The sequence below is a fragment of the Orcinus orca genome, chromosome 1, assembly GCF_937001465.1.
Source record: "Orcinus orca chromosome 1, mOrcOrc1.1, whole genome shotgun sequence".
NCBI lineage: Eukaryota > Metazoa > Chordata > Mammalia > Artiodactyla > Delphinidae > Orcinus > Orcinus orca.
The window spans coordinates 136522002-136666180 of record NC_064559.1 but is presented as its reverse complement, the minus strand read 5'-3'; the positions used below and the strand labels follow the sequence as shown (position 1 = coordinate 136666180).

The 144179-nt window shown below is 36.0% G+C and overlaps 2 protein-coding genes and 1 long non-coding RNA gene across 6 annotated transcripts; 2 read left to right on the top strand and 1 right to left on the bottom strand.

Annotated features, from left to right (window-relative positions):
• The first annotated feature begins 24112 nt into the window (after positions 1-24112).
• Positions 24113-49874, top strand: LOC101287510 (calcium-activated chloride channel regulator 1-like). The gene is given in 18 exon segments (XM_033437054.2): positions 24113-24389; positions 25929-26069; positions 26268-26415; positions 27243-27351; positions 29327-29507; positions 33240-33260; positions 33262-33468; positions 34288-34432; positions 34654-34730; positions 37804-37981; positions 39413-39513; positions 39870-40094; positions 40224-40339; positions 40341-40492; positions 41055-41225; positions 42092-42328; positions 49521-49680; positions 49682-49874. Coding segments are annotated over 18 exon segments (2721 nt in total). The 5' UTR covers positions 24113-24230.
• A 6864-nt stretch (positions 49875-56738) lies between these two features.
• On the bottom strand, positions 56739-98062 carry LOC125964269 (uncharacterized). 2 transcript variants are annotated; one of them, XR_007477148.1, is made up of 4 exons: positions 97363-98062; positions 59949-60047; positions 58782-58820; positions 56739-58057 (listed from the first exon to the last, which is right to left on the bottom strand). It is a non-coding gene; the product is annotated as an uncharacterized LOC125964269 (long non-coding RNA). The 2 variants fall into 2 exon arrangements; XR_007477154.1 differs by lacking the exon at positions 58782-58820.
• Positions 98063-98225: 163 nt separating this feature from the next.
• On the top strand, positions 98226-136918 carry SH3GLB1 (SH3 domain containing GRB2 like, endophilin B1). Of its 3 annotated transcripts, XM_049708703.1 has the most exons (12): positions 98226-98483; positions 107546-107687; positions 110368-110496; positions 112655-112788; positions 114238-114330; positions 117818-117904; positions 119560-119583; positions 125082-125171; positions 125558-125658; positions 131445-131673; positions 132060-132186; positions 135236-136918. In XM_049708703.1, exons 1-11 carry the CDS (start codon positions 98412-98414, stop codon positions 132165-132167), a joined length of 1209 nt encoding a protein of 402 aa, XP_049564660.1. In that variant the 5' UTR covers positions 98226-98411; the 3' UTR covers positions 132168-132186; positions 135236-136918. The 3 variants fall into 3 exon arrangements, with proteins under 3 accessions (XP_049564660.1, XP_049564697.1, XP_004263036.1); XM_049708740.1 differs by lacking the exon at positions 135236-136918 and having other exon boundaries at positions 117818-117856; positions 132060-132514; XM_004262988.4 differs by lacking the exons at positions 117818-117904; positions 119560-119583; positions 135236-136918 and having other exon boundaries at positions 132060-132514.
• Positions 136919-144179: the final 7261 nt, after the last annotated feature.

Sequence of the window (144179 nt, the reverse complement as noted above, 5' to 3'; positions counted from 1 at the left end):
GGGCCTCTCACTGTTGTGGCCTCTCCCGTTGCGGAGCACAGGCTCCGGACGCGCGGGCTCAGCGGCCATGGCTCACGGGCCCAGCCACTCCGCGGCATGTGGGATCTTCCCGGACCGGGGCACAAACCCGTGTCCCCTGCATCGGCAGGTGGATTCTCAACCACTGCGCCACCAGGGAAGCCCATTTCTGTGTAGTTTTTATCCTTCTTGGCTCAGAAAGTGATTAATGTCTGTCAATGAGTATTTTGTTGTTGCAACATTCACATTCCTAAAATATGAGTGGTAAATTGTTGTTTACTACAGTTCAAGTGGAGGGTAGCATCAGTATTCTTGGCAACAGAATGTGGCCCAGTGAAGGGGAGATGCTAATAAACTCTTCACCTGGTTGCTGTCATAGAAAATCTCTTGCAGGTTCATGCAGGTTTAAAGCAGCTATTTACTTGAAGTGATTTTTAGAACACTGTGTTCAAGCTTACCTGCCTGTGCAAAGCTCCCCTATGGCTTACCTTGGACTCCCTCTTCCCCTCCTTCATTATCTACTTCCCATTGGTAAATTCATTTCTTCAGGTTCAATTCAATATGACAAATATTTATTAAGTGCTATTGTGTGCATATCCTCCGGAATCTAACATTTCAAATATTCCTTGTGTGGAAGCAAAGTTCTTAGCCCTCCATGAGGTAGGGAAACCTATAAAAGATGCTAAAAGAGAGACCATCAGCAGAGGTCCAGCAGTGCCAGTACACTCAACCAAGGAAGGTGTGTTAAGCTGACAAGAAAGGCCTGGCAGGGATGGACATGACTGAGTACTGAACAGTATAACACTTCTTTTGAGCTTATTCTACTTCATATCCTCAAAATAATAAGTATTAACATCTCATACATGAAACATCATGAAAGAACCTCTTGAGAACTGTATAAGACATAAACCAAGGAAATGCCTAAGTTCCCAGTGATTTAACACTTGGCCATGTTGTTATCACTCACTTTCCTTATGGAGCACCATTCCTCCCCTTGCCTCATTCCCTACTCTAACATGTAGCCTAAACGAGTGATTTAGGACCTTTCCTCCCTTGCCATGGCACCTAACACTGGACATGCCAGTCACAAAGTCCTAACACCCTGGCCACACAGATTGGTTCAGCGGGTGAGCACATGGCTTAAGCCAATGCAACCAGAGTCCCTTGTCATGTTTGTTTAAGCTGAGGTAGGTGATAATAAGCTCTTTTTTCTCAGGTGGTGAAGCTGGAAAGACATGAGCCTAGAACAGCCAGCAGCCAAGGTTCTTGATTTGTGGAGAAAGTCAGTCTGGAAGATGGATGCTAACATGATGACAGAAACAAAAGCAAGAAACAGAGCGTGATTCCTGCTCATCTTGGGGCTCCCTATATCAAACATTACCCCTATTTCTAATATGGTAATAAACTTGGCATGTCCAAGGAACTGAAACCAAGTGCATGAGGAGACAGTGAAGCAGATTAGTATATCTCAACAGTAATGAAATTTTGTGTATGTTAATATATCTCCATACTGGGTAAATATTAAAATCATCTGGAAGGTTTATAAAAACATCAGTATGGATTTTCACTTATAGTAATGTTGATTTGGCAATTCAAATCAACCTTCCCTCTTCTATTCAATATTCCTCTGGAGATTCTAGTAGTGCAATAACCTGAGAAAAGAAATAAAAGTCATTGAGACTAGAAAAGAAGTAAAAGTCTCCTTGTTTGCAAATGACATGATCATCTATGTGGAAAATCCAACCTCTTCTACAAAACAGCTATAAAACTAATATGTGATTTTAGCAAGGTTGCATTATACAATAACAATTTTCAAAAATATCAATCATACTTCTATACACTAGCAAAAAAATAGAAAAACTTTTAAAATGCCATTTATAACAATATCAAAATATGAAATACAGAAATAATATAACAACTGTAAAAAAAACTTGTACACTGCAAACTACAAAACATGCTACGAGAAGTTAGAGAAGACCTAAATAAATAGAGCACTAAATCATATTTATGCCAGAAGACTCAACATTGCTAAGATGATACTTTTCCTAAAAATTACCAGTAAGTTTGACAAAATCTCACCAGGTTTTTTGGTAGAAAGTGAGAAGACAATCCTAAAACTTATGTGGAAATTGCAAGTAACTAGAGTAACCAATTTCTTTTTTCTGAAAAATAAGAAAGTTGGAGGACTCACATTGTCTGATTTCAAGACCTACTACAATATAAAACAACAGTAGACTGAAAACTATAAGACATTGATGAAATTGAAGAAGACACAAATAAATGGAAAAATATTCCATGCTAATGGACTGGAAGAATTAATATAGTTAAAATGTTCATACTACCCAAAGCAATTCAGTACAATCCCTATCAAAATTCCAGTGGCATTTTTTTTTTACCAGAAATAGGAGGGGAAAGTTCTAAAATTTGTATGAACCACAAAAAGACCCCAAATAACCAAAGCAATCTTGAGAAAGAAGAACAAATCTGGAGACATCACATTTTCTGACTTCAAACTACATTCAAAGCTATAGTAATCAAAACAGTTTGGCATTGGCATAAAAACAGACACATAGATCAAAGCAATGAATAGAAGGACCCCAAATAAACCCATGGATATATGTTCAATTAATTTATGACAATGAGGCCAAGAATATAAAATGGGGAGAGGATAGTCTCTTCAATAAATGGTGTTGGGAAAACTGGACAGCCACATGCAAAAGAATGAAACTGGATGACTGTCTTTCACCATACATAAAAATCAACACAAAATAAATTAAAGACTTAAATTAAGACCTGAAACTATAAAACCAGAATAAAATATAGGAAGTTCTTTAATATTGGTATTTGTAGTGATGTTTTGGATTTGACACCAAAAGCAAAGGCAGCAAAAGCAAAAATAAACAAGTGGAACTATGTCAAACCAAAAAGTCTCTGCAGAGCAAAGGAAACCATCAGCAAAATGAAAGGTCAAACTACTGAGTGGAAAAAAACAAACAAAAAAAAACTACTGAGTGGGAGAAAATATTTGTAAATCATATATTTGATAAGGGGTTAACATCCAAAATATATAAATAAGCCATATAGATCAATAGAAAAAATTCAATTTAAAAACGAGTAGAGGAACTGAATAGACATTTTCAAAAGAAGACATACGAATGACCAACAGGTACGTGAAAAAGTGCTCAACATCACTAACTACCAGGGAAATGCAAATCAAAACCACAATAAGATAACATCCCATACCTGTTAGAATGCTATCATCAAAAAGACAAGGGATAAGAAGTGTTGGCAGTGATATGGATAAAAGGGAGCCCTTGTGAACTGTTGAGGGTGGTGCAGACACTATGGAACCAGTATGGAGTTTCCTCAAAAAATTAAATATAGAATTGTCATATGATCCAGCAATTCCACTTCTGGGTATTTATCCAAAGGAAATGAAAACATTAACTCAAAAAGATATATGTACCACCATGTTCATTGCAGCATTATTCATAATAACCAAGATATATAAACAACGTGTGTGTCAACAGATGAATGGATAAAGAAGATGTGGAAGGTATGTACAATGGATATTATTCAGTCATGAGAAAGGATGAAATGCTGTCATTTGTGACAACACAGATGGACCCTGAGGGCATTATGCTAAGTGAAATATGCCAGCCAGAGAAAGACAAATACTGCATGGTATTACTTATATATGGAATCTAAATTTTTAAAAGTCAAAGTCATAGAAACAGAGAGTAGAAAAGTGGTTGCCAGGAGCTGGTGGGGGGGTGGGAAGTGTGGTAAATATGGAAAGGCAGGTAGAAGGGTACAAATTTTCAGCTATAAAATGAATAGGGTCTGAGGATCTAATATATAACATTATAAATATAATAAATAACACTGTTGTGTAATTGGAATTTGCTAAGAGTGTACAACATAAATTTCTCACACACAAAAAGATAAGTATATGAGGTAATGGATGTGTTAATTAACTAGATGAGGGGAATTCTTTCACAAAACATACATATTTTAAATCATCATGATATATCACAATTTTACAAAATCAGAAGCAAGCAACATAATCACAGTAGTAAGTCCTTACATATCAATAATCACTCTAAATATAAGTGGATTGAATTCACCAATCAAAAGGCACAGAGTGGCTGGATGCATAAAAAAATAAGACCAACTATATGCTGCCTCCAAGAGACTCATTTCAGCTCTAAAGATACTTATAGGCTTAAAGTGAAGAGATTAAAGAGGATATCTTTTAAAGTGCAAGCAAAATGAAGGTGAGTATAGCCAAAGTTATATCAGACAAAATAGACTTCAAGCCAAAAATGGTAATAAGAAACAAAGAAGGTCATTATACAATAATAAAAGGGTCAAAACATCATGAAATACAAGAATTGTAAATATATATGCACCCAGTATCAGAGCACTAAAAGATATTAAGAAAATACTAACAGATCTAAAGGGAGAAAGAGACAACAATACAATAATAGGACAATACAATAGTAGGACACTTCAAAACCCCACTGTCAGCAATGAATAGACCATCCAAACAGAAAATGAACAAAGAAACATTGAAATTGAACCATACTCCAGAACAAATGGACTTAACAGACATATATAGAACATTCCACCCAACAGCAGTAGAATATATTGATACATTCTCCTTGAGTGCACACAGAACATTGTCAAGATAGAACATGTGATAGAACACAAAACAAATCTTTGCAAATTTAAGAAGACTGAAATCATACCAACTATATTTTCTGACCACAATGGTATGAAACTAGAAGTTATCAACAAGAGGAAAGCTGGAAAACCCACAAATATGTGGAAATTAAACAATACCCTTCTGAACAACCAATGGATAAAAGAAGAAATCAATAGAGAAATAAAAAATTATCTCAAAACAAATGAAAATGGAAATAAAACATATCAAAATTATGAGATGCAGCAAAAGCAATTCTGAAAGGAAAGTTTATAGCAATAAATACATATAATATTAAGAATTAGAAAGATCTCAAATAAACAACCTAACTTTACACTTCAAGGAACAAGAAAAAGAAGAACAAATTAAGCCCAACATTAGCAGAAAAAAAGGAAGTCATAAAGATCAGAATGGAAATAAATGAAATAGAGACCAGTAAAACAATAGAAAGGATTAATAAAAGCAAGAGCTTGTTCTTCAAAAAGATAAACAAAATTGACAAACCTTTAGCTAGACTGAGAAAAAAAACATATAAAATTAGAAATGAAAAAGAAAACATGAAAACTGATACTATAGAAATTCATAGGCTCAAAGAGCCTATTATGAACAATTATATGCCACCAAATTAGATAAAATTCTAAAAGCACATAACCTGCCAAGACTGAATCAGGAAGAAATAGAAAATTTGAACAGAATGATAACTAGTAAAGAGATTAAATCAGTAATCAACCTCCCAACACAGAAAACTCCAGGACCAGATGGCTTCACTGATTAATTCTTCCAAACATTCAAAGAAGAATTAACACCAATCCTTCTCAAACTCTTCCAAAAAATTGAGGAAGAGGGAATACTTCCAAACTCACTCTATGAGGCCAGCATTATGCTGACACCAAAGACAGATAAGGACACCACAAGAAATGAAAACTACAGACCAATATCCCTGATTAATATAGATTGCAAAAATTCCCAAAATATTAGCAAACCCAATTCAAGAACACATAAAAAGGATTATTAATCACGACAAAGTGAGATCTATTTCTGGTATACAAGGATGGTTTAACACACATTAATCAATAAATGTAATATATCACATTGGTAAAATGAAAGATAAAAATCACATGATTATCTCAATAGATGCAGAAAAAGCATTTGACAAAATACAACATTCTTTCACGATAAAAACCCTCGGCAGACTGAGTATAGAAGGAACATACCTCAATATAATAAGGCCATGTATGAGAAACCTACACCTAATATTTATACTCAATGGAGAAAAATGGGAAGCTTTTCCTCTAAGATCAAGAACAAAACAAGGATGCCCACTCCTATTCAATATTTTACTGGAAGCCTTAGCTAGAGCAATTTGACAAAATAAATAAAATGTATCAAAATCAGGAAGAAAGAAGTAAAACTGTTGTTATTTGCAGATGATATGATTCTGTACATAGAAAATCCCAAAGACTCAAACAAAAACTGTTGGCACTAATCAAAAATTTCAGTCAAGTTGCAGGATACAAAATAAACATACAGAAATCAGTTGCATTTCTATACACTAAGAATGAAACATCTGAAGAAGAAATAAAGAAAATTATCCTTAGAAAAAGAAAGCAAAAAAAAATCTCATTTAAAATTGCATCAAGAAGAATAGAAACACAACATTGTAAATCAACTATACTTCAATAAAAATTTTTTTAAAAGAATAGAATATTTAGAAGTAAATTTAATCAAGGAGGTGAAAGACTAATACTCTGAAAACTATTAAACACTGATGAAGGAAATTGAAGATGATATCCTGTGTTCATGGACTGGAAGTATTAGCATTGTTAAAATGTCCATACTACTCAAAGCATATACAGGTTTAATGCAATCCCTATCAAAATACCACGATATTTTTCACAGAACTAGAACAAATAATCCTAAAATTTATATGGAACCACAAAAGACCCTGAAATTTCAAAGAAATCTTGAGAAAAGAGAACAAAGCTGGAGGTATCATGCTCCCTTACTTCTGACTATACTACAAAGCTACAGTAATCAAAACAGAATGGTATTGCACAAAAACAGACACATAGATCAATGGAACATAATAGAGAGCCCCAAAATAAACCCACACACTTATGGTCAATTAATCTATAACAAAGGAGACAAGAACATACAGTGGAGAAAAGACAATCTCTTCAATAAGTGGTGCTGGGAAAACTGGACAGCTATCTGTAAAAGAATGAGATTAGAACATCATATCCAAAAATAAACTCAAAATGGATTAAAGATCGGAATGTAAAGATCGGAATGTAATCAAACTCAAAATGGATTAAAGATCGGAATGTAATGTAATCGGAATGTAAAGAATGTAACCTGAAACCATGAAACTCCTAGAAGAGAATAGGGGCAGAACACTCTTTGACAAAAATTGCAGCAATTATTTTTTTTTAGAGCTGTCTCCTAAAAAAAGCAAAAAAAGCAAAAGTAAACAAATGGGACCTAACTAAGCTTAAAAGCTTTTGCACAGCAAAAGAAACTCCTGACCAAATGAAAAGACAACCTACTGAATGAGAGAAAAATATTTGCAAGTGATATGACCAATGAGGAGTTAATAACCAAAATATATAAACAGCTCTACAACTCAATATCAAAAAAACAATCCAATTTTAAAATCGGCATAAAACCTGAATAGACATGTTTTCCAAAGAATATATTCAAGTGGTCAACAGGTAAATGAAAAGATGACCAACACTGCTAATCACTGGAAAAATGCAAATCAAAACCACTATGAGATATCACCTCACACCTGTCAGAATGACTATCAGCAAAAAGTATACAAATAATAACTGTTGGCAAGGTTGTGGAGAAAAGGGAATTTCCTCAAAAAAATAAAACTAGAACTATGTTGTCATTTGTAACAACATGGATGGACCATGCGAATATTATGCTAAGTGAGATAAATCAGAGAACGACAAGTACTGTATGATATCACTTATATGTGGAATTTAAACAAGCCAAAACTGTAAAAACAGAGAATAAAATTGTGGTTATTAAGGGACGGGGTTAGGGGGACAGGACAGATGTTGTTTAAGGGTAAAAACTTACAACAAGTAGTAAATAAACCCCAGAAATCTAATATGCAGTATAGTGAATATTGTATTATAATCATCAAACTTGCTAAGAGTCTAGAATTTAATTATTCCAACTACTAAAGACAAAGAATAATTATATAACATAATAGAGGTGCTAATTATTGCTAGAATGGCAATCAGGTTACAATATATAAATATATCTAATTAACATATATATATTAAATTACACAATTTAAATTTATATATACAATATATTTAGATTTTAGAGTTTTTAAATGAATAAATGAATATCTCTTACAACTCTGTTTGCCAATCATGCCTCAATAAAGCTAGAGGGAATAAAGGAACTGATCCACAGTCAACCAATCAATCAATAAAACTACAGTAATCAAAGGAGTGTGTGGTATTGGTAAAAAGATAGACACATAGATAAGTGTAACAGAATAAAACGTCCAGAAATAGACCTACACAAATATAGTCAACTGATTTTTGACAAAAAAATGAAAAGGCAATTTAAATGAGAAAGTACCAATTCAACAAATAATGCTGAAAAAATTGGATGTCATAGGCAAAAAAAGTAATAATATTTGTAATACATATCTAAGACCTCATACAAAAATTCTCAAAAATGGATCATAGATCTAAATATAAAACATAAAACTATAAAATTTCTAGTAGAAAAGCAATTAGAAAATCTATATGCTTTTGGTTTGGAGATGAGTTTTTAGATATGAACCAAAAGCATGATCTATTAAAAAATTTGATAACTTTAAAAAAATGAAAAATTTTGCTCTGAAAAAGATACCCTGGGGAAAAATATTTTAACATATCCAATAAAGAACTTATAACTCAACATTAAAAATATAAACAACTCAGTAAAAAGTGAGCAATAGAATCTGAACAGATCTATTCAGAAATAGATCACCAAAGAAGATATACAGGTGGTAAATAAGCACATGAAAAGACAGGTTTGCCTGCAATAATATTACCATGATGTTCTAATGGTGATTTCCATTTTTTCATTCTTTCTATATTCATTGCAATGCTTTAAATAAGATTTATCCTTTCTCCTTTCCCCCTATTTTTATTCATATCACATGGACTCAGAAATATTTATTTTATTCTTTAATTTATAATTGAATACTATCATTAATTTTAAAAATTGAGTTAAAATTCACATAATATAAATTTACCAGTTTAAATATTTTAAAGTGTAAAGCCTTAACTATACATTAAGTAGGCAGCCATGTGGTAATATTTGAGATTAGAAAAACTTTGTTGCTAGAATTAACTCCAGGTGCCATGGTCTTAAAAATCCTACCACTGAAGACATATTCTTTTCAATTGATTTTTTATAATGTAGAATGCAACTAATCCAATTCAATGTCTTTTAGTACATTCACAATGTTGTGCAACCATCATCATTATCTAACACTAGAACATTTCATCACCCCAGAAAGAAATCCTACACCCATTAAGTAATCACTTCCTATTTCTTCTCCCCTCCCCTAAGCCCCTGGTAATGACTAGGCTACTTTCTATCACCATGGATTTACTTATGCTAGACATTTCATATAAATGGAATCATAAAATACAGGGCCTTTGTGTCTAGATTCTTTAACTTGGCATAGTGGTTTTAAAGTTCATTTATGTTATAGCATATAACAGTACTTCATTACTTTTTAGGGCGGAATAATATTCCACTGTGTGGCTAAATCACATTTTGTTTATCTGTTCATCAGTGGATGGACATTTGGGTTGTTTCCACTTCCTCAGGATACTTTTGCCCTATATAGCAGGGGTCCCCAACCCCTGGGCTGTGGACTGGTACTGGTCCTCGTCCTGTTAGGAACTGGGCTGCACAGCAGGAGGCAAGGAAGCAAAGCTTCATCTGCCACATCCCCCTTGCTCACATTACAGCCTGAACCATTGCTCACATTACCACCTGAACCATCCCCTCCCACTGTCTGTGGAAAACTTGTCTTCCACAAAACCAGTCCCTGGTGCCAAAAAGGTTGGGGACTGCTGATGTATAGAATTCTTAATCAGCAGGTTTTCTTCTTTCATCATTTTGATTAAATCATCCCACTGCCTTCTGGTTTTTGTGGTTTCTGATAAGAAATCAGCCCTTAATCTTATTGAAAAATTTCTTGTATGCTTCTCAGCATAAATCTCTGAATTTATTCTATTTAAGGTTTGATCTTCTTGGATATGTAGATTCATATCTTTCATCAAATATGGGCAATAAACTTCAAAAAACCCTTGAGCATTATCTACTCTAGTTGAACATATGTATACCCAATGACCCAGAAATGCCACTCCTAATTATATACCCCAAAATAATATGTGCACATGTGCACTAAAAAACTTGTTAAAAATGTGTTATTAATAAAAGTCAAATACTTTAAACAAGTTTTTTATTGTCCACTCAGAGTTTACACAAATGTTTATTGCAATCTTATTCATAATAACCAAAAAGTAGGAGGAAAAAATAAATGTTCTTCTACTGGTAAATGGATAAGCAAATTGTAGTTTATTCATCCAGTGAAATTCTATTCAACAATAAATAGTAGTGAACAATATGCAACAATATGGATGAATCTCAAAAACATGCTGACTGAAAAGGAACCAGACACCAAAAACAAAACAAACAAAACACCAAAAAACATAATGTACAATTCCATTTATGAAATTCTAGTAAGTATAAACTAATACACTGGCAGAAATTAGATTAGTGGTTGCCCAGGGCTGTGGCTGGGAAAGGAGAACTGACTAAAAGGGGATACTAGGGAACTATTTGACATAATGGAAATGTTCTATACCTTGACTGTGATTATAGTTACATGGGTGTATACGTTTTCAAAATTTACAGAAATGTATGCTGAAAATGGATACATTTTTGTATGTAAATTATACTTTAATAAAGTTGATTTTCTAAATAGATCATTCTAGCTACCACGAGGAAATTGGATTTTGGCCAGACAATGGTGGAAGCAGGTACACTAATTAAGAGGTTATTGCAGAGATAATAGTAGCTTGGATGAGTGTGGTAATCACAATGATAATAGTTAATGTGTATATGACATTTATTATGTGCCAGGCACTGTTCTCTGTACTTTGTGTGCATTGGTTTATTTCATCCTCCCATTAATCGTATGAAGTAGGTACTGTTATTAGGTACTGTTATGATGTTAAAGTACAAAAAGCTTAAGTGACTTGTGTAGTAAGTAGAAAAGCTGGTAGTTTGGCTTCAATTCATACACTTAAACATTATGCTCTACTGGATAGATTCAGAACAAATTTTGAAGGTACGGTTGCCAGAAGTTACTGATATGTAAGATGTGCTATGCAAGCTAAAGAGAAGACTCAAAGATGATGATTCCATAATGGGATGAAGAAAACTGGGAAAGTATCATGATTGAAGGGTGTAAAATGAAGAGGCCTCCATTAAACAAGTGAAAGCAAAATTGGACTCTTGTGTTTGTTAAGCAAAAAAGAGCTTTGTTTCCAGGTGAAGCCTCTGAAGAAAACAAACCACTATCATTTGGGGTTTCCAAGAGCAAGTAGTTCAGGAAATGGTGGAATATCACAAGTGGGAGCATTTAGGGATTGACTGACCTATAGCCCAGAGTATGGTCATTGAAGTTAGGCTGTTGCTGCTGGGCTGGCTTTTAAAGGTGTAAGTCCTAGTAGGAAGTTGTCACTGATCCACTGGGATGGGTATAACATCTGATCTGCTGTTACTGTTTACTGTGACCAAAGATCATCCATTTCTTTCTAAGGGAATAAGAATGTGTTATTGTCAACAAATAAAAAAATACTTAAACTCTGTTTAGGACATGTCACGTTTAAGATACTTAACAGCCATTCCAATAAGGATGTCAAGAAGATAATTAGGTCATATAAATCTGGAATTTCCAGTACATACACATCAAGTCTGAGAGTCATCAGCCAACAAGACTAGATGAGATCACCTTAAGGAGAGAAAGGAGCTAAGTAGAGGCCTAGATGGGGAGAAGTCTCCAAATTTTGTAGATCAGGCATAGTAGGAGGAAAAAACAAACGTGTTTGAGAAGGATTCACCAGGAGGTCTGAAAAACTTTCTGAATATTCAACAAGGTATTTATAGAAAATAGTCAAGTACTTAAAAGGATATAATTGGAATAACTTTACCTGAAAAATTCTGAGCATTCCATTGCAAATAAGTTATAAATAAAGAAAACATGTTTATGAAAATGAAATATAATATCATTGAGTGCCCACTCCATGTCTGGCATTATATAGACACAGAAAGAGTGAGGTGGGTGAGAAGGTTTCTCTCAAAATGAAGGCTTGAATTTATCCTTGCATTCATTCTATCAAAAGAAATATTTATCAAATGCCTTTGAAATACCTGACACATGCTTGATTAACAGAAATATAACTGAACAAGGTAAGCATATTCATGAAATCTAATGGAAAAGACAGCATCAGATACACCATTTTAGTGTATAGAGTGCTTTGGGTACTTAAATCATGGAGAACTAACCTAATCTAAGGGTCGTGGAAAGTCTCTCTAAGAAAGTAAAATTTTAGCTAAAACTTAAGAGGTGAGTAGAGATTCACCAAGAGGGTAGAAAATAATGTCCAAGGCAAAGAGAACAACATGTGCAAAAAGTTGGGGCGGAGATTCTCAGGCAGACTAGTCTGATCAGAGTGGGAGATGTGGCTGAAGAATTAAGTATGTGGATTTTAATGGGGTGGGAACCTTACAAGTCTCACTAAGGATTTTGGACTTTATCATAAAGTAAATGGGAATAACATAATCAGAGCTTGTTTTCAAAATCTCACTGTTGTAGGTGATATAATCTATATAATTAAAAGTGTCTGTGGGATCACAGAAGAGGAAAAGATCAACTGATCAGGTAGGCTCCCAAGGGAAGAAACATTTGAATTGAGTTTTGAAGCATGGGAGAGATTCTACCAGGCAGCAAAAGAGAAAAGGCATTCCAGGAAGGGGAAACAACAAGGGCAAAGACTCCAGTATACAAAAAGAGCTGGGCATGCTGGGGAACAGGAAGCAACCATGAAGGACTACAGCAGAAAGTGGAGAGAACATGGCAGAAAATAAGGCCAAGGGGTTCATCCCTGACATCTATGTACTGATGGTACAGTATGGAACAAATACCATATCTTTAAATATTTAAAAGTTATAAATCATGCTAACAAAATATTATATAAAATTTGTTCTCCTCTCTACATACCTTCATATTCAAAAATATGGTGAATAAGAGGTTGTTTAGTATAGGTGAATATGGTAAATTTACATTCATTCAGGCCTTTATTTACACTTAACAGTCCAAGTATTATTATATCTTTACAGGAAGTTTGCCAAGTCACCCAGTTCTAAATCAAAGTTCATTAACCGTATGACTAAGGAAGTTATGTAAATCTTGCCAGATAACACTAATTAACAGGCAAGTGCTGGGTTCTAGGCCTAGTTGCTTTTTTTTTTAATGATTCTAGTAGTCACAGCATATCTGACAAGAGTAATCAGATATGGATATAAAACTGAAAAGTTTGTCAAACTCTGTACTAAATGTAAAAATTGTAAACTGCTTTTGAGTGAGGTTAGTCCCAGTGGAATCTTATAGGATCTTACATGGCATAAAAACAAATTCTTTACTATGTAAACACAATTATTTAATGTTTTGTGATTCCAAAGTCTAACAATATCACAGTTTCCTTCATCATTTCTGTTGATTCTTCCTCAAAATTCAATATTGCATGATGTCTGTATAGAAAAACATTACAGCACTAATTTAAGAATTTTAAAAAATCAGAATTATACTAAAGTTTGCCTTTGCTGCAGTATTAATAAAACTTAGTATGCATTTTAGAAGTATAAGCAAGATTTCAAGGGAAAAGATTAATTTCCTGACAAAGAATTGATTAAAATCATTCTCATGATACCTAGCGTAATGTATTGTACATAGTAGGAATTCACAAACATCTATTAAATGCATGGCTGTTGAGTGAATTCTTATTCATTGATTAGTGAATATGTAACTCCTAAAATAATAACGCTTTCATACTGGGGTCTTTAGAGACCATTGATTCTAACACTTTCACTGTCAAGATGCAGATGCAGAAGCCCAAAGAAGTTTAGTAAGCTGCTCAATTTCATCCTTCTAGGTATTTCAGAATGTTTAAGTCACAAGTTTCAGTTTCTAAAACTACTAGAACAATAAAATAGGTGTGTGTTAGGCCATTGTTAGCCAAGTAGTACAAATTTTTGGACATCATAGGAAAGAGAGCATATGTAGCAGAAGTCTATTTGTTTGTTCACCCATCATTTTATACATGTTGCTCCCTTAGAAGCTACCAGCCATCTCATAACCACTGATTGATCAATCTTGAGTCCTGAAACGTATTACCCCAATCCTTGGCCATAGTTGCTTGGCTTGGTTGTTGGGATCTTGCCAAAGCTAGGTCAAGCAAGTTTTTTCTCTGAGACTGTTTTAACTTCTCTGATGGAATAAGACAAAAGACAAAAGCTGTTGGTTACTACATTAACCATCACATGAAGGAAATCTATTTGAATTAAGAAAAAAAAAGTGGTCTCAGACCAGTAGTGCACCCAGATATCTGAAAGACACAAATATAAATCCTTTTTAGAGGAACTCTTTTTAAATTTAGACTTCAAAGATCTTCTGCAAATAAAGGGAAAATGAGCAAATGAAAAGTCAAACATCTCTAAACATAAAGAAAACAAGCCTGGGGGGATTTGAGAAGATGGCGGAAGAGTAAGACACGGAGATCACCTTCCTCTCCACAAATACAACAGAAATACATCCACATGTGGAACAGCTCCTATAGAACACCTACTGAATGCTGGCAGAAGGCCTCAGACCTCCCAAAAGGCAAGAAAACTCCCATGTACCTGGGTAGGGCAAAAGAAAAAAGAACAAACAGAGACAAAAGAATAGGGACGGGACCTGCACCAGTGGGAGGGAGCTGTGAAGGAGGAAGTTTCCACACACTAGGAAGCCCCGTCGCGGGCGGAGACTGCGGATGGCGGAGGGGAAGCGTCTGGGCCGTGGAGGAGAGCATAGCCACAGGGGTGCTGAGGGCAAAGCGGAGAGATTCCTGCACAGAGGATCGGTGCCTAACAGCACTCACCAGCCCGAGAGGCTTGTCTGCTCACACACTGGGGCGGGTGGGGGCTGGGAGCTGAGGCTCGGGCTTCAGTCTGATTGCAGGGAGAGGACTGGGGTTGGCTCCCTGAACACAGCCTGAAGGGGTCTAGTGCGCCACAGCTAGCTGGGAGGGAGTCCGGGAAAAGGTCTGGCCCTGCCGAAGAGGCAAGAGACTTTTTCTTCCCTCTTTGATTCCTGGTGCGCGAGGAGAGGGGATTAACAGCGCTGCTTAAAGGAGCTCCAGAGACGGCTATCAGCGCTGACCCCAGAGACGGGCATGAGACGCTAAGGCTGCTGCTGCCGCCACCAAGAAGCCGGTCTGTGAGCACAGGTCACTATCCACACCTCCCTTCCGGGGAGCCTGTGCAGCCCGCCACGTCCAGGGTCCCATGATCCAGGGACAACTTCCCCAGGAGAACGCACGGCGCGCATCAGGCTGATGCAACGTCACACTGGCCTCTGTCGCCGTAGGCTCTCCCCGCATCCGTACCCCTCCCTCCCCCCGGCCTGAGTAAGCCAGAGCCCCCGAATCAGCTGCTACTTTAACCCCGTCCTGTCTGAGCGAAGAACAGATGCCCTCAGGCGACCTACATGCAGAGGTTGGGCCAAATCCAGAGCTGAACCCCGGGAGCTGTGAGAACAAAGAAGAGAAAGGGAAATCTCTCCCAGCAGCCTCAGGAGCAGTGGATTAAATCTCCACAATCAACTTGATGTACCCTACATCTGTGGAATACCTGAATAGACAACGAATCCCAAATTGAGGAGGTGGACTTTGGGAGCAAGATATATTATTTTTCCGCTTTTCCCCTTTTTGTGAGTGTGTATGTGATGCTTCTGTGTGAGATTTTGTCTGTATGGCTTTGCTTTCACCATTTGTCCTAGGGTTCTGTCTGTCCGTTTCTTTTTTTTTTTTTAACTTTTTAAAAATTATTTTCTTAATAATTATTTTTTATTTTAATTATTCTATCATATTTTATTTTTTCTTTCTTTCTTTCTTTCGCTTTCTTTCTTTCTTTTCTCCCTTCTTCCTTTCTTTCCTTCTTTCTTTCTTTCTTCTATTTTTTCTCCCTTTTATTCTGAGCCGTGTGAATGAAAGGCTCTTGGTGCTCCAGCCAGGAGTCAGTGCTGTGCCTCTGAGGTGGGAGAGCCAACTTCAGGACACTGGACCACAAGAGACCTCCCAGCTCCACATAATATCAAATGGCAAAAATCTCCCAGAGATTTCCATCTCAACAGCAGGACCCAGCTTCACTCAACGTCCAGCAAGCTACAGTGCTGGACACCATATGCCAAACAACTAGCAAGACAGGAACACAACCACACCCATTAGCAGAGAGGCTGCCTAAAGTCATAATAAGACCACAGAAACCCCAAAACACACCACCAGACGTGGACCTGCCCACCAGAAAGACAAGATCCAGCCTCATCCACCAGAACACAGGCAGTAGTCCCTTCCACCAGGAAGCCTACACAACCCACTGAACCAACTTTGGCCACTAGGGACAGACACCAAAAACAACAGGAACTACGAACCTGCTGCCTACAAAAAGGAGACCCCAAACACAGTAAGATAAGCAAAATGAGAAGACAGAAAAACACACAGCAGATGAAGGAGCAAGATAAATACCCACCAGACCTAACAAATGAAGAGGAAATAGGCAGTCTACCTGAAGAAGAATTCAGAATAATGATAGTAAAGATGATGCAAAATCTTGGAAATAGAATAGACAAAATGCAAGAAACATTTAACAAGGACCTAGAAGAACTAAAGATGAAACAAGCAATGATGAACAACACAATAAATGAAATTAAAAATGCTCTAGATGGGATCAATAGCAGAATAACTGAGGCAGAAGAACGGATAAGTGACCTGGAAGATAAAATAGTGGAAATAACTACTGCAGAGCAGAATAAAGAAAAAAGAATGAAAAGAACTGAGGACAGTCTCAGAGACCTCTGGGACAATATTAAACACACCAACATTCGAATTATAGGGGTTCCAGAAGAAGAAGAGAAAAAGGAAGGGACTGAGAAAATATTTGAAGAGATTATAGTTGAAAACTTCCCTAATATGGGAAAGGAAATAGTTAATCAAGTCCAGGAAGCACAGAGAGTCCCATACAGGATAAATACAAGGAGAAACACGCCAAGACACATATTAATCAAACTGTCAAAAATTAAATACAAAGAAAACATATTAAAAGCAGCAAGGGAAAAACAACAAATAACACACAAGGGAATCCCCTTAAGGTTAACAGCTGATCTTTCAGCAGAAACTCTGCAAGACAGAAGGGACTGGCAGGACATATTTAAAGTGATGAAGGAGAGAAGCCTAAAACCAAGATTACTTTACCCAGCAGGGATATCATTCAGATTTGATGGAGAAATTAAAACCTTTACGGACAAGCAAAAGCTGAGAGAGTTCAGCACCATGAAACCAGCTTTACAACAAATGCTAAAGGAAGTTCTCTAGGCAAGAAACACAAGAGAAGGAAAAGACCTACAATAACGAACCCAAAACAATTAAGAAAATGGGAATAGGAACATACATATCGATAATTACCTTAAATATAAATGGACTAAATGCTCCCATCAAAAGACACAGACTGGGTGAATGGATACAAAAACAAGACCCATATATATGCTGTCTACAAGAGACCCACTTCAGACCTAGAGACACATACAGACTGAAAGAAAGGGGATGGAAAAAGATATTCCATGCAAATGGAAACCAAACGAGAGCTGGAGTAACAATTCTGATATCAGACAAAATAAACTTTAAAATAAAGACTATTAGAAGAGACAATGAAGGACACTACATAATGATCAAGGGATCAATCCAAGAAGAAGATATAACAATTGTAAATATTTATGCACCCAACATAGGAGCACCTCAATACATAAGGCAAATACTAACAGCCATAAAAGGGGAAATCAACAGTAACACATTCATAGTAGGGGACTTTAACCCCCCACTTTCACCAATGGACAGATGATCCAAAATGAAAATAAATAAGGAAACACAAGCTTTAAATGATACATTAAACAAGACAGATTTAATTGATATTGATAGGACATTCCATCCAAAAACAACAGAATACACATTTTTCTCAAGTGCTCATGGAACACTCTCCAGGATAAATCATATCTTGCGTCAAAAATCAAGCCTTGATAAATTTAAGAAAATTGAAATTGTATCAATTATGTTTTCCAACCACAAAGCTATGAGACTAGATATTAAATCAAAAAAACCTAGAAACAAATGACAATGGAGACACAGCAACCCAAAACCTCTGGGATGCAGCAAAAGCAGTTCTAAGAGGGAAGTTTATAGCAATACAATCCTACCTTAAGAAACAGGAAACATCTCAAATAAACAACCTAACCTTGCACGTAAAGCAATCAGAGAAAGAAGAACCAAAAAACCCCAAAGTTAGCAGAAGGAAAGAAATCATAAAGATCAGATCAGAAATAAATGAAAAAGAAATGCAGTAAATGATAGTAAAGATCAATAAAACTAAAAGCTGCTTCTTTGAGAAGATAAACAAAATTGATAAACCATTAGCCAGACTCATCAAGAAAAAAAGGGAGAAGACTCAAATCAATAGAATTAGAAATGAAAAAGGAGAAGTAATAACTGACACTGCAGAAATACAAAAGATCATGAGAGATTACTACAAGCAATTCTATGCCAATAAAATGGACAACCTGGAAGAAATGGACAAATTCTTAGAAAGGCACAACATGCCAAGACGGAATCAGGAAGAAATAGAAAATATGAACAGACCAATCACAGGCACTGAAATTGAAACTGTGATTAAAAATCTTTCAACAAACCAAAGCCCAGGATCAGATGACTTCCCAGGTGAATTCTATCAAACATTTAGAGAAGAGCTAACACCTATCCTTCTCAAACTCTTCCAAAATATAGCAGAGAGAGGAACACTCCCAAACTCATTCTACGAGGCCACCATCACCTTGATACCAAAACCAGACAAGGATGTCACAAAGAAAGAAAACTACAGGCCAATATCACTGATGAACATAGATGCAAAACACCTCAACAAAATACTAGCAAACGTAATCCAACAGCACATTAAAAGGATCATACACCATGATCAAGTGGGGTTTATTCCAGGAATGCAAGGATTCTTCAATATACGCAAATCAATCAACGTGATACACCATATTAACAAACTGAAGGAGAAAAACCATATGATCATCTCAATAGATGCAGAGAAAGCTTTTGACAAAATTCAACACCCATTTATGATAAAAACCCTGCAGAAAGTAGGCATAGAGGGAACTTTCCTCAACATAATAAAGGCCATATATGACAAACCCACAGCCAACATCGTCCTCAATGGTGAAAAACTGAAAGCATTTTCACTAAGATCAGGAACAAGACAAGCTTGCCCACTCTCACCACTCTTATTCAACATCGTTTTGGAAGTTTTAGCCACAGCAATCAGAGAAGAAAAGGAAATAAAAGGAATCCAAATCGGAAAAGAAGAAGTAAAGCTGTCACTGTTTGCAGATGACATGATACTATACATAGAGAATCCTAAAGATGCTACCAGAAAACTACTAGAGCTAATCAATGAATTTGGTAAAGTACCAGGATACAAAATTAATGCACAGAAATCTCTGGCATTCCTATACACTAATGATGAAAAATCTGAAAGTGAAATCAAGAAAAACACTCCCATTTACCATTACAACAAAAAGAATAAAATATCTAGGAATAAACCTACCTAAGGAGACAAAAGACCTGTATGCAGAAAATTATAAGACACTGATGGAAAAAATTAAAGATGATACAAATAGATGGAGAGATATACCATGTTCTTGGATTGGAAGAATCAACACTGTGAAAATGACTAAACTATCCAAAGCAATCTACAGATTCAATGCAATCCCTATCAAACTACCACTGGCATTTTTCACAGAACTAGAACAAAAATTTTCACAATTTGTATGGAAACACAAAAGACCCCGAATAGCCAAAGCAATCTTGAGAACGAAAAACAGAACTGGAGGGATCAGGCTCCCTGACTTCAGACTATACTACAAAGCTACAGTAATCAAGACAGTATGGTACTGGCACAAAAACAGAAAGATAGATCAATGGAACAGGATAGAAAGCCCAGAGATAAACCCACGCACATATGGTTACCTTATCTTTGATAAAGGAGGCAGGAATGTACAGTGGAGAAAGGACAGCCTCTTCAGTAAGTGGTGCTGTGAAAACTGGACAGGTACATGTAAAAGTATGAGATTAGATCACTCCCTAACACCATACACAAAAATAAGCTCAAAATGGATTAAAGACCTAAATGTAAGGCCAGAAACTATCAAACTCTTAGAGGAAAACATAGGCAGGACACTCTATGACATAAATCACAGCAAGATCCTTTTTGACCCACTTCCTAAAGAAATGGAAATAAAAAGAAAAATAAACAAATGGGACCTAATGAAACTTCAAGGCTTTTGCATAGCAAAGGAAACCATAAACAACACCAAAAGACAACCCTCAGAATGGGAGAAAATATTTGCAAATGAAGCAACTGACAAAGGATTAATCTCCAAAATTTATAAGCAACTCATGCAGCTCAATAACCAAAAAACAAACAACCTAATCCAAAAATGGACAGAAGACCTAAATAGACATTTCTCCAAAGAAAATATACAGGCTGCCAACAAACACATGAAAGAATGCTCAACATCATTAATCATTAGAGAAATGCAAATCAAAACTACAATGAGGGCTTTCCTGGTGGCGCAGTGGTTGAGAGTCTGCCTGCCGATGCAGTGGACACGGGTTAATGCCCCGGTCCGGGAAGATCCCACATGCCGCGGAGCGGCTGGGCCCGTGAGCCATGGCCGCTGAGCCTGCGCGTCCGGATCCTGTGCTCCGCAATGGGAGAGGCCGCAACAGTGAGAGGCCCACGTACCGCAAACAAACAAAAAGAAACTACAATGAGATATCATCTCACACCAGTCAGAATGGCCATCATCAAAAACTCTAGAAACAATAAATGCTGGAGAGGGTGTGGAGAAAAGGGAACACTCTTGCACTGCTGGTGGGAATGTGAATTGGTACAGCCACTATGGAGAACAGTATAGAGGTTCCTTAGAAATCTACACATAGAACTACCATATGACCCAGCAATCCCACTATTGGGCATATACCCTGAGAAAACCATAATTCAAAAAGAGTCATGTACCAAAATGTTCTTTTCAGCTTTATTTACAATAGCCTGGAGATGGAAACAACCTACATGTCCATCATCGGATGAATGGACAAAGAAGATGTGGCACATATATACAATGGAATATTAGTCAGCCATAAAAAGAAAGGAAATTGAGCTATTTGTAATGAGGTGGATAGACCTAGAGTCTGTCATACAGAGTGAAGTAAGTCAGAAAGAGAAAGTCTAGTACTGTATGCTAAAACATATATATGGAATTTAAGGGAAAAAAATGTCATGAAGAACCTAGGGGTAAGACAGGAATAAAGACACAGACCTACTAGAGAATGGACTTGAGGATATGGGGAGGGGGAAGGGTGAGCTGTGACAAAGCGAGAGAGTGGCATGGACATATATACACTACCAAATGTAAAATAGATAGCTAGTGGGAAGCAGCCGCATAGCACAGGGAGATCAGCTCGGTGCTTTGTGACCACCTGGAGGGGTGGGATAGGGAGGGTGGGAGGGAGGGAGAAGCAAGGGGGAAGAGATATGGGAACATATGTATATGTATAACTGATTCACTTTTTTATAAAGCGGAAACTAACACACCATTGTAAAGCAATTATGCTCCAATAAAGATGTAAAAAAAAAAAAAAGAAGCAAAGAAAAAAGAAGGGCTAATAAAATTCTAAGGGAGTATCTACAAGGAGATTAAGCTACCAATTCACTGTATTCTTCAATTTAAAGTTTGTGTAACAGTTGGTTAAATCCAGCATAATCTCTACAGGAATTAACTATGACATCTAAGAATGGCTGGACTGTAGCATGAGTGGGTGTGTGAGGTTGTGATGTTTCATAAATCTCTGAATCAGTACACCATACCCATAGGTGAAATCTCAACATTTCCTTCTTTATATCTCACGTTACAAAGAATGGCATTTGCTTTTCATTCATTTTATGTAACTCTTTGAAAGGTAGTATATATAAAAAATAATTTGCTATTACCTCAACACTTCCGTGAGGCATCCAGAAAAATATCTTTCAGGAAGAAGAGGCAACAGGAAAAGAATAAAGAAATAAGTTTTAATAAAGATCATGAAAAGAAACTTGGTTAGAGATTAAGTTTTTGGAATTTTATGACAATATGATTTTATACCTCTGTTGACCATTTCAGTTTCAGATACAACTTAAGAATTGTTTATTGAAAGGTTTTCTGTCACCAAAATTATCAAAAAATGAATAATTGAATTCTGAAAGACCTGTAATTAAGGTTTCATGGCTAAACAGTCATTTGAAAATTCCATTATTCAACCTAAAATTGAAACAAAATAAAAATTCTATTGATTTATAGCAATTAATTATAGCAATCCACATTCTCTTGGATCTTGTACTGTTAAGTACTAGTCTGTAATAGAAACAAAAAGAAACTGCTTTCAAAATAATTTTCTAGGCTGATACTCACTGATTCGCCCTTTTGAAAAGTAGTATATGTTGCGTATACTTTAAAAACATGGATTCTGGAACTGGATTCATAGGCAGTGCCTATGTTTTACTATTTCTGTACTCTAAAGAGCAGAACACTGAGCAGTATGGAGATTTCTCAAAAAATAAGAAAAACAGAACTACCGTATGATCCAGCAATTACACTCCTCGATATTTAACCAAAGAAAAGAAAAACATGAAATAGAAAAGATATATGCATCCTTATGTTCATTGTAGCATTATTTACAAACGCCAAGAAATGAAAGTAACCCAAGTGCCCATCAATAGATGAATGGACAAAGAAGATGTAGTATATATATGTAATGAATTATTACCCATAAAAAAGAATGAAATCTTGCCATTTGTGACAACATGGTTGGATGTAGAGGGTATTATGCTAGGTGAAATAAGTCAGACAGAGAAAGACAAATACTGTATGATTTCATTTATATGCGAAATATAAAGAATACAACAAACCAGTGAACATAACAAAAAGGAAACAGACTCACAGATATAGAGAACAAGTGATTACCAGTGGGAAGAGGGAAGAAGGGTCGGGCAAGATAGGGGTAGGGGACTAAGAGTTACAAACTACTATGCATAAAATAAGCTACAAGGATATACTGTACAACACAGGGAATACAGCCAATATTTTATAAATGTAAATGTAATATAATCTTTAAAAATTGTGAATCACTATGTTGTACACCTGAAACATAATATTGTACAACTATACCTCAATTTTTAAAAAGAATCACATGACTGTTAAACGACAAAGGCAAGGGTCAGGTTTAGATTCATCTGACTCTAAAGCCAGCTTACAATGCTATGTGTACAACTATTTCAAGCTAAGGAATATTGGCAGATTTGTGTTCAATCCAAAAAAGAAATCTAATTGAAGCATCTTAAGTTTTCAAGTTATACAAGGACTTAAATCATTCAGTGCTATTTGAAAACTGAAATATCCAAGAAGTCATCAGAAAAAGTAACAAAAAAAAAAACATTTCCCCCTTGACCCATAGCTGTTCCCAACCACTGTGCTTATAATATGACTCTCATCTAAAGAATAGAAATCCTAATTCACTGCCCCTCCCACTCTAGTTTCTTTATTCATTTTTGGTTTGTTTTGTTTTTTAAACAAGCCTTTTTATTTCCTGGTGCTTTTCATTTCAGTTCCTCATCCTTCCACAGAGCGCTTTTCTGTAAATAGATCCCAGAACTGGAAAATATCTAATACTATTTGATCATGATGACAATGAAGACAAAGAATGATCACCATGATGAGGATGATTACTACACAAACAATCTAAAAGAATTGCTCAATTCAATGAGTATTTAACCTTAGCTGTCTTAGAAAGTATGATAAATGTTCAGCATAATCCCCATTGCTACTTAACAATTAAAGAACTCTTTAGAATAAGATAAAGAAGTTCATCAAAATATTTTAGTAATAATATATATATATATATTAGTAATATATTTTTGCAAATATTTGGGTCTAGAGTCAAATTTCTGAGTTAAGCAGATAAATAAATACTCTCCTTACATTTCCAATAGGTTTATTGTAACATGCGAAAAAATGGTGCTCACTCTGAATGTTATTCTGTTCCTAACTTTGCATCTCTTGCCTGGAATGAAAAGCTCAATGGTAAATTTGATTAACAATGGATATGATGGCACTGTCATTGCAATTAACCCCAGTGTGCCAGAAGATGAAAAACTCATTCAAAACATAAAGGTAAGTGAAAAATTGATTATCCATTTATATTTATTTCATTGAGTATTTTCAACTCATGTTACCTAGGCACATACACACATTCACACAGTTATAACTTTCCAAAATTGCTTAGACAGTATTCGTCATTTACATAACATGTATCTAAACTGTCAAGATTAATACCTGCTTAGTTTAAATATTATATAGTATATATTAATAGCATTAGTCATTCTCCAAATGAATTATTAAAAGGCCGAACTACTAATATTTGTTCAACTCATTAAGCTAAAAGAAAGACCTTCGAGCTACTGGAGAATTATTTTCAAATTTTATCTTTATGAAGTTACTTTTATAATGTTTCAATAACTAACCTCCTTTTAAGCCCTAGAGGTTCATTATCATACATTTTTTTCAGTTGTTCATATTGTTCAACTCTAAAAATTTTGAAATTCTTAGGTATCTGATCTTAAAGAAAATATTACTTATTTTTGAAGTTGACTTACTTCCTAATTTTATCTGGGTTAGTCATTATAATAAAATATTCTATATATAGCACTCTAATATATACTGTTTTCTTTGATCCTCTCAATATCCCTATGAGGTGGTCAAGAATAGAGATTATTAATTACCCTTGTTGTATAAATTGAGAGAAGTGATTTGTACAGTCATACGATAAGTAGCAAAACTGGAATTTGAAGCCAATGACCTACATATTTTTAGAAAATCACTGCTTGGTAAAACTTTGCCTTTTATGAACACATTCTTTATGAGAAGATAACTCAAAATAAATCTAGCAAAATGTTTTTTTCAATTAACAACAGTATAAAATCTACCAAACTTTAAACTCCCAACCCCATTTTAAGCACCTCTGTTCAATTCAATAAGCAACTTGCCAACAGACTGCCAGTCTTAATCACCTTTATATCTCACCTAGCACCCTCACTCCCTGCTCCAACCCATAATGCTGAATGCAGGTCTGGATAAGTGAAAAATAACGAATTGATTTCTAAGTATATAAAAATGAGAGTTTACAGGCATCTCTTGCCTTGAATGAAAAGCTCAGTGGTAAATTTGATTTACCAGACTAGAAAAATATAGTAAAATGTAACCTATTTTTCAGTTAGTCTTTGCCAAAATATTTGGGGAGAGGGGCTTAAATTAACTTTTTTTTTTTTAAAGATGATGTTGGGGGTAGGAGTTTATTTATTTATTTATTTATTTATTTTTGCATGTTGCATCTTCATTTCTGTGCGAGGGCTTTCTCTAGTTGTGGCAAGCAGGGGCCACTCTTCATCGCAGTGTACGGGCCTCTCACTGTCACGGCCTCTCTTGTTGCGGAGCACAGGCTCCAGACGCGCAGGCTCAGTAGTTGTGGTTCACGGGCCTAGTTGCTCCGTGGCATGTGGGATCCTCCCAGACCAGGGCTCGAACCCGTGGCCCCTGCATTAGCAGGCAGATTCTCAGCCACTGCACCACCAGGGAAGCCCCTAGCTTCTTCTTGTTTGTACATTTTCATTTCATTGTGAAATTGTTACTACAAGGTATTTTTAATTTTTTCAGGAAATGGTAACTGAAGCTTCTACTTACCTGTTTCACGCCACCAAACGAAGAGTTTATTTCAGGAATGTAAGCATTTTAATTCCAATGACCTGGAAGTCAAAATCTGAGTACTTAATGCCAAAACAAGAAGCACATGACCAGGTAGGGTATTTTATCTAGCTCCTAAACTGTTTCTTTCTCCCTGTGATTTAAAAAAATTAATACTCAATTTTTTTTAGTAATTACTGATGACTACTTTAGTATTTAAATTAGTAATATTATGGGTCTTAATTTAGATGAAAAATTCCTTGTTTCTATTGCTCTTGGGATCTGTTTTGGCTTGTCTGTTCTGCTTTTTAGGCAGGTGTCATAGTTGCTAATTCTTACCTAAAATATGGAGATGATCCCCATACACTTCAACATGGAAAATGTGGAGAAAAAGGACAATATATACATTTTACTCCAAACTTCTTGTTGACTAATAATTTGCCTATCTATGGGTCCTGAGATAGGGATATCTATTTTATACTTCTATTTTTATTTCCACTGGAAACAAATATAACATTGTGATTAATGGTATTTTAAAAAAATTTTTAAAGGAAAAAATAGTTGTTAATACCTTTGGAAATTTACTAGTTATGTTCAACCTAATTATATTTCTTTTTGTGTGTGTTTAATAATAAAATTAACCATTTATTGATACTAACCCATTTTAACTTCTTTGGCCTTATGAAAGTTGTCAATTTCTAGATTTCCTTGACTCAGTTAGGTTGAGGATATGGGGAAGGGAGACTTAAAATATAAGGAAAATAGTTAAATACAGGTTTCCCCCAAAAGAAGCATTTCCAAAAGAAGCTATCCAAAGAATAGCATCCAAAAGAAGCATTTCTATCCAAAAGAAGCATTTCTATGAAACCTTTCATAAGTCAAGATTGTATACAGCAAAGAAGCAATTACCTTAGGACACATCTTGTTAACAGATGAACAAAATATGTCGAGATAAAGCACAGATGCTCACAGACACAGTTCAAATCTATGGGGTTTGAGGGTGAGATGCTGAGTGCGATTCCCAGGGAAGGAGCTTGGTGGTGCCATTTTTCCTGCTCTGGGTGTGTGCTGTTTGTAAAACAGCTGGCTGCGAAACAAATGCTGATTGCTATTTTTACTTTTCGCTTTTTTTTTATAAAAGCAAAAGTCCTCTTCGAACTTCTTTCTGTTAGCAAAAACAGGTACTAAGGTCTTTCGTAAAAGTGAAGTGGTGTAACGTGAACTTTCAAAAAGCCGGGATACATGTATTGTAAACATAAATTTATAAGTGGCAATATTCTCTCATATGCAGAGTATTTGTCCATGAGTGGGCCCATCTCCGATGGGGAATATTTGATGAGTATAATGTGGACCAGACATTCTATATTTCCAGAAGAAACACTATTGAAGCAACAAGGTATCATTCTATTGAACAAATCTGTTTTCAAAATCTTTCACTTATGACTTTTTAATTTTCTGTACTAGGCAAACAAAGGCTACCTCAGTGGTTGAATGCTCAGAGTTAACTGCAATATCCAACCTGCCCCACTATATATCTGTCCAACAATTTCTGGTATTACACCTTGGAATCAAGATCAATCAAAATTTGGGAAAATTTTCAGTATTCATGGGAGTTGTACTAAAAATATGTTATTGTCAGAGGAAAGAGAAAGAAAAACGTTGTACCCTAAAACTTAAGATATCTGAGAGTTAGAGTTCAAGTTCCTACCCAATCTTTTATTCCGTTTGATTCATAACCTTTTAAGGTGAATCTGTTTCATTGAAATCAATTAAACTGTTAGAGCCTCATATTAAATATATTTATTTTTCATTTAATCTTGAGCTTAAGAAGTACTTTTCATAAGGATAAGTGAGAAAATTGATTTTTTAAGAAGTATAATTCTGGGTAGATTTAGACAGGTCCTATTTATGAATAGATGAGATATTTAAATTAAAAATGTCAAGCAGGTGGAGTAGTTAATGAGTATTAAAGAACAACAGAAATCAGTGTAATAGAAAATAAGTCTTTAGGATAAAAAACATAGTGTGGTACAAAAATGCCTTTGTGTTGTTTGCTTTATCTCTCTTAAGCTGCCTAGAATCTTTCCCACAGAGGAGGCTTTCAACCCAGGACACTCATTACTGTCACCTCCTCCCACGCAACTCCTCCCAGCACCGACTCCCTTATTCAAACAATGCTTGTTCATCCTTCAAGACTCAGTTTAAATGCTTCTTCCCTAAGTGTCTTTCCTCTCCCTCCATTTGGGGTTAGACATCCTTGACACTGTTCCCAAAGCAATGTGCGTGGGCTTCTCTCACACTGGGCAGTAATTGTCTGTGTTTTAAGATCCTTGAGGGCTGATTTTTTTTTTTTTTAATCCCTTAGCCTTGGACATGGTACAAAGTAAAAGCTAAACAAAGAATGTATCAAACAACCAATTTTAATAAATTAATGAAAAATAAATGAGTTTCCTTATCAGTCATAAAAAGAGATATATTAGTAAAAACAAGTATCTAAAATAACATTTATTGAGCTCCTACTGTGTGCCAGGCACTTTGTTGGAGGCAGTGTAAGTTGTTTTCAGGCTTTTACTCTAGAGCTAACCCTCTTGGAAAACATGACTAACCATCTCCTTTAATCCTTGCAATACAAATAAATTTATTTAAATAGATTAATGTTTTGAAGTTTAATATTAACACAGAATGGGAGTAAATCCTGCAGATAAACAAGAACTCTTTTTATCTTTTACCCATACCCCACCCCACCTCATTCTTTGCCAGGGCCTTGACAATTATAAAGACCAAAAGGTTTGAATGCACAAGCATTTCCATGCAGGGTTTATTTTCATTTCTTCTTTCAGTCTAGCTCAGTGATTTTCAAAATGTAAATTGTAAAATGCTGTAAACACAAAAACCACACATGGTTTTGTATGTATGGTATACATGCATATATGTATACATCTATATAGCAATATGTATACGTGTGTATATATATATGTATATGTGTACCATACATAAGAAATTTAAGAGGGTTTTAAGCATAATGTTGACTCTCCCCTCCCTGCTGGGAAGCAACTCCTCTGTATCTCTTAACTCAATTTTCACAACATCCTTGTGAATTAGGAATTATCATCTTAAACTCAAGGTCACAAGGATAATAGATATATTAATCATATTAATGAGCAGTAAACATTAAGAAATATGAATTAACATCATTGTTCTTGTTGAAATCATGGTAAATAGGGGGAAGACACTGCCTACTTTTGTCAAAATGGAATGTTGGTACATGGTCTAGAGCAATTATCACTGAGGGAATGATTTTAGGATGTTAGTCTTTATTCATAATTTCTCTGGCCTTCATGTACAAATATAATCTAATTCTTTCATCACAGATGTTCAATTCATATTACTGGTATAAACGTGGTTTTCAAGAAATGCCAGGGAGGCAGCTGCATAACAAGGCCATGCAGACGTGACTCATAGACAAGGCTGTATGAAGCAAAATGTATATTCATCCCAGAAAAATCCCAGACTGCAAGGGAGTCCATTATGTTTATGCAAAGTCTCCATTCTGTAAGTACCTTCTTTTCCTAGTCTCACAAAGGAACCCTTTAGGAAAAATTAATTAGGGAAGCTGGATTTTCTACTATGAAATTATATATACCAATAGAAATAAGGGAAATTACTAAGACAGTTAATTAATAGCCATTTTATCCAGTCCTGTGTGTCCAGTCTTGTCAGGGTGTATCTGGAAATTATTCCACCCTTTCTTACTAGCCTGCTTTCTTTTTTCTTCAGAGGTAGATCTGTACCCTTCTCATTGGCATCACAGAATTTCTTATTACATCCCTTCCCTCATTTGACTTCTGTAGACTTGTGTCTAGAACTACAACCTTACTTTTAATTCTTTCTTCTAAGTGTTATTCATATTACTATTCCAAAGTAATTCATTCTGGGAAAATGAATTTGGGAAATTCAGCTTGGGAAAGTACTGACAGTCTCTACTTTCCATTATCTTCACACTAAAGCACACTAAGTTTTGCAAAGTGATATTGTGAAAACATAAACGGCTCTGTCTCTACAGAACAACAAAAGAGGAGAGGTTCACAATCACCAATCTGACCAATTAAAAAATAACAACACAATAATTCAAGTTCCAAAGCTAATGTTTGACCTGAAGTATTTGGTTGAATGTGTAAACCTCAGTAGATAAGAACAGGTGACTTGGAGTCAGACAGATCTGATGTCAAAACCCAGTCTGTAATTTTCGAGCTGTGTCACTCTGAGCAAACTGCTAAATCTGAGATTTAATTCTCTAGTCTTTTAAACAGGAATTATAAAACTCACTTTACAGTGTTATTGCTGTTAGTTTTATAAGAGCTAATATAAATAAAGTACATTTACAGTGCAGGTAAGTATAACATAAACTTAAAATTTTTTTAATTTATAAAATATTTGGATAATAGGGAATTGTCTCTTTCCCTGGATAAATCCAGCCTTAATTACTGCAAACATATTATAGCTACCTAATGAAAGTTTCGAAACATGTAAAAAAGACTTTAAAATATGAAACATATGAAAGTTATCAAAAACAACAAATCAAAATAAAGTATACTATCTCTAGATAGTAAACTAACATTTGAAAGAAGCAAATTTTCATATACCAAATTACTAGCAACATAGACTTCTATGGGTAGAGGTTTGGAAAGGCCTATTATTTCCAATAGGATTTAAAATTGTTTTGGAGTCTAGGGCATTAATGATGAAGGACCTGAGTAAAAATATAGACTCGATATTTTTTTCTAAAACTCCTAAATGAATCCAGTGAGATATTTAAGTAGAAATTGTTTTCCAGCCTAATAAAACTCCCTCCTGGGAATATCTGAAACATGAATCTAGAAGTTTCACTATAACCTGCTGAATCTGGATCCACAAAGGCAGCCAAAGTTCAGCATCCAAATAGATATCAGATCATGTGACGCAAGAGGATAATTGGAATATATACTGTCTGTACCAAACTATAAATTCCAAAAGCATTTGACTATGAGGAGATAGCTCATGTTGCCTACCTGAAAAATAAATAAAAATGAAAGAAAATCATGTAATTGAAATATGGAGGGCAACTAATTATATAAGATATGGCTCAGAGATAAATACTGTACTTTAACCATATAACTTGTGCATAATCACACAACCTTCTAATTATTGTAACATAGACTAAATATATTGCATAGCATCTGTACCCAGGGCATAAGCTCAGACTCAAGAGAAATATGATCTGAAATAATGAATATTCAAGTCCATGATTTTCTTTCTTTAAAATTCATTATTCCCACTTCATGTCCATGTTAGGAACTGAAAAAATATCGAAATAATTAAAAATAACTGTTCTTGAAGAACTCAATTTAGTGAGAGAAGTAGAGATAAAAGAAAAATAAATATGAATACAAAGTAGGAAGAAGTAGAAACTAAGTGCCATGAGAGTACAGCAAATGTCTCCAATTGAAAGTCAGAAAATTGTGTCTAATGAGATGAGTTTTGAGCTGGAATTTGGAAATAAAATTAGTATGAACTTGCTAAAGCAGGAAGGGGAAGGGTATTCTAGGCAAAGAAACAGGTTTACAGAAACAAAGATGGAAAAATACAGGGATGAGAGGGAAGGGATAATGGGATAATATGTATACATATAGCTGATTCACTTTGTTATACAGCAGAAACTAACACAACATTGTAAAGCAATTATACTCCACTAAAGATGTAAAAAGAAAGAAAGAAAGAAAAAAGATTTTAAAAAATAAGAAAAATACAGGATGCCACACCTGACTGTACAAGTTGAGCACTGCCCAAATTACTTGCATCATGGTCACTAAAGATCTTCATATTTATTAGAACACTTTTCAGGTAGACAGAATAAAAGAACTTGAGAAAAGGGCACCTTTTTCTAATTTGCACAAATTTCCTTTTCCATTTGTATTAGCGAGAGCCTTGTGAAAGTTTCTGGCATACTCTAAGGACAGGAGAAAGTTCAATGTTCTATAAGCAAAGCATACATGGTGAGGAAGAAGCAAGAAATGAAATTGAAACACAAAATTGGAACCTACAAAACTAAGGTGTTTGGATTTTATTTTATCAACTTCAGTCTAGTGATGTAACCAGCTTATCCTTTCAGGATGATAATTCTACTGACTGTGAAAAACAAAAGGAAGTGAGATAGTGGAGGCAGGGAGACCAGTTGGAGGGCCATGGCAATAGGCAGATAAGAGACCTGAAGGCCCTGAATAAAGGCAGTGACAGTAGCAAGAGGAGCCACATTTGGTAGGCATTTCATATCATCAAGTTGATTATAAATCACTGCTTTGACTGAAAACTATATTTTTCTCCCATCCAATATAACCCCTTCTGAAAAATGTAGATCAGAAACTTAACAGAAGGAAAATAAACTCTTAAAACTTGAATAAAAGGTGTTCAGGTTTAATAATTTAGTTCTAAATCTGAGCTTACAGCAGGAGATTTATATGAGGAGGGCATTTAAAAAAACAAAATGGTATTTATAAAGCTGAGGCTTTACTGCAAGACGAATTCTTTCCTGAATGCTACTAGTTTATGCTAGTGTTTTTCCAAGTTACTAGGTTTCAAAACTTGGAGGATTTTCATAGATTCTATAGTAATGAAATATCATTTGGCAGAATTACTGGATACAACTCACCATTTGCAACTCAAAGAGAAGCAATCACATTTCCTCATTTTCTTCCCACATTTTCATTACTTTTTCGGGAGTATTATTTTATTTATGTCTAAGTTCACCAGAGACAATTACATTTGAGATTGTTAGAATATCTGTTCTCAAGTTTTTCAATAAACTATAAAGAGATAGAAAATACTTAGGCAATTAAAGAAGGCCATTTTCTTTACTCCACTTTTAGGGGGAAGCTAGAAATTACTGCAAATCCTGTCCCTTTTTCCATTAAACTTATTTCAAGGCTTGAGTCCCCCAAGAGTCTAGAAGGGAAAGTAAGAAGTTAGCTTAAGCAGTTGCGTCAGCCGCCATTATCCCCCAGTGCTATGATCTACCTATACCTAAAAGAATTACCAAATAAATTTCCAGTGCATATTGATGGTTTTAATTTGCTTTTTCTCCATTCAAGTATGCAAAATGGATGTGAGAATGCTAGATTATGAAATAATTTTTAATTGTCAGGAGATAAAATCTGTGGAGGATGTACAAGGCAGCCAACTGTATATTTGGAAAGGAAGGTAATGCCTCATCAGTTACCGTACTACTGTCTTTCAACTGATTTTTCCCAGGTGACTGAATTTTGTACAGAAAAAAACACACGGTACAGAAGCTCCAAACCTACAAAACAAAATGTGCAATGTTAGAACCACGTGGGATGTAATCATGGACTCTGATGACTTTCAGAATATATCTCCCATGAGAGAAATGAATCCACCGACTCATCCTACATTTTCGTTACTCAAGTCCAAACAGCGGGTAGTCTGTTCGTTACTTGATAAATCTGGAAGCATGAATTCAGTAAGACGTTTATTTGTTAGCTCTCCTAAATTAGGTATTTAAGCTAATAGAAATATAATTTAATCTTAGGTTTAGTTCTACTAAGCTAACTAAAAAATATTTTTATTATTCTAATAAATTTTAGTACAGTGATTTTACATGGACAAGCACTAGAAGATAATATACTAAAATAAAAATAATTATTATATTAAGGTTATTGGATTACGGATAATGTTTATTCTTTAACTTTTAGTTCTAACAAACTAGAAATAACATAACTGAACAAAAAGAAAAGACGAAAATCATCCATAATTCTACGGAGCATATGTCATTCCTATCTTTTTTCTGTTCATGTATTTTGTTTTTCCTCCTCAGAAATGTGATTATATCTTATATAATGTTTTATAATATGATTTTTTTTACTTACTATACCTTAAACACTCCCCAAGGAAAAAAAACGATTCCATGACACAAGTTTTAATGGTCATATGGTATGCACATATTATAATTTAGTCAAATAAACCCCATTATTGGACATTTTGGTGACTTTCAACTTGTTATCAAAAATTATGTTGCAACAAACATTTTTGTGTGCATTTTAAAATTATTTCCTTACTGTTAAAGAAGAAGGTATAAAATTTTAAGGCTTTTCCAAGTATAATATGACTGATTTTTAAAGTTTTTCTTTAATATTATTTCTTTTTAATATAATGAAGAAGTTAAACTCTAAAATACAGTAATCAATTATTATTATGATCTCTGGCCCATGAACTTTGTCTTTCACCAATCTGTCAAGATTGGAGGAAACTCAGGAATTGTTCAGACATCTTTTTCTTACAGGAAGACTGTCTCTTTACAATGGATCAAGCAGCAGAACTACACTTGATTCAAATTATCAAAAAGGGATCCTTGGTTGGGATGGTTACATTTGACAGTGTTGCTGAAATCCGAAATCATCTAACAAAAATAACTGATGATGGGCTTCCCTGGTGGCGCAGTGGTTGAGAGTCCGCCTGCCGATGCAGGCGACACGGGTTCGTGTCCCGGTGTGGGAAGATCCCACATGCCGCGGAGCAGCTGGGCCCGTGAGCCATGGCCGCTGAGCCTGTGCGTCCGGAGCCTGTGCTCCGCAATGGGAGAGGCCACAACAGTGAGAGGCCCGCATACCAAAACAAAAACAAAAACAAAAAAAAAACAAAAAAACTGATGATGATGTTTACCGAAATCTGCCTCAAGCCGATGGTGGAACTTCAGTTTGCAGGGGACTCAAAGCAGGATTCCAGGTAAGATAAGAATGCTTTTCTAAATATCACTTGCCATTTATCATTGCTTTTAATTTTGTCCAGCTCTCTTGGAACAAGGGTCATGAGCTTAGAGGTCCCTCACTTAAATAATTTTTAAAGACCTTCTGTTGTCTATTGTTCATAGCTGGATCCTCTCTGAGTGTGGTTATTTCACCCACATGCTCCTGAGGAACTGAGTTGCGCTGAGGAGTGGTTAAAGGGAAGAAAAATCCTGTGTGCACATAATCATCATTACTTAGTTAGGAGCTCCTCATTTCTTTATCACTCCCATAGTCTGAATTTCTATGAGGAGAAAATAATGCTGTTAAGGGGACTGTGGAAGAGGGAGATTACTAATATTTTTATATTATGGATAAAGAAAACCCCAGTTCATCAAGTTAAACTGACATTTAAAAATCACAAAGATAGAGGTAGTTCCTCAAGTATAGTACCAAACTCAAGACAGATGCATAGAAGTTTAATGAAATAAAAATTGTGAACTATATTAAAACACCTTCAGTATTCACCTGAATTTCTTCCAACCTAAGACAGCCTCTATTTAAGCCTATTTATATTCTTTTTCAGTGAAAGGAAAACCGTTTCCTTTCACTGACCCTCTCATTGCCTCAGCTACAAAGTGGAGACTGTTACTCTTATTTTGGCGACTAGTTAATATCGTCTCTTAGCTTTCCTCATGATATCTGTTTCCTGTAAATCATATTGCTTTAAGAAAACACACAAGTTCTAGATTCAGACAAACCTGGAATTCTGGTTCTATTATGCCCTAGCTAAATGACTGTGGGTGAGTTACTCAACTAAGAAAGTCTCAGTTTCCTCAATTAATGAAATGTGGAAAATAACAGAACCTATCTCATTTGATAGGAACTACGTCAGATAAATAAGGGCTCCCCTAATGTTCATAGCAGCATCATTTACAATAGCCATGATATGGAAGCAATCCAAGTGTTCATCAAGAGATGAATGAATAAAGAAGATGTAGGGTGTATGTATATATATATATATAATACATATATACAATGCAATATTACTCAGCCATAAGAAAGAATGGAATTCTTCCATTTGCAACAATGTGGATGGACGTAGAGGGTATGATGCTTAGGAAAATAAGTCAGACAGAGAAAGACAAAAACTCTGTTATCAATTATATGTAGAATCTAGAAAATAACACAAACGGATGTATAGAACAAAACAGAAACAGACTCACAGATATAGAGAACAATCTAGTGGTTACCAGTGGGGAGAGGAAAGGGAAAGGTGCAAGATTAGGGTATGGTATTAAGAGATAAAACTACTACATATAAAATAAGTAAGCAACAAGGATATATTGTATAGCACTGGGAAATATAGCCATTATTTTGTAATAACTTTAAATAGAGTATAATTCATAAAAAGAGTGAATTACTATGTTGTACACCTGAAACCTTGTAAACTTTGTAAATTCATAAAAAGAGTAAATTACTATGTTGTACACCTGAAACTTTGTAAACTTTTAACATTGTAAATCAACTATAATTCAATAAAAAAGATAAACAAGTGCTCAAGAAAGGATTGCTATTATAAAAATCATAATTCTCATATATGTCTATTCACTTCTAAAATATGACAGTACTATATCTTGGGAATATGTTATAATGTTTGCGCATGTTGGTTCATACATGTTTTTCTTAATATGTTTTGATATATATCTATGACATTTTGACCACAGAGTCTATTACTGAAGAGATTATATCAAATTACATTCAGACATATAAAAAAACCTCTGTTACTCATGTAAAGAAACCATATCAACATATAAGCTTTTACTTACAGAATCATAATAATATCTGAAATTTATTGAGCATATACTGCATCAGTGCCTACGTTAAATGCTTTACATTCATGATCTTACTTTATCATTACCATTAATGTTTTAGTCAGGCACTATTTTTTTTTTTTTTTTTTTTTTTTTTTTTTTTTTTTGCGGTATGCTGGGCCTTTCACTGTTGTGGCCTCTCCAGTTGCAGAGCACAGTCATCCAGACGCGTTGTGGCCTCTCCAGTTGCAGAGCACAGTCATCCAGACGCGTAGGCTCAGCGACCATAGCTCACGGGCCCAGCCGCTCCGCGGCATGTGGGATCTTCCCGGACCGGGGCACGAACCCGCGTCCCCTGCATCGGCAGGCGGACTCCCAACCACTGTGCCACCAGGGAAGCCCAGTCAGGCACTATTTTTATGCCCATTTTGCACATAAAGAAACTGAGGTTCAGAGTAATTAAATATCTTTCTCAAGATCATAGAGTCAGTAATTGGTAAATCTGTTCTTTCTTACTCCAAAGTTCAAAAAGGTAATCATTACAGTGAGCTATTTATAAACTCTATTATAAATATATATTCATATATATGAATGATAGAGAAACTAAACACTAGCTATTCTATTTAGCAAATGGCGGAGCTAGAATTTACTCTCAATTTGTTTGAGTAAATTGTCTTAGCCACTACTTTTGGTAAAAATCAGGAAAATACCCCCCAAATTATAATACTTGATAAATTCAGGAACTTCTTTCTTCATGACAGGTCAATGTTTTTTCCAGGAAATCCTGAGATTCTTCAATTAGCAACTAAAATGCGTTAAAAGGCACGTCACATCATTTAACTTTGAACACCTGCCTTCAGTCACGGCTTTACAAATGTTGTCTAGTGTGCAAACTTCCAAACTGCCTGGGTCATTTGCCTCTACCCCAAGTATCTCCTGGGATAATAAAAATAGCTAACATTCATTGAGTACTTACTATGGGTTAGACATTGTTCTCAGTGTTTTATTCTTTCTCTCTTGGGTAGCTTAAGTATATGTGAAAGCACTATTAACATTCTGCCTTTGGAAACCTACAAGACCATTCTACATTACACTCATTTCCAAACCAACAAAACCTGGAATGACAATACAAAGTTTCCTTTTGCCTATTCTGATGCATAGGCCTAAAAACTTCTCCAAGACTAAAGAACAGATTTATTCTTAGTTTAATTTATTTAGATATTATATTCTATAATTAATAATCTGGTTTTTTACTATCAGGCAGTTATCCACAGTAACCAAAGCACTTCTGGTTCTGAAATCATATTACTAACTGATAGGGAAGATAATGAAATAAACTTATGCTCTGAGGAGGTAAAACAAAGTGTTGCGATCATCCACACCATTGCTCTGGGACCTTCTGCTGCCAAAGAACTGGAGACACTGTCAGATATGACAGGTAAACCTTTGGAATAGAGTTTGAATAGAAAACACTTTTTCAGTTTCTCTCATTCCAGGGGCTCTTTCCCCTTAAACTACAAACTGCTCAAAATTTTCCTATTCTAAAAAATTAATCTTTGTCCTTTCCTTGTCCTTGTCCTTCAAATTAATATATTTCCTCTCCCCACCCCCACTTCTCTCCATTTCTACCTATATTAACTTTTTCTAATATTAGTCAACATTTTCTGTCTTCATTCATTTCTCACCACTTTCTACCAATACCACCAAAATGAAACTTCTTTCTCCATGGTTACTAATGACATTCAACTGCAGTTCCAAAATTCTGGCTCAGCATCTGTCCTGCTCAATCTTAAAGTAGAGATTCAGATAGCCCGATTTCACTGAGGAAGAAATGTAAACCTAGAGAATAGAAATGATTTGCCCAAGGCTAGAGTTAGAGACCTGATTACTGAGTCTTGCTCTCTGAAATCCATTCTTTTCCAGCTCCTGACACCTAAGTTATCTCCCTCTTCATTAACTCCTGTATCACTTATTTTCTGCACTTAATCAATTTTTACTTTATTCTAAACTGTCACTCTCTAATTGTTTTGGTATATCTTAGATAAAATTAGAAAATAAGCAGCTAGTTTAAAAATTGTCTTTAATTTTCATAATGTTATTTGGTGATTAGATCAGCTTTACTAATGTGGAAAGCACTTAAATCTAATGATTGATATAAAAATAATATTTGGCTAGTTTTTTTCTTTGTTCTAACATATTTTGAGCAAGGTTTAGTTATTGTAGGATTACATCTAGGATACTGATATATTAAAAGTTCCTAAGGTCTGGGAAATTCATCTTCTGTAAGTTTAAAAAAGAAAAATTTTAATGTATTTTATAGTATATTGATGAGTATAATAGCAAACATGATTTTCCCATTTAAAAATTAGTATTATATGGAATATTACTCAGCCATAAAAAAGAACAAAATAATGCCATTTGCAGCAACAAGGATGGACCTAGAGGTTGTCATACTGAGTGAAGCAAGTCAGACACAGAAAGACAAATATCATATGATATTGCTTATAAGTGGAATCTAAAAAAATGGTACAAATAAACTTATTTACAAAACAGAAAAAGTCACAGATGTAGAAAACAAACTTATGGTTACCAGGGGCAAAAGCAGTGGGAGGGATAAATTGGGAGACTGGGATTCACATATACACACTACTATATATAAAATAGATAACTAATAAGGACCTACTGTATAGCACAGGGGACTCTACTCAACAGGGAAGAGAATCTAAAAAAGATTGGATATATGTATATGTATAACTGATTCACTTTGCTGTATACCTGAAACTAACACAACATTGTGAATCAACTATACTCCAATAAAAATTTAAAAAATAAAATTAGTATTATAAAGGTAAATAAAATTCCATTTTAGGAGGACATCATTTTTATGCCAATAAAGACATAAATGGCCTTACTAATGCTTTCAGTAGAATTTCATCTAGAAGTGGCAGCATCACTCAGCAGGCTATTCAGGTCAGTATCTTTAAAAAAATTCTTTGCCTTTTTACACTTGTAATAACTTTTTGTTATCCTAAATAGTAACTTCTTTCTCTAATAAATAACTATTCTGCCTGAAAACATTTCAGGTGTAACATCCTTATTGAATTTGCTTTTTGTGATACTTATAGTCACTTTTTCTTTTGATTTTTCTATTTTTTATCAGTATAAATGCTTTTTTTTTGCAAAATTCTTCAAAATAATTCTTAGTTATTTTAATTGAAATCTTAAAAGTATATTTAGAATTACTCTGAACTGACTAAACTTTGAAATGTTACTAACTGTAATAACAAATCAGTTTCACATGTTTGTTGTTTTTATTTATGTAACAGTTGGAAAGCAAAGCCTTGACAATTACAGGAAGGAAATGGATAAATGGTACAGTGCCTATGGACAGTACAATTGGAAATGCCACCTTCTTTGTTGTCACATGGACAATACAAAAGCCAGAAATTCTTCTCCAAGGTCCACAAGGAAAGAAATATAAAACCTCAGATTTCAAAGAAGATAAGCTAAATATTTGATCTGCTTGTCTTTGAATACCAGGTATTGCAGAAGTAAGAATATTTTTTAAATTTTCTCCATGCTTTATCAACCAATTTTGAGGAAAAAATGAAGATAACATCATATACAGGAGTAGGAAGATATTACAAAAGCTCTCAAATAGGTATTTTTAAAATTTTCAGACAGGTACTTGGACTTACAGCCTTCTAAATAATCATGCCAGCCCTCAAATGCAAACAGTGACAGTGACTACTCGAGCAAGAAGTCCTACTACACTCCCAGTAATTGAAACAGGTCACAAGTCAAACTACAGCCCATTACCCTAACCCACTGATTGTTTATGCACAAGTCAGTCAAGGGTTTTTGCCTGTACTGGGAATCAATGTAACAGCCATTATAGAAACTGAAGATGGACATCAAGTAACATTAGAGCTATGGGACAACGGTGCAGGTAATAAGAATCTGCGTCAACTTCCACTGAACTTAAAATCCTACTATAATCACATGACTTAGAAGTCAATATTTCCTATATATGCTAATGAAACATATTTTAAGTGAATTCAATTTTAATGTTTTTAAAACTTTTTAACTTTTCAATTAGTTATCTTGTCTAGGCATAAACATGAGCACATTTATCTTCTTTAAATTTTATGAACAATTTTGCCTTTCCCATGTAACAAGAGTACAGTTTTTCTCTATTTTCATTAGTGTCAGTGTTTTGCATATGCTTTCTGTGGTTTAGTTATATTTTCCTTATTTTGTTAGGAGTCTCTTATGAAATAATAATAGCTAATATTAATTGAATGCTTACCATGAATTAGACTTTTCCAAAGTCAAAGTTTGGCAAGTGGCCAAGCCAGGCTTTGAACCCAAGTAGTTTGATTCTAGGGCTCATGTGCTTAAAAAATTGTGCTATACTATTGCCCAAAATAGCTTCCATCACTAGTGCTCATGAAGTTGATATTGTCATTTTTACTTTGTTGTTATGTCTAATATTACATTTCAATATCAAGGTACTGATACTGTCAAGAATGATGGCATCTACTCAAGATATTTTACAGATTATCATGGAAGCGGTAGATACAGTTTAAAAGGACATGCCCAGGAAAGAAACAACATGGCTAGGCTAAGTTTAAGACAACAACAGAACAAAGCTCTGTACATACCAGGCTATGTTGAAAATGGTAAGTGGCATTAAAATAGAAATGTGTCATTTATTTAGGTAAATTATATGTGGCAAGCATTTAAATTATAATGTACTATGGAAAACCTAGTTATATAATCACCTTTATATTTCAAAACCATATTTATGTTAACAGACCTAGCATAGGACTATGCTTCCAATATGTTTTGTTTACATATCCTTCGGTTCATTTACATTGAAAAAAAAAATTACTCAGCACGTCCTAGGGGGCAAGCATTTTGCTAGATGCTGGAACTACAGAGATAAATAAGTTGCCATCCTTGTCCTTGAAGAATTTACAGTCAAGAAGTAAAGATGGATAGGTTAAAAGATAGTACTAACATTGCACGTCTCCTCATCAATTTTATTTATTTTTTAAAAATATTTATTTGGCTGCATTGGGTTGTAGTTGCAGGATCTTCATTTGCAGCATGTGGGATCTTTTGTTGTGGCACGTGGGCTCTTCGTTGCGGCGCAGGCTCTTCGTTTTGGGGCACGAGCCCCTCTCTAGTTAGACCCTGTGGGCTCAGTAGCAGCAGTGAGCGGGCTCTCTAGTTGTGGCACACGGGCTCTTGAGTGCGTAGACTTAGTCGCCCCACAGCATGTGGAATATTAGTTCCCAAACCAGGTATCGCACCCATGTCCCCTACTTTGGAGGCGGATTCTTACCCACTGGACCACCAGGGAAGTCCCTCCTCATCAATCTTTAAATGACACCAATAAAACAAGCTTTTTTTTCACTAAAAAGCTGTTACTTTTTCAATGGCTGCTATCAATCAATATTAACCCTCTACAGCTGCAAATGAGATTATGAAATAAAGAATAGGTATCACAATATGAAAAGTTACAAAATTGCTGTTTTGGTAGGTAAAATTATACGGAACTGGCCCAGACCTGGAGTCAAAGGTGACGTGGCAAAAGCTGAAATGGACTTTAACAGACTAACCTCTAGAGTGTCGTTTACTGTATCAGGAGCTCCTCCTCCTGGTAATCACCCTCACATGTTCCCACCCGCTAAAATTACAGACCTTGAGGCTAAGTTTAAAGAAGATCATATTCAACTTTCATGGACAGCCCCTAGCAATGTCCTAGATAAAGGAAACAGTAAGTTTCATATTACATTTAAAAATATCATATACTAAAAGAAATCCCACTGGTTTTCATTTGCTAAAAATTTTCTAATGTCTTATTTATATATAATATGTGTAGATTGTCTACTATGGGCCACCTATTTTCATATGTGAAAACTTAAGCTGCAAGAAATAATGAACTGGACCAAAGTACTTCACATTAAATAAATTATAAGTCTAACTCACTCTCGTCAGATTCTGTTGTGCCAAACTGCCTCTCACAGTATGAACCATCTTAGAAATTACTTGGAGAAGACTGACCTAAGAGCTTTCTGTTGCATCCCTTTCTCCCTAACAGGGAAAACTTTTTCTAAGTATTTCTGTACTTGCACAATTTCATTCATTGATTGACCTTTTGTTGAATTTTCAAATACTATTAGGTTCTTTTTTTTTTTTTTTTTTTTTTTTAAGATTTGTGCACTCAGAGGGAAAACAGCAGAAGCAAGAAAAACCACAATACTGCCACCTGTGGAACAAAAACCACATTCATAGAAAGTCAGACAAGATGAAAAGGCAGAGGGCTATGTACCAGATGAAGGAACAAAATAAAACCCCAGAAAAATAACCAAATGAAGAGGACATAGGCAACCTTCCAGAAAAAGAATTCAGAATAATGATAGTGAAGATGATCCAGGACCTCGGAAAAGAATGGAGGCAAAGATCGAGAAGATGCAAGAAATGTTTAACAAAGACCTAGAAGAATTAAACAAACAAACAGAGATGAACAACACAATAACTGAAATGAAAACTACACTAGAAAGAACCAATAGCAGAATAACTGAGGCAGAAGAACAGATAAGTGACCTGGAAGACAGAATGGTGGAATTCACTGCTGTGGAACACAATAAAGAAAAACGAATGAAAAGAAATGAAGACAGCCTAAGAGACCTCTAGGACAATATGAAACGCAACAACATTCGCATTATAGGGGTCCCAGAAGGAGAAGAGACAGAGAAAGGACCCGGAAAATATTTGAAGAGATTATAGTCGAAAACTTCCCTAACATGGGAAACGAAATAGCCACCCAAGTCCAGGAAGCGCAGAGAGTCCCAGGCAGGATAAACCCAAGGAGAAACACACTGAGACACATAGTACTCAAATTGGCAAAACTTAAAGACAAAGAAAAGTTATTGAAAGCAGCAAGGGAAAAATGACAAATAACATACAAGGGAACTCCCATAAGGTCAATAGCTGATTTCTCAGCAGAAACTCTACAATCCAGAAGGGAGTGGCATGATATACTTAAAGTGATGAAAGGGAAAAACCTACAACCAAGACTACTCTACCCGGCAAGGATCTCATTCAGATTCGATGGAGAAATAAAAAGCTTTACAAACAAGCAAAAGCTAAGAGAATTCAGCACCACCAAACCAGCTCTAGAACAAATGCAAAAGGAACTTCTCTACGTGGGAAACACAAGAGAAGAAAAGGACCTACAAAAACAAACCCAAAACAATAAAGAAAATGGTAATAGGAACATACATATCGATAATTACCTTAAACGTGAATGGATTAAATGCTCCACTCAAAGGACACAGGCTTGCCGAATGGATACAAAAACAAGACCCATATATATGCTGTCTACAAGAGACCCCACTTTAGACCTAGGGACACATACAGACTGAAAGTGAGGGGATGCAAAAAGATATTCCATGTAAGGGAAATCAAAAGAAAGCTGGACTAGCAATACTCACATCAGATAAAATAGACTTTAAGATAAAGAATGTTACAAGAGACAAGGAAGGACACTACATAAGATCAAGGTATCAATACAAGAAGAAGATATAACAATTATAAATATATATGCACCCAACATAGAAGCACCTCAATACATAAGGCAACTGCTAACAGGTCTAAAAGAGAAAATCGACAGTAACACAAAAATAGTGGGGGACTTTAACACCTCACTTACACCAATGGACAGATCATCCAAAGTGAAAATAAATATAAAAAGTTTTGTATAAAAAATAAATAAAATTAAATTTAAAATTTTTAAAAATTATATAACTTGCACTTAGTTGAGTGCACAAATCTTTTTTTTATATATAGCAGGCTCTTATTAGTCATCAGTTTTATACACATCAGGGTATACATGTCAATCCCAATCACCCAATTCATCACACCACCACCACCACCACCCCGCTGCTTTCCCCCCTTGGTGTCCATACGTTTGTGCTCTACATCTGTGTCTGTATTTCTGCCCTGCAAACTGGTTCATCTGTACCATTTTTCTAGATTCCACATATATGCGTTAATATACGATATTTGTTTTTCTCTTTCTGACTTACTTCACTCTGTATGACAGTCTCTAGATCCATCCACATCTCTACAAATGACCCAATTGTGTTCCCTTTTATGGCTGAATAACATTCCATTGTATATATGTACCACATCCTCTTTATCCATTCGTCTGTCGATGGGCATTTAGGTTGCTTCCATGACCAGGCTATTGTAAATAGTGCTGCAATGAACATTGGGATGCATGTGTCTTTTTGAATTATAGTTTTCTCTGGGTTTACGCCCAGTAGTGAGATTGCTGGGTCATATGGTAATTCTATTTTTAAGGAACCTCCATACTGTGCTCCACAGTGGCTGTATCAATTTACATTCCCACCAACAGTGCAAGAGGGGAGGGTTCCCTTTTCTCCACACCCTCTCCAGCATTTGTTGTTTGTAGATTTTCTGATGATGCCCATTCTAACTGGTGTGAGGTGATACCTCATTGTAGTTTTGATTTGCATTTCTCTAATAATTAGTGATGTTGAGCAGCTTTTCATGTGCTTGTTGGCCATCTGTATGTCTTCTTTGGAGAAATGTCTATTTAGGTCTTCTGCCCATTTTTGGATTGGGTTGTTTGTTTTTTTAATATTGAGCTGCATGAGCTGTTTATATATTTTGGAGATTAATCCTTTGTCCGTGGATTCGTTTGCAAATATTTTCTCCTATTCTGAGGCCTGTCTTTTCGTCTTGATTGTAGTTTGCTTTGCAAAAGCTTTTAAGTTTCATTAGGTCCCATTTGTTTCTTTTTGTTTTTATTTCCATTACTCTAGGACGTGGATCAAAAAAGATCTTGCTGTGATTTATGTCAAAGAGTGTTCTTCCTATGTTTTCCTCTAAGGCTATTAGGTTCTTAAGAAACAATGCTTACCCTCAACAGTTAGTTGAGTGCAGAAGATACTTCCTGCAAATAAACAGATAATTTTACAGAATATGATGAGATATGCCATTGGATGGCCACTTCTGCTTGAGGGTTAAGATCACAAGGTATATCTTAAAAGGCTTTTCAGGGAAGACTATCCCTGACCTAAGGCTTGAAGAATGAGAGAAGTTAGCCAAGTTAAATGAAGATTTCCCAGAGAGAGAGAGGATCTCATGCAGAGATTTGGCTGTGGAGTTTGAATTAGAGTTCAAGGCCAAAATATCTCATTCATTCCAAGTTCCTTAGAATAAATTGCCATCATTCCAGTAAGCTTAAATCACTTTCAGCTTTGCTTTAAATTTAACTAAATTAAATTAGTATTTATTGAATGCGTACCATATTCCAGTATTGTGCTAGACTAGTAGATTCTTTTGGTTTTTTTTTAAAATTCATTTTTGGCTACATTGGGTCTTCGTTGCTGCATGCGAGTTTCTCTAGTTGCGGCGAGTGGGGGCTACTCGTCATTGTGGTGAGCGGGCTTCTCATTGCAGTGGCTTCTCTTGTTGTGGAGCACAGGCTCTAGGCACGCGGGCTTCAGTTGTTGCAGCACGTGGGTTCAGTAGTTGTGGCTCGGGGCTCTAGAGAGCAGGCTTAGTAGTTGTGGTTCACAGGCTTAGTTGCTCCATGGCATGTGGGATTTTCCTGGACCCGGGCTTGAACCCATGTCCCCTGCATTGGCAGGTGGATTCTTAACTACTGTACCACCAGGGATGCCCTAAACTAGTAGATTCTTATGGGGTAAAGCCAATCTTGCTATTTTCCCTTTAAGGTGGTAAAATGAAAGCAATATGCATATCAATAGACACATATCTCAGAGGTTGTCAGTGCTGAAAAGCCACTTTCAATGCTATTTCTCCTGGGTTATAATAAACCCCTTACTATATGCTCTGAAAAGAAATGATGCTTTTAATCTTTCATTTCCCATGTAGCTATATTTCTTTTTATCATTATTACACAACGAAAAAAAATCATTCTAAAGCCAAAGGAAACATAAAATACCCATGAAGTGCTCTTTGTACTTCAATATTGAGATTCTTATCATGACAGCTCTGAAATACATTATGACCCTTAAAAATACGGTGAAATTAAAAAGAAACTTCCACTGAAAAAGCCATAAATGAAATTATCTGACCAAATGTTTAATTCTGAATTGAATTCAGTTAAGACCAAGCCTTCAGTTCATGATTGGCTTCATAATAAATGTCCCTTATGCTGATTATAGGAACTAAAAGAAGGAAGAAAGTATTTCATACGTACATTGGGAGAGAAAAAAAAAAACAAAAAAAACTTCACTGTGTTTAACCTCAAATGCCTCAAATAGGTGGGATCCGATCGTCCTCTTTCCTTGTGACAAATAGGAAGATACTGTAGTTGCTATCAAATTTTACCCTTAGGCATTGCAAAAGGAGGTAGTAGAAGTATCTCAAAAAATAAATATCTATATATTTTTGAATAAAAACCTTAAATTTTCTGGGACCCAATTTCCATACCTGTCAAATATGCAAATCAGACTAGATGACCTAAAATTACTAAAACAAGTAGATGTAATTCTAATATTTTATGATCCTCTAATTTTGTCATTTTGGGCATCAAGTGAATATCTCTATTGTTGTTCAACAAGTAATATTTTTATTAAGGTATAATTGACCTACAACACTATGTTAGTTCCAGGTGCATAACATAGTGATTTGATATATCTATACAATACAAAATGATCACCACTTTAAGTCTAGTTACCATCTGTCACCATACTAAATTACTATAGTATTACTGACTATATTCCCCATGCTGTACATTTCATCCCCATGACTAATCTATTTTTTTAAAGTTTGTACCTCTTAATCTCCCTCACCTATTTAACTCATTCCCCCCACTCCCCTCCCCTTTGGCAAATACTTATTTGTTCTCCATATCTATGAGTCTATTTCTGTTTTGTTATGTTTGTTTTTTAGATTCCACATATAAGTGAAATCATGTGGTATTTGTCCTTTTCTGTCTGACATAATTCACTTAGCATAATACCCTCTAGGTCCATCCATGTTGTCACAAAAGGCAAGACTTCATTATTTTTTATGGCAGAGTAATATTCCATTGTGTATATATACCACATCTTCTTTAACCATTCATCTATCAATGGACACTTAGGTTGTTCCATATCTTGGCTATTGAAAATAATGCTTCAATGAACACAGAAGTGCATATATCATTTTGAATTAGAGTTTTTGTTTTCTTCAGAAAAATACCCAGAAGTAGAATTGCTGGATTGTATGGTAGTTCTATTTTTAATTCTTTTAGTAACCTCCATACCATTTTCCATAGTGGCTGCACCAACCAACATTCCCACCAACAGTGCAAGAGGATTCCCTTTTCTCCACATTCTCACCAACACTTGTTATTTGTTGTCTTTTTGATAAAATACATTCTGACAGGTACAAGGTAGTTTTGATTTGCATTTCCCTGATGATTGGTGATGTTGAGCATCTTTTCATGTGTCTGTTGGGGCCTAGAAGTAATTAAGGAGGTCAAATACATGCCCAACACAGTATCAGATACTCTAGTTCATACAAAAAGAGTACTCTAGTTCATACAAAAACATACTTTTGCTCTCAAAAATAATATGTTCAAATTGAAAAGATAAACTGAACCTCTATAAAACTGGAAAACTCCTTTCCATGCAATAAGAGTTCATGGAAGAGAGTCATAAGGGGATGAAATACATGACCAGGACTTCATGAAGAAACTGGACCTCCTGTTGGACCTTCAAGAATGAGTACAATTTGCATAGATAGGGAGAGGGAGGCACATTCCAGGGAGTCATGACAGGGAAAAAAGGAACTAAATAATATGATCAAAGTCAAGAAAGCAAAATTTCACAATGAAATATTTGAATTAAAGTAAGTGATGGATGGATAGATAGATAGATCGACGTAAATGGAATGCAGAGAGGATGTAAAGAGTAGGGGAATAGATCAGATCAATAAGGCCTATTTATTGAAAGACTAGAATTTTAAGGCACAGGGCCTGAATTAAAAAAAAAAAAAACACTAAATTGAAGTTATTCACCACATGCTTAAAACATCTTCAACACTTCATGAAAAAAATAAAGTCTTCACTTCAAAAAAGACATCTGATGTTTTATTGTTCATGGCATTTCATAATGTGAGAATATATTTCTATATCGATGGCCCTTGTAGATTTCTAAAACCATTTTGAAATGAAACATTTGTCAGCATCTTTCTTTCCTTTCTTGATAAAGTAACAGTAAAAACAGCTAATATTTCAAACATTTATTAACTCCCATTGTGCTAAATACTTTTCATGCATTATCACATATAATGCTCATCACTAGCATTCCGTAAATATTTGTTGAATGAACTGAATGACCGATTCTCTATTTTACAGATAAGAAAACTAAAGGTAAGAAGGGGTAAATAAATTTTTCTTTGTTACAGCCAGAAAATAGTAGAACTAAGGTGCTAATCAAAGTCTGCCTAGCTCCTAAACATGTTTATTTGGTACACATTCCAGCCTCTCTGTCTCCCTTTGCTCTTTATCCTTATCCCTGGCTCCCACTCTACTTATCTGCTCTCTTCCTCATCCGTCCCATTACTCTCTCTCAGCTTAATGAGAAATAATACAGGCATAGAGTACTGAGTATCTTTACTATACTCAAACATTACTGTGTTCCTTGTTCTAAATTAAAAGTGGACTCAGTTCTTCATATTTCTATTTCTAAAAAGAAATCTAGATTCCATTTTTAGTACTATACAATTTTGAATTAATTCTTTGTGATTAGATAACTAGATAAAAAACTGTTCCCATATTTTTTCTTAAAATAAAGAATATGGAATAACCAGACAAAAAACCCAGTGTGCATTTCTGATAGGCCCCTAAATGCAAGGCAATGTGGTAGCAATAAGGCATCCTAGTGATTCTAACGTACATGAAATATCTGTTTGTTTTCCAGCCAATAGGTACATTATAAGAATAAGTAAGAGTTTCCTGGATCTCCGAGAAGATTTTGACAATGCTGCTTTAGTGAATACTTCAAGTCTAATACCTAAGGAGGCCAGCTCAATAGAAAATTTTGAATTTAAGTCAGAACCTTTTAAAATAGAAAATGTTAACCTATATTGCAGTCCAAGTCATCAATGAAGCCAATAACACCTCAGAGGTTTCTAATGTTGCACAAATAGCCAAGCTTATTCCTCTGTCAGAAGACAGTGTCCCTGCTCTGGGTACCAAAATTTCTGCAATCAGCTTGGCAATTTTTGTATTAGTTTGTACATTATTTTGTATTATGATTTTATCTGTATTTTAAACTAGGAATTGTATCAGAACTGAAATTCAATGTTATACATATTTGGTAAACGTTTATTTAGAATTTAATTTGCTATACTCATTGTCTTTTATAAAGCTGTTTGAAATATACAAGTGAATGTACAAAAGTAGTAAATTTCCTAAGTACTTGAGTTTAATAGTTCTAATTAGTCTCAAAGTAAGCAAAATGAATATACCATTTCCTATCTTTTAAAAATTCCATTTATTAACTCAATATAAAATAAAATACAGATTTTATTTGCTGGCTTTTTTTTTTTTTTGGCTGCACCTTGCGGCTTGTGGGATCTTATTTCCCCAAACAGGGATTGAACCCTGGCCACGCCAGAGAGCTGAATCCTAACCACTAAGCCACTAGGGAACTCCCTACCTGCCGGCTTTTTAAGAAACATTTTCAAAGTGTGCTAAAAATTCATTTGGTATTGTATATTAACAAAATCAAAATTCATCCAAGCCATTTGAAAAATATTTATGAATCCACAATAGAAAAAATTTTATGGTAGAATTATTTAGGTTTCATTTTTATTATGAATGAATAATTCATGTTAATATAAACTATAATCAAAAAGAGTATAATTTTTCAATGAAATATGGTCCAAAGCAGTAAGGAGGTCAAATTTGTTTTTTATCATTGATTAAATGTGGTCTATCACATGGGGAGGAGGAAGGGTAAGCTGGGACGAAGTGAGAGGGTAACATTGACATGACAAGTGTAAAATAGATAGCTAATGGGAAGCAGCTGCATAGCACAGGGAGATCAGCTCGTTGCTTTGCGACCTAGAGGGGTGGGATAAAGAGGGTGGGAGGGAGACGCAAGAGGGAGGGGATATGGGGATATACGTATGCATATAGGTGATTCACTTTGTTATGCAGCAGAAACTAACACAACATTGTAAAGCTATTATACTCCAATAAAGATGTTAAAAAAAAAACAAAGTGGTCTATCAAAGCTTTGACCCTAGGCATGAAATGACCATTAGACAACAAGAATAATTTTTTTTGTATGAATTGTGGAACATCACTAAAGTCCCATTTATATTCTGAGACCATTATTATTAGGTCCTAAGAATATCACCAAGATGCTCCATCAAGGCAGGGATCTTTTTTTGACTGCTGTATCCTCAGCATCTAGAATAGTACTTGACACATACTAGATATTCAATAAATATTCATGAAAACAAACTAATGAAAATTTTCATACCATCAAAGAAATTCAAATTTGACCAATTACATCAAAAAATATCCACAAGATATCATGTGCACATGGTATTGTAAGGATCTGATATAATGAAAATTAACCACTTAATAATAGTGATCTGAAACAACACATAGCATTTCAGGAAATTAATTGTATCATGTCAATAGAATTTATAAACTACCTAAGAAAATGTAAATTAAGCTATGAATATAGCAATAGTGTGATTTTTTCTGAGGGAGAAAGAGACAGAGAGAGTAACAGTTATATTAGAGGAAAATCCTTTGTTTACAGGCAGGAATATTTCAAAAACTCTTTGAATGTCTGAAAGGAGGTTATATGATACATCTGGAAAAGTTGGAAAAAATTATAAGACATTAGCAAACCAAATCCAGAAGAATATATAAAAAATAATAACCAAGTTGAATTTATGACCAAGTTGAATTTACCCTAGGAATCCAAAGATGGTTTAATATTAGAAAATCAATGTAATTTACCACATTAATGGATTAAAAAGGGAAACTATATTGTCATTTCAATACACATATAAAATTATATTATAATTCAACCACCATTATTCATTAAAAATGAAACCTTTGAAAACTTTATTAACCTGATATTATGAACTTTAATGTCCAATCTTAACCTTTAAAAAAATTTTAAAAGAGGGCATTAAATCTTCAAGTAGGATGAGAAATTAGACACAAAAGAGGAAGAATTCTAAATTCTGAGGAAAACAAATCACTTAAGAGTCTATAAATCATAAAAAATTACTGTTGATTATGAAAGTCTCAAAGGGTCAAGGAATAATTTATTCTATCTACTTGGCCACTGTACTGAGAAATGATTTACAAAGCTTTAACAGTCACTGAGGAAAGTAAGATTCCTATGCAGTTAAAAGAAAAAATAGAAGATACAATAGTTGGGAAGACAGATACAAAACTGTAATTACTTTCAGGTGACATATAAAATCCAACAGAATTAACAAATAATTAAAACTAGTAAGAGAGCTCTGTAAAGTTACCAGACACAAGATCAATTTATAAAAATCAATAGCACCAGTCTGACACATAAAGAGCTAGATGTCATCACTACCATCCTCCCAAGAAAAAAAGCTGAATAACTGAAAATCAACAATTCTTCTTAGATCCATCAAAGAATTAAGGCCACATCACTATCTGCTGCCCCATTAATATAGAGAATCACAGCTTACCAAGAACAGAAGCCCAGGAGCTAAACATTGCCACTGAAGCCAGTACCAACAGAACACAAACTATAAATGATGAACTGCAAGAGGCTCAGTGCAGCTAAACTTAAGAGTTAAAAACTCCAGGGGGCCTTAGAGGAACCTCCACACTTTCCTGAGCTTTTGCTCCAGGAGCCCTACCAGGTTCTCAGAAGTGAGAACTGGTGAAAAATTCTTTCAGATTTTTAGCAGGGGGAGAAGGAAAAGTAATCATTTTGAAATATGCCCAGAGCATTCTGTTCTCCTTAACAAAAGGCTGTCCTCAAGGGAAACAATATTACCTAACCATACAGCTTGGGTTTTACAAGAGCCCAGTCAACTTTGAGAAAGAGAAATACTCAACTCCAATCTCCCCTAGACTTCCATGTGGGGAGAGGAAAATACCCAAATCCAACCCTCACTAGCCTTCCACATGGAGGAAGAGAAATACCCAACTCCAGAGCCATTTAGTTTTTCCTGTCTTATCAAAGGAAAAAAAATCTATAAAATGTGTGAAGGTCACAGCTCAGGGGACAAGCACACTAAAAAAATGAGACCTAATTATAGGACTATAAGATGCTTCCCCTTCCCTCACACCTCATCATCACATGAATAAGGCTGCAGTATAATAACAGGGGATAACAGACAGAAGAACTGGAAGCCTCAGAACCAATTTAAGAAGGAGTCTCTAGGGAAGCCCAAAACATCCAAGGAGACAAAAATAGACACTAGAGGAAATTTTTGTCTCTGACACCTAAAGCTACAGCAGTAAGCATACCCTAACTAATAGCCAGAGAGTGTAAAACCTCAGATGAAAGGCCTATTTACCTCAGTTCCTTTCACCCAATACACAATGTGTGGCTTTCAACCAAAAATTACAAGGCATGATAAAGGCAAAAAAATAGTCTGAAAAGACCAAAAGCATCAGTACCAGACTCAGATAGATCAGAAGTTTTGGAATCATCAGATCAAGAATTTAAAATAACTGGAAAAGGGGAGAAGGATAAATTAGGAGATTGGGATTGACATATATAAACTACTATATATATAATGGATAACTAATAAGGATCTACTGTGTAGCACAGGGAACTCTACTCAGTACTCTGTAATGACCTATATAGGAAAAGAATCGAAAAAAGAGTGGAGATATGTGTGTGTATATATATATATATATATATATATATATATATATATATAACTGATTTACTTCACTGTACACCTGAAACTAACACAACATTGTAAATCAACTACAATCCAATAAAAATTTAAAAAAAGAATTAAAAATAACTATGATAAATATCCTAGGGCTCTAATATAAAAAATCGACAACATGTAAAAACAGGTAAGTAATATAAGCAGAGACATGTAAGCCTTAATAAAGAATCAAAATTAAATGCTAAAAATCAGAAACACTGTAAAAGAAATGAAGAATGCCTTTGATGGACTCATCAGTAGACTGGACATGGCCAATAAAAGAATTAGTAAGCTTGAAGATATGTCAATATCTGAAAAGCAAAGAGAAAAAAGAAGAGAAAAAATGGAATAGAATATCCAAGAACTATGTGACAATTACAAAAATTCAATGGGAGTAGCAGGAGAAGGAGAAAGAGAAAGGAAAAGAAATTATGAATAATGGCTGAGAATTTTCCAAAATTAATGACAAATATCAACCACATATTAAGGAAACTCAGAGAACAAGTATAATAAAATTCAAAAAAATCTATACCTAGGCATATCATATTCAAATTGCAGAAAATAAAGACAAAAAATCTTGAAAGAAGCTGGAAATAAAAAACGCCTTACCTACAAAGGAACAGGATAAGAATTCTCTTCAGAAACCCTGCAAGCAAGAAGAGGGTAGAGTGATACATTTAAAGTGCTGAAAGAGAAACCACCAACCTAGAATTCTCTATCCAGCCAAATTATTCCTCAAAAGCAAAGGAGATTTTTTTGTATATGGTATTAGAGAATGTTCTAATTTTATTCTTTTACAAGTAGCTGTCCAAAAATAAACTCAAAATGGATTAAAGACCCAAATGTAAGACTGGATACTATAAAACTTCTAGAGGAAAACATATGCAGAACACTCTTAGACACAAACTGAAGCAGTGTTTTTTTGGATCCGTCTCCTAAAGCAAAGGAAACAAAAGCAAAAATAGTCAAATGGGACCTAATTAAATTCAAAAGCTTTTGCACAGCAAAGGAAACCATTGACAAAGAAAAAAACAACCTACTGAATGGGAGAAGATATTTGCAAATGATATGACTGATAAGGGGTTAACATGCAACATATATAAACAGCTCATACAACTCAACATCAAAAAAACAAACTCAATTAAAAAATGGCCAGAAGAACTGAAGAGACATTTTTCCAAAGAAAAAATGCAGATGGCCAACAGGCACATGGAAAGATGCTCAACATTGCTAATCATCAGGGAAATACAAATCAAAATGACAATGAAATATCACCCCACACACATCAGAATGGCTATGATCAAAAAGAACACAAATAACAAATGTTGACAAGGATGTGGAGAAAAGGGAACCCTCATACACTGTTGTGGGAATGTAAATTGGTGCAGGCACTGTGGAAAACAGTAAGGAGGTTTCTCAAAAAACTAAAAATAGAACTACCATATGACACAGCAATTCCACTCCTGGATATATATCCAAAAAAACCAACAACACTAATTCAAAAAGATACATGCACCTCAATGTTCATAGCATTGTTATTTACAATTGCCAACGTATAGAAGCAACCTAAGTGTCCATCAACAGATGATGGATAAAGAAGATGCGGTAGATACACCTACAAAGGAATACTACTCAGCCATAAAAAAGAATGAAATTTTGCCATTTGCAGCAACATGGATGGACTTGTAGGACATTATGCTATGTGCAATAAGTCAGACAGAGAAAGACAAATACTGTATGATATCACTTATATATGGAATCTTAAAAATACAACAAACTAGTGAATAAAACACAAAAGAAGCAAACTCACAGATATAGAGAACAAACTAGTGGCTACTAGAGGGGAGAGGGAAAGGGTATGAGGCAATATAGTGGTAGAGGGTTAAAGAAAGTTTATTATGGGATTATATGAAATTGTGTATGTGACACTTTTGAAAATTGTAACGCACCACAGAATTTAAAGAATCTTTCATTCAAAAAAAAAAGTGAAGGAGAAATACTTCTTAAACAAAGATTGAAGGAATTTGTCTCCAATAGACCTGTCTTATAAGAAATGTTAAATGAAATTTTGTGGTAGCCATCCTTTAAGACTGGCCCCCAGTGATTCTTGCCTCCTGATATACATGGCATTGTTTGGTTCCCTCTCTTAACTCCACAAGTTTTCAGATCAAAAGAAACTGTACTCAAAGAACTGTACTTAAGGAAATATACCCAAGAAGCCTCATCACCTCTGGACCTTATTTAGATGAGATTCTGGACTTCAAGCTGATTCTGTAGTGGGGTGAGATTTAGGGGAGTCTTGTGAGAAGGATGAGTCTATTTTGCATGTGAGAGCGACATTAATTATTGGCAGCCAGAGGGTGAACTGAGGTACTCAGCCTCCAAGATGGCCCCCAGTGATTCTTGCTTCCTGGTGTAGTCACCTCTCATACTGAGGAGAGCTGTCTTGTGCAATCAACAGGATATTGCAGGAATGTTGGAGTGTGACTTTTGAGACTAGGTCATAAATAACGTTGCAGCTTCTACCTTGCTATCTCCTGGATCACTTGCTCTAGCATACATCGGCCTCCATGTTGTAAGGATATTCAAGAAGCTCTGTCACAAGATTCATGTGACAAGGAACTGATCTGCCAACTGTCAACATCAACTTGTCAGCCATGTGAGTGAACCTACCTGGAGAGGAATCCCCCAGACCAAGTCAAGCCTTTAGATGACTGTGGCCCCAGTTGACATCTTGGTTACAATCTCATGAGAGACCTCAAGACAGAAACCATTCAATTAAGATATTTTTGAATTCCTGATCCACAGAGCTGAGTGATAATATTTATTTTTTAGCCACTAAGTTATGGAGTAATTAGTTATACAGCAATAGATAACTAATTCAGATTTCAATAAAAATTCTAGAAGATTTAACAATCACATCATTGAAATTACATGAAATAAAGGTTCATGAAAAACTAATCTAATTTTGAAAAAGATAAGTAAAATGGAAGAACTTCTTTCCCAGATATTAATACAATCTACAAAGCTATAGTAATAAATGTACTATGCAATTACACAGAAACAAATACACAATGTAACAGAATAGAAAGTTCAGAAACAGAAATTGATGTCTGATAAAGGCAGCACCATAAATCAATAGAAAAAAATAGATTACTTTCCAGATAGTGTTAGGAAAACTAGCTCAATATATCCAGAAGAATAAAGTAGTATTCCTTGATTTATGCCATACACACAGGGGAATGCCATCTGGAATAAAGTCTCAAGTGTAAAAGGCAAATTTTAAAAGCTAACAGAAGAAAATAAAAGGAAATATCTGAGTGATTTTAGGGTTGAAAGGACTTCTCAAGCAAGACCTAAAAACACAAAACATTTTTAAAAAATGGATTTATATACATCAAAATTGAGAACTTCTGCTCACAAGGACGTCATAGGCAAAACTGACAGTTGACAGACCAAAGAAAATATTTTTAGTGTTTAAAACCTGCTAAGGAATTAATATACGGCATGTATAAGAAACAGTTGCAAACGAATAAGAAAAAGACAGGAAACCTCAACAGAAAAACAGGCAAAGGACGTAAGTAGGTGAATCATTTAAAAGGAAGCCCAGGGACTTCCATGGCAATCCAGTGGTTAAGACTTCGCTTTCCAAAGCAGGGAGTGCAGGTTCAACCTCTGGTTGGGGAGCTAAGATCCCACATGCCTCATGGCCAAAAAACCAAAACATAAAATAGAAGCAATATAGTAACAAATTCAATAAAGACTTTAAAAAATGGTCTACATCAAAAATAAATAAATAAAACTTAAAAAAAATAAAAATAAAAGGAAGCTCAGTGGCAAGTAAGTATAGAAATCAGAGAAACACACTAGAATCAGAGAAATGCCAATTTCAACATTGATATATACTTTAACATTAATCAAATTAATAAAAATTAAAAATCAGGGACTTCCTGGTGGTGCAGTGGTTAAGAACCCACCTGCCAATGCAGGGGACATGTGTTTGATCCCTGGTCTGGGAAGATACCACATGCCGCGGAGCAACTAAGCCCGTGCGCCACAACTACTGAGCCTACGCTCTAGAGCCTGCAAGCCACAACTACTGAGCCCACGTGCCACAACTACTGAAGCCCGTGCGCCTAGAACCTGTGCTCTGCAACAAGAGAAGCTACCACAATGAGAAGCACGCACACTACAACGAAGAGTAGACCCCGCTCACTGCAACTAGAGAAAGCCTGAGCACAGCAACGAAGACCCAACGCAGACCCAAAAAAAAAAAAAAATCAGATAACAGCAATTGTAGGTAAGAAAGTAGAGAAATAAGATTTCTCCTACTCTACTGGCAGGAGTGTAACTGAGGCAGTATTATGGAAAATAATCTGGTGGAATTTAATAAAATCAATGTACAAATTATCTCATGTTCCAACAATCACATACCTGGGTATAAGCATCAAAGAAACCAGGGCACAAATCAAAAAGCAACTTACATGAAGATATTTATCACAGTGTTATTTTATAGTTGCAGAAAGTTGAAAGTTACTTTAGGTGCCCATCTCTGGGGGAATAGATAAGTAAATGCAAAGTGTACATAATCTGAAATATTACACTATATATTACTAATATACTATACTATACTTAAAAACAATACAGCAGATGCATAGATAGCAACAAAATAGAGTTAAACATACAGTGTTGAGTGAAAAAAAGTTGAAACAAAGCAATAGCTATAAACCAATAACATTTGTATAAATTAATGCATAGACACACACAAAAAAATAACACTTTATTGTATCAGGATATATAACAAACACATTAAAGTAAAAGTGTGGGTAGAAGAAATGGAACAGAGTTGTGGATAATGAAAATAAAAATAAGTAAAATGATACAGCAGAGGAGATATGGTCAAATGATGACAGAGTATCATCAACTGAGGAAAATTATTAATTAAATTATATATCTGAGTTCCAAATGAAATGAACTAATAATAATAAAAAACTGGAATAATAAAAAAGCAAAACTGATAATAATGACAAAAAATAAAAACAGTGCAATTTACCATATTAACAGATTAAAGGAGAAAAACATAAGTATCTCAATAAATGCAGAAAAGGCATTTGATACATTCAACTACTTATTCATGATTTTTAAGAAACAAAAATCTGGAAAACTGGGATTTAAAAGAAACTTTAGCAAGTATCTAGACAATTCTATATCAAGCATCATAATTTATAGGAAACATTAGAAGCATGCAGATTAAAGTCAGGAATGCACCAAGATACCTGCTAGCATTGCTCCTAGTCAGTATTATACTGGAGGCCCTAACCAACGCAAAAAGGCATGATAATGAATAAGTATGAGTATTTTAAAGTGACAAAATTGTCATTATTTGAAAATCATAATCATTTTCATAGAAAATCCTGAGAGATGCAACCAAAACTCTAGGAATATAAGAATTCAATGTATGAAATTTAATTATATTACTATTTATAAGCAAATAAATTCATAATAGTAATTAAAGAGCTGAAAAAAATGAAGAAATACATCATATTCATGTATTAAAATACTCAATTCTTTGAATTTTAATTACATATAAATTTAAGATAGTAAAAAAAAAACAATTTAAAGACACTAAAGGTTTATGACAAATAAGAAGCAGATATTTTTAGATTCAGTAAAAAAAAGAGGGGGGGAAAAAAGAAAAAAAAGTCAGCAATTCAACAACAACAACAAAATGGGCAAAGGACACGAATTGTCAATGCACAGGGAAGGAAAATTAAAAGGCCAATCACTTTAGGAAAAGAGTCTCAATCTTGAAGTCAGCCAAAGAAATGCACATTTGAAAAAAAAAAAGCCCAGAAGATACTATTTCCACCCAATAATATCTATCAAGCTTTCGTTAAAATGGGAGGAAACAGGGACTTTCTGCTGAAGGCAACTGGTGGTAGTTAGTAAAATAAAAAATATGCAGACACTTATATGTAGACCTCTTAAAGAAACTCTTAATATTTGTGTTCTAGGATACATGAAGATGTTCACTACAGCATGATTTTTAACAGTGAAAACTGGAAACACTCTAACTATCCCCCAGTAGCGGACTGGACAAACAAAATGTGGTGTATTCGTAAGATGGGTCTATACAACAGCCAAAAGAAATAGATCATGTCTACCTACCTCTAATCAATATTAAACAGATTTCATATATATAATATTGAGTAAGGAAAACTACAGAATTATAGGCACAGTATAATACCATGTACATAAATTAAAACCACACAAAACATACTATATTTGTTTATAAACATAGATAAGTAAAGTACTTTTATAATTGTTAGTTTTTGTGCTCACATATCCTGATCTGGCTCTGGATGTACACAGGGGCATATCGTAAAGTAAAAATGGGGAAACAGTCTACAATATGACTCCAACCAAGATTAGTGTATACTTACATTGGTAGGCAATGGAGGCTGAAGATGCTTGAGCAAGCTGTCACATGGTTTGAGCTGTAATTTGGGGAGTATCCATCTTTCCAACTTGTGTAAAGGAAACTGAAATGGAGAGAGGATTTGGGAGGCTATTAAAGGAATCTAAGCAAGAAGTAATGTACTATATTAGTAAATGGTAAGTAGTGATAAACATGGAAAGAAGATAGTGAATCTCATTTCTACCTCCTTCATCATCATACCCAAACACCAAAGGTACTTGAAAAATGTGAACTGAGTACAAAATATATGATCTTAATCCTTAGCTCCTCAATAAAAATATTATCAATAATTTTGCAAGTTAAATAATTTTTGTATGTAACTGTGCATAGATGAATTTTAAGTCATTTGGGTATGAACTTGGCATTGGTATTTTGCATATTCATCTACCATCACAAAAATATGAGGGTTTGTTTACCCATAGTATCCACAAAATTAATATCTATTTTTCTCAGATTGAGACATTTATTAAAAAAATAATAAAAACTATGACTTATTACATGCCAGTCACTGTGGTAGGCACTTTCCATATACTTTCCTATCTAACCTTTACTTCAGCACTGTAAAGCAGGCATTACATTATAACCCCTCTTAACTGACAAGGCAACTGAGGCTCAAAGATAGGAAATAACCTGCCCAACATCAGAGTAAAGCTAGTAAATGGTGATACTGAGATGCAAACCAAAGTCTGTGTAATTCCAAATCTGTGCTCTTTCCACTACCATCCTAATGTCTTCCACTAAACAACATCATTTATTTAGCTGTAATATAAACAAAATCCTCAGTTCCAAGTAGCAATGAATGTTGACAAGTCACCCATTATTAAAACATATTTGGGACTTCCCTGGTGGTCCAGTGGGTAAGACTCCAGGGGGCCCCAATGCAGGGGGTCCAGGTTCGATCCCTGGTCGGGGAACTAGAGCCCACATGCATGTCGCAACTAAGAAGTCCACATGCTGCAACTAAAAGATCCCACGTGCCGCAACTAAGACCCAGTGCAGCCAAAATAAATAATAAAATAAATAAAATTAAATAACAACCTCTTGACCAAAGAGGTATTTTTAAATTTTTTATTTTTTATAAATAAGTGTTTATTTTTAATAAATAAGTAATTATGATACGTTATGCTATCTCTTTTGGAGTTTTTAAGAACAGCTACTTAACCTCTTTAAACTCCAGTTTTTGAATGGTGTTAGTAATACTATTTATCTCACAGGATTTTTTAATCATTTGAGATAGTTTTAGTTACTGTCTTAATTTAGAAATCAATTGAAATTAAATGAGATAAGACATTTAAGCATTTAGCAAAGTGTCTGGCATGTAGTTGAAGCCAAATAAATATTAGCAGCTTTTATTACCTTATTATTATATTTCATAAATATTTTACTATTAATAGAGTTTTACAACACAAGAGAATTATATTCTCAGTACTCAATATACAATCATGGAGCATCCACCATCTCAAATTCAAAGGTATTTACGAAAACATTATATCTTCATTTAATTAAAAATATAGGAATCATCTAACAGCTCAACGGAACACTGGAATCATGCACAATACTTGAAGTTCATAGCAATTAATTTTTTCAGTTAGGCTGACATCTAGTGGACATCTGTAGCCATCCGAAAGATTTAAAATACCTACTTTAAAAAAAAAAACCCTAGCAACATTCCATTAAATAAAAGACCAATATCTAATGTAAATGTTTAAAATGAAAAAGGAAAATCAAGTTGAGTATTGTTTGCCAGGCACTGAACTAAATGCTTCCCCAAACATCTCACTCACTCATTTGTTCAAAGTGTTTGGTATCTGTTGTATGCTAGACAATTATTATACAGAATTTTTAAAAAGTAGATATGATCCCTTTCCTTTTAGAGTTCACAGACTAATAGGGATGAGTTATCAAACAATTATATAAATTAATAAAATTATAAATTGTGTTTAGAGCTATGAAGGACATTAGAAGAGAATCCTTAACCCTCTGAGGAAGTGATTTGTGAACCAACTTCTTATTCTTTAAAAATATGGGAATCGGGCTTCCCTGGTGGCGCAGTGGTTGAGAATCCACCTGCCCGTGCAGGGGACACGGGTTCGTGCCCCGGTCCGGGAAGATCCCACATGCCGCAGAGCGGCTGGGCCCGTGAGCCATGGCCGCTGAGCCTGCATGTCCGGAGCCTGTGCTCCGCAACGAGAGAAGCCACAACAGTGAGAGGTCCGCGTACCGCAAAAAATAAAAAAATAAAAAAAAATATATATATATATATATATATATATAAATCATCTAACAGCTCAACTGAACACTGGAGTTATGCACAATACTTGAGGTTCATAACAATTAATTTTTTAGGTTAGGCTGACATCTTCTTATTCTTTAGAAGTTGGTTCACATATCCCCATCACAAATTTAAGACAGAGGGACAGCATGAGTGCAGGTCCTGAGGTGGGAAAAGGTTTGGTGCCAAAAGAATTGAAAGAAGGTCAGTGTAGCTAAAGTTGTAAGGGAGACAACAGTACCAGATTAGATTAGACAGGTGTATATGGGGGCCAGATCAAGCAGGGCCTTGTGAAAGAATAGGCCATGTAACGAATTCAGGATTTATCATTTTATCATAGGTATCATAGAAGCAATTTGAAGTATTTAAACAGGGAAAGATGTGATAAGATATATGGTTTTAAAAGAACATTCTGACTCCCTGGGGAAGTGAAATGGAAGGAGATGAATGTGAATGTAGGGAAAGCAATTAGGGCCAATTAGGAGAGTATTTAAATAGCCCAAACAATACATGGTTTGGGCTCAGACTATAGTGGTTGCTGTCAAGATGTATTGTGAAAGCAGATTCAGATCTTGGTGATGAATTGGATATTGAGAAGGAACCAGGCATGAGGGACAAGAAAGCATTGAAAATATTCCCAGATTTCCATCTTGAAAAACTGAGCTGGTTGAGGTATTAAGGTGAGAAAGAGTAGAGAAAGAACAAATTTGCAAGTACAACTAAGTTTTTATTATCAAAGAACAACTCAGAGACATTTAGTTATTTACCTACAAACAAAATTTTTAACATACAGGGAGACAGTCATTAGACTGCTATCCAGGAACAAGGGCAAAAACTGTACTTATGAGGAAAAAACTGCAGTCTCAGAAGATTGAGTTGTGTTTGCACATCTTTAGTGGTAAACTAATTAGCTGACAGCAAAGAGGTCCATCTAGGCAGTCTGTCCTTGTGAAGGTTGTCCAGGGATAACAAAAAAAAAACAATTTAAATTGTATTGGATTTTCCCCAAACCCTGAGAGTTTGCTGTGTAGCATATGTGGCAGGCTGTCCAAGGGTAATGTCTATCAAGACCCTTCCATTAGCATCTGTACCTTAGCTGAGCCAGGCCTGCATCATTTCTCTAATGAGTATTTCTCAACTCCCTGGTTTTGCTCAAAACAAACTCCAAAAGACAAAAATTTCACCATGAGTGTTTCAGTTCCTTTTTCTGACTTATTATTATCAATTAGATGTCAACTCAAGATAATAGATGTGAAATAACATTTTAGGTCTCTAGATTCAATTCTATTGATCTGGCTGACTAGATAAACAAGGAAAAATCATGCAAGATCTGTAGGACAGGTTATAGATTTTGTTCTTTATTCTAAGAATATTGAGAAACCACTAAAGGTTTGCAATCAAGTGAGTAACTTGATTAGAATCTGAATTTTATGATATTTATGAGACAATTGGAAAGTTGCCACTGACCCAGTATTTGCCAATATTAAGGAATTATTATTACTTTTGTTTTGGGTATGATAATGGTATTGTGGTTACGTTTAACCAAAAAAAAAAAAAAAGAGTTCTTATCTTTTAAAGAATTACATGCTGAAATACTAGTGGATGAAATGAAAATAAAATTGAAAGTCATCTGTGTATATATAGACATATATGAGTGGAAGCAATATCTGTGGTATAAAGTGAGAAGAATAGAGGAATAAGGATGATGCCTTGAGGAACTTCATCTATTAAAGATGAAGAGATGAGGATGAGCAAAGAAACCAAAGAGTATCTACTTGAGAAGTAGAAGGAAAATCAGAGGGGTGTTATGTCATAGAAGCCAAAGGAAGAGAGGTTTCAAGAAGGAAATAATACACATAAAGTGCTTAAAACAGTGTCTGGCATATGGTAAATGCTCAGTAAATACTGCATGATGATGATGGATAAGAAGGAAATAGTGCGGAATAAGTAATGGTAAGAGGTCAAGACAGAGAAATCACTGGTGACCTTAAGGAGAATAATTTTTGTGGAATGGGGGTCGGGGGAGGAGTTACATTAGAGTGGTTTCAGAGGTAAATGGGAGGTATAGACATTGAGACACTAATTAGAGATAATTCTTTTAAGATGTTTGACATGGGAAGGAGATAAAAAAGGCAGTGGTTGGAATAGGACTGTGAGAGTGGAAAGAGGCAGTATTTGGTTTCGCAGCAATCGGGGAAGAGGAGTTTAAAAAAAGGAGAGACCTAAGCATGTTTAAATATTGGAAAGGAACTTGTAGAAAGGGAGAAAATGAAAATATAGGAAAGAAAGGGGTAAATATATGGACCCTAAAAAGGTGGGAGAGGTAGGATCCAGAACACACAGGGAAAGGACTGATATTTGATGGGCAGAGGGACATCTCTTTTACGATAACAGGAGGGGAGAAATGATAGGAACACATGTAGGCAGACTGGAATGGATGTTTTCATTCTCCCTTCTCTAGGAAAACAATTCTCTGGAGCATATTCAGTGGGCTTTAAGTATCCAAATCTGTGGAATTTCCTGTTCTCATTTTCTCATGCAATATTTGATATTGTAGGTCATTCCTTTTCTTACTCCCTACTCCCTTTTTAAATATATTTCAAGTAGACCAAAAAATGCCTTAAAAAATAGAATGAATGCCTGTATAACTAGCTTAAAAAATCCAAATGAAGCTCTAATTCATTCTCTTCTCTCCTCTCACAGATAAACACTATTTTGAATTAGGTGTTTTTTCATTCCCATGCTTGTTTTTATTATTATTTTTTTCCCTTATTTTATTTTTCATTTATTTTTTATATCTTTTTTTTTTTTTTTTTTTTTTTTGCGGTACGCGGGCCTCTTACTGTTGTGGCCTCTCCCGTTGTGGAGCGCAGGCTCAGTGGCCATGGCTCACGGGCCCAGCCGCTCCGCGGCATGTGGGATCTTCCCGGACCGGGGCACGAACCCGTGTCCCCTGCATCGGCAGGCGGACTCTCAACCACTGCACCACCAGGGAAGCCCTATATCATCTTTATTGGAGTATAATTGCTTTACAATGTTGTGTTAGTTTCTGCTGTATAACAAAGTGAATCAGCTATACGTATATATATATCCCCATATATGCTTGTTTTTATAATTTTACCATTTACATGTACTGTATATGATACATATGTAAGACATATGAATATATCTTTAAACAATGTACAGAATTAATGTGGATATTTTAGTCTTTCAACGACAATCTGTGAGAGGTAAATTTTCTCAATCTTTGTCTGAAAAGTGTCATTATTTGGAACTATTAAGTGATACTTTAGTTGTGTATTAAATTCTAAGTTTATTGGTTTTTCCTCAGCTCCTTGAAGATACTGTTTAATTAACTTCTGGCTTCCACTGTTCTTGAGAAATCTGTTGCTACTCTATTGCTAATCCAATAGTTATTTCTTTGCAAGTAACCTATCTTTTATATCTGATTCCTTTCTAGATTTTATCTGTTTTTTTGCAGTATTCCAATTTGCTACAATGTGCCTAGAGTATACTTCTTTTTATTTTGCTTGAGACTTCTGATTATTGACCTTGAGACATTATTTCATCAATTCTTTCAAAGTTTTGAAATTATCAACCATGATCTCATCAAACTTGTCTGTCTCCTTCTTTCTTATCTTGCTTTCTGGAAATCTTATTGGATAATATATTGAACTTTCTCACCCTATCATTTTTCTTAATTCATACTTTTCATTCCTTATTTCTTCATGCTGCCTTTCTGTATAATTTCCTCAGAACTATCTTCATTTACTAATATCTCTTCATCTGCATCTAATAAGCTATTAATCAGTCCATAAGATTTTTATTTTAATGACTGTATTTTAAATTTCCAAATGTTCTACTATTTTTTAAAATCTGTCTTTTCTTATTTTCACAGTGTCTTACTCTTTTCTTCAAGCTTTAACCTTCCTTTCCTTCTCACTGTATATCTCCTGATGGAAATCTTATCTATCACATCTACGCAAATACTCAAACAATTGTACCTTTAACCTGGTGTTCTTTCCCAAGCTTTAGTTACATATTTCCAACTGCCTTCTAAACATTATTAGATGTCTCCTGTCTCATGCTCTAGGGTTTACCTGACTACTCTATGTGTAGTAGAGTAATAATGTGTCCTTTCTGTGACTTTCTATAACACTTATCTGTTCTGTTCAATTAATACTTGGCATCACACAACCTCACAGTGTAGGTTTTCTTTGCACGTGAACAAAACTAGATTATATGCCCTCGGAGCACAAGGATCACATTTTGTGCTTCTGAGTAAGACTTGTGGATATCCTTAACTCCAGCACAATCACTAGAATGCATTCAAAACTAGACTTTCTTAGATTTGACTTTCCATAAAATCTTATATGGGTCTGTCCTTTGATAGAAGGGGCAATCTTATATTGGTTGGTGTACTGTATTGAATTTACCAAAGGGATTGCTCATAATAGGTGTCTGTTAGGGATTGCTCATAATAGGTGTCTGTTAGTTGATCTGACTGGTAAGCAACAGGTAAGTGGGTCTTTTTGAAATTTTCCTTGGGAACTTAAGAGTTTAAACTTACACCACTGCATTTGATGATATTGTCTCCTTATTCCCATACTTCAAAGCATCAGTGAATAACTGATATGTACCTGTCAGTATAGGAAGTTTATTGCTAGTAAGAGTCATATTAACCTAAATTACAACAATGTGGGTCAACCTGTTATTTTACTCTTTCTTTTAGATTTCATCTCAAGTCACAAAGTAGTATCATTAACTAAAGTATAAAACAAAAGTATAATCAAGCAGAATGAGTGGAATGAGTATTCAGTTCTTCCAGTGAAAACTTGGGCATAAAGACCAAGATATTTCTAGAAATACTTTGAAAGAGAATAACATTGCTGTTAACCTAGCACTTTTACTCAGGAACAAAGAAGGTGGCAAATTAAATTATTCCAAGATCCTAAGCATAACAGGAGAGAAATTATGTCATTTTGAGGTGAGGGAAAGTTTTGACTTTTTGGCCAATATCTATGGCAAGTCATGTGGATTGTGTCAGAAGCTGCTTTGTTTTTTTTACTTGAAATATAATGCAGATTTAATGATCATATTAATCCTTAAATATGAATTACTAGACAAAATTAATTAGGTATTTTACTCTCACATATTAATATTAAATTTTTGAGAAGAAACTAGTTATTTTTTCTTTTTTCTCCTCCCTATCTTTTTTTTTTTTTGAGGTACGCGGGCCTCTCACTGTTGTGGCCTCTCCCATTGTGGAGCACAGGCTCCGGACGCACAGGCTCAGCGGCCATGGCTCATGGGCCTAGCCGCTCCGCAGCATGTGGGATATTCCTGGACTGGGGCACGAACCCATGTCCCCTGCATCGGCAGGCGGACTCTCAACCTCTGCGCCACCAGGGAAGCCCCCTCTCTATCTTTTATACAACAAATACATTCCTATTGTAAAACACTAAAGCAGTTTTTAAGTATATACAGTTAAATGTTAAAGTTCTTCTTTATCCACCCAGTCTCTTCCTCTTTGTCTCTTTCTCTATGTGTACCATTCTGTACCAATGTGGGTATGTAAATTTTATGCTTATGTATAAATATATATATTCTTTTATAATAAATAAATGGAATCACACTGTAGGTATAATATATGACTTGCTTTTTTTCTCTTAACAACATAATTGAGACTTTTTTTCCATTTTAGTACATATTTATCTCCATCATTCTTTTAACAAGTGTATATTATTCCAAATTATGAATGCACTATAAGTCATAAAACTATTTCCTTACTGATTAATATTTAAGTTGTTTCCAATTTTTTAGTATTAAAACAGTGTTACAAAAATATCTTTGTATACTTATCTCTGTACAAACATGTCTTTGGATAGATTCCTACAGGTAGAATTGCTGGGTCAAAGACCTTATACATTTCATATGCTGATAAATAATTATCATCCCAAATGTCTTTATCAATGTATAACTTCCTTCAACAGTATATGAGAGTACTTGTTTTCCTACATCCTCTACACTGAACATTAATCCTGACTCTCTGTTTAATTCTCTACTGAAAATTAGAAATAATAAAAGCAATATAAGTTTGTAGGGAGACAAAGGAAAGGTAAAAAAATATGAGTTCTCATTATCTCATCTTTCATATAATAAGTTAATAGACAATGTCTAAGATTGAAACCAGTAGTCAAAGGAGGGGGGGAAAAAAAACTCATACAAAAAGATTCCAATGACTCCAAGAGGGGTCCTTTAGGATCTAATACCTCCTGCAGAAAAGAAATAATGAAGTTTAGCTATTCATTTTTCATTCTAGTTTTTTGTTTCTGTTAAATTCAAGTAAACTTAATTTAATGCCTTTTATAACTGTCCCTTTCTCTTTTTTATCTTTCCTTCTGTGTCTCTCTCACTCATTCTTCATCTGTATTTACATAGAAAGAGATTTTCACCAAATGTTTACACTGGCTATTTCTGGGTGGTGGTTCTGGGTTGCTGGTTGCTTTCTTCCTTGTCCATTGCTTTGCCATTTCAATATTTTTAATGAGCATGCATCATATTTATTAAATCAATAAAATTGTTAGAGTACTCTAAAACTAAAAAATTAAAATATGAAAGAAATGTTATATATAAGTGTGTATACACACACAAACACACACACACACACACACACACACACAAACACAAGCAAACAGACACACACAGGCTGAAAATCCAAGCGGTAAAGAAAGATACAAAATGAAAAGTGAAAGACTTCAACCCTTCCCACTCCTTGCCCCACTGTACTTTTTCCCCAAAGATAACCACTGAAAAAAAGTTTCTTAAAATTATTGCATATACAAAGTACTTATATATACTTAACAAACACATTCATTTTTTATTTACACAGACTCACACATTGTTCCGCATGTTGTTTTTTTTATTATTATATCTTAGAAATCTTTCCATATCAGCACTTTCAGATACACATATTCACTGCCAGTCCTTGCTGCCACATTCACATAGTGTTAACAACACTTCATGAATAAAGAATTCTAGCAGACCAATGAGAGAATAAGGTAAGTTTATATGGAAGCTTCCAACCAATGACACTGAAAATGATGAGAGAAGGAAAGGGCAATCTATAGTTCATCTTCCTTTCAGTCCTTCCTTATTCATCATTAAGCCAAAGGTACAGAATATTGGTAGAATGTGCATATATCAAGAAATGAAATTTTAAAAACTGAATTAGATTTGTACAGCATTTCTACTACTTTGGTAAGAATGAAATAGAAATGTATGGACACACTAAGAATTACAAATTGTGTAATTTCAATGGTCTTATATTTGAGTTTTAAAACTGGCATTTACAATATGAAGATGCAAGGTAAAATTCATGCTAATAATCTAAATTTTTATTTATTTATTTTTTGCTTAGAATGACATTAAGTAGCAAATTAAAAACACTATGAAAGTTGAGAGACCACAGAAGAAAGGAAAAAGTTTTCTACTTTTGTACCTTTGACACTTTTCTCCTATTTCTTGAACAAGGAGTTCCATACTTCCATTTTGTACTCTGCCCTGCGAGTTATGTTGCCTACCCTGTTCAGTCTAAAAACTGAAAGGAAGTTGCAGTGCAGCAGAAAGAACACAGGAGACTTTCAGTTCTTGCCGCACAGAAGCATGGCAGATATTGATAGTTGCTTGTCCTATAACTCTTCTCCACTTCTTGTTTGCTAACAGTACCCCCATCTTGTTCAGCATGACAGTGTGCCTTGTTAAAAAAAAAATGGGTATTTTTCAACAGCGCACACTGCATTTATCAAACTCTATTGCTTTTAGAAGGAATCAAATGACCCACGTCTGGTCAAAGAGATGCAAATAAAAGTTTACTAGGTGGGGCTTATGAAAATGCTATTTTCTTGATTTAAAAAAAAAAAAAGAGAAAGCAGACTCAGTTGCAAGTACCTTTTGATTTCACCTTTCATCTTTTTTCTGCCTTTAAGACATATGTAATGCCTAGAAGTATAGGAACCATCCTGAGATATGGGGATGAAAGCTACATGCTACAAATAGCAAAATAGAAACATAGAAAGCTGCCAACCTCTGAACTTCTTAGCAGGTGAAAAAATGAATCCCTATTTTAGTAAGTCACTGTACCCAGGTTTCTGTAACTTAAGCTGAACACAATCAATTCCTAACTAATACAGTCAGACCAGATAACATGAAAGCTCTTCCATTACAAACACCTAGTAATGCTATGTAGAGTGAAAAAAAAATTTTTTAACACATATTTGAGTTTGCAAAAAAAGAGAGAAATACTTAGGTGTCAGAAATAGAGAAAGCACTGAACACTGGAACTCTGAGCACACAGTATGATCCTATCCTGAGTGGGAAGGGGGTTGGATGAGGAAGGTAGCTTTAAACTCATATGGTAGCTGGAGATAAGAATTTGGGCCCTTGGTGCATGCAGAAATTAGAAACTATGAGCCCCTCCTCATGCCCTCCCCCCATAAAAAGATCTGGGAAGTTCTGTACCCTCAGTGATAAAGTCAATCCCTGGCACAGCAAGATGACAAGGAAGATTTTCTGTCATGGAATAAGCTCTGAAAAGGGTGGCGAGAAAGGTCTCCCAAGAGAATTTATAATCATGATTTGTGTTCCTACTGATAGGGTTTCAAATTTACCATATCTGAATGATCTTAGAACTTCTAAGTCCAGAAAGAAATTCATATAAAAATTGGTCACTGCAACATTTTTTGTAAGTTTGAAACTGTTTCAATATTTTTAAAAAACGTTTTCAAAAAGAGGATGGGTTACGGTTCAACACAGCAATATAAGAAGATCATGAACTCACCTCCTCCCATGGACATACAGTCTACAGCTACATATGGAACAATTTCCTCTTTAAAAAAAAAAAAGCCCTAAAGGCTGGCTGAACAATGACTACACATCAGGAAAATGAGAAGAAAAACACATTGAAATGGGTAGGAGAGGCTGGGACAAAATCTCACCATAAACTCCACTCCCAGCATGCAATCCAGAATCAGGAGGGAATTCAAACCCAGAGCTGAGGAGCGCAGGGTTGGAACCCCACATCCAGCAGCCCAGCTTTTAAGACCTGCACTTGAGAGATGAGCCCCCAAAATATCTAGTTTTGAAAACCAATGAGGCTTGCATTCACCGAACCCACAAGACTCAGAATTGGCTTTTAAAAGGCTTGAGTGCTAGGACTCATCCTCCCCAGGGCCCAGCACAGAGACAGACAATAACAAAGTGAACGAGGCTCACTCTACTTATGTTAAAGCACTAGCCTGACAGGCAGGCATCTAATTTAACTCACACATGTAGGAGACTGCTGAAACCTTTCCTGGGGACAGAGACTGGTGATGCCATCTTTATACTCTCCCTCTGCCCTGCTCTAGCCCCCTAGGGGACACCACAATCTCTTTTTTTTTTCTTTTTCCAGTGGGTACCATCTTTATTCTCCCCCCTCTACCTCACTACAGTCAGTGGGCACCATCTTCACGCTGTCCCTCTACAGTGCTCCAGAGTACCAGTATCTCCCAGAAGGGAGTTTTTACACATGTCTGAAAGCCTGATTTGTACAGCTACTGCCCAGGGGATGCCCCTTGATTGCTGACTCTGGAGGCCAGGGGAGTTTGTGTTCCTGGGCCTGAAGGGACTGTAACAATCAGAGAGACAGTTCTAGGAAGGCTACCACCCTGGTGCATTGTCCAGACAGCAGACTGAAACACAACCCCAAGTGTGTGAAAGGAGTCTATTTGCTAGTCCAGGAGCTTTAGCCTGAGGTGCACGCCTCTGCCTTGACACATATCTAGTGGCCTAAGGAAGTGCTCGCAGGGAATACAGGCCAGTGGATGGAATCTTTGCACAGTCCCTCTGCCTTACTCCAATCACCAGTATCTTCCAGAAAGGAACATATACCTTTGTCATATACCCCAATTTTTGCAGCTTCTACACAGGACACCTCTACATGGCCTGGCTCTGGTGGCCAGTGGAGCTTCTGCTTGCAAGTCACACAAGACTGTAATCAACAGAAAAAGAGTTCTTAAACAGATACCACCCCCAGAGCACAGAAAGAGGCAACAAAGTTCAGTCTCTGTGAAAGAGGCCTATTAGCTAATCATCATACATGCAGCCTAGAAGCAGGCTTCTAGTTAAACACACATGTAAGGGCTGACTGTAATCCCTGCCACAGACCTCACAGGGCAACTGCTATCTTTGCACTCTCTCTCTGCTATGCACCAGAGTGCTAGTATCTCCTAGAGGGGAACTCTTACACATATCTGGTCCCTTGGTTTTTATGTCTAGTACCCAGTTTTTGAGGATACTGTCCAGGTGACACCCCTTGACTGCTTGCTTCTTGTGGCAGGGGACTTGTATGTACCAATCAGAGACACAACTCTTGACAGGCTACTATCCCCAAGGTACTACACAGACAACAGACTGAAAGACATTCCCAGGCTTTTTGTGAAAGAGGCCTATTTTCTTGTCCTGGAGCTTTGGCCAGATGGACAAGCTTCAGGTCTGGCACACACCTAAGGGCCTATGCAGCTACTCTCAGAGAACACGGCCCAAAGGATGCCATCTTTGTGGTCTTCCTCTGCCTCGCTATGTCTCACCAGTATCACAGAAAAGAGTTTATACACTTGTCTAGAGCCCTGATTTTTATGACTGCCACCAGGGGAGACCTCCAGATTACCAGGTTCTGGTGACCAGTGGGGCATACACTTGTGGTCCCACAGGACTGTGTATATTTGCATATTTTAAAAGCTGCTGTCTGAGGGTCTGGCTTCCAATCAGCCTGAACCTACATGCTGACTGAGATCCTCCCCTCTGGGACTTTGACAAGTGTTGGCACACCCTTGACTACTGAGAACTATTTAAAATATAATAGGCTCCTTGGATAATCACAAAGGTTTGAGAGACAACCAACACCTAGGGCAGGGTTGAATGACAAATTTCATCTCTTACATGAAGCCACTATTTCTAGAATGGGAGAGGTGGTTATTGCATCAAATGCATAGAAACCAACAGAAAGAGTTAACAAACAACAAAACAAACAACAAAACAAACAACAAAATAAAACCTCAGAAAAAAAACTTTAATGAAATAGAGATAAGTAATTTATCTGATAAAGCATTCAAAGGATGGTCATAAAGATGCTCACCAAACTCAGGAGAAAAATGGATGAACACACTGAGGACTTCAAAAAATATTAGAAAATACAAGAAAGAACCAAGCAGAAGTCACAGAGTTGAAGAATACAATAACTGAACTGAAAAATACACTAGAGTGGTTAAACAGCAGGCTAGATGAAACAGAAGGAAAGACCAGTCAACTTGAAGACAAGGCACCCAATCAGAAGAACTCACCCCATCAGAGCATCAGAAAGAAAAAAGAAGAGAGGAGACCTTCAAGATGGCAGAGAAGTAAGATGTGGAGATCACCTTCCTCCCCACAAATACATCAAAAATACCTCTACATGTGGAAAAACTCCTACTGAACACCTACTGAATGCTGGCAGAAGACCTCAGACTTCCCAAAACACAAGAAACTCCCCACGTACCTGGGTAGGGCAAAAGAAAAAAGAAAAAACAGAGACACATAAATAGGGATGGGACCCACACCTCTGGGAGGGACCTATGAAGGAGGAAGTTTCCACACACTAGGAAGCCCCTCCACTAGTGGGGACAGGGGAGATGGGGGGGAAGCTTCAGAGCCACAGAGGAGAGCACAGCAACAGGGGTGCAGAGGGCAAAGTGGAGAGATTCCCACACAAAGGATCAGTGCCGACCAGCACTCACCAGCCTGAGAGGCTTTTCTGTTCACCCACCAGGGCAGGTGGGGGGTGGGAGCTGAGGCTTGGGCTTTGGAGGTCAGACCCCAGGGAGAGGACGGAGGCTGGCTGCATGAAGACAGCTTAAAGGGGGCTAGCGCACCACAGCTAGCTGGGAGGGAGCCCAGGAAAAAGTCTGGACCTACTGGAGAAGCAAGAAACCATTGTTTTGGGGTGCGTGAGGAGAGGGATTCCTGCTCTGTGTTCCCACAGACAGCACAGAACTGCCTAAGTGAGCTCCAGAGATGGGCACGAGTCACAGCTCTGATCTCTGACCGCAGAGATAGGCATGGACCGCTAATGCTGCTGCCGCTGCCACCAAGAATCCTGTGTGCAAGCACAGGTAATGAACCACAGCCCCCTGGGAGCCTGTGCAGCACATCACTGCCAGGGTCCCGTGATGCAGGGACAACTTCCCCGGGAGAACACACGGTGCACCTCAGGCTGTTACAATGTCATGCTGGCCTCCGCAGGCTCACCCCGTATTCCAGTTATGACTACCATACCCCTCCCTCTCCCCAGCCTGAGTGAGCAAGAGAGCCCTAATCAGCTGCTGAGTTAACCTCCTCCTGTCTGGGTGGGAAACAGGCACCTGAAGGTGGCCTATATGCAGAGGTGGGGTCAAAACGAAAGCTGAATCCCAGGAGCTGTGCAAACAAAGGAGAGAAAGGGAAATTTCTCTGTGAAGCCTCAGGAGCAGTGGATTAAATCCCCACAATCAACTTGATAAACCCTGCATCTGTGGAATACCTGAATAGACAATGAATGTTCCCAAAATTGAGGCAATGGACATTGGGAGCAACTGTAGACTTGGGGTTTGCTTTCTGCATCTGATTCATTTTTGGTTTTATGTTTATCTTAGTTTAGTTTTTAGTGCTTATTATCACTGGTGGGTTTTTTTTATTGGTTTGGTTGCTCTTCCTTTTTTTTTTTTTTTTTTTGCTTTTTTCTCTTTTTGTGAGCATGCATGTGTATGTTTCTTTGTGTGATTTTGTCTGTTTAGGTTTGCTTTTACCATTTGTCCTAGGATTCTGTCTGTTTGGTTTTTTTTGTTTTTTTTGTTTGTTTCTTTGTTTCTTTTTATGACTGTGTATGTGTATGTTTCTTTGTGTGACGTTGTCAGTTTAGTTTTGCTTTTACCATTTGTTTTGGCGTTCTATCTGTTCATTTGTTTGTTTTTCTTCCTTTTCTTCCGAGCCATGTGGCTCGTGTGGCTGGCAGGGTCTGGCCAGGTGTCGGACCAGAGCCTCTGAGGTGCTAGAGGTGAGTCCAGGACATTGGACCACCAGAGACCTCATGGCCCCACATAATATTAATCAGCATAAGCTCTCCCAGATATCTCTGTCTCAACACTAAGACTGAGCTCCACACAATGGCCAGTAAGCTACAGTGCTAGACACCGCATGCCAAACAACTAGCAAGACAGGAACACAACCCCACCCATTAGCAGAGAGGCTGCCTAAAGTCATCCTAAATTCACAGACACACTAAAACACAACACTGGACAAAGCCCTGCCTGCCAGAACGACAAGATATAGGCCTAACCACCAGAACACCAGGCATCAATCCACTGCACCAGGAAGCCTACACAAGCCACTGAATGAACCTCACCCACTGGGGACAGACACCAAAAATAACAGGAACTATGAACCTGCAGCCTGAGAAAAGGAGACTCCAAAAGCAGTAAGCTAAACGAAATGAGAAGACAAAGAATACGCAGCAGATGAAGGCACAAGGTAAAAACCCACCACACCAAACAAATGAAGAGGAAATAGGCAGTCTACCTGAAAAAAAATTCAGAGTAATGATAGTAAAGATGATGTAAAATCTCAGAAACAGAATGGAGAAAATTCAAGAAAAGTTTAACAAGGACCTAGAAGAACTAAAGATGAAACAAACAATGATGAACAACACAATAAATGAAATTAAAAATACTCTAGAGGGAATCAATAGCAGAATAACTGAGGCAGAAGAACAGATAAGTGACCTGGAAGATAGAATAGTGGAAATAACTTCTGCAGAGCAGAATAAAGAAAAAAGAATAAAAAGAATTGAGGAAAGTCTCAGAGACTTCTGGGACAACATTAAACACACCAACAACGAATTATAGGGGTCCCAGAAGAAGAAGAGAAAAAGAAAGGGACTGAGAAAATATTTGAAGACATTATACTTGAAAACTTCCCTAATATGGGAAAGGAAATAGTCAGTCAAGTCAAGGAAGTGCAGACAGTCCCATACAGGATAAACCCAAGGAGGAACATGCCAAAACACATATTAATCGAACTACCAAAAATTAAACACAAAGAAAAAATATAAAAGTACCAAGGGGAAAAAAAACAAATAACATACAAAGGAATCCCCATAAAGTTAACAGCTGATCTTTCAGCAAAAACTCTGCAAGCCAGAAGGGAGTGGCAGGACATATTTAAAGTGATGAAAGGGAAAATCCTACAACTAAGATTACTCTACCCAGCAAGGATCTCATTCAGATTCGACAGAGAAATTAAAACCTTTACAGACAAGCAAAAGCTAAGAGAGTTCAGCACCACCAAACCAGCTTTACAGCAAATGCTAAAGGAAAGGAACTTCTCTAGGCAGGAAACACAAGAGAAGGAAAAGACCTACCATAAAAAACCCAAAACGATTAAGAAAATGGTCATAGGAATATACATATGGATAACTACCTGAAAGTAAATGGATTAAATGCTCCAAACAAAAGGCACAGACTGGTTGAATGGATACAAAAACAAGACCCATATATATGCTGTCTACAAGAGACCCACTTCAGACCTAGGGACAGATACAGACTGAAAGTCAGGGGATGGAAAAAGATATTCCTTGCAAATGGAAATCAAAGGAAAGCTGGAGTAGCAATACTCGTATCAGATAAAATAGACTTTAAAATAAAGAATGTTACAAGAAACAAGAAAGGACATGACATAATGATAAAGGGATCAATCCAAGAAGAAGATATAACAATTATAAATATATATGCACCCAACACAGGAGCACCTCAATACATAAGGCAACTGCTAACAGCTATAAAAGAAGAAATCGACAGTAACACAGTAATAGTGGTGGACTTTAACACCTCACTTATACCAATGGACAGATCATCCAAAGTGAAAATAAATAAGGAAACAGAAGCTTTAAATCACACAATAGACCAGATACATTTAATTGATATTTATAGGACATTCCATCCGAAAACAGCATTTTATACTTTCTTCTCAAGTGTGAAAGGAACATTCTCCAAGATAGATCATATTGTGGGTCACAAATCAAGCCTCAGTAAATTTAAGAAAATTGAAATCATATCAAGCATCTCTTATGACCACAATGCTATGAGATTAGAAATGAATTACAGGGAAAAAAACGTAAAATACACAAACACAGAGGTTAAACAATATGTTACTAAATAACAAAGAGATCACTGAGGAAATCAAAGAGGAAATGAAAAAATTCCTAGAAACAAATGACAATGAAAACACGACGACCCAAAACCTGTGGGATGCAGCAAAAAGAGTTCTAAGAAGGAAGTTTATAGCAATACACTCCTACATCAAGAAACAAGAAACATTTCAAATAAACAACTTAACCTTACACCTAAAGCAATTAGAGAAAGAAAAATTTAAAAAAACACCAAAGTTAACAGAAGGAAAGAAATCATAAAGATCAGATCAGAAACAAAGGAAAAAGAAATAAAGAGAAAAATACCAAAGACCAATAAAACTAAAAGCTGATTCTTTGAGAAGATAAACAAAATTCATAAACCATTAGTCAGACTCATCAAGAAAAAAAAGAAGACTCAAAAAACAGAATTAAAAATGAAAAAGGAGAAGTAAAACTGACACTGCAGAAATACGAAGGATCATGAGAGATTACTACAAGCAACTATACGCCAATAAAATGGACAACCTAGAAGAAATGGACAAATTCTTAGAAACATATAAGCTTCCAAGACTGAAACAGGAAGAAACAGAAAATATGAACAGAGCAATCACAAGCACTGAAATTGAAACTGTGATTAAAAATCTTCCAACAAACAAAAGCCCAGGACCAGATGGCTTTACAGGTGAATTCTATTAAACATTTAGTAAAGAGCTAACACCTATCCTCTCAAACTCTTCCAAAATATAGCAGAGGGAGGAACACTCCCAAACTCATTCTACAAGAGTACCATCACCATGATACCAAAGCAAGACAAAGATGTCACAAAAACAGAAAACTACAGGCCAATATCACTGATGAACATAAATACAAAAATCCTCAACAAAATACTACCAAACAGAATCCAACAGCACATTAAAAGGATCATATACCATGATCAAGTGGGGTTTATCCCAGGAATGCAAGGGATTCTTCAATATATGAAAATCAATCAATGTGATACACCATATTAAAAAATTGAAGAATAAAAACCATATGATTATATCAATAGATGCAGAAAAAGCTTGTGACAAAATTCGACACCCATTTATGATAAAAACTCTCCAGAAAGTGGAGACATAATAAAGCCCAAATGTGACAAACCTCAGACAACACTATTCTCAATGGTGAAAAACTGAAACCATTTCCTCTAAGATAAGGAACAAGACAAGGTTTCCCACTCTCACCACTATTATTCAACATAGTTTTGGAAGTTTTAGCCACAGCAATCAGAGAAGAAAAAGAAACAAATGGAATCCACATCTGAAAAGAAGAAATTAAACTGTCACTCTGCAGATGACATGATAGTATACATAGAGAATCCAAAAGATGCTACCAGAAAACTACAAGAGCTAATCAATGAATCTGGTAAAGTAGCAGGATACAAAATTAATGTACAGAAATCTCTTGCATTCCTATACACTAACAATGAAAAATCAGTAAGAGAAATTAAGGAAACACTCCCATTTACCATTGCAACAAGAAGAATAAAATACCTAGGAGAGGGCTTCCCTGGTGGCGCAGTGGTTGAGAGTCCACCTGCCGATGCAGGGGACACGGGTTCCTGTCCCAGTCTGGGAGGATCCCACATGCCACAGAGCAGCTGGGCCATGACCGCTGATCCTGCCCGTCCAGAGCCTGTGCTCCGCAATGGGAGAGGCCACAACAGTGAGAGGCCAGCGTACCGCAAAAAAAAAAAATACCTAGCAGTAAACCTAACTAAGGAGACAAAAGACCTGTATGCAGAAAACTATAAGACACTGATAAAAGAAATTAAAGACGAGACAAACAGATGGAGAGATATACCATGTTCCTGGACTAGAAGAAGCAACATTGTGAAAGTGACTATATTACCCAAAGCAATCTACAGTTCAAAGCAATCGCTATCAAACTGCCCTGGCATTTTTCACAGAACTAGAACAAAAAATTTCACAATTTGTATGGAAACACAAAATACCCTGAATAGCCAAAGCAATCTTGAGAAAGAAAAACGGACCTGGAGGAATCAGGCTCCCAGACTTCAGACTATACTACAAAGCTACAGTAATCAAGACAGTATGGTACTGGCACAAAAACAGAAATATATCAATGGAACAGGATAGAAAGCCCAGAGATAAACCCACGCATATATGGTCACCTTATCTTTGATAAAGGAGGCAAGAATGTACAATGGAGAAAAGACAGCCTCTTTAATAAGTGGTGTTGGGACAACTGGACAGCTACATGTAAAAGAATGAAATTAGAACACTCCCTAACACCATACACAAAAATAAGCTCAAAATGGATTCAAGACCTAAATGTAAGGCCAGACACTATAAAACTCTTAGAGGAAAACATAGGCAGAACACTGTTCGACATAAATCACAGCAAAATCTTTTTTGATCCACCTCCTAGAGTAATGGAAATAAAAACAAAAACAAACAAATGGGACCTAATGAAACTTAAAAGCCTTTGCACAGCAAAGGAAACCATAAAAAAGACGAAAACACAACCCACAGAATGGGAGAAAATATTTGCAAATGAAGCAACTGACAAAGGATTAATCTCCAAAAAATAAAAGCAGCTTATACAGCACAGTATCAAAAAAGCAAAGTGACTATATTGCCCATCCAAAAATGGGCAGAAGACCTAAACAGACATTTCTCCAAAGAAGATATACAGATTGCCAACAAACACGTGAAAGGATGCTCAACATCACTAATCATTAGAGAAATGCAAATCAAAACTACAATGAGATATCACCTCACACTGGTCAGAATGGCCATCATCAAAAAATCTACAAACAATAAGTGCTGGAGAGGGTGTGGAGAAAAAGGAACCCTCTTGCACTGTTGCTGGGAATGCAAATTGATACTGCCACTATGGAAAACAGTATGGAGGTTCCTTAAAAAACTAAAAATTTAACTACCATACAACCCAGCAATCCCACTACTGGGCATATACCCTGAGAAAACCATAATTCAAAAAGAGTCATATACCACAATGTTCACTGCAGCTCTATTTACAATAGCCAGGTCATGGAAGCAACCTAAGTGTCCATCAACAGATGAATGCATAAAGATGTGGCACATATATACAATGGAATATTACTTGGCAATAAAAAGAAACGAAATTGAGTTATTTATAGTGAAGTGGATGGACCTACAATCTGTCATACACAGTGAAGTAAATCAGAAAGAGAAAAACAAATACCATATGCTAACACATATATATGGAATCTAAAAAAAAAAGGTTCTGATGAACTTAGGGGTAGGACAGGAATAAAGATGCAGAAATAGAGAATGGAGTTGAGGACATAGGGGGCGGAAGGGTAAGCTGGGATGAAGTGAGAGAGTGGCATTGACATATATACACTACCAAATGTAAAATAGATAGCTAGTAGGAAGCAGCTGCATAGCACAGGGAGATCAGCTTGGTGCTTTGTGACCACCTAGAGGGGTGGGATAGGGAGGGTGGGAGTGAAGCACAGGAGGGAGGGAATATGGGGATATATGTATACATGTAACTTATTTACTTTGTTATACAGCAGAAACTTACACAACATTGTAAAGCAATTATACTCCAATAAAAATGTTAAAATATAAAAAGAAAGAAAAAAGAATGAATAAAGGTGAAGATAGCTTAAGAAACTTATGGGACAACATCAAGCAGATAAACACTCACATAGGGGTTCCAAAAGAAGAAGAAGAGAGAAAAGGGCAGAAAAAATTATTGGAAGAAATAATGACTGAAAACTTCCATAACCTGGGGAAGGAACCAGATATCCAGCCCTAGGAAACCCAGAGAGTTCCAAATAAGATGAACCCAAAGAGACCCACACAAAGGGGCATTATAATTAAAATGTTAAAAGTTAAAGACAAGGAGAGAATCTTAAAAACAGCAGTACAAAAATAACTTGTTACCCACAAGGCAACCCCCATAAGACTATGAGCAGTATTAAACTTTTCAGTATAAACTATGCAGGCCAAACGGGGTGGCATAATACATTCAAAGTGCTGAAAGGAAAAACTAACAACCAAGAATACTCTACTCAGGGCTTCCCTGGTTGCACAGTGGTTGAGAGTCTGCCTGCTGATGCAGGGGACACAGGTTCATGACCCGGTGTGGGCAGATCCCACATGCCGCGGAGCAGCTGGGCCCGTGAGCCATGGCTGCTGAACTTGCCCGTCCAGAGCCTGTGCTCCACAACGGGAGAGGCCACAACAGTGAGAGGCCCTCCTACCGAAAAAAAAAAAAAGAATACTCTACCCAGCTAAATTATCATTCAGAATGATAATTGATAAGGAGAGAGAAAGAGTTTATCAGACAAGGGAAAGCTAAAAAAGTCTATCATCACTAAATGCAATTCACATGAAATGTTAAAGGGACCTTTTTAAGCTGAAAAGAAAGGGTACTAATTAGTAACATGAAAACATGAAAGAATAAATCTCAATAGAAAGGTAAATACACAGTAAAGTAGTGGATTAATTATTTATAAAGCTAGTATGAAGATTAAAAGACAAAAGTAGTAAAAGAAAAATAACTATAACTAAAATAATTAGTTAAGGGAGACACAAAATAAAAAGATGGAAATTTGACATCCAAAACATAAAATGGGGAAGGATGTTCTCTCACACCTTCTTGTGAGAACACCAGAATCACAACTAACTGCTGACCAGTCATCGAAAGGAAGACACTAGAACTCACCAAAAAAGATTCCCCACATCCAAAGACAAAGGAGAAGCCACAATGAGATGGTAGGAGGGGCACAATCACAGTAAAGTCAAATCCCATAACTGCTGGATGCATGACTCACAAACTGGAGAACACTTATACCACAGAAGTCTACCCACTGGAGTGAAGGTTCTGAGCCCCACGTCAGGCTTCCGAACCTCGGGGTCCGGCAACAGGAGGAGGAATTCCTAGAGAATCAGACTTTGAAGGCTAGGGGGATTTGATTGCAGGACTCTGACAGAACTCGGGGAAACAGAGACTCCACCCTTGGAGGGCACACACAAAGTAGTGTGCGCATCAGGACCCAGGGGAAGGAGCAATGACCCCAGGGGAGACTGAATCAGACCTACTTGCTAGTGTTGGAGGGTCTCCTGCAGAGGTGGGGGGCGGCTGAGGCTCACCGTGAGGACAAGGACACTGGCAGCAGAAGTTCTGGGAAGTACTCCTTGGCGCGAGCCCTCCCAGAGTCCATCATTAGCCCCACCAAAGAGCCTCGGTAGGCTGCAGTGTTGGGTTGCCTCAGGCCAAACAACCAACAAGGAGGGAACCCAGTCCCACCCATCAGCAGTCAAGCTGATTAAAGTTTTACTAAGCTCTGCCCACTAGAGCAACAGCCAGCTCTACCCACCACCAGCCCCTCCCATCATGAAACTTGCACAAGCCCCTTAGATCCACCAGAGGGCAGACAGCAGAAGCAAGAAGAACTACAATCCGGCAGCCTGTGGAACAAAAACCACATACACAGAAAGTCAGACAAGATGAAAAGGCAGAGGGCTATGTACCAGATGAAGGAACAAGATAAAACCCCAGAAAAACAACTAAATGAAGTGAAGATAGGAAACCTTCCAGAAAAAGAATTCAGTATAATGACAGTGAAGATGATCCAGGACCTTGGAAAAAGAATGGAGGCAAAGATCGAGAAGATGCAAGAAATGTTTAACAAAGACCTAGAAGAATTAAAGAACAAACAAACAGAGATGAACAATACAATAACTGAAATGAAAACTATACTAGAAGGAATCAATAGCAGAATAACTGAGGCAGAAGAATGGATAAGTGACCTGGAAGACAGAAGGGTGGAATTCACTGCTACAGAACAGAATAAAGAAAAAAGAATGAAAAGAAATGAAGACAGCCTAAGAGACCTCTGGGACAACATGAAACATAACAACATTCGCATTATAGGGGTCCCAGAAGGAGAAGAGACAGAGAAAGCACCTGAGAAAATATTTCCAGAGATTATACTCGAAAACTTCCTTAACAGGGGAAAGGAAATAGCCACCCAACTCCAGGAAGTGCAGAGAGTCCTATATAGGATTAAACCCAAGAAGAAACATGCCGAAACTCATAGTAATCAAATTAGCAAAAATTAAAGACAAAGAAAAATTATTGAAAGCAGCAAGGGAAAAACGAAAAATAACATACAAGGGAACTCCCATAAGGTTAACAGCTGATTTCTCAGTAGAAACTGTACATGCCAGAAGGGAGTGGCATGATATACTTAAAGTGATGAAAGGGAACAACCTACAACCAAGATTACTCTACCCAGCAAGGATCCCATTCAAATTCGATGGAGAAATAAAAAGTTTTACAGAGAAGCAAAAGCTAAGAGAATTCAGCACCACCGAACCAGCTCTAGAACAAATGCAAAGGAATTTCTCTAAGTGGGAAACACAAGAGAAGAAAAGGGCCTACACAAGCAAACACAAAACAATTAAGAAAATGGTAATAGGAACATACATATCGATAATTACCTTAAACGTGAATGGATTAAATGCTCCACCCAAAGGACACAGGCTTGCTGACTGGATACAAAAACAAGACCCTTATATATGCTGTCTACAAGAGACCCCACTTTAGACCTAGGGACACATACAGACTGAAAGTCAGGGGATGGAAAAAGATACTCCATGCAAATGGAAATCTAAAAGAAAGCTGAAGTAGCAATACTCATATCAGATAAAATAGACTTTAAAATAAATATTGTTACAAGAGACAAGAAAGGACATGACGTAATGATCAAGGGATCAATCCAAAAAGAAGATATAACAATTATAAATATATATGCACCCAACATAGGAGCACCTCAATACCTAGGGCAACTGCTAACATCTATAAAGGAGGAAATCGACAGTAACACAAAAATAGTGGGGGACTTTAACACCTCACTTACACCAATGGACAGATCATCCAAAGTGAAAATAAATAAGGAAACAGAAGGTTTAAATGACACAATAGACCAGATAGATTTAATTGATATTTATAGGACATTCCATCCAAAAACAGCATTTTATACTTTCTTCTCAAGTGTACATGGAACATTCTTCCGGACAGACCACATCTTGGGTCACAAATCAAGCCTCAATAAATTTAAGAAACTTGAAATCATATCAAGCATCTTTTCTGACCACAACCCTATGAGATTACAAATAATTACAGGGAAAAAAACATACAATACACAAACACATGGAGGCTAAACAATACGTTACTAAATAACCAAGAGATCACTGAAGAATTCAAAGAGGAAATCAAAAAATACCTAGAGACAAATGACAATGAAAACACGATGATCCAAAACCTACGGGATGCAGCAAAAGCAGTTCTAAGAGGGAAGTTTATAGCTATACAAGCCTACCTCAAGAAACAAGAAAAATCTCAAATAAACAATCTAACGTTACACCTAAAGGAACTAGAGGAGGAAGCACAAACAAAACCCAAAGTTATTAGAAGAAAAGAAATCATAAAGATCAGAGCAGAAATAAATGAAATAGAAACAAAGAAAACAATACCAAAGATCAATAAAACTAAAAGCTGGCTCTTTGAGAAGATAAACAAAATTGATAAACCATTAGCCAGACTCATCAAGAAAAAGAGGGAGAGGACTCAAATCAATAAAATTAGAAAAGAAAAAGAAATTACAACAGACACCGCAGAAATACAAAGCCTCCTAAGAGACTACTACCAGCAACTCTATGCCAATTAAATGGACAACCTGGAAGAAATGGAAAAATTCTTAGAAACGTATAACCTTCCAAGACTGAACCAGGAAGAAACAGAAAATATGAATAGAGCAATCACAAGTAATGAAGTTGAAACTATGATTAAAACTCTTCCAACACACAAAAGTCCAGGACTAGATGGCTTCACAAGTGAATTCTATCAAATATTTAGAGAAGAGCTAACACCCATGTTTCTCAAAGTCTTCCCAAAAATTGCAGAGGAAGGAACACTCCCAAACTCATTCTATGAGGCCACCATCCCCTGATACCAAAACCACACAAAGATACTACAAAAAAAGAAAATTACAGACCAATATCACTGATGAATATAGATTCAAAAATCCTCAACAAAATACTAGCAAACAGAATCCAGCAACACATTAAAAGGATCATACACCATGATCAAATGGGATTTATCCCAGCTATGCAAGGATTCTTCAAAATATGCAAATCAATCAATGTGATACACCATATTAACAAATTGAAGAATAAAAACCATATGATCATCTCAACAGATGCAGAAAAAGCTTTTGACAAAATTCAACACCGATTTATGATAAAAACTCTCTAGAAAGTGGAGATAGAGGGAACCTACCTCAACATAATAAAGGCCTTATATGACAAACCCACAGCAAACATCATTCTCAGTGGTGAAAAACTGAAAGCATTTCCTCTAAGATCAGGAACAAGACAAGGATGCCCACTCTCACCACTATTATTCAACATAGTTTTGGAAGTCCTAGACATGGCAATCAGAGAAGAGAAAGAAATAAAAGGAATACAAATTGGAAAAGAAGTAAAGCTGTCACTGTTTGCAGATGACAGGATACTATACATAAAGAATCCTAAAGATGCCACCAGAAAACTTCTAGAGCTAATCAACGAACTTGGTAAAGTTGCAGGATATAAAATTAACACACAGAAATCTCTTGCATTCCTATACACTAATGATGAAAAATCTGAAAGAGAAATTAAGGAAACACTCCCATTTACAGTTGCAACAAAAAGAATAAAATACCTATAAACCTACCTAGGGAGCAATAGGCCTGTATGCAGAAAACTATAAGACACTGATGAAAGAAATGAAAGATGATACCAACAGATGGAGAGACATACCAGGGATTGGAAGAATCAATATTGTGGAAATGACTATACTACCCAAAGCAATCTACAGATTCAATGCAATCCCTATCAAATTACCAATGGCATTTTTTACAGAGGTAGAACAACAAATCTTAAAATTTGTATGGAGACAAAAAAGACCTTGAATAGCCAAAGCAGTCTTGAGGAAAAACAGCAGAGCTGGAGGAATCAGACTCCCTGACTTCAGACTATACCACAAAGCTACAGTAATTAAGACAATAAGGTACTGGCACAAAAACAGAAATATACATCAATGGAACAGGATAGAAAGCCCAGAGATAAACCCACGCACCTACGGTCAACTAATCTATGACAAAGGATGCAAGGATATACAATGGAGAAAAGACAGTCTCTTCAGTAAGTGGTGCTGGGAAAACTGGACAGCTACATGTAGAAGAATGAAATTAGAACACTCCCTAACACCATACACATAAATAAACTCAAAATGAATTAGAGATCTAAATGTAAGACCAGACACTATAAAACTCTTAGAGGAAAACATAGAAAGAACACTCTTTGACATATATCACAGCAAGATCTTTTTTGATCCACTTCCTAGAGTAATGGAAATAAAAACAAAAATAAACAAATGGGACCTAATGAAACTTCAAAACTTTTGCACAACAAAGGAAACCATAAACAAGATGAAAAGACTACACTCAGAATAGGAGAAAATATTTGCAAATGAATCCATGGACAAAGGATTAATCTCCAAAGTATATAAACAGCTCAGGCAGCTCAATATTAAAAAAACAAACAACCCAATCCAAAAATGGGCAGAAGACCTAAATAGACATTTCTCCAAAGAAAACATACAGATGGCCAAGAAGCACATGAAAAGTTGCTCAACATCACTAATTATTAGAGAAATGCAAATCAAAACTATGAGGTATCACCTCACAGCAGTTAGTATGGGCATCACCAGAATATCTACAAACAACAAATGCTGGAGAGGGTGTGGAAAAAAGGGAACCCTCTTGCAGTGTTGGTGGGACTGTAAATTGATACAGCCACTATGGAGAACAGTATGGAGGTTCCTTAAAAAACTAAAAATAGAATTACCATATTATCCAGCAATCCCACTACTGGGCATATACCCCGAGAAAATCATAATTCAAAAAGACACATGCACCCCAATGTTCATTGCAGCACTATTTACAATAGCCTGGTCATGGAAGCAACCTGAATGCCCATCAACAGATGAATGGATAAAGAAGATGTGGTACATATATACAATGGAATATTACTCAGCCATAAGAAGGAACAAAACTGGGTCATTTTTTCAGACATGGATGGATCTAGAGACTGTCATACAGAGCGAAGTAAGTCAGAAAGATAAAAACACATATCGTATATTAACACATGTATGTGGAACCTAGAAAAATGGTACAGATGAACCGGTCTGCAGGGCAGAAATTGAGACACAAATGTAGAGAACAAACATAAGGACACCAAGGGGGGAAGGCAGCGGGGCGGTGAGGGGGGTGGTGTGATGAATTGGGTGATTGGGATTGACATATATATACTGATGTGTATAAAATTGATGACTAATAAGAACCTGCTGCATAAAGAAATAAATAAAATTTTTAAAATTATAGAAAAAAAAGAAGAACAGAATTCTGAGATATTTTGAAGTGTAGAGAAGGGAAAATGGCAGATCTCAAACTGAATAGCCTATCTTCTCAGGGAAGTAAGAGATAAGAAAATCTATTGAAATTAACAATGAGGTGTCTTAAAGTCTATAATGAATAGAAATGACTAGGCAAGGAACTGAATAGTATATCTGTAAGATATGACTCAAGTAGTTCTTATTTTTGAAAAAAGTTGAAAGATTGTTAAAATGATAATTATTGACACTGGGTGATGGAATATGGGAATTTATTATACTGTTCTCACTAAGTATGTGTGTGATTGAAATTTTCATAATAAAATGTTTAAAATTAAAAAAAAACATAATATGGGGAAATAGTAGAGTAAAAATGGAGAACTTTAGATGCAATCAAATTTAAGTTACTGACTTAAGAAAGACTTATAAGTTGTTATATGTAAGCCTCACGATAACCACAAAGCACAATCATATAGTAGATACACAAAAGAGATAGAGAAAGAAATATAAGTATACCACTAAAAACTCATCAAACCACAAAAGAAGAGAGCAAAGAAGAAAGGAACAGAGAGGAAGTACAAAACAACCAGAAAACAATTAACAAAATGGCAATAAGTTCATACCTTTCAATAATTTCTTTAAATGTAAATTACTTAATTCTCCAGTCAAAAGACATAGAGTGGATAAATGGGTTAAAAAAAAACAAGACCCATACATGCTGCCTACAAGAGACTCACTTCAGATGTCAGGACACACACAGCCTGAAAATGAAAAGATGAAAAAAGATATTCCATGAAAATTAAAACCAAAGAAAGAGTAGCATACTTATATTAGACAAAATAGACTTTAAAACAAAGACTATAATAAGAGACAAAGAGCATTACATAATGATAAAGAAGTCAATCCAAAAAGAAGATACAACATTTGTCAACATTTATGCACCCAACGTAGGAGCACCTAAATATATAAACAAATATTAATAGACCTAAAGAGAGAAATAGACTGCAGTACAATGGTAGGGGACTTTAATACCCCATTTACATGAATGGATAGATCATCCAGACTGAAAATTAAAAAACATCAGCCTTAAATAACATGTTAGATCAGATGTACATAATAGACATACAGAACATTCTACCCTGAAACAATACACATTCTTCTCAAGTGCACATGGAAGATTCTCCATGATAGATCATATGTTAGAGCACAAAACAAATCTTAAACTTAAGATTGAAATCATATCAAGCATCTTTTCCAACCACAATAATATACTAGAAATTAATTACAAGAAGAAAACTAGAAAATCACAAATATGTGGAGATTAAACAACATGCTACTGAACAACAAATGGGTCAACAAAGAAATCAAAGGGAAAATTAAAAATACCTTGAGACAAATGAAAATAGAAATATAGCATTCCAAAATCTATGGGATGCAGCAAAAGCAGTTCTAAGAAGTAAGTTCATAGTGATACAGGCCTATCTCAAGAACAAGAAAAATCTCAAATAAACACTCCGTCTTTACACTTAAAGGAACCAGAAAAAGAAGAACAAATGAAGCACAAAGTTAGTAAAAAGAAAGAAATACAAACATTAGAGCAGAAATAAATAAAATAGAGATTAAAAAGACAATAGAAAAGATCAATGAACCTAAGAGTTGGTTCTTTGAAAAGATAAAATTCACAAACCTTTAGCTAGACTCACCAAGCAAAAGAGAGGACTCAATAAAAAAATCAGAAATGAAAGAAGAGCTATTAAAATTGATATCACAGAAATACACAGGATCATAAAAGAGCACTATGAACAATTATAAGCCAACAAATTTGACAACCTAGAAGAAATGGACACATTCCTAGAAACATGCAACCTACCAATACTGAATCAGGAAGAAACAGAAAATCTGAACTGACTAATTACTAGAAGGAGATTGAATCAGTAATCAAAAACCTCGCAACAAGGATACCACAAGAAAAGAAAATTAGAAGCCAATATACCTAGTGAACATAGATGCAAAAATCCTCAATATAATCTTAGCAAACTGAGTTCAACAATATATTAAAAAGATCATATACCATGACCAAGTGGGATTTATTCAGGGATGCAAGGATGGTTCAATATCCACAAATCAATCAACGTGATATACCACATTAACAAAACGAAGGATAAAAATCATATGATCATCTCAATAGATGCAGAGAAAGCATCTGACAATATCCAACACCCATTTCTGATTTAAAAAAACCTCAACACAACAAAGGCCATATATGAGAAGCCCACAGCTAACATCATACTCAAAGATGAAAAGCTAAAAGCATTTCCCTTAAGATCAGGAACAAGACAAGGATGCCAACTCTTTCCACTTTATTCAACATAGTATTAGAAGTCCTAGCCAGAGAAATTTGGCAAGAAGAGAGAAATAAAAGGCATCCAAGTTAGAAAGGAAGAAGGAAACTATCACTATTTGCAGATCACATGATACGGAAAACCCTAAAGACTCCACCAAAACAAATTGTTAGAACTAATAAAGTCAGTAAAGTTGCATGATACAAAATCAATATACAAAAATCTGTTTTGTTTATATGCAGTAATAATGAACTATCAGAAAGAGAAATGAAGAAAGCATTGAAAATAATAAAATTCCTAGGAACAAATTTAATCAAGGAGGTGAAAGACCTGTATATTTAACATTATACAAAACATTAGTGGAAAAAATTGAAGGAACAAATAAATGGAAAGATATGTCATGCTCATGAATTGGAAGAATGAATATCATTAAAATGTCCATTCTACCCAAAGCAATCTACAGATTCAACACAATCCCTATCAAAACTCCAATGACATTTTTCACATAAATAAAACAAACAATCCTAAAATTTGTATGGAACCATAAAAGACCCTGAACACCAAAGCAATCTTGAGAAAGAAGAACAAAGCTAGAGGCATCATGCTCCCTGATTTGAAACTATATTATTATAGGGCTAAAATAATTTTTTAAGTGTAGTATTGGCATAAAAACAGACACATAGATCAATAAAACAGAACAGACCACCCAGAAATAAATCTACATTTATATGGTCAATTTATGACAAAGGAAGCAAGAATATACAATGGAGAAAAGATGGTCTCTTTCGATAAATGGTAATGGGAAAATTGGACAGTCACATGCAAAAGAATGAAATTGGACCATTATCTTATACTACATACAAAAATTTACTCAAAATCTATTAAAGACTTGAACATAAGGCCTGAAATCATAAAACTCCAACAAGAACACATAGGTGGTAAGTTCTTTGAGGTAAGTCTTGGAGATTTTTTAATTTTTTTTAATTTTTTAATTTTTTAAATGTTATTTTTAACATCTTTATTGGAGTATAATTGCTTTACAATGGTGTGCTAGTTTCTGCTTTATAATCAGCTGTACATATACATATATCCCCATATCTCCTCCCTCTTGTGTCTCCCTCCCACCCTTCCTATCCCACCCCTCTAGGTGGACACAAAGCACTGAGCTGATCTCCCTGTGCTATGCGGCTGCTTCCCACTAGCTATCTATTTTACTTTTGGTAGTGTATATATGTCCATGCCACTCTCTCACTTCATCCCGGCTTACCCTTTCCCCTCCCCGTGTCCTCAAGTCCATTCTCTACATCTGTGTCTTTACTCCTGTCTTGCCCCTAGGTTCTCCAGAATCTTCTTTTTTTTAGATTCCATATATATGTGTAGCATACAGTATTTGTTTTTCTCTTTCTGACTTACTTCATTCTATGACAGTCTCTAGGTCCATCCACCTCACTACAGATAACTCAATTTAATTTCTTTTTATGGCTGAGTAATATTCCATTGTATATATGTGCCACATCTTCTTTATCCATTCATCTGTCAATGGACACTTAGGTTGCTTCCATGTCCTGGCTATTGTAAATAGAGCTTCAATGAACATTGTGGCACATGACTCTTTGAATCATCAAAAAATCTACAAACAATAAATGCTGGAGGGGGTGTGGAGAAAAGGGAAGCCTCTTGCACTGTTGGTGGGAATGTAAACTGATACAGCCACTATGGAGAACAGTATGGAGGCTCCATAAAAAACTAAAAATAGAACTACCATACGACCCAGCAATCCCACTACTGGGCATATACCCAGAGATTTTTTTTTAATCTGACACCAAAAGCAAAAGCAACAAAAGCAAAAATAAACAAGTGGAACTACATAAAACTAAAAATCATTTGCACAGCAAAGGAAACCACCACACCAACAACGTGAAAAGGCAACCTACTGAGTGGGAGAAAATACTTTCAAGTAATATATCTGATGAGGGGTTAATATCTGAAATATATAAAGAATTCATACTACTCAACAGCAAAAAAAAAAGAAAATCCAATTTTTTTAAATGGGCTGAAGATCTGAATAGACATTTTTCCAAAGAAGACATAAAGATGGCCATCAGGTACATGAAAAGATGCTCAACATCACTAATCATCAGGGAAATTCAAATCAAAATCACAGTGAAATATTACCTCACACATGTCAGAATGGCTATTATCAAAAAGACAACAAATAGCAGGTATTGGTGAGGATGTGGAAAAAAGGGACATGCACTGTTAGTAGGAATGTAAATTGGTGCAGTCACTATGGAAAGCAGTAAGGAAATTCCTCAAAAAAATAAAAATAGAATTACCATATGACCTAGCAATTCCACCTCTCAGTATTTATCCGAAGAAAACAAAAACACTAACTCAAAAAGATATCTGCACCCCCATGTTCATTACAGCATTATTTACCATAGCCAAGATATAGAAACAACCTAAGTGTCCATCAATGGACGAAAGGATAAAGAAAATGTGGTATATATACACAATGGACTATTATGTAGCCATAAAAAGAATGAAATCTTGCCATTTCCAACAACATGGATGGATCTTGAGGGTATTATGCTAAGTGAAGTAAGTCAGACAAAGACAAATAGTATATGATCTCACTTATATGTGGAATCTAAACAGAAATAAAAACAAAAGAAACTAGCTCATAGATACAAAGAACTGATTGGTGGTTGCCAGAGGGGGAAAGAGACAAGAAGAAATAGGTGACGGGAGTCAAAATATATAAACCTTCAGTGATAAAATAAACACATCCTGGGGATGTAATATACAGTCTGGTGACTATAGTTACTAATGCTGTATTCAATATTTGAAAGTTGCTAAGAGAGTAGATCTTAGAAGTTCTCATCACAAGAAAACAAATTTTTTTAACTACGTAAGGTGACTAATGTTAACTAGAATAATCGTGGTGATCATTTCACATGTATACAAACAGCAAATCTTTACATCGTACACTTAAAACTAATATAATGTTAAATGTCAATTATACCTCAATTTTTTAAAAAAGAGGATAAAGACAAGAAACTGTTCAGAGGAAAAAAACTGCCAGGACTCGATCAATGAGACATGGGAAATAAGAGGAAATAATCAAAGGGGATCAGATTTCTAGCTTAGGTGACTTGGTGCATATAATTCAACTTAAAGTTATAGGAAACCCAAAAAGAAAAGTAACTTTCAGAAAGAGTAAACTACAACAGGCTCAGCACTGGAAATACTGAATCTGTAGTTGGAAATTTAGGTTGGGGAGGAGGAGTCACAAAAGAACTGTATGCAGCTTTATTTGATTACTTTATTCACTTAACAAGAGTATTTGAGAATCCACTATGTTGCCAGGAACGTAGACCATAAAAATATAAAAATGAACAAGAAATGGTTGCTGCCCAGAAGATGAGAAATGTAATGTATCTGTAGGCAGAGGGTAGAGACTGGCAGACCAAGTTCTCAGAGGATGATACTTACATTCTCAACCTTGGCCACACATTAGAATCACCTGTGGGAGCTTCTGAGCACCCCAATGCCCGGTCCTGGGGTTGTGATCTAGGCATCAGTGGATGCTTAAACTCTCCAGGTGATGCCAATATGCAATATGCAGCCAAGATTAAGAAAGCAGTAGCTCAAATCAGAAGAGAACACCTAGGACAGACACTTCCTTTGAAATATTTGGCAGTATTTGGGGGAGGAGTGTGGAGAAGGATAAGAGGTAGAAATAAGAGAATTTTATTGAAGGAGCTCCCTCCATATAGCTTGATGATTCATAGTTTCTCTGCAGAGAAAAAGTATCAAAGGCTAAAAATAAGAGTATATGAGAATAAGGCAGGTATCTTAGGAGAGAGGCAAAATTTTGCAGTAGGCTCTGCAGAGTGTGTGAAAAAGAGTTAATTAGGAAGAAGCAGAAGCATTTTAGGTAGTTGTAAAGGTTCAGTGGAAGTTAGCAATCATGCATTGGTACAAGCATCCATCTACAAGTTTGTACAACTCTCCCTAATGATGCTTGGCAGTTTGAGAGTACGCACAGAGAAAACATTCAACCAGGAAGGTAGATTGATAGGTCAGAAGGATAAAGGGAACTGAGAGTGCTGGTGAAAGTTAAAAATAGGACAAATAAAAACAACGCATGGGATTGCAGGCCTTGATGATGATGAGAACACACTCAAATGAGTAAAGAAGTCAGAGATCAAAGGAGGGGGAATTTTGGTCAAAACTAAGTTTCCAAATCCAAGATTTAAAGATAGCAGAGTACAGGGTGAGTATGGCAATAGATAACTAATCACTCTTGCTACCTGTCTTTGCCCCTCTCCAACCCATTATCCACACTGCCCAAAACCTGATATTTCTAAGTTGAAAATGTGATCATCTCTCCCCACCCTCATGCCTCAATCTGCCAGATGAACTCCATCAAAAGCCAGCTCAAGACAGGGAGATCAGCTCGGTGCTTTGTGACCACCTAGAGGGGTGGGATAGGGAGGGTGGGAGGGAGGGAGACGCAAGAGGGAAGAGATATGGGACATATGTATAACTGATTCACTTTGTTATAAAGCAGAAACTAACACACCATTGTAAAGTAATTATACTCCAATAAAGATGTTTTAAAAAAAAAGTCAGCTCAAGAAGTCCTAATTATCACCTCCCCTATTCTGGTAACTTAATACCCACCTCCTCTACACTTTCTCACCCTTGCCCAATCTTAAACAAGCTTTTACAGGTACTGTTCACACACTGCTTTACAAGTTTGTTTCCCCTAATAGATTCTGAGTTCCCTGAAAGCTGGAACCAAGTATTATCATCTTTTAATCCATATTTCAACAATCTTCCTGATAAATGCAGCAAGTAGAAGTATTGATTCTGGCATTTCTTGTTTGCTTATGCTTGTATCAACACTTTTAATGATGATTTATTTGGGGAAAACTCTTTAGGCTACCTGTCCATTACTGTGAAGTTTTATTCAGTTAAAGCTAGATAGATAATATAATCTACAAAGACATGGAACCAGTCACAATGTATTATGTAACCATATGCTGAAGCACATAATCAAAGTAAAGTACTAATTTCAACTCTTCCAAGTTGTGGAATTCCAACTCTTCCCTTAGGATACTTCATTTACTGTTTGTTTGTGATGTGTGTCTATCTGATAAACACAAGGTGGGGAGACCAGTGTCAATCCGTATTTTTAAAAAATTAATGAAACAAATTTTTCTATTTATTAGATAAAAGTAAACGCAAGCCAAACTTCTAATATATCTTTATGTGCCCCAGTGCATCATCTTGCACACCCATGAAGTATACATACCTCCACTTTCGATGTCATTGGTCTAAACATAAGGTAATGAACACTTTGTCAGCCACTACAAAAAAAACCCATTAAAATATATACTACTAAAAATTTTGTTTATTTTTTAAGCTAAAAACTTCGGGGATAATTTCAGATATTCAGCAGTTTATATGAACTTTAAAAGACTGCTTTCCTAATACCTTGAACTATTGGAATAAGAAGTTAGTATGGCGGACAGAAAAAGAAAGCCTTAAAAGGTGATCTGGAACACTTACAGAAAGACTAAGCCTCCAAATTAAAATTCAGGTTACTAGGTACAGGCTGGAGGTGAACATTTAAGAGCACTCTGAACTCCCCTAGGCATTTTATCATACTTATGACTACTTATTCAATTTCTGTTTTACGGGATTAGTTATAAACTCCCATGAGAGCAAGTGCTGTCTGTCTTGTTGCCTGCTATATTCCTAGTCATAAGAACAATGCCATGTGGCACACAGATGTTCAAAAAATATTTACTAAATGAATGAATGAAAGAATTAAGTAGTATAACTGAAGTTTCAATTAAGAAACTAATCAAAGAAAACAACAACAATAAATAAGTACTAAACATTGAGCTTTAAGGAATACTTACAGTAAAGTCATCAGAAGTGCCAGCAAAATAGAGTGAGAAAGTCCAGGAGGTAGCAGGGAAACCAGGAAACAATAAGGCCCTGGAAAGAGGTGTGTTGTGGGAAGGAGCTGGGTAGAGTCACTGTGGAAGTCTGAGAAAAGGCCGTTTGATTTATCAGGAAGATAACTGGCAACCTCAGGAATGCTGTTTAGGTATAGTTACAGAAGTGGAAATCAACTGCATGGAACTAGGCAGGAAATTCTAAGATGGTAAGGAAATAGAGACAACACACTAGTCTTATGAATTTGTCAGTGAAACGAAAGAATCAGTATTATAGCTATAGAGGGCTCAACAGGAACAAGTGAAGATTTTTTTTCAAGTCAGGAGATCTACAAGTTTGAGGAAGAGGATCCAGAGTTTTTTCCTCTAATGGTGAAGGCACTGTTGTGTTCCTTTCGTAGAAACAGACATAGATTATGACAAATATACTTGTGAAGACAGACATCTGGAGATAAAATGTTTTCCACATAAAAATCTAAAATGGACAGTAAAGAACAAATTCCTGATTACATATTTCCTTTTCCATATTTCTGGAAAAACGAGAAGAAAGATGGAGTCGACTCTTTCTTTCGTAGTTACCTTAGAAAGAAATGGTTGCTTCTTTTGTCACCACCACAAAGAACACAAATATTTATGTTATCTGCTGTTCCTTATAATACCCTTAGGAACTAATCTTTGTGCCTTTAACATAGCTCCTACTGCTGTGACCGCTGTTTCAGTACAACACTGAAGCATGAATGTGAGCTCATTTCATTGCCTGCCGGGCCTGCATTTTTCCAGTCCTATGGTAACACAAAGGCACAGAGACAAAAAATACATAGAGCTTTTTTTTACTCTTGAAATACTAATGTCTCTCCCTCCGTTCTTGCACCTGTTTTAAATTAGTTCAAGCATAGGCTGTATCCTGAAGACTGCTTTAGAAGCCATTTGGAATTACCGGGTTTTGAACAGATTTCACATCATATTCTCATTAGTTATTAAAATTCACATCATATTTTCATTAGTTATTAAAATTCGCCTCGCTGAATAGTTAAGGGTTATTCTATCTCACTCACCATCTTATACGTTCTCCACCCGGCACTTGGTGTCCTGGGCACCGTATTTCGCACCAAGTATGCACCTAGTGTTGATCTTGTAATCCAGCACGTTAGGCAGTCACAAAATCCTTGTGGCAGCAAATAGAAACAAAACTGGAGCAGGGGGAAGAGGGTGTCTCTGAAGGTTGTCAAGTAACCGAACTGAGAGCTTCCTGAGGGCAGGGACAGTCTTGTTCAGCGTGGTATCTCCAGCACATGATTCAATCCTGGTACACGGCAGATACTCAATAATGCTGAATGAATGAACAACAGGCTCGGTGGGGACATTAAATTCGACCCTATACTGCAAACGTTCGCCAAGTGCCATCCAGGCGTCAGGGACCAGCGGGGCGCGGGTGCTACAAGATGACAGGGAGCTGCTGGTTCTAATTTCACAGATACTGTAATTTTATGCTACAACTTCCACATTTTCACTTAAAACAAAAAGAGGGGATTTGGGTTGCCTCTGCTCTTGGTTCTCAGGGGCTTAATTGCAAACCGCAGCGCCTCAGCCGCCCAGCGGCGCGCACCTGACAACGAACACGACCCTCCCCGAGGCGGAACTGGCCAAGCTCCCGGCGCGCCCCGCGGCGATCCTGAAGGGGTCGCTGTTCCCGCGATAACCTCTACAAAGGCTCCGCCCCGCGGCCCGCGCTCTTTTTCTCCGTTCGGGACCCGGACTTTCACGGCCGAGTTGCCCGGTAGTCCTCTGCAAGCCCACCGCGGCCCCTGCCGACGTTAGTGGCAGCACTCCCGGTAGGACAGGCCCTGTGTCTCGGCCGCCGCCGCCGCCGCCGCCGCCGCCGCCGCCTGGGCGCGCGGCCGGCTCCGAGGCGCTAGTTCTCTCCCCTCGCCCCACCCTCTCTCTCTCCCCCTTCACGGAAACGACAGCTGCGGCGGCGGGACTGGCGCCGCCTCCCTCCACCTACCACGTCTGACCCCGCCACTCGCCCGGCGCCCCAGCCCGGCCGCGGCGCCTCAGCCTCCCCGCTAGGTCAGCCGGCAGCTCCGCCCGGCTTCCTCCCAGAATGAACATCATGGACTTCAACGTGAAGAAGCTGGCGGCCGACGCGGGCACCTTCCTCAGTCGTGCAGTTCAGGTACCGCGGCGGGAAGAAGGGGTGGCGACTCCCGAAGGGGCCAGGGAGGGTTCGCCCGAGGCGGCCGCGCCCTCCGCACCGGGCTTCGCCGACCGCCCGGCGGGCCTGCTGCGGCCGGAGGCCCGGGTGATGGGCGCGGCCTGGTGCCCCTCTGGGCCCGGCGGCCGTTTTCCTCCCCGCTCCTGCCCAGCCGCCGCTCCCGGGGAAGCGAGGCGGAGTGGGGACGGGGCCCGGAGCTTCCTCCCTCCTCTGGAGGTCGCCTTGATTTTGGCTTCGGGCCGAGGCACAGCACCACCCGCCTTTCTGACCTCACGACGCCGGTGCTCGTGTGACCTCCCTCCCGGGGCTGGCGGAGGCCTTGCGAGTCCGCGGCGTAACAGAGACCGTTCTTGAACCACCCCCACCCTTTCATTTCGTCTTTCTCACTCTCCTCGCCGAGTCCAAGAAGGAAGTTTCCTTTCCTTGCCCCTCAATCCAGAGAGCTGCCAGCACAGTTCCCTGCAGTCCTCTCTCACCCCGTCCGGTCCCTGGACTTGGCAGTCCGCGGGAGAAATGGAGATCCCCAGTTGGCGTCCAGACTTTGCCAGGGCCACTGAGTTAGGGGGGTTCCCACTCATTTTCGAAATGGGAAGCACTGACAGTAGAGCAGTGCGAGAGAAAGGGAAGATTCATGTTGTGCTTATAGTCACAGGGACATTTTTCAAATACACTTTAAGGGGAAAAGTTGACCGTCTCGCGGTATTCAGAAATCAAGGAAGTGTCAGTACTAGGGAACTTGGACAGTTTTCTACAGTCATCACCCACATTATGCCAACTCAGTTAAATCTACGAACAGATGTAAATTTCACCACAACATGGGTTGTAAACAGTCTGGTGTTTAAGTTGATGACATAGACATAGTAGCAACAACATTCTCTTTTGTAAAGAGAAAACAAAAATAGTTTTCTAATATAACATACCAAATTGATACTGAAATAAATCATTTGTATTGCATCACTGCTTTCCTTATCTCCTTTACCCCGGTTTTATTGGCATAGTTGATTGATCTTACATTGCACTATTTTTGGCAAAGAATCATAGAACTAGAGCAAGATAATGGCTGCCTATATCGTGAGCTTTGGTGTTGTTTTAGTGCTGATTCCATGTGATTCTAGATGCTGAATGCAGATTTGACACTAAGTAATGCCACTCTTTTAAATACAGCTAGAGGGACTTACCTGGTGGTCCAGTGGTTAAGACTCCTGGCTTGCACTGCTGGGGTTAGATCCCTGGTGGGGGAACTAAGATCCCGCATGCCACACCGCGGGGCCATAAGTAAATAAATAAAAATAAATACATACATACATACAAACATCTAGATATGTTTTCAAGGTGCATAATCCGCACTGCTTAAATAGGACACATATATTACAAATTGATTTAAATAATTGATAGACTTGATTTAAAAAATCTTGAGACAGAGCTCTCAAGATGTACCTCCCAAATGAATTTCAATTATTGTTTCAAATTCTGTAGGAAAAAGTTTTAAAATTATAATCTGTTAGTTATCAAATAATTTTCAGTCTTAAATACTTAAGTGCCTACTCCATGTCTGTGTGTCACTACAATTTTGGACACTAGTGATACAAAGTGATACAAAAGTGAATAAAATCAACACAGTGCCCTCCTGAAGCTTACAATCTAACAGGATAAGACAAAATAAGAAATACATCAGGTGGTGATGGAGAAGATGGCCAAAGGGGATAGGTTAAGGGCAGGGGTGATGGTTGTTGCCATGTTGTATAGACATGATGGTAAGGGCAAGCCTTTCTAATAGGATCAAATTCGAAAAGACCTCAAGGAAGTGACAGTTCCCAGTTTTTTTTTGGAGGGAAAGCATTTCAGGCAGAGGCAACAAGTGCAGAATCTGAGGTTACGGGGGTGCTAGGGAGACCAGTTAGGGAGCTGTGGCCATAGGACAGGCAAAAGGTGTTATGACTTAAATAATGATAGCATAGCAGGGGAGGTTCAGAATCTAACCAGTATTCCATGTCATATTGGCTCTGGAGTATGAGAGAAAGATGAGTCAAGGATGACTGTGAGGTTTTGGCTTGAGCCATTTACTAAGAAGGGAAAAATTTCAGGATGAACAGGCTCTTTAATGTGACTTTTTATATTACATCTGTATCTGTTAGAGGTACATTTTGAAATATTTATGTATAAACTATATCATGTCTGAGAATTGCTTTAAAATATTTTAGAAGAAATAAAGATGGGTAGTTGAAACAGCATTGGCAGAAGGTTGATACTTGCCGATGCTGGGTTATGGGTTCATGAGGTTTTATTATACTATTATACTTTTGTTTATGTTTGACATTTTCCACAATTTTTTTAATAAGTTTATTTGTTTTATTTTATTTTTGGCTGCATTGGGTCTTCGTTGCTGCGCCCGGGCTTTCTCTAGTTGCGGCAAGCAGGGGCTTCTCATTGCGGTGGCTTCTCTTGTTGCGCAGCATGGACTCTAGGCGTGCAGGCTTCAGTAGTTGTGGCACGCGGGCTCCGTAGTTGTGGCTCACAGGCAGTAGTTGTGGCGCACAGGCTTAATTGCTCTGCGGCATGTGGGATCTTCCCAGACCAAGGCTCGAACCCATGTCCCCTGCATTGACAGGCAGATTCTTAACCACTGTGGCACCAGGGAAGTCCCCACAATTCTTTAAAATAAAATATGTAAGGAAAAAAAAGATGGTTCCAAAATGTAATGTGAAATTTGGAGTGCTGTGTGGTAATTTTCAACAGAACACCACTTTCTCATCTCTGTATTTAGTCGATAACTGAGTTCCTACTCTAAATTGAGTTGACATCAGTGTAGTGCCAAAGTGCCAAGTTTCATGCTAAGAATAGTGTAAGAGCTATGCCAGTTACTCATTATAAGCAATAAAAACAGTAGGAATGGAATTTAGCTTTGATATTTCTAAATAATTCTATTCAAATCAAATTATACCTTAAGGAATAGGCCACTCTGGTTAGACAGCTGCTATACATTTTTTTCATTTTACTTAAAAATTAAACATGTTCCCTGTTTTAAAAAAAAGTAAAATCAAACTACTAAATCATATAAATGTGTCCCATTACTCCACTCTCAGTCTTCTAAAATGTGTTTATATACCTCGGTACTTTAAAAAGAATATTAAGGTAAAATGTATAAATGAATAGGAGTATTCATTCCCTAACAATCCATTTGGGTGTTTTTGTTGTTCGTGATGCCTTCAGTAGAACACAAAAGGATCAGGTAATATATCCTTGATAAATTGTTGACTTTATTAATGTCTTAAAAACCATTCAAATCCTACCTTTTCAGTCCTGATTCCTTAATTGAGAATTAAATACTCCCTTCCAGCCTTGTCTTTTCTCTTACTTATATATAAATACTGTATTCCTATCAAATTATTTTTTAATTTCAAAAATATGTTGTACTTTTCTAACTCTAGATTTTTGTTCAAACAGTTAAACTCATCTTGAATGCTCTCTGCTCCCTTTCTGTGGCCTTTCCTTACCTCAAGATATAACTTCAAGTCCATCTCAGACCACAGAATCTTGATGTGAATTCCTATGTCAATTCCTATGTCATTTCTCAATTTTGTATGATCATGTGGCATTTTTCTTGTAATGAATTATTATGTAAGGTCTCTTAGAACTCTGAAATTCTGTCACTCTGTGGCTTTCGCATCATTAATAAGATTGTATGTCTAAAGGAATCAACTCTTTTTTAATAAATTTATTATTTATTTATTTATTTATGGCTGTTTTGGGTCTTTGTCGCTGCGCGTGGGCTTCCTCTAGTTGCAGCGAGTGGGAGCTACTCTTCCTTGCAGTGCGCAGGCTTCTCACTGCGGTGGCTTCTCTTGTTGTGGAGCACGGGCTCTCGGCACATGGGCTTCAGTAGTTGTGGCCTGTGGGCTCTAGAGCACAGGCTCAGAAGTTGTGGCGCACAGCTTAGTTGCTACAAGGCACGTGAGATCTTCCCAGACCAGGGCTCGAACCCATGTCCCCTGCATTGGCAGGCGGATTCTCTACCACTGTGGCACCAGGGAAGTCCCCAACTCTCTTTCTTATTCCCCTCTCACAATATCCAATATGGTTTTCTGTTTGGTTTTTGTTTTAATTTTTATGTCATTTTAGCCAAGAAAGTAGTATCCGTATGCAAAGTTTACTCTTTGAATCATTTAGCGTGTTAAATAATTATTAGTATTTTTCTGACATTATATCTGCTGACCTTGAAGTTGATTAATGCTAGTCTGAAACAGACTCATTAATTGAACCTATATTTATTGAGTACCTCCTAGGTGCTTGGTATTGAAGGATACAAAAATGAATGAGAGCCAGTTGCTGCCCTCAAGGACTTCATAATCTACTCTCAATTTATCATAATTAAATATTCTTTGTAGTAAGTAGCCATTTTGTGAATTACTGTTCTTCATTTGATAAATCTTTCAAGTGGGTGCATTTTTAATTCAGAATTGATATTGAAGCAAAACTTTGCTCACCATTGTTAAAATGATATATAGTCTCTAAAAAAATATTTTCAAACTAAATTACTGGGGGAAGGGGGTTCATTTTAATTTTCTAACATTTTCTTTGAACTGACTACTAAAGTTACACTATGAACTTCATGAACACCAGCTATTTTCTGAGGGGGAAGAGGTCTTTAAACTTTAGTTGCAGGTTTGGCCTTTATTTCCCATTTAATTTAACAAGCACAATAGTGTATCTAAGCTGGAGATGTAAAGATGAATTATGATGCTGGCCTCCACCAGCTCCTGTCGGATCCTGTCTGGATGCAATTCCACTCACTCTCAGGTCCTCCTGAAATTCCATTTCTTTTATAGAATTTAAATTGCAGTAACTTCACCATGTCTCTGAAATTCTAATAAATATATCCCATTCAAAGGCCATACATTTTCTCATTCTGTAAAAACTCTTCACCTTTAGTGTTACCCAAAACTGTATTCACATCCTTTGGTGCTGTTGGCATTAATTTAGTAAACAACTAGATAGAACATGTTTTGTTAACCTGATATTAAAATAATTGTGTATGAGCTTAGAACAGTAGTTCTCAGTCTTAGCTACACTTAAAATTACCCAAGGAATCTTTACAGCTTGCACCTCAGTCCAGTTAAATTAGAATCCTTGGAATTGGATTCAGCATCAATATTTTTGAAAGCTCCCCCAATTCCAAAGAGCAGCCAAAATTGAGAACCAGTTGAGGAGAATCTACTTTACAGTTTACTAATATATTCAGAGTTTGTGTTATACGTTTGCCCCAAAGAAGTTTAGAATACTTTTAAACTATTACTTTACCCAATCAAAGAATTGATGGTTAGAGTTTATATTAAATAGATGTCTTTGATCACACAGACTTTTTACTTGTAGTCCTTTATTCTCTCTAGTAAATCAGGGCATGGAATCCAGGCTTCTTATTTCATACTGTAGCCTGCATGTCTATCCTGTAGTAAAGGAAGGATTGCAGGGCCTGGCATAATGTGGCTGACTCAAAGACAATCTTTTTCTTAAAGCAATGTTTAGAGAAAATATATAAAGAGTGGATTAACCTTTCTTTTCTCAGGTCATTTTACTGGGTTACTAATGAAATATTATGAAAGAATAGTACATCAAATTACACTTTAGAGAACATTGGGTTTGGATTTCTATGACTTTTTTGCATTCTGACATTCATCGTAGCTTGTTTTCACAGAAGTTTTTAATTATTAAATGGTAGTGCTATACATGCATTAAAATACATGCTTAAGGGCTTCCCTGGTGGCGCAGTGGTTGAGAGTCCGCCTGCCGATGCAGGGGACGTGGGTTTGTGCCCTGGTCTAGGAAGATCCCACATGCCGCGGAGCAGCTAGGCCCGTGAGCCGTGGCCGCTGAGCCTGCGCGTCTGGAGCCTGTGCTCCACAGCCGGAGAGGCCACAACAGTGAGAGGCCCGCGTACCGCAAAAAGAAAAAAAATATATGTATATATATGCTTAAAATCAAATGTAGTTTATAATGAACAACTATCAGCACTAATTGACTACAAAGTCAGTAATGATTTTGGACTTAAAGATGTTGAAAACTAAAATTTTTAGGGTAAAATTTAAAATTTTTGGCAATTAGGAAAGGGGTCTTTTTTTTTAAAGAAAGAATAAGTCTTATGTTCTTCTGACAAAGATATCATAATTTTATGTTTGTGTTTAAGCAATATTGTTAAGATCATAAAATCCTTAAGGGCAAGAACCATGTCATATGCTAAATATATATCTCACATGCAGTTGAAGAAAAAGTATGTATTCTCCACAAATATCTTTGATTAATACTTCTCCTTAATTTAGTTGATATAACTCATCATTTCTGTAGTTGATGTATGCTTAAAAATGTTTTAGAGGAAGATTTATGCATTAAGTGTTGTACTAGTTTGTTAACCTAATATATCATACCTTGTGATTAACAATGGAAAAAATTTTTAAATCCCCATAGTGATAAAATCATGGGAAATATATCTTTTACAATTACACATTGAAATAATAAAATTTAAATATATGATTTCAACTTAAATATATAACATTAGCAATGTTCTTATGTCCCCTCCCACCCTTTTATTGTTTATTTTAGATAGGATTGAAGTTATTATCCTTAATTTGATGATGATTGAATATCAGGTAGGAAGCAGAGGTGGGCTATAGGATACAGCTCACCAGAGTGCTATGAACAAAGAAAGAGGGACAGAGAAGCACAAGGTGTGTTTAGGTAATGGTGATAGAAAATATTAATTGCTTGAAATCAGCAAGTATTTTACTGGAAGGGTAGCATAGTATATAATAAGACTATGATTCAAACAGATACAAGATTGAATCCCAGCACTGACATCTTAGGGCAAAATTTTAAACCATCCTGAGCCTCAATTTCTTCATCACTAAATTTATGATTCTTACCTGTATAACAAGATGTTTTTGAGTACATGATACAAAATGCACAGCAATTGTTTTTTACTCTCAGAAAATGCAAGTAAACATCAGAATTTATTACTGGTACTTAAATAAATTGCTCATGTGGTTCTTCCTACAGAACTGCTATTTTCTGAACAGGCTTTCTATAATCAAACTATCTCACTCATACTTAAGGGTTCCATAAATTCACTCAGTTAATCATTCAGTCACTGGATCAAGAAACAATAGGACCATCTGTGTTGGTCCTCTGTCCACCATCTTTTTATCTTTGTATCCTTATTGTCAAATTACTTGTTTGTTGTCTGTCTTCTCCATTAATATGTAAGCTTCCTTAGAGCAGAAACCTTGTCTGTTTTTTGGTTTCTGAAATCCATGTGCTTAGAATAATGCCTAGCACATATGTAGGTGCTTAATAAATATTTGTTGAAGTAATGAATGGAATGAACAAACAAAATAGATGCTTACTAAGGAGCTAAGTGGAGAATTTTTCTCTACTGGTAGATCATCCTTTATAGATAATATTCACTTGGGTGAACTACTCGCATTATCTGGGAAATAATCTATTTAACCAAGGGAGGTTAGACTTGGAACCTCTAAAATTCTAATGTATACCTTTGGCAGGTCTACAGCTTAGAATCTTCAGGGATCTGTAAAGAATATCAGCATTCTCTCTTAAGAATTAGATTGCATAGTTACCCAGCTGACCTTGGGGTCAGAGTTTTGATCTTTTTCCCAATGCCTCTCCTATCGTTGGTTACAGTACACTGCAAGTTTACAGGCTTAGGCAATAGCTTTGGAACTACTATTCTCAGTTCCACCCATTGGGTCAGGGTTTGGCTACAGGCCAGTCTTTAAAAGACCTAAAGCTTTACAAAAGCTATTGAAGCTATTTCTAGGCCTTGAATAAAACCTCTAGTGGGGGTGTACCAGAAGTCTAAGAAAAACATTCTAAAAGCTATAAGTGCTAACTGATAATCAATTGAAAGTATTAGACCAAGAAGGATGCTGAAAGAAACAGATAATAAAGTTCAGAAAAATGGAGCTGCAGAAGATATTTTAAAGGTGAACATTCTATTTTGTTATCCAGAAATAAGTCATGACTAATGAGTATAGAATTAGTGCTAGTGATATACCTGTGTTATGATGGGAAACCACATATTCTAGAGGAAAATTATGCATGATAAACAGCCTGAGTCATTGCTTCTAGTATTTAATTAAAAGTGTCCAGAAGTCTCTATAAAATCTACACAGAAATACTTTTACCTCTTTGTTATTGTATGGGCAATGCTGCCTTTCCTCAAAAACCACTAAGGATAATAAAAACTGATACGTTGTGAGTATATTTAACTACATTTATGATCTTTAAAAGATGCCTCAGTAGTATGAATAGGATATGTTCCAAAAGTTAGTCCATAAATCAATTGCTGGAACATATTTTGAAGAAACAACTTAAATGATAGTTTCCCAGAACATCCCATAAAAGCTTATCTCACTAGGTGTGATTAAAGTGCCAATGATACAAAGCCACATTAAACATAAATAGCCCTTTTTAAATTCAAAATAATAATTATCAGGCACTGAACAAAGTGATTTACATACATACCCTTACTTAATTCTTAAAACACCGTAATATATATATTGTCTCTCTTTTGCGATGGAAGATACCTAAGGAAAAAATATTCAAAAGCTTGCTCAGGTCACACAGTTAGCAGTGCAGTCAGGATTTGAATTCAGATCCAGCTGGCTCAAAATTTTACTCCTTACCACTATGTTATCCTACCTTTATAATGTAAGAAATATTTATATATTTTATATACAGGACAGTATGCTAGATTTTCTATAGCATTCACACCATACATTTCAGCAGAACTAAGGATATGTGTTAACTATGGAATAGGATTATCCTAAGTGCCACAAAAGAGGTATGGATAAATTACCAGAGGGGCAAAAAGGAGCATTCATATACAACAGTTTACAGACAATTATTTGTATGCCCGGGATTGTTTGGATTTGAGTTTTCTTTTTAATACAGATTCCTAAAATGTGTTGGGGGTATATTTAACTTTTTTTTTTTAACTGTATAATCAATAACAGTTCACAGAAGAAAAGCTTGGCCAGGCAGAGAAGACAGAATTGGATGCTCACTTAGAGAACCTCCTTAGCAAAGCTGAATGTACCAAAATATGGACAGAAAAAATAATGAAACAAACTGAAGTGTTATTGCAGCCAAATCCAAGTAAGAAATTTTTTACCTTTTGTCTCCATTATTGACTAATTTTATTAAAAAGTACTGTTAATAGGTTTTTTTTAATGTTTTTTTAAAAAAGTTTTAATGGCTCTTGGAAAACATTTTTTGGTTATGGCTTTGGGGTCTATAATTATTTTGTGTGTGTACTTTTGGTGAAGAAGAGGGTGATAAACAGGTCATTGTATACCCTCTAACAAACTGACAAGTAACATTTTTCAGGCCTCTGTAGAATCCTCTTGAAAACTCAATTTCAGGCAGTGAGTTTGAATTTTAAGAGTTATGAAAGCCTGTGTAGATAAATTAATCTTCCTTTCTCATCCAGGGAAGAATTGTCCCTAGTAATTAAGGAAAAATTATATAGAAACTTAAGTAGTTACCAACTATTTATGTTTATGTTAAGTTTTACATTTTTACATAAATTATTCCGTTTGATTTTCAGACAGCATCATAAAGCTTTTCAGATCACCTAAGTCAATAAGGTGGCAAATAAGGTGCATAATAATTGTTTTAATTGAAACTCACAAGTTAGCATTTTGTTCAGTGTAGCATAGCTAATTAGAAGTGGAACTTGAACTAGAACCAGGTGTGTTGACACCCTGAGTTTTACAGATCAAAACTGAAGGACAAAAACAACAATAACAATGCCTGCTTTCCTTCCCCTTTTCCCCAGTGTTATTGTGACCATGTTGTGAAATGCCATAAACTTACTTTGTTACTAATTTAAAGTTCCAAGCTTTAAACTTTGTTGCTATTACGTAAACCTCAAGCACTGTACAAAATATTAGTAATACTGTGCTATTTTAGTTAAATTGTGGTGACTTTTTAAAATAGTCCTTTTACACTTTGAGTGAGGCCTGTTGTTTTTGGACACTATGTGTTATTTCTTATTCATTTAAGGCTACTTAAATAATATACCATGGTATCTTAAAAAAAAAGAAAGAAAGAGAAAAGAAAGTAGTAGACATTTTTCCTCTTGTTTCTTGCTCTATCCATAGTTCCTTAAATAATATAGTCTGTTCTACAACATGTTTTTGTGATTGGCAAATAAGCTCACACTCAACTGGTAAACGGGAATGATGTCGGTTGAAGGGAGTTACAATGGCTCATATAATACAGTTTTACATTAGTGTTTTAAGTCTAAAGTAGTAACAGAATTTTTTGTGTGTTTTATTTATGCTCTCATTATAAAGTTACACAGATTTTGAGTAGTCAGACCTAACCTTCTTTTTCCTGTAAGCCCTGTTACTTTTAGTGCATGATTTTTCAGATCCTAGGATTTTTCAGAAATATACATTGTATTATAGAAGAATTGCCTGCATTTTTTGTTAAGATTTTATGATGACCTTTTAATGCCCTATTGAAATGAAACATTTATTTAAAATATACCAATTTTTTTTAACTGAATGAAATCAACATGGGATTCAACTTTAAATTTTTGACCAAATAGATAGATGGCAAAGATAAGAATCACTCTCACGGTCAGAAAATGAAGTTCTGCAGTTTAGTTAATATCTTCTCAGTGGCTATGTTTTGAACTGACTCATTTTGATTTTAACTAATTGAAAGGTTTTTAAATTCCTGCTTAAAAACTCTTCTGATGCTGCACCAGAGTCTACCACAAAAGCGAGTATTGTTCCAACAGCCTGTTTTATGTATGAAAATTAGCACTTTTGCCAACTCCTGAAGTGTTTCTATTACTGGTTCAGCTTATTTTTGAAATTTTCAGTGTACTGTGTGACACTTTCACTTGTGGAGGAGTTATGTGAGGTGCTTAGAAGGAACCCTATTTAACTGAGATTCTTTTTGGATTGTAATTTTATGTTTAATCATTGTTTCTGAAAAGTCTGGAACTTTGACTTTTTTCTTATTTGTCTCTGAAATATCTCACTGTTGGGCAGCAGTGTAAATGTGAATTTCTTAAATATTATGATAACCAAGTGTTTATTCAGATCTTACAGATGTTTTTTCCTTTTCATTTATGCTAATTCCTATTATTGCTTTTAACCTTTTGTATTTTAAACTTATTTTTAATGATGAAATCTTTTGAGTGCTCAGATATTTATATACTTTAAACATAATTAAATAAAATTAAGCCAAGGAATCATATTGCTGATCTCTGTAGACTATTCCAAATCCTATTGTTCCATTCCTTAAACTCCCAGTATTTAGCCTCTAAGAGGGAGATTGAGCATATGAGCAAACTAAATCAAAATAATAGTGGCAGAAGTATGTGACTCTTTGATTTTTCTTAGGTACCTTATATCCGTATTTTTATAGCTGGAAATCCCTGATTTTAAAATTGTGTACATATATTCAAAGTTAAAAATCAGACAGTATATGAATGGGGCAAAGACAACTTCACTAGATATTAAAGGAATACCAACCCTTTCTGGAACTTAAAATCCTATAAAATACTCATAATAGTTTTACTTTATTTTAAATATTTTTGTGCCAAAATATTTTATCAGATTTTTAAAATATAAGTTTCTTAGAGTTATGTAATACTCTTAACATGCAAATGAAAAATTATATATTAAGATATATACTTGAAAGCATACTAATTTCATGTTTATTTTACAAGGTAATAAATGTCTAGTAGGGGAACAAAACAATCTTTCAAATAGCTTAGCTTTTTGAAATCATTGGTAATTTTAAACCTTTTTCCTAGATGCCAGGATAGAAGAATTTGTTTATGAGAAACTGGATAGAAAAGCTCCAAGTCGTATAAACAACCCAGAACTTTTGGGACAATATATGATTGATGCAGGGACTGAGTTTGGCCCTGGAACAGCTTATGGTAAGTGAAAGGCAAAAGGTCTGCTAAGAGATATCTTTACTCTTAGATTTTTACTACTTAGAGACATCATTAACATTTACCTAATATTAGTAGAATCAATTTTAAATTCAATTTTTTTGTCTTAAAATTTTGGATGCAGTGACAAATGTAGGTGACCACTAAATATATACAGTGTAACTTAGTATTTAATATTTTTAAGCATATATTCTGAGAATTCACATCTTTTTATGTCTAAATAGGTATTCCCATTGAATCTTGCAGCACCTCTGTTGTACTTTTTGTGATATATTGCAGTCTCTGTTTATATATGTCTCTTCTAGTTGATTTTTCTTTTGTAAGCTTTCTTGAGGATTTATTTCTATAATAAAGTACCTGGCACATACTAAGTATTTGAACTAGTGCTTTTATTACCCAAGTAATGTCAGTACCACAAAAATGTTAACAATGGTTATCTCTCGATGTTTGGATGACATTTTATTTCTATTTTCCTCATATACTTTAAATTTTCTATTACGTTTCACAGTTATGCCAGCTTTTTTTAGTTGCTGTAGTGACTTTTTTAATGTATAACTCTGAAGCTCAGTTATATATGATTACCCCTCAAATCTAATTTTCTCAGAACATAAGACCATTTCAGATTTCTATAGCTTTTTTCCTGTTTTTCATGGCTAATAATTCTTTTTATTAAGACTTCTGCAAGAAATTTGTCCTTATTTAGATATGAAATGATAGGTAAATTAAGTGATTTTCTACGTATATAGTTCTGATTTATGAAATAGCACATAAATTCTGGGACTAAATTAACTTAGTTTTAGTAGTATTTATGTCAGATGGAAATAACCTAAGTACTGTGTAACGAATGCTATTAATCCATTAACTGGCTTATAGCTGTACAACTTTGAAACTATTACATTGTGTTCTTCAAAATATAATTCTTTCAGAAGTCTGAAAATGCTTAATATTTCTATACTTTGACTTCTAAATTTTAACTGTAAATTTTACAAAAACTTTATATATCGATCAGATTTGTTATTGCCTTCTTGTGCCAGACTCAGTTAGATGCTGGGGTCATAAAGGTACGTGAAAACCCAGCCCTTTCCTTCACCAAGCTGAAGACCTAGTGGAGCATGAACATTCAGAAAGCTTCTAAATTTTTTCCTTTTTAACCTGCTTAATCTGTTTGCACTTCTAATAATTCCATTGAATGTACCCTGATTATTTGAATTGGGCTTTGTGAATCTATTTATTAATAATTGATAATAGTATTAGTAATAGATGATTAGTATTAGTAATAAATTAGTATTAGTAATTGAATATTTCAGGAATTGGGCTAAACACTGTACAATATATGTATTGGTAAATCCTCACTTATATCCTACTTGTAAATTCTATTATCTCTGTGTAAAGACAGGGAAACTGAGTCTTAGAGAGGTTACATAGTTCATCCACAGCTAGTAATTCAAATGTAGATCTGTATCCAGAAATTGAGCTCTTAACTACATTATATTATTACCTTCCTTATCAATCAGATCTAATTTTATCTGAGAATGAAGGAATTAAGATCCACAGAACTAAAGCTTATTAGAGGTAGAACTGGAAGTAGAACCAATCTTGTGGTTCTCTTTCTTTTTCTCTATTTTCTACTGAATTTGTCCTATTTAAATATTAGGGTATATGTGCTGCAAAACATAGGTTTTTTTTTTTTTTTTAACTTAAGATACAAATATATACTCTTATTTATAGACACGAGGTAAGTGTATAAATACAGAAACAAAAGAATTTTGACTTTATCTACTTATTAAAATATTTTAAGAATTATACTTTTATAACTATATCTACACTATTTGAGCTGTGACCATAAGTATTTCTTAGTGTATCTGTCCTCTTTTGTCCCATTGGTAGAGTTGGTACAATAAACTATGCTATGATAAGGAGTTCACCTTTGTCATTTTCATTTTGATATTTATAATCTTAAATTTACTTTCAAAATAAAACTACCTTAACTACAGTTAATTTTATTTGATTTTTACTTAAGTAAACAAGTAACAACTGACTTTAAGGCAGATCAAATGCTGATTTATCTTAACATGATTTTCTGACATTACCAGACAATGGTAAAAAAAAAAAAAAAAAAAAACCAAACTTTTTTCCTTTGCAGGTAATGCCCTTATTAAATGTGGAGAAACACAAAAACGAATTGGAACAGCAGACAGAGAGCTGATTCAAACATCAGCCTTAAATTTTCTCACTCCTTTAAGAAACTTTATAGAAGGAGATTACAAAACAATTGCTGTGAGTTGGAAAATGTTCATTTTTTTAGTAAACTAATTTAGGTATATACTTAGTTTTTAATGAATAATTTGCCCTCTTAATGACTTTGTAGATGTAGCAGATTAGAAAAATTAAATAATCTAGTTAGATGCATATTCCAGCAGAACACAAAACTAACCAAAATAAAGGACTATTAATGATACGGACTCCACTTTTGTGTCCCTGTAGTGTTATTGAGGTGTCTTTACATCCATTCTTGTTCGTTACCAGCACTAAAATCTATAGAGAAGTTCCTGGAATGATTATTAAAATACGGCACAATTTATCACCACAGTATAGCCATATAGCTGTTCATTTAAACTGGGAGCCAGAATCCCAATTACTGGAAGCTATATTCCTGGCTATTAGCCTTTCTGTCTTTTTGTATCCCTAGAAGTCTATTATCTTCTTTTCACACAGCTGTGTTTTATTGCTGAAATAAAGAAAAAAATTTCACTTTCCCAAACCTAATCTGTTAATCTATTATTTTTTTGGTTTAATTTGTTTTTTAAGTGATGGAGAGTGGAGTTCTAGGTGAATATCTTTTTCCTAAGATTCTTGCAAGACTGCTCTTTATTGTAAATACTACTTCAAACTTAATTTGAAGATTTCTTATTACAAAATATTATTGAAACTCAATATGTTTACAATGAATTTGTGAATAAAAAGTGTTTGGCCTGAGACAAAGGAAAAACCACAAAGCTGAAATACAATTGAAAAGATATTAGATTGTCAATAGGATGATATTTAATATATGAATTCTAAGAACTAATAAAGCAAACAGTGAATTCTTATAAACTTACCTGTTATAAAGAAGCTTGATGTTCCCGTGAGGAATTCTAAGATATCGTACTAATTCTAAGATATCATACTAATGTTTGTTCATTATTCATTCTATAAATTTGAAATTCTGTTTTCGTAGTAATAGAGTTGCTTTTGTTGCTGTGGCACAGAGTTTCAAGGAGCTTTGCCCTGGGCCCTCTACCTTCTTCACCATAGGCGCTTCCTAGATTATCTGTTGAATAATTCTTTGTTGTGGGAGCTATACTGCATTATAAGATGTGTAGCAGCGTCCCTGGCTTCTACCCAGTAGATGCTAGTAACATCCCTACCCCAATTGTGACAACAAAGAAGATATTGCCAAATGTTCCCTGGAAGGGCAAAATCACAGAATATTAAAACTAATATTCTTTTGTTTCTGCCATCACCTGCCATCTTTCCCAGATATCTAGAATGTCTCTATCATTTTAAAATTGGAAATAGTGAGAAAATGGAGTCAGATACCTGAATCGTCACTTTATAGCCAATTTTGTAATCATAGATCTTTATCAGATGATTCATATATTTAATGGAGAATAATACCTTAAATGTGTATGCTCTTACTGGATTTTTAGCATCATTAGGCTTTTTTTTTCTTTCCTATATTTATAGAAAGAAAGGAAACTATTACAAAATAAGAGACTGGATTTGGATGCTGCAAAAACCAGACTAAAAAAGGCAAAAGCTGCAGAAACTAGAGCATCAGTAAGTAGTGTTTTTTTAAATAGAAGAGTATTTGAGGTTAATAACTTTAAGACTTGTAAAAGGTTTCACTCATATAACATGCAAGCTGTAATCTATCATTAAGACTAGAATATGACTTTAGAGTATTGTTTTTGTGTTTTTAAACAAACTTTTCAGAACTTAATACATTCAAATCAGTGAAAAGTAGTCATATCAGGAGGCAATATTCTTATTTTAGTGATATACTTGTTGCTAAAAAACAAAAATTATAAGAGCTCCTAAAGCTGTGTCATATTTTTTGAATAACCTCAGCGGTGATGGAAAATAAGTCTTCTGGAAATAGATTTATTATATTTGAAATAGAAAAACAGATAGTAATTAAGATAAGAATGAATCAAGTTTGAGAATGCTTATGTGTAGCTTAAAAATTAGATGTGACTCCCTTTCCACATGGGACTCAAACTGACCGAAGGAGTTGTCACCAAGAATAGTTCCAAAACTATTCAGATAGCAGCAACATGGAGTCCCAGGTGGCTATTTTGAAGGGGGAGGAAACCTGTTTGGATAAATTAGTTCTGGTATATTTTTTATAAAAATCAATCTCAGAGTAGTCTTTTAAGACTAAGTGGGTATATATTAAATATAGTGGTTCAATGATTTTATATATATGTATATGTGAGGATATATATATAACTTTAATAACTTTAAAGATTTTATTTATAAGCTTCTGATTTAATCTAATATTTATATAGTTTATATCTCTTTTCCAAAGTTTGAAGAGATTAATCAGCTTGAATTGGAGCACCTTTAAGATAGTACAATATAAACAAGTATGAATTTATTAGATGAAGCTAACAAGTTCATTCTTGAGCTAAGGGATATGTGTTGTTAAGAGACGTGACATTCCCACTGCCTTCTGTTCCCAACTCACTACCACTACTATCGTCAAGAATCATTGCCTTAGGAGCATATTACCATGGTGCTCGTAGAAGTCTATTGTTGGCTCTCTTGTTTTGGGAAAGAAAAGGTTGAGACTTGGTTTAGAGTGAAATTTAAAACTGGTAACTTGGTGTTGGACAGTGTTGTCTTATGAGATTACCCAACACCTTATATGAGCAGAATAAATTATTTTCTTCTAGACAGTTCTCCTTTTGGAGATTCTGTATTAGCAACTGCTGTAGAAGAGCTATCTTTGACAAGACATTAATTTCAAAATCACTGGCTAGTTCACCTCAGAATTTATGATGACATCATCATAAGGAACGGCTTAACTTCCCTAAACAAGCTTTTTGCAGAATTAGAACTTTACAGATGAATGCCATAGATGGCAAGAGACTCTAAATTAGGATATTAATTTCTAAGTTGCTAACAATAAACTTATATAGCAAAATATGAATTGGTTTTTAAGATACAAATTTCATAATCAGAAAAAATGTTAAATAAGGATCATTTGGAAATAAATGTTAGAACAGAATATCTTTATTTGAAATGTCTATATGTGCCCAGTGATTATGGAATAAGAATACAAAACTTTCTTTAACAAACACTATTACAGAATAATGATAGTCTACATTTTACTTGGAAAAGTGCCAGAGAGTTCATAAATGTAACAGTATACCAGGTCCTATGTATTCTAAATTATTTTACCACTGCTATTAAAATGTGTAGGAACCAAATATAATAGTAGACAAATTTTGAGAGATAATTCCTTTTGATATATCCAGAAAAGATGTTGACAGATTTTCTGTGCTGTGTATTATTGAGGACAAAATTTTTTCCATGAGAATTTACATTTAAAAATAAAAGTTTATACAAATGAATTTTTCAACAATTACGTTTGTACACAGCTTTTCTAGAATTTATATATTGCATTAAACAAAATTTAACTGTAGCCAAATATTAAAAATATTAGTCTAGACAAAAATTCACATTTCCTGATTTTAGTTGTGTTCTTTCCCTCTAGATAACCAACTTGTTTTTCTTCAAACTTTATAGCAGTAAGTCTGAAATACTTTGGAAAGGAAAAGCCTTCTTAGTTTGTTATCACATAAAGCCTGAGGCATGCCTATATTTTGTGATTTTTTTTCTCTGTATTTCTCTTCCGTTTACTTGAAGAATACAGAAAAATTGAAACCACTAGGAGTTTGTTTTTCCTTTTTTTTTCTTCTTTGACACATTTCCTGCTCCTAGTTGGTGGCTGAGGAGGTTACTCTAACCTCAGACTTTCTTTGATTTTACTTCTTTGTAAATTTCCTTGGATTGTTTTGTGACTAGTTGTTCCTCTGTAAGTAAGATTTGGGACCTGTGCATGTCAGCACTTTTTTAAAAATTTGTTTACTAGTTTCTTGTGACCTGTTTTTAAATTCTAGATTTACTGAATGCTAATTTTGTACAAGGTGCTTTGCTGAGAAGGAGTTCATATATAAATAGTGCAAAATCTCTGCTGCCCTCAGTTTACAATCTGCTATAGTAGATTGAATTTTTTGGTGATTTTGCCATACCAGTAAAATATTTCTGCCTGTATTCAATATTGCTACTTTACTAATCTGTTTTGTTAGTTAATGTGTTGAAGAATGGTAAAGCAGCATCAAAGACATTTCTCAAAAATATACCAATTGAGCAGAAAAGAGAAAACCTCCCTGAATATTTTACAATGAATAAAGTACAGCTTTGAAAATAGTATAAAACTTATATCAGAGAAGCAAAAACAAATATAACTTATGCATTTAAGTTATAAGGCACTGACATTTTTAACCTAACTTAGTCTATATAAACTTTTTAAAAAATCATTTTAGAGTGTTGCTAATGGGAAGAAAAAAATCATCTGGTTTCAAAGCTCTCTGATATTGAGAGGTTTAGACGTCTGTTACTTTTGGGTATCCAAACATGATGGAAAATACATTTTCAAGTAACATAACAAGTATGTCCCTCTGCCCACTTAAGCATTTCCACAGCAGTCTATGTCTTTAATCTGCAAACTGAGTGAATTTATAGCACCATCATATAACCTTAACTTAAATGTACATATATTAGAATTTAAAGTTTATTAAAAATACAAGGATTGACATGCCTTTCATATATTTCTTCAGGGTATGCTAAGACCTGTGAGACTGATTGAAAGAGAACATGGTTGAAGGCATCATACATTAATAAAATAGAAATGATCTTTGAATAGGGAAATTGTGGGTAGGCAGAATGGCTTTCATAGGTAAAAATTTAATAAAAATTTAGGAAATTGTGGCAGTTTTTAAAGTGATGCATTTTCCCTAAGTAATTCTAATTTAAAATCAAGCATCAACCATGTTTTTTATCTTTGAAAATTCAGTCTTTTGAAAAAATTGAACAGGTACCATTATATGAAATTCCGTAGCTGGATTTTTTTTTTAAGTAGAAGACCATTTTATCAGTTCTTAATACTTGTTTGTGTGTTCTTTAGTGTGCAGAAGTAACTTGTTTTACTGTGTTCATTGGTATAATGTGTTCTTTGTCTCTTACCTATGCACTTAAGCAACTAAGCTCAGCACGCCTTGAAGGAGATAACATTATGGTAAATTTCTCTTACATGCTCAACTTCCTGCATGTAAAATGGCTGAAGGTTTGTTGGCCTACCGTGTTTTCTACATCTTGAATAAAGTGCCTTCTCTTGCTATTATCTACATATAAAGTTTAAAGTAGTTGAAGCCATGCATTCATTAGTCTAACAAAAAATACAGAGAATACTAGCTGAAGAAATATTGGAACTTGAAGAAAAGAAATTGTGTTCTAATTGCCAAATTTAGCTGTGCCAAATTAGAGTCTGAATATATACACAAATACATAAATATTTACATGTATTTATACTACACATAAATATATAGTGCCTTTTATACATAATAAAAGATGTTAATTTAGCTGGCACTTCATATTTTCACTGTTGGCAAAAAAAATTAACAAAGTTTACTTAACTTAAAGAAATGTATAAGATGTACAGATTTACTTTGCTTCACAGTACCTTCAGTGTTTACCTTAATTTTCACCCAAATTCAGCATAGAATTAATTTCTTCTGCAATTCCAGGCCAAGACAAACCCCAGTAGTTTAGGTATTTCTGTAGTGTGGAAGCCTGTCCAGTGTTAATTCACTTAGGAGAGTTGCAGAATAGTGATAGCTTTGAATTGGGAATGAGAATTATTCTGTAATATCCTTTGTATATTATTGAGCTTGATTTGAGGAAATTTTTGAGATGTTAAGTGTTTTTAATTTTTTAACAAGATAGAAATCTGAACATAGTCCCAAAATTCATAAATGTTAGCCAATAAAGATTTATAGATACAGTGTTTGGTATAATACTCCTGGGTGTATTACTGCCATAGAAGTAGCATAGACTCTGCCGTATAAGTAATAAATAATTGACAGTTTTTATTTGTTAAATCAATTGACTACTTTTATTTCATTAGCACTGAACTAAAAGGAGGGGAAAAAACATGTAATAGAAAAGATTATTGTACAGAATATGTAAAATGCATTTGTTTTTTTAAACTACTATAATTATTGAAGCCCTGGCTAAATTAGAGCTTTCCTTAGATAGCAAGAGAATGCATTCATTTATTTCCATTGTCCTATCTGTATGTAGGTAAATGAGAACTGTGAAACTGTTTCAGTCATTGGTAATTTAGCATATAAATCATATATTTTTTTTAATCTTAGGTAAAAATACCCTAAACAGTTAGCAAGACTTTGTTTCATTTATTAGGCATTTATTTTACTAGTTAGGTCATCTACTTATAGTACGATGTATTTAACTCTGGTAATTTTAAGTTCATTATATCTCAAGTTTATTGTGCCCCCCACCATGGCTAAATCAACATTTAGTGTCCATTTATCCTTGCTTTATTATAACTTACTAAAATTGCAGAATTTTGGACCTAAATGAGAAATTAGAAATCATATACTCTAAACCTCTCATTTTTCTGATGAGAATACAAGAACTGAGGCATTAAATATTCCCAGTTTTGGAAAACTGTTATTAAGTTATAGAATTAGTATAAGATTCAAAAATCAATAGTATTGATACATATGAAGGCATACTTTCACAGTATATTAAGCTCTACTGATTTAATTATTACTGTGTTTAATCTGTTAATGTGATTCTGGAAAAAGAGAGTATGCCATGTAAATTAAAATATTTACATTTTTCTATAGTAAGTTGTAGAAAATGTTAAATTCCAACTTTCATGCTCTATATTTTTCTCTAATTTTTAATGCTGGCTAGATTTGGGCAGAGGAAGTGACAAAAGTAAGTAAATCATTAAACTACAGAATTATGAAACAAGAATTTAATTGTCATTTATTCAGTAAATCTTTATTGGACAACAACCATGGGGCCAATCACAGTCTTTGTTACTGTATCTTATAAAATCTGAAAATTATTATGGAAAGCTCAGATCTGTTTGGCTAGTAGTAGTTCCACAGAGTAATAGAACAATGCTGCAGAGATGTGGTTTGCACACACTCTAATAAATACTAGATAGCTGTTATACTAAGTGGTAATCCTTACAACGCCTTGTCAGAAGACAGTTTTTAAATAATACTTGGTTTATTCATATGATAATTATATAAAATATAGTTAACACAATGTCCTGTATCTTCAGAGAAGTGAATATATATCATGTCACACAAATGAATTTTCAAGGTAACTGAAGCTTGTTCTCTACAGCACTAAAGCTAATATTTCTGTCATTTTAGTTGAAAATATTTGTAAAAAATTAAATACCGGATAGCATATATTTAACTTCATTACAGTTAGTCATTATTATGAATATCCGTTATTGTACTGTGCAACCGTTGGATCCTTTGTTTTTGAAGTATGTTGTCTCCTCCCTCAGTGTCAGACTGTCACTTTGAGAAGCTGTCCATATTACTGCTACTGCCAGTCTCTCTGCCTGTGCTACCATTTCTAATCTGTTCTTGGCTGGGAGAATACCTAAAGCAAGGAATAAGGAATAAAATTATGACTTTAGTGCAGATTTGTTTCAAGTGCTATTTGAGGTCTTCAGAAGCATTTTTAATTTACTTCTCATGTTCAGAATCTGACCGTGAGTTGAGGACAGTGCTGGGGATTGAGGGCAGGTATTAATTGGGCCCCTGAATATTAAGTAGTTTTACAAACTTCAACTTCTTATTTTCTGACTTTGTAGGATTGCTAACTATACAGTCTTGTTTCATGAATAGGTTGTGGAGCATAACTTGGAAATCCAATGTGAAATTCTTGACTTATGCTCTCACCCCTCTTTGTGGAATCCATTCATCAACTTAGTTATGGTTACACCCTGGCCTCTGATTTCTTCCTGAATGTCTAGCGTGAAAAGGGGGCAGAGTAACGTAGAAGAGAAAATAGGTTGATCAAGAAAGCCAGGGTCTCTTCCACTTTGGTTAGCATACAGGTACACCAAAAAATTTCTGATTTGATTCTTCAGTTTCTACAAATTTTGGAAATAGTTGATGTAATGGCAAGAAACTCATGAAACATTATGTTTGTATATGTGAAAAAAGCTTAAAATATATCAAAATGGATTTCTGGATATATTTTTCCTCTATTCTCACTTCTGTCATTTTTATAATTTAAAAATGTATAATTTAAAAACTGCAGGGCTTCCCTGGTGGTGCAGTGGTTGAGAGTCCGCCTGCCGATGCAGGGGACACGGGTTCGTGCCCTGGTCCGGGAAGATCCCACATGCCGCAGAGCGGCTAGGCCTGTGAGCCATGGCCGCTGAGCCTGTGCGTCCGGAGCCTGTGCTCTGCAACAGGAGAGGGCACAACAGTGAGAGGCCCGCGTACCACAAAAAAATAAATAAATAAATAATAAAAATAAATAAAAACTGCATATTCCTGGAATATTTTAAGATTTAAGCCCCTAGAAAAAGTAGGTAACACTGACCAAGATTGTCATAGCAAATGCCTCAGAAGCTTGGCCAAAATTTCTGGCTTAAAATAAGTTGCCCAGTCCTGATAAAACAAAGCAACACATTCTTGCCCTTTTTCCAGCTTACATCCTAAAAGAACTCTTCTTGCTTCTCTAACCCAAGCTATGTTCTAGATCAGTTAGCCCAGTAACAGTAGTTCTAAGCAGTAGAAGATCTTTTGCCTAGAACTCTGTCTTAATTGTAAAATTAAGTTGGGGAATGAGATCTTCTGGAGGACAGAATAAAAACTCTTTAAATTCATTGTCTTTCTTTAAACCCTTTTTGTCTTTCTAAAATGGATTATTTTCTTCCTAAGCAAATTAATTATGCTGAACCTAATTTCAGTTACCTCAGCCTCTCAGGTTAATTATTATGATCAGTTAAAAGTGTCAGAAGTAGAGGTGGTTTGGGACATTAGACTGTTTGTGGCCATCCCAAACATACACAGAAACTTGTTCAAGAAACAAGATTTGTTTCCTTCCTGTTATTTACCTTTTCTAAATATAAAGTCTAGATTGTACAAAAGAATGACTTCCTAGGCTTTGTATTATGGTGCTTTCTTCACAGTTAAATAATTAAATTTTGCTCAAACATAGAAGACTGATCCTTTGTCCTTAATGAGATCATTTTATATTTTTATTCAGTGTTTTTATTTTTTTATAAATTTATTTTTTAACATCTTTATTGGAGTATAATTGCTTTACAATGGTATGTTAGTTTCTGCTTTATAACAAAGTGAATCAACTGTACATATACATATATCACCATATGTCCTCCATCTTGCATCTCCCTCCTACCCTCCCTATCCCACCCCTCTAGGTGGTCACAAAGCCCCAAGCTGATTTCCCTGTGCTATGCAGCTGCTTCCCACTAGCTATCTATGTTACATTTGGTAGTGTATATATATCCATGCCACTCTGTCACTTTGTCCCAGCTCACCCTTCCCCATCCCTGTATCCTCAAGTCCATTCTCTACGTCTGCATCTTTATTCCCGTCCTGACCCTAGCTTCTTCAGAACCTTCTTTTTTTTTTTTTTTTAGATTCCATATATATGTGTTAGCATACAGTATTTTTCTCTTTCTGACTTACTTCACTCTGTAGGACAGTCTCTAGGTCCATCCACCTCACTACAAATAACTCAATTTCGTTTCTTTTTATGGCTGAGTAATATTCCATTGTATATATGTGCCACATCTTTATCCATTCATCTGTTGAAGGACATTTAGGTTGATTCCATGTCCTGGATATTGTAAATAGTGCTGCAGTGAACATTGTAGTACATGTCCCTTTTTGAATTATGGGTATATGCCCATGCTGGGTCACATGGTAGTTCTATTTTTAGTTTTTTAAGGAACCTCCATAGTGTTCTCCATAGTGGCTGTATCAATTTAGATTCCCACCAACAGTGCAAGAGGGGAGGGTTCCCTTTTCTCCACACCCTCTCCAGCATTTATTGTTTGTAGATTTTTTGATGATTCAAAGTCATGTACCACAGTGTTCATTGCAGCTCTATTTACAATAGCAAGGACATGGAAGCAAATTTATTTATTTATTTATTTATTTTTTATTTTGGGCTGTGTTGTGTCTTTGTTGCTGCGCACGGGCTTTCTCTAGTTGCAGCGAGCTGGGGCTACTCTTCATTGCGTTGCACGGGCTTCTCATTGCGGTGGCTTCTCGTTGCAGAGCACGGGCTCTAGACGCGTGGGCTTCAGTAGTTGTGGCACGAGGGCTCAGTAGTTGTGGCTCACGAGCTCTAGGCTCAGGCTCAGTAGTTGTGGTGCACGGGCTAGTTGCTATTCAGTGTTTTTAGCTTAAAAACATTTTTTCTATTTCAGTCTCAAGCTTCCTAGTCACTTTTAATCTGCTACCTAGCTTGCTTACTTACACCTTGTACAGAAATATTGCCATTTAGTAGACTTTCCTGCCATTTCTGCTAAAGGCTGTTAAATCAAATTGTACTTTCACAATCAAACCTATATGGAATTAGCCTCATTTGTTTCCAAATGCGTTTATTTTTGGTTTGCTGTGGTTACTTCTATCAATCAGAACCTTTCAACCAAGCAGAACAGTAAATAGTGCAAATGTAACACTGGATTGGTTTTCCTTAATACTTTTTTAGGAAGAACATTGATTGTTTTATTCCCCTGTAACTTTTTTCTGCTGCATACTAGCTTCCAGATGAAGCTTATTACTTAAGCCCTGTTATCAAAACACCATGTATTCTTATTTTGATCAAGTAAATTTAATTTTAACTCTTGACTTATTGAATAATTCAAGCTTATTTCCATAAATCCAGTCTAGTGGTCAAGCCTTAGTCCTCTCTGCCATATCTTTTGCCAATGGTATGAGAATGATTATAGCAACTGATTATCTCTTTTGCTGCTACCTCATTGTTGACTATTTCACTGGGTTAGCTATTGCCACCAAAGGGTGAAGGAGAGGGAGATGGGGTGTGAAAGGAAAAAGTTCACACCTTGTTTATATACTTACTACAGTCTTGGAAATACTGTAATTATTTGGATGGCAGGGGAGCAATTTATCCTGGAGAGGTAGTGGGAAATATCATTATAGTGATATTATCACCAATAGTAATTCCCAGTGGGGGATAAGCTAACTATTTTGAGTGACCTGTGAGATTTTATTTTTTCCTCCTCACTACCAAGCAACTCTGACTAAAGGTTTGTGAGGATGTTTTTTTGCCAGTACTTAACTATTTTTAGATTTTTTTTTTTCGGTGAACTGTTTTTTTCCAGCACTAAACCTATATCAGATAGTTGAAGCTAGTAGTGGTGTGCTATTATGCACATGTCTTTCTAGCTCTGAGGTCAGTAACTTCACCTTGGTAGCTTGAAATCAGCTGTGGTAGGAGTATTTATACCATTGAAACTCAGCACATTGGAGCTTTTTTTCCCCCCCTGGAGAGCCAGTTTACCAGCACACCATTGATTAAAGGTCACCCATAACTTGCAGAAAAACCCTAGCATATCTTATAGGTAATATTTGTGCTTAAGACATATTCTATGCAAAGTTTGGAAAGAAAACTAAAAAAGACATTTATGTAGGATAAAGAATCCTTTGAGGGAACCTAAGAGCTACGTCCCTAGAAACAAGTGTATGCTTGATAACTAAACCCATGAGGTTAAAGTCCTAGCTTCACTCTGAAGTTTTTTCATTTGAGATTGAAGCATATATAACTTCAAAGTAAAGTAGCTACAGTAATAATTGAGAATTTTTTGAAATAATTTATACAAGTAAACTGGTAATCTTAAGGTTTCATAAAATGTTACAAATTAGCAAAATTGATACTAGAAAATGTATGAAAATAGATTGACAGTCCCATAGTAGTTTTCCTAGGCTTTTATGTTTATGTCATTAAGCTTTGGCTTTAATAGATTCTTTTGAGTTAAGTACCAGTAAGGAGTCAGTTCTGTCTAGATTAAGTAACATAGAAAAGCTAAGTTCTGGAAACCAGGGACCACTTTAGATACAAAGCAGAATCAGGGAATTGCCAGATTATCATTTGGGGTTTGTTTGGCGGATTTTTTTTTAACATCTTTATCGGAGTATAATTGCTTTACAGTGGTGTGTTAATTTCTGCTTTATAACAAAGTGAGTCAGCTATACATATACATATATCCCCATATCTCCTCCCTCTTGCGTCTCCCTCCCACCCTCCCTATCCCACCCCTTTAGGTGGTCACAAAGCACTGAGCTGATCTCCCTGTGCTATGTGGCTGCTTCTGTTTGGGGGATTTTCTAACTGTCTAAATGAATGTACATAAAATGGACTAAGTCCTCTAATGAGATTCTAAAACTGTGTTCCAATTTAAGTCTGAACAGGAATTAAGAATAACTCAAAGTGAATTTGATCGTCAAGCAGAGATTACCAGACTTCTGCTAGAGGGAATCAGCAGTACACATGTGAGTGTTCATTCATTGGAAATTCATTTGGAACAAAAGACTTTGATAGTCTTAGGGAAATTCTTGGAGGAAAAACTGAACTTCCTTTTCAGTCATTTATCAAGATATTTAAATTGTAGCACTTTTCAAGATACATGAAGAAATATTTTAAATTTTTGTTTACACCTCATCACCTGATGAGGTAGTTCTCCCACCATCGTCAAGTCCATTTGATGTTTTTTGTTTTTTGTTTTTCTTTGGCTAAACAGTTTGTTGTTGTAAATTGTAGTAAAATGATAGATACTGATGATTTACCCCGAGTACAGTGTCGTGCTCTGTCTTCCCTTAGCGTGTGCCACTTTAAGTAGATTATAGAGCTAAGAAGTGACTGTAACTTTCCTTTACAGGCCCATCACCTCCGCTGTCTGAATGACTTTGTAGAAGCCCAGATGACTTACTACGCACAATGTTACCAGTACATGTTAGACCTCCAAAAGCAACTGGGAAGGTGGCAATTTCCTTTTCATACATGAAACTCCTGATAAGAGAAGAAATTCAGATTTTTTCATATGAACTAATAATAGAGGTGAAAAATAGAAGAATTAAAGGCTTTTATTAGATTACTTAGAATCAGATTTTTTTTTTTTTAAGGAAAGTGATTATCACACTTCTGTGGTAACAAAGACATTTTGGGCTCTTCTGGCACAGAAAAATGTTAACAGGGGTGAGACGATAATTTAAGTGAATACCTTTTTAGTGCTTTTTAGATAATTTAAGTGAATACCTTTTTAGAACTTCAAAAAGCATTTGAAGTTCACTTTTCTCTTGAATACCTTTGCAGGTGGTTGAGGAAGATATAGTTATATTGACACTTAGTTGCCCTTAGAGGTAAACTAATTTGTACTTATTCATTACTTGTTCACTGTTAAAAAGATTTTAGAATATTCTGTAAGACCTCAAGCCCATTGATGTTATTATTTTGAGTGTGGTAATATACTTTACAGCACATATGTAAAGCAACACAGCTCAATCATTCGTTCTCAAATACTTATTGAACACCTGTCGTATCCAAGCACTGTTCTATACTCTGGGATTATATCAGCGAACAGAACAGGCAAAATTGCTTACCTTTATGGAGTTAACGTTGTAAGGTGACACTGAAAATAAAAGATGTACAGGACAAGCATGGTCTCTGCTCTCACAACGAACACTTAAAGCCTAGGTAGAAGTACAGGCCATAGGTGGACAGGCCATGTGATAAGTGGAAAGAGGAGTTCAGATTACTGTAAGGGACATCTAACTGTGACTCAAGTGAGTCTAGCAAAGATTCACAGATGAAATTATTTTAGTAGGAATAATCTAGAACAAGAAAGGGGCAGGGACAAATATTCCAGGCAGAGGAGGAATATGTATATGAAAGGGCCAGAGGAAAAAGAGTGTGGCAAGTTCAGGAAACTGACAATAGTTCATTCTGGTTGGATCATAGTGTTCAAATTTAAAATGGGATAGTAGATGTGGCTAGAATAATGAAGCCAGGTCATGTCATGAATGCCCTTTAAAATAAGTAATGATAAAGAGTTTGGAATTTACATAGTGAGGAACCATTAAAGCAGGGGAGTGATGTATAATATTTGAAGGAGGAATATCAAGAGAAGTTATTTCAAGGAATAAGGAGAAAAAAAAAACCCCATCACTTTGGTCTTCCTTTCTGCATATTAATCCTTCAAAACTAGACCTAGAACAAAATTAGGCACATCCACAAAACCAATTTTAGATCTTAAAAATGAGTTGTCGTCTAATACCACTGGTTATTCTAATAGGATTTACAGAAGTATTTACACTTTTATATATTTGAAGTTTTGTTACTGGTATTAATATCTGAAATCAGAATACTACTCTATCCCCACATCATTACAAGTATTTTAAGCCCAGGAAGCCTTAGTACTTCCTGTTCACTTTGTCCTGATACTCTCACAGTGCAGCAGAGGGGTTGCTGTTGAAACCATTCATTCTTGAATTCTGCTTAAGGCCATACACATGCTTTGGAACTCAGCCATTCACACAAAATCTAGTCATTAATGTGCTGAGGTAGGTATTATTATTATCCACATACAGATAAGGAAACAGAAGAGCTAGTTATAAGATTAGTAAATGTGTTTTATTTTTAAATAATTGGAAAGTTTAACATATTGAGCTACAGTGGCAGGAGGTCTAGAGTTTTTTAAAGTTATTAGTAAAAGTTCTTAGAAGTTGAAGATGGCCTTTCAGGGTTTTTTTGTTTGGTTTGGTGTTTTGTTGTTTTTCTTTTTACCATTAATTTCCCAAAGTTGACATAGGTAGACCTCAGTGGCTAAACAAAAGCTAAATTATACTAGTAAATTTGAAAGTAAAGTACATGGTTAAAGACTTTAAAAATCGTGTGTGTGTACACACACATACGTAGGGAGAGAGAACTTATCTTTTTTTTTCCTCTTCAGAAATGTATATATTTAATCACTGCCGAGTTCACTGAGGAAAGGATGCTAGGAAATGTGTCCTTAACTTTAGAGTGAAACTTGAATTAGAAATCATTTCTTTTTATCATTAGAACCCTTTTACCCATCAGAGAAACATTTGCTTTTAATTTTTACAGATGCCCTATTCTAGGCATCAAGGATACAATGTAAACAAAATAGACCATATCCCTGCCTTCATGGATCTTGCATTCTATTTAGGGGTAGAAGGGAGTAGAAAATCAATGTCTATGAATTATACAGTCTATTAGAAGGTGATAAATGCTATGGAGAAAAATACAACAGGGAAGTACCTTGGTTAGAGTAGAGGTTTACAGTAGTCAGGGAAGACAGATTGGAAAGATGTGAGGAAACAAAGCACGCAGGCATCTTAGAGATGCTCCAGAGACAAAGTACAAAAACTCTAAAGCAGGAACATAGCTGTATGTTCAGGCAACAGCAAGGAGAGCTTGGCTGGAGATTAATCAAGGAAACAGGGAGCGAAGATATGTAGGGCTTTGGAAGCCACTTTTTGGACTTTGGGCTGTACTCAGAGATGAGGAAGTCTGGAGGATTTTGAGCTGAGGAGTGACATGATTTGATTTTAACCTTTAAGAAGATCATTCCTGCTGCTCTGTTGAGGATAGATGTTAGAGGTCATGAGTATAAGCTGACAGACCTGTTCGGAGCCTACTGCAATAACTCGGTCAATAATCCAGTCAGGAGGTGACAGTGGCTTGGATCGGGGTGATTGTGATAGATGTGGTAGAAGTGCTCAAACCCTGGGTGTGTTTTAAAGGTAAAGCCAGCAGAGTTTGCTGACAAACTTTCTGTATATGAGGCTTAGAGGTGTCAAGAATTACTGCAAGTGTTTGGCCTGAGCAACTGAAAGAATGGAGTTTTGGTTAATTAAAATGGGGAATGCCCCAGGAGGAGCAGGTTGGGATGGGGAAGGCATGTAAGGTATATCAGGAGCCCAGTTTTAGACATGTTAAGTTTGAGATATGAAACATCTGAGTGGAGATACCCAATTTTAGGGTATACAAGTCTGGAAATTGGGGGTGGGGGTGAATTAGAGGTATAAATTAGAGAGTTGTCAGCAATATCAAGGATATTCAAATCTGTGAGACTAGATGAAATTACCAAGGGAGTTAAGTACAGGTAGAGAAAAACAGAGAACCAAGGGCTGAGCCCTGAAGTACTCCAACAAAGAGTTGAGGAACCAGCTAAGGAGGATGGTAAGGAATGAGCACTGAGGTAAGATGTAAACCAAGTGTGGCCTTGGAATAAGCTGTAAAAAATGAGGGGAGTGGTCCACTGTGACCACTAGATAGGTCAAGTGAAAGAGAACTGCTAGTGAACCATTGGATTTTGAACATTGCTGACCTTGACGGGTAGTTTTAGTGGAACAGTAGGAGCAAAAGCTTGTTTGTTAATGTAAGGGAATGGAAGGAGAGGAGCTGTGACAGTAAGTTTAGATAAGTCTTTCAAGGAGTTCTAGTGTAAAGAGAAACAGAAATGAAGCACTAGCCAGAGGAAAAAGTGGAGTCCAGCACATTTTTGGTTTTTTTTTTTAAGATAGGAGAAATAAGAGCATGATTGTAATCTGATAAGAATGACACAGTAAATGGAGAAAATATAATATTAGAAAGAAAGGGAAGAATTGGTAGTGTGATATCCTTGAGAGGAGATTTTGTACAGGAAAAATTAACCTTAAAAAAATTAATCTTAAGAGCATAGATAGCTCATCTGTAGTAGGAGGAGAGATGACCAAAGCATGGAAGTTTCCTGATTTTTTTCTCCTCTCAGTTAAAAAAGAAAGCAACTTATCAGCTGATTATAAAGGTTAGGGGAGAAATGCTGGAATTTTGAGGATGGATGAAGGGGTATGAAATAGTCATCAGCAGAATGTTGAAAGTGGGTAGACTAGAGAAATGTAGTGTAGTTGCCAGGCAGCATTGTGGACCCACTTTAGGTTCCTACTCATTCATTGAGTGTGAGACTAGACTACATGGTTTTGTAGTTTTTTTACTGTCATAGTACATATATGGATACTGAGTAGATAATTACAGAGATTTTTACCAAACGAGTAGTATGAAGTAAAGGGCAAAGGATATGAAGGCATGTGCAAGGAGGTGATTATAATAATTTACCTTGGACACGAAGGGCGTGTTGGTAGGATGATAGATGGTAGGCCTGTGGAGGACTATAGATCCAGGATAGGCTTGTTGAAATGAGAGTACTAGGGGAAACAAGATGATGGTCAGAGAATGGGATGTTGGAAATTGATTATTGTAAAGGTTATAGTTTTGGGAATTGATATGGTCTAGATGAGGCATTGGGAGTGGGTGGCTGAACTAGGTCAGTCACAGAATCACTGGAAGAGGAGAGCTCACGGGTCTGACAGGCCAAAGTGTTCAAATAATTGTCTACATGGCTATTAGAACCACCGAGAATTAAGATCCACTGTTAGTGAGCCAGGAGCTAAAATCCAGAAATAAAGGGAAAAGAATGAGACGCCTGTAGATGATTGCAACAAGAGATGATAGGTAGTATATAGTTGAATAACATGAAATTCAAAGATTAGGTAGGATTGGTTAGGGAAAGGAGTATAGGAATGGTAATGAGGAACGTGCAACTCCTTCAACATCCACCTCTAGGCTCAATGATAAAGGGAGTGTGGGAGATTAAACTCAAGCATCAGGAGGTGAATGGAAGGGTTAGAGAAGAGGTTAAGGGTACAGGGAAATTTGCTGCTGGCTGACTGATTTCCAGATGGCACAGGAGTCATAAAGAAGAAAACTGTTTTATGAAGGGATTAATTTCACCTACCCTACCAGATGAAGCATTTTATATTTTAACTAATGGATTTATTTAAACTTAAATATGAATTTTCATAGGATGTTTTTCAACCTTAGAAGTGGTTGGATTAGAATGATTATAGGCCAGCCATCTTATGCTGTTTTCCGTTGAGTATTATTGGAGAAACAGTAGGCTTACAATAAATTGAAAATTATCTTTAAACTATTTATAGGCACATTGATCACAGGGATTTCACTAATTCCTAATAAAACTTTTATTTTTCCCCTAAAAAATAGAAGACAAAATGAACTGTGACATTTTCCGTATTCTCCCATTGAGTCTTCACTATGTTAATTATCAGTCATAACATATTATTTGAATGTCCATCTCCTCACTTATCTACATGTCCATAAAGGAATGGCATTGTTTCATGTTTATATCTCAGCTTGTGGTAGTGATGTTGGACATGTAGATACTCAATAAGTACTTGAATGAACAGGAAAATGTGATTGGATCGATTTTATGAAAAAGAGTTCAGTTACTCAAATATTTCTCAAAGAATTAACTTGAGAAAACTTCACTCTTGTAGTAGTATCTAACATTTAAGTAAGTCTTTCATTGGTATTTTTATTTAACAATTCATAAAGGGAGGAAAAGATTAATGGAACATACTTATAGAAGGTTGTTGGAAATATAAACTCATTTTTCTGGAAAAAGAAAACCATTGTGTTTTTTAAAAACTTTTTAAAGTTTATACTTGTAAAGATGGCTTTGAAACAGACTTTCAAAGATTTTATATTTAAAAACAACCTGCATTTTCTCTAGTGTAATTGACCCTAGAGGGGTGAGCTGGATAGTGTACTTTGTCATTAAAATATTAGCATCCTCAAATCTTTAGCCAAAGTGAAGGTTGGTAGAAGGTAAACACTGCCCCCAAGTGGTGGTATACAGGAACTTTGGTCACTTGCAAATAGATAACTGGCCATTTTCTTTTCAACAGTTTTCCATCCGTTTATCATTGTAACAACAACCAGACTTCTGTGGCACCTATACCATCTGCTTCATCAAACGTGATTGGTTCTTCTCCCTTGACTTCAACAAGTGGCCTAGTAATCACCTCTCCTTCCAACCTCACTGACCTTAAGGAGTGCAGTGGCAGCAGGAAGGCCAGGGTTCTGTATGATTATGATGCTGCAAACAGTACTGAATTATCACTTCTGGCAGATGAGGTGAGTAATGTGGGTATAAAAGGAAAACTATATCATAGATTGACTTACCTTCCAGTATAACAAAATGCAAATTCCTCATTACTTATTTGGAAATAGTTTATTATGAATGTTTTCATAGATTACAGCTGGTTATATTAACATTTTATAATTTTTTAACTACTATTTTTTAACAAAATAGAACATCACAGAAATATTTAAAGCTTTTAACTGCTAAATCACTAGATTTCTAAAACTGTCTCTAATAAAATCCTTTATCTTTCACCAAATTGATAATAATGTTTAAATTCTTTGATAGTGAATAATTTATACTTTAAACAAATTAAGTCTGATTAGTTTTCTGTGTGTTTATTAACATAGTTAATAACTGGAAATGTTTTATTTTGTAGGTAATCACTGTTTTCAGTGTCGTTGGAATGGATTCAGACTGGCTAATGGGGGAAAGGGGAAACCAGAAGGGCAGGGTGCCAATTACCTACTTAGAACTGCTCAATTAAATACGTGGACTGTGAAAAGGTACACCGTATTTATATACAATTAACTCTTAATAAAGCAGGTTTAAGTATCTTTCATGTTAATGTCTTAAGAGACTGAAAAGAAAATACTGGCCATCAGAAACTGGCCTTTCTGCCAATAAAATTGCATGGTAAATATTTCATTACAGAATTTATGTTAAAGCTTTCATGCCAAGAATGTTTTCTTACAAAATTCTCTTTCTACTGAGGTTTCACTAATAAGTAGCTTCTACTTTTGAGCCCCAACTTAAAGCATAACTGTTTTCTACTGAATTTTTCATTAATGGCAAGCTTTTTCTTTTACATAAAATAAATTTATTGTGAATTGATATGTGACTCATTTATTAGGTATAATTAATAGCCAAAGAATAAAGTTAAAATTTGTTTTTAACTGTTGGTTTAAAAAGAGCTCTAGGATGTAAACCTCTTTTGTAAAAAATATAATGTTTCTGAATGTTTTCATAAACAGAAATGCAGTTATACCATGTTTACCTTGTTTTCCAGCAGACATGGAATGATTACAATATTCTAGTTCAGTGAGTTATTTTGAGGGTTTTTGTTTTACTAAACACTACTGAATGATTTCTTTTAAGAGTAACTAGTCCTTGAGAAATACTACCGTATTTCTCTAGTACATTTGCATTTAAGGTTCTAAAACATCTGGGACAAATTCAGTTCACTAAATAATGTTTTTAAGATTGTTCAATTGGTACTGTTTAATCCATAATCAGAATTGGATCTGTTAAGATACTGCAGTAAAGAGAATTTGTTCTTATTGAACAACAAATCCTTATAAAAATGGATTAGCACAACTGTGTTCATTATAGAGTAAATTGTATGCAAACAGAATACACTTTTGGTTACTTTGAGCCTACAAATAAAATGTTGAAAATTTACTAATGAACTTAGGTTATCTTGATCAGGCTCTCTAGTTATGAAACACATACTAATGAAATGATTAGTGATATACATGGAATCAGAAAATTGCTATTTAGACCACTGCTATGAATCAGCAGATTATTTCCATGTCAGGACTTCTGCTTTCATTTTCATTTATTCATTCTTTCGTCAAACATTTGTTGGGGGCCATGCACTATGCTGATCAACTGGGAATACGACCCTGAACAAGATGCACACAGTTCTTCCCCCTACAGATCTTAAAGACTGGTGGTAGATACAGAAAAATAAGTAAGCAATGGTCATATAACAGAATCGGTGTCATGATAGAAGAAATACAGGGTTAGTATGTTTCAGAGTTTTGGGAGTCACCTAATTCAGATTTTGGGAGTGGGAGATGGTTTGGAGAGGAAGTGTTCTAGGCAGAGGAAGAAGTTGTGACAGTCCTGGAGCTAAGAGAATGTAGCACATTCTTAAAGCTAAAAGCAGTTCAGTCTGGCTTATGCATGAAGTGTAAAGGTGTAGTTAATTTCTTCAGGAAGTGTTAATGTGTCAAAATGATATTTTTCTGGTACTTTAAAAAATGAACACTTAGCACAAAAGGATATTTTTAAATGGTGTTTAAGAGTTCCTAATAAGAGCTTGGTAAACATGTTGGTAATTTAATTTACAGTTCAGATTTTAACAGTAGTTGTTACATTTCTGTGCTGTGAGACAAATTCCTCTGCAGTTTTACAGTTATACAAGATGCTTTGATTCACACTGTGAATTGCCATACTGTTAACCCCCAAAGCTGCTCAAGCTGGTTAGTTAGCTTAGAACCACTTGAGTGAAGCTTTTTCCCCCAGAAATGAAGCTCTGTGGCCAGCCTAGAGTACCATCTATTATGTTACATAAATCAAGATTTAGGCTTTAAAAGATGATACAAAAAAATCAGGTCAACTTTAATAGCAACTATAAATTAGGTTTATGAGAAGTAGAGTAGTAAAACGGAAAGAGTATGGGTACTGGAGTGAAATTGTCCTGGATTCAAATCCAGTCTTCCTCACATACTGTGCTCTTTGAGCTTCGACTTAGATGTCATATAAACTGCCATTTCCTTGTTAGCAAAATGGGGATAACAATTATGCCACTTTAAGGTTATTGTGAGGATTTTATAGCAAAAAATAGTGTTAAAAGCAGTTATAAAATAACTATAAAATCTGTAACTATAGATTTCTGACTATCTTGTATGTTAGATAATTTTTAGGGAAAGGCTTGGCACAGCAGAAACATGCTGTGAATATGTTTCCCCTTGTTAGCCCCTGTAGCTTCCTGACCTATCCAGACGGTTGGCCTTGTTTATGACTATGTACCAGACAGACATCTTCTGTTGCAATGCTCTGTTCTACTCCTTATCAATTCTATCCTCCACCCTCTTTAAATGAGACCCAGATCTAGGTTTAACCTCACCATAGTCAGTGTACATTTTTATCAGAACCTTCTGCTTTCCATCAAATGAATGTTGATTATAGTAACCCAATAATGTACAGTAGCCTTCAGTAATGTGAGGGTTCAAAGGTTATTTTGTGCCTTTGTCCACCACAAATTTGCCACAATATGTGGGCTCATTCTTATGTTTATTGTTTTTTATTTTAATGGGGTTTTGTTTGATTGGTTGTTCGGGGAGTTTTGGGTTTGTTTTATTTCGGTTTGGGCTTATTTTATAAAGTCACAGGTTTAATTTTTACTCAGGTAAAGGCCCATAGGTTCTTAGGCATGGAAGAAGAGCTTTGGAAGCCTATTAATTCATGGTGCAATTCAGAATTATCTAAATAATCTCTGTGCCCCTGAGCTTAATCTAAAGGGATAGTAATGTGAAGGATGCATTTATGAATGAAATAGTAAACTTGGAAATAATTGTAGGCTCCTTTTACAAACAGAAAAAAAGTGATTTTATTGTTTCTGTATTTGTCCTGAAGGTAATTAACCTAAAAGATCATTGCATTAAATTGTTTTTTATGGTGCTAATCAGAAAAATTCATATTGTAGGAGACTAGGTCCCAGAAATGGGAATGAGCCTCACTCTGAGTAATGTAAGAAATAAGAAACCTGAGTCCAGGGTCACTAGTGGGTTAGAGTCCATCCTCATAGTCTGCTGTTATCCTCACCAGAACAAAGGAACAGAATGAGAATGGAGGAGCTGGTGTTGGGAGGACATGCAGAAGATAAAGGATCACAGGACAAAAATCAACATCTTTGTCTACCCAGAGAGGCCTGGCTTACTTTCATGCTTTGTTGACAGTATTCCTTAAAAATATCTTCCCTAGCTCCCAAACACCTGAAAGTTTGAAATATGTTGCCCTAGTATGTGGCACTTCAAGTCTGGGTGAGAAGCCATAATAATAGATAGGAGACTTTGCAATTTGACCTACAGCCAGCTTTGCTTCAACCCCTTCTCCAGATGATTAAGTGGCTCTTACCTCATGGTGAGACTCAAATGGGGGTCTGTCTGGTGGTTGTCCACAGCAGAACTGCCCTTTCTCCCACATTATCCTAACGAGAAAGTCAGCTCAGCAGGGCAGTGGTTCTCAGTGTGGGACCCCCAAGACAGGCAATGTCAGCATCACGTAGGAACTTGTTAAAAATGTTAATTCGTATCTCCAAGTACCTTTTTTTTTGTACCTATTTGTTGTCTTCAAGGGGCTATAAAACTAGTCTTAGTTCTTCCATGTAACATTTTTTAAAATATTTCAAGACAAAAACTAAATTCTGATCCTCTTTACTGTGTTCTAGCACTAATCATAATTATATAGTTACTTTTAATAATTTATTTGTTTAGTATGTATCTGTCACTCTAGAGTGTAGGCTCCCTGAGATTGAGACTATTAATTCTTTTGATCACAGTTAAATTCCCAACTCTTAGCAGGAGACCTAGCATATAGTATGTACTCAATATTTGTCAAAGAAAGAAAGAATGCAATTCTTAAGTCTTATCCAAGCTCTACTGAATCAAACTCTGGGGGTAGGGCCCAGCATTCTGTTTTTACAAGCCATTTAGGTGATTGTTACACTCTCAAGTTTGAGACCCACTTCAGTAGAATAAAGAAATCGTGCCTTTTACCTTCAGACGTGCTATCTGACATCGCTTGAAAATTCTCCCTCCCTTCTGTATACCAACAACACTTCTCTCAAGTGTAGAGGAACGTTGCTGGGCTGTATTACAAGTGGGTGTGAAGGTATAAGGTATGCTTAGTGTAAGAAAGGGAAATATTGCTTGGAATGCCAGTACTTGGTTGCTATGGAGGGTTTCTAGGGATGGATCCCTTAGTCTGAAGAAGGGTAAGCACTACTACCACCCACATTTCCACTCAGCACAGTCACAATTTGACATCAAAGCTCCCTGACAAACCATTAAAGTTATATCAGACTAACGTGTACACCCCGGTGCTCAGGTTGCTAACTCCACTCTCCCTACTTCAAAGGAGACTTTTTAAGAATTGTTAATGCTTTTTTTTAATACTACAAGTCATAGATGCATTAAAAAAGGGAAAAAAAGAGTATATAGTTTAAAGATAAAAATCACCTATAATTCCACCATCCAGGGAGAGCTACTGTTACTTAGGTGCATAGACTTCCAGATTCGTCTGTGCTTTTATAGATTGTTTTAAGTGGGATCAAGTTGTACATACTGTTTTGTAACTTTTTCACTTGACAATACCATGACTATCCTGCCATGTCAAAAATGTTTCTATATCTTTTTTAATGGCTGCATGGTATTTCATCTTATGTGCCACATTTTATTAAACTACTGTTTTCAGGTTTCCAATTTTTCGCTAATAAACTGCTTAAAAGAATATTGTGTTGTTAAATCTTTTATGTGTTCTTAATATTTCCTTAAGGTGAATATTTGGAAGTAGAATTGCTAGTGTAGAGTATGCCAGTTTATAAAAGCTTTTGTCGCTGCCACTTTGCCCCTTAGAAAACTTATCGGCTTACACTTTATCGGCAGTATAAGAAAGTATACTATTTCTTTTTGGAGGACTTCCAACTGAATGTTCTTAGAACCTTCAGTTTAAAAATAAAGGGTAAAAGGAAGATAAAAAGACCCTGCAAAATTAAAACCAAGATCAGTCTTAAATTATTCTGACATGACATCATTTACTGTTCTACCTTCTGTTATGTATTTTGTGATACTTTGGGAATGATTGTACTACTGGCTTTCCCCTTGCTTTTATTCAGTCTCCTGGAAGCACTGACTTTTCTGACTTTTGCCGAAATGGTAGGAGAACAATCCTAAACAGACTGGATAATTTTGATGCAGGCTTATTGTTGCATTTAGGGAGCATGGACATCATAGGGAAAGTAGAAACTTTGGAAGGTAGGCAGAACATTGGCTCTCCCACTTTGTTGCCTAGTTTTGTGTCAGTCAACCTCTTTGAGCCTGTTTGCCCATATGCAGAAATGAGAATAGTATAAACTTGTAGGGTTGAAAGAATTAATCATATTATGGGCAAAGTGCCTGGCACCTAGTAGATAATAACTTAATAGAATTTCCACCTAAGTATGTTAGAGCAGTTGCTATTATCTACCTCAGTGGAGTAAATATCACTGCTGTCACCAAATAGAATCTTCCTTGAAAGGTGTCACAATAAATGGACATTGCCTTGTACATCCTACCTACAAAATCTAGTTTTTAAAGGGTGTCTCATTTTCTCCACACAAGTAACCTAACCAGATAAAACTCCCAGACAGGTAGCTAATGGAACATTTCAACTGCTATGCTTTTATGACAGTGTATCAAAATGGTAATCATATTATTCTAAAATGGTAATCATATTATTCTAAAATGGTGAGCTGGACATGTCAGCCATGCCAAACTTCCCCTTCTGACTGAAACCCCACCTTTGACCTACAGCTGATCTTTGTACTTTGGATGGCTTGCCTTCCACCTGTGAGAACCTGACATGGAGGGCTCAGCTCAGTAAAGGTAGTGATAACCAGTTAAGTCTCAATAGCATCCCCAGGATGAGAGAACACACAATTGATTCATTGATAATGAAGTAAATTTATTTAGAGAAGTATCTGAATTGTAAAAGTTGCTCAGCAATATTTCCAAAAGATAGATGTCCCAGAGGTAACATCTCCAGTAATCATAGCAGACAGCTCGCCAGAGACCAACCCATTTTCAAATTTGGATGAACCAGATACATTGAAATTAGCATCTAGTTTGTTGATTATAACTCAGAACTACTCAGCCAATAAAAAATGAGTAGTAAGAGAACTTAAAAGAGGGGATGTAAGGAAGGAAGGCTATACAGGAAGCTTTAGGTTTGTGAGAACAAAACAAATTAAATGAATAATTATGAGGTGAAAGAAGATGGGCTACAACTCTCAGCAACTCTTCTGAAAGCCTGATGCCCTAGGGTTAAGGGTACATGTTTCTGCCTAGTCCCATTTTCTAGTGAAGTCGTATGAAACAAGGTATAATAGGTAACCCCAGCAACCATATGCTTTGATACCTGTTTGCCTTTGGTATATAGTTTACTCAGCTCTACCTGAAGACCCTCAACTTATTAAGAGTAAGTTCAAAAGCTCCCTCTGGTACGAAGATATTCTGGATTCCCTCAGGCAGAATTAATTATTCACATATATAAATGTAACTCAACTGTGGCATGTATTGCCTTGAATTGCAATTACTTGCTAACCTAGCTGAGCTCAAGGACAGGGACTTTGTGTCCCCTAACTCTTAGCACACCTAAAGCTGAGTTTCAGCAGCCCTCGTAGCTGCTAACAGCATTCTGATTTCTTCAAACGATCTTTAATGATTCAGACTTGGTGCTGTTACGTGTGTTCGCCCTAAGAAACATTGCCCCCTTTGGACAGCAAGATCAGAAGATGCACATCTAATTTCTATCATTATTGTTGTTATTGTCACCACCATCATCATCATCATCACTATCAGTATTTCTAAAGTAATGAATGAACTACATACCCTTCAGGCAAAGTTCCATATATATTTCTCATTATCAGGCTTTTCATAAGAAGTTGGCAGCTGAAGGTTAGAAGTTAAGTTCTCTGATGAGAACGTGGAGTACAAATGCCTATACTTTAACCAATCACATAAAAAATGAATTGAAATTATTTTTACCAAAAATCAACCAGTTGAAATCTGTAGAGAAAGTGACTCTATCTCCGCAAAAAGGAGCACTTGGAGAAAGGGTCAAGATTTTCCTCAGAAAACATCCAGTGTATGCGTATATATAGAGAAATGAGACATTGAAACTCCGTGATCATTTTGACGTGAAAGTTTTCAAAGCATTTGCTACCAATTACGTGTTGTGGTTATGAAACAGTTTCAATCATGCACTTATAAAATGTCTAATTTTATTCCATGGAACTTTCTGATGAGTGCCTCAAGAGAAATTTGTTTCATAATGTAACCCTTGGAAACTAAATGAATTTACCTTCCAGTAGGGTGTTTAGATATAAACCAATTACATGTTGCAGGAAACTAAAACAATTGTTTTAGAATAGTTCATCATAAGCCATTCTTTCTGAGAGCGTTTAGATAGCAAGTCCAGTAGAAATTAAATTTGTGGTTACGTCCTCAGGCAAATTATTCACTTAACCTCTAAAGCCCACAGATTTCTTATCTGTAAAATGAAAGGATTAAACCAACTGATCTCCAAAGTCCTTCAAGTTCTTGCATCCTAAGATGGTCTAAACAAGGCAGAGTTGCTCGTGTTTTAATAGTAACTAATGACAAACCCCAAATTATTAGTTAACTTAAATGACACACACAATCTATTGGCAGGTAGACAATGAGTTTGTTGTTTGTTTAATTGTAGAGAACAAAACTCTTCAGTCTGAATTTTCTAGAAAAGACTGAATGAAAACTTGTAAGCGATTCCTTTAGAAATCCCTCTACCTGGACTGACAGACCTAACTGACCTAGACCTCAGAGGGAAAGGATCCACTTATGCTCAGACTCAGGGTTCTAATGAACAAATATGAACAGCGGCACTCACAGTCTTAAGCATTATTGAGATTCTACATCCCTTTGGAAAAAGTTGCTAACATTTATTAAGCAGTTTATGTGCATTTCCTTTTTTAAACCTGGCAGGAACATAGGTATTTTTTTACCCCATTTCACAGATGTGGAAACAGTTTAGAGAGCCACCGAGCCAGAAAGTGGCAGAGCCTGGTCTGATTCCTTGTCTTCCCAACTCCAAAGCCCAAGCTCTTAATCCATGTGTAACACAGACACATTTTTTTATATGTGCCCCGAAAATATGGTCAATGTCCCATTATTTCCTATACTCCTTCTGTGTAACTTTTCTTGGGGCAGAAAAAAAAAAATGTTCCTAACATAAAGTAGCTGTAAATCACTGCTTAAGCAACTAAAAAAAAAAAAATCTACCAAGTTTATCAAGCCAAGTGGGGAATCTTTCAGCCCTGCTACCTGTCACAGCTGAAAGTGCAGAGAAATCAGCCTTGACTTACATAAGTTCTCAATGTGCAACCCCCAGAATCTCTGGAGGTGGGACCCAACCATCTTGTGCTTCAACAAACTCTCCAGGTGATTCTGATGCGCATGTTTAAATAAAGCAGAGAGAGTAAAACTACCTTGTTGTCTTTCACTTTAAAGCTGACTCATCTGCAGTAACAATAAAAGAATAATGACAGTCCTCAAAATATTACTGCAAGCTATTAAGCTGAAATACAATACTATTTTACTGACTCTTTTCAGTTAAGTAGGCCATTACTAATGAGTAATTTGATGAACAAGTGAAAATGTTTAGAGTGTCATTTTGCCCGGAATAGGGGAAAGAGCTCATGGATTGGAAGAGCTTATTCCAAAATTCAGCCATAAGGGAATATGTTCTACAAATGTGTCTCTTATCGAGGTAACAAATCTATACAATCTTTATTGTTCTTTCTAGCAGAGTCTTGGTTTCCTCTGAAGAGCTTATATACCCTGTTTGGCAGGACAAGAGCACACCAATTAAAAAAAAAAAAAAAAAAACAGTGTCATTCATTAGTATTTACAATAAGCCAGTCACTGTATCGAGCATTTTACACACATTCTCTAATTTCACTCTTGTAACAACACTGTGAGGTGGAGATGGTTGTCTTCACTCTGCAGATGAGAAAACCAAAGCTTAGGTAAAGTTTTGAACCTGCTATGCTCATTTTAAGGTCCTGGAGTCTCTAGAGACAGTAAACTCTCTAAGCTGTATCCCCTTTTCCTCTCCCTCTGCTCTAACACTAATCCTTTCCTTTACTCCTAAGACTGTCAGAAACAGGAAACCAGTGCCTTAGGCCTTCTTTCTCAGCCCATTCCCACTTTTCCTTTAACTCCCACACAGTGCCCACTGTGGCTAATTTTAAGCCCAATTTCTGCAAACCGTAGCCCTCCAACTCCCAGACAGCTGACCTAAGAGGGCTGCTGAGACTTAAGGGCCCATGGGGGCTGGAGGGCGAGGAATGCCACCACCCCGCCCCACGCCCCTGGGTGGGGAAAGGAAGAACGGCAGGAGGAGAAGGCATAACTTAACATGGGGAAATGTGTCAACAGTGATACTGAACAGAGGGATACTAAACAACTAGCAAAGCGAACAATTAAAAATATTTTTGGTCAATAGGGAACTCAGGAAAAGTATGGTCATTTGTATATGCAGCTTATCATAGCTGCTTCACTGCCAGATAGAAAAACTGGCATGCAAATTACTAAATGGGTTGGGTTAACTTGGTGTATTGTTTTGTTAGAACAGTGACCCCTTTACTGCTGTGACAATGCTATACTCCAGAGTTTGCTGAACACGTGGCTCAGTTGTCTGCTCACTACAGAGTCGGAGGAACGACGGGTCATATCTATAATTCCCTAAAATAGAGAATATATATCCACTGATGGTGCATACATTTCAATGCAAAAAAGCAAACAAATTTTCCCTTAGTTTGGTAATGGACAAATATTGGTACTTACTCAGAAACTTGTTCAGCTCTTAGCAGCCATCTGTCTACCTTACTAAGTTTTTTGTTTGGCAGCACCACACAGCATGTGGGATCTTAGTCCCCTGACCAGGGATTGAACCCGTGACCCCTGCATTAGAAGCACGGAGTCTTAACCGCTGGACCACCAGGGAAGTCCCCGTGTGCTTACCTTAGAAACCCACCTGGCTGCAGTGGAAAGACCCCTTTCCATTTGCAGTCACTTGCTTCATTGAGGTAGCTTCACATCACTGATCACATAAACCAGGGTCATGGGCAGGTGGATTTGCTTTGCTGGTCTTCCCCATCCCTCTCCCAGCTTCCTCTCTCCCAAAAGTCCTATCAGCAGAGACCTTGCAACTTTACCAAAAACTGATATAATAATAGCTGTCATGATTTAAGGACTTCCTGCATGCCAGGCACTGTGCCGAAAGTGATTTACACCCATGTCTCATTCTCACAACCTGTGAGGTAGGTACCACTCTTATCTCCATTTTACAGAAGGAGAAATGAAGGCTCTTAAATCACACAGCTGATAGAGTGGCAGAGCCTGGTCTTTCACCTGGGGCTCCCTAATTCCAAAAGCCTTGCTCTCGATTTCCACCCTGAGTGTTCCCCCAATGAACTATGACACCACTTAGCCTAACCAATATTTTAAATGGATAGGAACAGAGGCTTATCCATTGTTTTACCAAGATAGAATGCAACTTCTCGAATGCAGCTGGACAAACAATCGAGCACAGCTTGGTGGTTCCTGCCCAGTGAATGCTTTCCCTTTCTTCCTGTTCCTTAACTTCATGTGGTGCCCACCATCTTGGTACTTCCAACGGGCTGAGAAAGCCCCTCTCTCAGGGTAAGTAGGGGCCCTTGCTAGTCTCATCATTAGTGGAAGAAATGAGTGCCTCTCCTATTCTGTCCCCAGACTACTCAGCTCACCTCAGTAACTGGGCTTTCCAAAAGGTCTTTGAAACTCAGAACACATATGTTGTAAATGAGGGTTGTAAATGAGGGTCCCAAGTTAGCGCACCAAAATCTCTTTAGCCTAAATATACGTGCCTGAAATAGTATTGATGGTTAGAGCATCCCAGAACAGTATAGGGTTGCTGGAGACCCCCAAATTTCTTTGATCCCGGGCTTTTTCGCGCCCCTTTAGTCCCAGGACGGTGGCACGTATGCAGTAGGAAATAATAATAGCTAGTATTTTTTTCTAACATCTTTATTGGAGTATAATTGCTTTACAATGTTGTGTTAGTTTCTGCTGTACAACAAAGTGAATCAGCTATATGCATACGTATATCCCCATATCCCCTCCCTCTTGCGTCTCCCTCCCACCCTCCGTATCCCACCCCTCTAGATGGTCACAAAGCACCGAGCTGATCTCCCTGTGCTATGCAGCTGATAATAGCTAGTATTTATTGAGCATTTAACAAGTGTTTAACGCTGCTCCAAATGCATTTTCTCATTTGACCTCCACAGCGGCTTTAGACAGTAGGCATGACTATTAGCCTCCAGAAACTGAGGCACAGAGAAGCTGAGTGACTTCCCAAGGTCACAGAGGACATAAGCAATAGGAGCAAGAACAGAGCGCAGACAGTGTGGATCCAAAACCAGTGTGACTAACCAGTGTGCTGTGTTACTTCGGGGCCCTTTATTTGCTGTCTGAGGGCTGGAGAGAGGCTGAGCGTAGCTCTGCTGTGTAGGCAGCTGCCATGATAGGCGCCGGGAAACTGCACAAGCAAGCAGGTGGGGAGTGACTGGCTGGGAGCCCTGGTGAATCCCTCCACAGAGGTGGGAAAGAGGGTGGTCAGGACAAGCACACGAGCTTCTGTGCCCCGGGGGAGGAGGGGTCGGTGCGGCAGCCCCAAGAGGTGACGGAGAGCACGTCGCTCTTCTCTCCACAGTGTCTGCTGCTGCTCTGCGCCGTGACCCTGGGCAAGTTCGTTACTGCTCTGTAAAATACGCACTGTAACAGTTCCCCCCTCTAGGATCTTTGTGGAAATTAAATGAGAACATTCACCGAAGAACTCTGCACAGTGCCTAGCACACACTGAACGTATCCTCTTATGATTATGACCATTATTATTACAGCATGATATCGTTTAACTCTGAAAAAACTCCAAACCC

What these genes read in the sequence shown, in the direction of transcription:
- SH3GLB1 (XM_049708703.1), top strand. Translation starts at nt 98,412, where the DNA reads ATGAACATCATGGACTTCAACGTGAAGAAGCTGGCGGCCGACGCGGGC. An exon ending in GGGCAGAGGAAGTGACAAAA is followed by an intron (nt 119,584 to 125,081) that starts GTAAGTAAATCA and finishes TTCCAATTTAAG; the next exon opens with TCTGAACAGGAATTAAGAAT. An exon ending in TATCACTTCTGGCAGATGAG is followed by an intron (nt 131,674 to 132,059) that starts GTGAGTAATGTG and finishes TTTATTTTGTAG; the next exon opens with GTAATCACTGTTTTCAGTGT.